This window comes from Perca fluviatilis, chromosome 18 (assembly GCF_010015445.1).
Source record: "Perca fluviatilis chromosome 18, GENO_Pfluv_1.0, whole genome shotgun sequence".
NCBI classification, from domain to species: Eukaryota; Metazoa; Chordata; class Actinopteri; order Perciformes; family Percidae; genus Perca; species Perca fluviatilis.
The window spans coordinates 24,641,662-24,785,840 of NC_053129.1; the positions used below are offsets into that span (position 1 = coordinate 24,641,662).

At 39.5% G+C, this 144,179-nt stretch overlaps 1 protein-coding gene across 23 annotated transcripts; it reads right to left on the minus strand.

The window, feature by feature from the left end:
* Nucleotides 1–1,127: 1,127 nt before the first annotated feature.
* ptprk (protein tyrosine phosphatase receptor type K) lies at nt 1,128–115,346 on the minus strand. Of its 23 annotated transcripts, none has more exons than XM_039781237.1 (42): nt 115,022–115,346; nt 108,640–108,663; nt 70,202–70,324; nt 63,306–63,466; nt 61,879–61,930; nt 61,744–61,802; nt 56,871–56,952; nt 55,203–55,318; nt 53,985–54,159; nt 44,597–44,709; nt 43,469–43,649; nt 34,572–34,754; nt 34,019–34,138; nt 33,284–33,393; nt 32,970–33,171; nt 32,773–32,878; nt 32,272–32,344; nt 31,867–31,989; nt 31,127–31,201; nt 30,735–30,771; nt 25,483–25,618; nt 21,710–21,739; nt 18,331–18,491; nt 17,392–17,427; nt 15,297–15,308; nt 14,762–14,949; nt 14,309–14,408; nt 13,971–14,047; nt 12,515–12,532; nt 11,778–11,814; nt 11,555–11,652; nt 10,912–11,028; nt 10,463–10,617; nt 10,171–10,306; nt 8,828–8,977; nt 7,839–8,012; nt 6,956–6,973; nt 6,194–6,325; nt 5,233–5,358; nt 4,899–5,062; nt 4,262–4,397; nt 1,128–4,097 (listed from the first exon to the last, which is right to left on the minus strand). In XM_039781237.1, the coding sequence occupies exons 1-42, from the start codon at nt 115,101–115,103 to the stop codon at nt 4,044–4,046; spliced, it is 4,452 nt and encodes a 1,483-aa protein (XP_039637171.1). In that variant the 5' UTR covers nt 115,104–115,346; the 3' UTR covers nt 1,128–4,043. The 23 variants fall into 23 exon arrangements, with proteins under 23 accessions (XP_039637171.1, XP_039637166.1, XP_039637163.1 ...); XM_039781232.1 differs by having other exon boundaries at nt 10,183–10,306; nt 13,902–14,047; XM_039781229.1 differs by having other exon boundaries at nt 13,902–14,047.
* Between the last annotated feature and the right edge of the window lie 28,833 nt (nt 115,347–144,179).

Below are 144,179 nucleotides of genomic sequence, written 5' to 3' on the forward strand. Positions count from 1 at the left end.
ATATTGGCCTTTGGCATAACAACTTGTTGCGTGACTGCCACCAACGGTTGGGCATAGAGCATCAGGTGTGTGAAAACATGGAGGCCACAATAACAAAAGATTTGCTGCTGTTTTCTTATACGAGCATACAAACAGCACATGGACAGGTGTTAGTTTGTGTTATCTGCAGGACGACCAACGTGAAAGGACACGGATAAGGTGTTGTTTTTTTATACATGGGCCTATTTATGAATAATTTGAAACATTATGTCTGCGTATGTTTCTTGGCAGAGGCGTTTGTCCACAATAAACAGTTTATTGTCATTGAAATATTTTCAGTGAACCAAAGTCGCCTCCATCAAACATCAGTTGTCATCAACCCGTCACCGACTGGAAAACTCTGTTAGCAAGATCTAGCCCGAGTTTTCCACAGGAAGTGACGTGAATGATGACGTTTTTCGATGTCTATGAACGCAGCATTACTGGGACACTTAATGGAATTGAGCCATCATTAAGGTTATCAATTTCAGCTGTGCTTTTCCTACTATTACAAGTCAAAATGTCTGCTGTGAAAAAGGTCCATCATGTGGGAACATTGTCAGGTTGAAGATCGAGTTTGAGTTTATTGAAATCATGCTCAGTTAAACAACTAAATAAAAAGGTTTAAAACATAGAAAGTCTGGCCCTATATATATACATATATATATATATATAAATATTATATATACATAATTACAGATATGCATCCATACGTTTATGCTCACACTAGCTAGCCGTTCCATTCAGTGCTGTGTTGTACAATCTGACTGCCGTGGGCAGCGTTGCTGTCTTCAGTCGGTTTGTTCTGCACTATATAGTATATACTATATAATATCTGTAAGATGGTCTCTGTTTGGCAGCAGCTTGTTGGCGTTTATAGCTCTAGTCAGTGGGGGCAGGTCATGGAGAGGCTGGTGTTCAGATGTCGTCTCTTTAACCAGCTGAACTGCTGCCTGCTCCCTCCTGCTCTGAAGAGATGGGAGCGGCAGTGGTGGGGTGCCACCTCTAGTGATGATCCTGAGGGCCCTTTTCTGGACCGTTCTCTAGAAGAAGATATCAGATATAACATCTTTTTAATTGTAAGCAAACAACAGAACACTCCACACAAGTTTTAATTAAAGAAGTGGTCTTTATTACATCAAAGAAGTCAAACATTACAGACAAGAATAATCATGAGCCATGAATATCAATTCTATGCTTAGACTGGCCTCTCATCCAGACACCTGCTTCATTCACTGCTCTTCCTTGTGATTACTTCAGATTTATTAAGAAGGAATTATGGGCATCAGAACAAGATTTGCTCCTTAGTTTTCCCTTACATGTGTAGTTATGAAGGCTAATTTACTTTATATAATTTCTGTTGACACACTTGTCATTCTTTTCTCTCTCTGCTTGCTATAGAGATGGGCCATCAGTTTTGTCCAAACTGACTGTATTAATGTGGTGTTATGGCCTGTGAATTTTCTCTTCCTTCTTTGGGTCAGACCAGAAATCTGCAGAAATAAACTAAAAAAAAAGTATGTTCCACCAGCAGAATAAAGTTCTGTATTCCGTGGACACTAATACGTTTTAAACAATATCTGTCCTACAAGAGTACAATCTCTTTATCTACAGCAGAACTAATGTTCTCACATTGCATCCATCATCTAAATCTCTACTGTTCATCCAACAATAGAGCCTTTTAGAGTACTCATGATAGTCTATTTACAACAACATCCTTAACAGGAGACCCGGGCTACTCTTGATCCAACCAAGTGGAACCTCTGACATTTTATTTACATTAAAGTTGTTGTTTTTTTCTGAATAAGTTTGTAAAACACAAGTGGTATTCGGTAAGACTGTGAAGTCTCACAAAGAATTCGTGAAGCATTCGGATTAATAAAACACGCTGACTCATGGTCCAAAAAGGTATTCAAAACAGTGATCGTCCATGAGAACGCATTCAACAAAGCCCTGGTTGCGATCTAAGATGGTGTTAAAATGCTTGTATCAACAAGAAAATTCAAATGATTAGGCACAATAAATGTTTTTGTTTCACAGTCCTGCATGTTTCACTCACTAAGCCTGTTTGCATCACTGAGTCCGTGTGTATTCAGGGATAATGGTGAGCAGGATATGAGGATGAAGATAAACAGCTTATCCCAACTAAAACATTAAGAGGGATAGGAGCGATTATCCAAAATACTCTGTGCATATAAATGCATTGATGTTCTACTGACCACAAACAGAGCAATGGGTTTTTACACAAATAAACCACGGTAACATCACAGAGTTTCATTATTTGAAAACAAGACAATACTATTGAATTCCACCTACATACTGAAAAACTACTTCTAATGCTTTAATATACAGCTTCGATTAGGGGTTCTTAAACTTTTCTTCATGGACTCAACTTGAGCAGATCTCTTACCTAAGGACCCTTTAGGGGCTCATTAAACCATACTAATACTCTCAATACTCCAGAGGAAACAGACTTGCAGTCCATTTTGCGTCCCGACCCCCAGTTTAAGAAACGCTGGTGGTAGAGTAAACGTGGAATGAAGAATGATTGTTCTTACAAGCAATGCAAGTAAACAAACAATAAATACAAACAATGTGCTTTATCCATATAGACATATTTACACAAAGTCTTTGGCTTATGAATAAACATCAGCTACAAAATAATAATAAAACGTGTTGGCCACCAGTGCACAAAACAAATGAGGCCTGGGGTCAGTTCACTTCCAATTCCATTCAAACCATAAATGGAAACCGTAATTCACCCATTCATGAAAAAGCATTTATTCTTAGTCTTTTCTAAGAGTAAATAAGCCGATTCCCTCGTACCCAAAATCTGTTCATATTAGAGTTTTGAAATGAAATATCCCATTTCTGAATTGGCTGAATTGAAAGTGCATTGGGCCCAGCCCTGAAACAAACATGATTATGCTAATGTCACATGGTTGAACACAATCTTCAATTTTTACAATTTGGGTTACAAAGAAGACTTCAAAACTTCTATCCAGACAATCAATAAATGATGCAACAAATCAACTCTGCAGTGACTGCAGAAAACATAAAACAATGATACATATCACACTTTTTTGAACGTATACATTTTAGTGAAAATCCTACACTTAACATTTTTCAAGTCGCCACTTCATGATATCATAAAAAAACAAAACAAACACACAAACAGCCTAATACTCCCTGTGTTAACTTCCTGTTTTTCTTTTATTGTCAGTCTTGTTTCTAAGATGCTACTTCATCTAATTACAGGTAGCAAACTTACATTGACATTTAGGGTATTTTCTATGTCTATATATTCCGTTATCTGACAATATGCTGTGTGTAACCAATGAAGAATGGGTTCAAAGTGGCTATTACGTACTTAAATACATAATAATGTTCTGACTCAGAAAAATAACATGTAAATGCTGCTGATGTATGGAGTAGAAAACAGAAGCATTCACAGAGTTTGGCCAGGCTGTAACTTTAAGTTTCTTGTTCTTATACAAAAGTACTGGCAGCAAATATTCAAACATCACCATGATGAGATGCCCAACACTGTTAAGTAGTCAGAAATAAGCATGAGAGCAGGCTTGGTTGCAGCTAGCAAGGCGGGAGGGAGACATCTACAGTGCACATTGAGTACTGCAGCTGGAACAGCATGAGGCATCAAGTCCATGGGAGGAGGGGCTGTGGTGAGAGGCTAAACATTTAAATGGGGCCCAAAATATACAGGGGCCGGCCAGCACTCAAAAAGCTGTACAATAAGCATAAAGGAGTAAAAGCAGTAACATCTCCACCTCTGTTGCACTCCCAGCAGCCCCTTCTGTTAAAAGTCTGAATGTTTCCCTTTGTTTGGATACTTTACAACACTGTACAAGGAGCCTATTTTGCTTCTGCCATTTGTAGGGACGCAAAATGGGTGCTACAGAACGGCAACCACAGAGGGGAGTCGGGACCAAGCGAAAGCAAAGGATCAAACACACGGGAAGTGAAATTAGTTCTTCACCTCCTCCTCCTCCTCCTCTCTACTTTGTTTAGGAGGACTCTATGAACTCCAATGACAGGTCGTAACAGAACCGGTACTGCTCCTGTAGACAAACACAGACAGGCATACTGAATTTAACATCTGGGTGGGTTAGGGTTCATATTTTGGGTCAATCTCTGACAAAGTCTGATATATTGTAAAACCAAACCAAACATTTAGGTAATCTCCCTCTGTTACTCAGTCTGTCTCTCCTTCTCTCTAACTCACCGGAGTATCCACCATGTTGGGTTTGCTGTTCCTCAAGGTCTTTACGGCGTGGAAGACATCGACCACACTCTGTCTCTTGGCCATCTCACACACAATGCTGCTGGCACAGAACACTCCACTACGCCCACCTCCGTTTCTGTAAACACGCAGACAATGATACAGAGACATGTCACAAAAAGCACAATTTAATATTTCATTTGCAGTTTTGCCACCTCTCAGTGTTCATGACACTGATTGTAGAACACTGATAACAAAGCGTCCTGCTCGTCACTAAATCTTGTGCATCATCAGACAAAAAGACATTCTGGTGGAAGAGAAGTGTCACTCTGAGTGAGCCATTAACACTTCCTATAATAATCACCAAATGGTGCCAAGATAACTGGTAGTACCAGTCCTTATAAGACCACTGCTAGATGCAGTCTTAACAAACATGTTAGGCAAATTTAGCAACCTTTATTTGATTCTTTTCCTCTTTACTTGAACAAATTAACTGATACATTTTCACGTTTTTTACTAAGTAAACCAAAGGCTCTTTTGTTGGCTGATGGCTTTGGCTGATGGCTTTTCACAAATACACTTGCTAAATAAATAAATTAAAAAAAGTGTATGGGACTCTGTATGTTTGGTGTGAACCCACAGGCAGTGTACGATGGTTCTTCCCTCTCCCTCCTCTCCCTCACGCTGCCACTGGTCGACCTGCAGGATCAGTTTGAGGAAGGAGCGTTTAGAGGCGGGGATTTCTCTGTGCCCCGCCCACCCCAGGTACTGGAACTGACGAACCATCAGGTAGCCTTCCTGGGGCTGAAAGATCAAACAACAAAAAACATTTAGAGGAATGGATTCTGTTAAACAGGAGACTGTTGGAAGAGATGAGTTAACACTGTTTCTGTTCGTTTCTCAATCACACATAAAGGAAGATGTGGCTTGAAGAAAATCACACAAACGCAGCAACACAATATCAATCAACTAACCCTGGTGAGGTTGCAGACTCTGAAGAGTCGACTGATTACGTCACATTCCATTGAGCAGGACATACATTCCACCTGGACCGGACCGTAACGCAACATGCCCTCCTCTGGCCAGTACTGAGGACAGCCCTGAGCAGAAACAGTTACAGCGTTTAGATACAGTATATGCAAGAGTGAAACAGCAATAAATAGAAGTGCAAAATTCAATATTGTAAGCATTTTTCTTATTGTTGTTTCCCTATATGTTGTATGGTTTTTTTGCCTGTTTGAGGCCTTGGTGATCAAAGGACAGTAAAATCCTGTTCATATACTGTATACTGACTTTGGTGTGAAGTTGATGTTGAGGCTAGACTGACATTTTAAGCCCATATTAGCATTTTTATACAAATTTGTAGTAACTGCAAGACAGGATTATTTTCTTCAGTATTATAAATGTTCCTCTCTGTTCACAGACAGAGTTTAATTAGATTTTTATTTGATACATCTGACCATAGAAACCATTCCAGTGTGGTCTGCAAGAGTTTTTACTTCAGAATGGCAAAGTGTTAAACATTAAAACATATACTAAATTATACATTTTGACTATATTAAAGATGATACCTGTACATGTATACGTTTTATTTGTAGAATTCTACAATGTGGCTCCTCTTCTGTCGATTATTCTTGCTTGTTATGACTGTTGGATACATTAGATTTCATTGTTTGTCTTCCTCCCTTCACTGCTTATAATGTAGGCATATTGTATTTATGCCCAAGTGCCTGTGTATATGAGTATAGTATGTTGATAGTATAATAAAGTTCATAAATGTTATACTACTATATCCATTGATGTTGTTTGGTGAAAGCTTTATATCTCAAATATATCATCCTCTCAGAAAGTAAGACAAACAGTGACAGATCAAAATTGTGATAATCAAATGATGATCAAAAGTGATAATCCTAAAACAACTGAACAGTGAATTACCTGAGCCAGGTCAATCTCATTCAGCATCACCAAACTGGTACATCCATAGTCATAAACCAGACGCCAAAAGTCTTTGACAGTGTTAGGCAAAGGATGCTGGGTAACGATGAATGCAGCAGGCTGTCTGTAGCTCTGCATGAAACAGGCAACAGAAATAATGTCAGGTCTTTCATACACACAGTGGTGTCATTTCATTCCCAAACTTATTAAATCCAGCAGCATGAAGCACAAAGTTTTGCTTTTCATACACATCGTTCACATCCCTGTTTTGTTACCTAAATATCTTCATCCTTGTTTTTATTACATATTTCTTTCTCTCTCTCATACACACTCTCATGGTCACATAATCATGCAGTGGGCCTATCAAATGTGAGGGTGAGGAGCATGCATTGCATATACAAATACACTGTACGTACAGTACATCTATGTCTAACAGGGTCAGTGTACTTCATGTTCAGGTCAAGTCTTTAAATGGCAAATTTGTCAGTCACAAAATAAAGTTTCTATTGACATAATGAACTGACTGAACTCAAAGTGAACTGAGCCCAACTCATCCTGAATGAAAATGTGCAGCCAAATGTGTGACATGAGTGTGAATGACTTTAGTGACTTGTAATCATGAGGAGAATCTAATGTGAGGGTCGGGGTCAGGTTTAGGATTTAGGGTGTAAATGGCTTTACTAAACATGAACCTGGTGGCGGAACGACACTGAAGCCATGAAACAAATCCAGTATTGGACATTTGAAGTAAAATCCCATTACCTGGAACTCCTCTGAGAGCTTGGTTAGAGAGAGGCCAAAGGTAAGTGACTAAACTTTAAATATGAACTTTAAAAATTGGAAAGTTTTACAGCAATTACAGTATTTTTGTCCTCCAACAGATTTGTTGGAGGGAAGCCGGGTTTCTATCCACACCATGCATATATTACTTTTTGTGTTTCAACCATTATTACTCACATACTGTATCTATAGCCCAGCCCTTACTATCCTTCTCTCTGTCTAATTTCTATGAAAACAGACCTGCTAATCAACATTAAATTGTATTTGTCAGACAATGACCAGATATTGCCATCTTACCTGCCAATTTCAACCTACATAATGACTTTGTTTTTCAAGTCATGGTGGCAACATGTTGTCAACTGTTGCCAATGTAAACAATGTCCTGCAACAATGAGACTGTTAAAGATTGGGTGGTGGCCAGAGAAGCTAGTGGTCTTTTCAGAACCTGGATTTGTCTCTAGCCTTCTGCTGCTAAAACCACAAACACAGCATCACACAAACACGGAGGGGAGTCTGTGTGTGTGCGTGTGTGTGTGTGTGTGTGTGTGGGTGGGTGTGTGTTGTCTCTATAAACATATGTGCATAAGTATATAATATCTGTTTCTCTTCATCATCATTTGTGTATAACGTCTTAAAAGTGTGTATCATTTTTAAACAATTATGTGACTGCAATTCGGGTCAATAGACATAATACATTGTTTTTGTTTTGTTTTACATATTCAAATTGTGTTATGTGAATGCAACACAGATCTGTCTAAAATGCTACGTCCACATATGTTGTGAAATGTCCCAAACTACTCGTGCTTGATGTGTTGAAAATAACACAACCTAACTGTATGTGAATGTGAGTGTGTTATACACTTACATCCATCAGAGCAGCATTGATGTAGTTGCTGCTTTCTCCGTCTATTGTAATGAGGAAGGGAAGGCATCTATCAGGAGGAAGGCCATCCATAAAGCGGTTCTTATCTTGGTTTCTAGGCAACAATGCGATGCTGCAGTCTTCGGGTTGAGGCTGAGGGGTCACCGAGTTTAACGTCTGGAAAAAGAGAGACATGCAAAACATATAACTTAGTGCATAAGCAGAGTTTTTAGGTCCCTGGAATACTCTACCTTTCCGTGCAAAGTTAGGATTCAAAGTTGGGTCCCATTAAGGTTGAAATATATCCTGAAATCATGCTTAAAAAAACAGGTGTCCATAACATTTTTTTGTTTTGCTGGTTCATTTAAGGTACCCTGTAGATGTTTTAACCGCTATTAACGCTATAGAACTATGTTTTTACAAGTGTGTCCCGATTTTGTTTATATCTTGGGAAAGCGTGTGACCGATATACATTCCATTCATTTCCATGCTATTCCACTAATTGACATTTACCAACGGTAATGCACCAATAAAGCCAAAGAAGAGGAAGACTGTGCAGCATTTACAATACTTGAAAATACTTAAAAGCTTCACAGCTTTATTGTATTTGTAAAAATTGCATTGATGAAGTTGTTTTTAGAGTTTTTTCTGTCTGTTGCTTCTGGGTTGGAGCTAAAGGATTACATTTTTGGGTTGAGAAAGGCCAGGAGTGGATTCAGAAGCTGATCATTTCCCCAAAACGTGGCTAGATATACTTCTTAGATGCTGCATTGTCATTCAGAGGCTCAAAAACTGCCAGAAGCCTTGTCAAAGCTATTGTTATTGCAAAATACTGAACAGCTGAGAAGTGGATTATGCTGACATGAGACACTTCTGTTGACATTTTGATATTTGTTTTGTTTTGTAAAAACTCAGCTTCTAAATGCATTTTAAGATAAACTTTGGAGGGGTGTAACTTTAAAGGCTGAAGATACAGATTACATTAGGTTTACCTGGAACTCATCCTTCAGATGTGACGAGTTGGTCTGCGAGTCGATGCGGATCAGCTCATAAAAAGCAGCTTTGAACTCGCAGACTGGTATGGCTGTTTCTCCACATAAACAAGCCTCTAGAATGGCATCATGGATGAATATATACTGCTCCTGAAGACATATAATTCAAGACATGCATAGTGTTATATACATACACATATTTCACTCCAGATAAAAACAAAGGCAAACAATAAAACACACACGTGTCACATAGATAACACAAGCGGCTGTGATGTCAAATTAAAGTGAGCATGCGGACACTGTGAGTTAGTGATGACTGATGGGAGATGGCGCTATGAATGAGATGAGATGATGAATGGCGAATTTTTGTTGTGAGTCAGTCCACACAGGAAATTGTATTTTTTGGAAATGACTGCAGCTTTAATTCAATGAACAAAGTGAATGGCTTTGTTATGATGTTTTTTGTTACACCGTTACAGACTAATATGTCTTACATTTTACATTGTGCACCGAAAGATTATGATGATGTTACATAAAAGAATGTATTTAATGTAATCAAAATAACTCTTTTTGCATTGTTGTAAGAGACAAAGATAGAGATAGATAGAATAGATAAAAATGGAAATTAATTTGTTGGTAAAAAACAAAAAACCAAGAGGTGCCACACTAGTCTACCACAATGTAATTCTTCATCCTACCACTGAATGGTGCCAAAGTAAGATATTTTCAAATCCTTGAAAAAGTGGCTCTTTAAGGTGCTCTAAGCGATGTTGGGTGACGTTACTTCTTGTTGACGTTGGAAGTATTGTCAAACAAAACTTAGGCTAGCTCGCCCCTGCCTCCTCCTCATCCCGTCCCCTCCCCCTCCCTTCCGTGCTTCCTGAAACAGTCATAAACGCGCATTGTGGAAGTAGCCTACATGCTAACGCTGCTGCGAGATGGCTCAACCAACTCCTTGTCAGTTATTGGCTGGAACACTGTTTGTTATGTTTCGAGATCGTGTTGTTTTTTTTACAGTGTGTTCAGGGGACAGGAAGCTAGTGGATAGTGAGGAGATGTTTGCTGTATGTGACAAAAAATGTTGTAGCCTAAAAAACGTTAGAGCACCTTTAAATAATAATGAATTTTCCCTTCGCCCAAGTCACGATAATACTCCTAATGGTAAGTATATATTCCATGAAATGTTTGCTGTGTTTCTGTAATGAGATGACATGTTTATGAATGGGTGGCAGATAGATGTAGTCAGCTAGCCTACACCATGCTGATGGCTGAGTCTTACACTGAGGGTATATCGAGTATATTCTGAGATGTGGATGCAGATGGAGGATGGGTAATGCAGTCACCTCAGTCTGTACCATGTTGATCCTCCTAGAGCGAAGAGCCTTCACACAGTTGTAGATGTCGACCACTCCTTCTCTCTCCGCCATGTCCAGCATGATGTCAATGACTATGAAACAGCCCGTACGCCCTGCTCCAGCACTGCAGAGAGAAACAGAGAAAAATAAATGATTCTTTATGTTCGTATTAATTGAGAGAGAAAAACAAAGACATTTTTAATGACTATATGTATATTTCAGATATAAGGGTGCCTAGTAGAGTGGTACAGAATATAAAGGTCTCCATGTATTTCTATACCTGCAGTGGACCACAATTGGCCCAGCAGAGGGTGGATTGGAGATTTTAACCCTGCGGATGAAGGAAAGTAGTCCCGTAGCGTGATATGGAACTCCGTGATCAGGCCAGCCTGTGAAATGGAACTGCTTGACTTCCCGCACCTCGTTGAAACCACGCTGAGTAAAGAAAAAAAGACATCTTTAGGTAACATTTCATGGTACCTGTCATTATATATTTTCCCTCAATGAATATGACCCAAACCTATTAACCAGTTAATTAATGTGGAGCTCCCTAAGATCACACAGAAAAAACAAACACATCCTCAACTAGACAAGCTCACATTTTTTAAGGGTACAAGCATTACAAATTTAAGTATTTGCAATATTGTCAATTATGCTAAACAAATACAATGCCAAATTAATACAAAACAAAAAATTATGCAAATTTTAAGTTAAATAAATATCACTCACCCTCTCCAATGTAAATGTGCGAACCACATATTCAGCAAGAGGTTCAACCTCTACAAAAGTCACCTTGAAGTCTCCGTACACCTCTGCATCGTCTGGCCAATACTTATAGCACTTAACCTGTGAAAAATAACATTTAAGATTTGATCAAATACAGTATAATAATTATAATCAAACATGTTCAAAGACCTGGATCAAGTAGCAGATATAGCACCTTAATAATAAAATACAAGGCCCTAAACATTGCATACTAATAAAACTGTAGGACAGCAGAGATGGTCCACTAATTTCTTTGCACCTGTCAGCTAACCTACTTGTTTTTTCAACTAGCACAAATTCCATTGACATTAACAATATCAAACAATAATTTTATTTATTATTATATTATTATTTATTCTTTAAATGCTTAAAGAATATCTTTCTGGCACACGTGCTAAAGCTGCTTCAAAGTGTAACATGATTCTCATTCATGATTTCTTACATGTTATTTCTTTTATCTGGCTATTATAATTGTCAAATGGCCTAAATAATCTTTGCTAGGCAAAATACATGTAAAAAATATATTTTACAACTATGGGTGAAGGTAAAATGTCTTGCATAGTCGAACTCCACAACAGAGTGAAGAGGGAAAAAAAGAGCAATTTACCCTTCCAACTTCCACCAGATTTGTTACCATGACGATGCAGGCTGACTGTTCCTGCCACACCATTCTCCAGAAGTCATACACTGTCTCATGAACAGGACCTACACACACAGACACACAAAGTCACATACTCAGTACTTTGTATGATTACTAAGTGTGAAGAAAACTGTCTTATTTGTAAAATCCTGAAAAACAGCAGTTATGAAGAATTGTAGCAGTATCGTACCCTGAGTAGCAATGTAGTGACTCGGTCGCTGGTAGCCCTGAAAACAAAACAGCAGAACACAACAACTCAGTATCCATACAAGTGTATGTATCACATTTAAAAAAAAATCTCCAATCATAGTTGGAGACATTGACAGTCAGTGCATCATTATAACCGTCAAAACTAATCTCTGCTCTTACCTGTGGCAATAGGAACATTATGTCCATTATATCCAAGTAGTTTATAGTGAAGTTAACTAAAATATTTTGACGATATAATGAATACAACTGTCATTTTTGGGCTACATGTTGAGTTGCACTGCAAGTTGCAAAAGTTTGTCATCTCATCAAGGGGATGGGATGTGGGGGAACTTTTACTCTTAATACTCTGATATTTCTACATTCTCAAAACAAAATTGCAAAATTATGCTCAAAGTAAGGCCCTGCCAAAAGCTACAGATGACTGCATTGATGCCTGCCACCTTTACAACAACTGCAAAAAGCTATGACAACCACTGATTGGGATTTCCTATTGATAATTAGACAAACACAGGTACTACGCATAAGTAAATGCACAGAGTGGGAAGTAAGGAAGACTGGTGAGAGGGCAAGATGGAGTGAAATCTTTCATGCTGCAGAGGCCCCAGCAACTCAAAATGTTCGAACAACGCGACTCGATGCATTTAATTTAGTGTATGAATGGACGTATAGGTGTAAAGGTTGAGGGGCGTGAATGAAATAATCCACAGTGATACTTACATCCCTGTACAGCCAAATCTATAGCCCAAGCCACAGGTTGAAAGAACGAGTGGAAGAAAGAAAGAAAGAAAGAAAGCACAACAATGTCAGTGAGTGTCAATCAGAAAAAGAAAAGTTGCATTGACATAATGGGACTTTGAATAGGACATGCAGAAAAAAAACATGATCTTAATCATCTTAAAACTTAGAATTAGACTGAGTAGAATGGACACTCCCTGATGCTATTTGACTTCCTCACAGCAAAAGCACATTGAAGATCTGCAGCCCAAAGAAAGCTGGTTGTTAACAATCTAATTTTCCAGTACAATCCAAATTATATAACAGTTATTGGACCATAGTTGTACCAACAGAGATAAGCTGGATACACCAGGGAGTGTCAACTCTATTCATCCTAATTCAAGCTTAATGTGGATGATAGCATGCATGTAATTGTTTTAATGGAAGGTAATGGTAATATAAAAGAGCATGCTATAAGCAGTATTAGCATTTAAAAAAGTACAATGTGAGAGACTAACATGCAGATGATTGTTGTAAAGGTGACAGCAGAGTGAAGTGGTGGAGATGGAAAAAGATGAATGGATGGATGTGTACTTAGATGGAGTTATGTAGTGATAGATGAATGAACAGACAAACGATGAATAAAATGGATAACAATGGATGGGTGGATGGATTGACCACTTAAAAGATGAATGGATTGAAGGCTAAATGTAGCGACTTTAAGGAGATACTTCTTTTTGAGAGTTAGATAATAAGATTGATACCTTGTCTGTGCAGTAAATACGAAGCTAGCACCAGCAGCCAGTTAGCTTAGATTAGCAAAAAGACTAGAAACAGGGGGAAACAGCGAGCCTGGCTCTGTCAGAAGGTAACAAAATCTGCCTATACAGCTCATTCAAAGCTCACTAATTAACACGTTGTATCTCATTGGTTAAATGTAACTAAAGTGTAACAATGGCAAGCTGTGGTTTTACAGGGGGTTATGTACCAGACTATTTATCAGACTATACTGGCATAATGGCTTCCTGGAGTCACATAATGTGTCAAAACATTTCATTAAAAGGGAGTTTATGAAGAAATAACAACATTTCTCTTTGTATAGTTCTTAGCGTAATGTGGTTGTTCCAACTAAATCCAAATGATCACTAAAATTCTACTGTTTTATTTAATGTAACTTATATAAGACTAAATTGTAATTTAAATTAGGATACTAGGATAAATTCAGAATGGATACATAGATGAATGGATAGACAGAAGAAAGACAACAGAACAGACACCTGAGAAAGACACATTTACTGTATGCATGATGTGTTTTTTGGGGTGGCTGGATGCATAAAATGGTATGATGGATGACTAGTAGACGCAATAAAGGTATAGAGGCCTGACATACGAGCGAGGGAGTGTGGTTTCGTTGGTTTCGTTGGGAGCCAATAGTAGCATTCGATGCGTTTCCACTTACATCGATGTAGTTGGCGTTGATGTAGTCGGAGGAGGGGTCGTCTTCTATGGGCTGGAGAATAACCCTTGAATGGTCATCTAAAGAAAGAAGAGTACAGTGTTGGAGAGAGCAACAGAAATAGATAAAAAAAACAAAAACAAAGAGAGACAGTGAGATTGAGAGGAAAGCAAAATTAAAAAGAATATTTGTTTTAGGGCATATGGACATTTTGGGACAAAAAGCACTTTAATGTATTTTTTCTATGTCTCTTACTCCCCTCTTTCCCCTTTTCTTCCTCCTGTAAAGCACGTTGTAACTTCTGATGTGAACATAAATATCCATAAATGAAGCTTGCTTACATGCTATAATGTTCCCATAGCGGTTCTTGGTACGGTTCTGATCCTTCTTGGCCACGTCCCAGGAGGCCGACTGGCCCTCGAAGAAGCTCTGTATCACCAACAGCACACAAAACAATACAAAAGAAAATTACACGTCATGGATCCTAAAAAAGCAACATTCCTACTGGATGACTCTGAGCAGGAAGAAGTAATTGAATGGCTTTATTCCATGGGCACATGAGTGGTGACAGAATGCTTATTAGATACATAAAAAGGGGAAATAAAAAAATGTTTGTAGCTTTTTGATTGTTTAGTCGATAGCAGAAAATATTCTGAAATTAAGAGGCAATTCAACCCTAATAGTCACTTTATCATTTTAATGTAGCCAAAATATCAAATAAAGCATGCTACTAATACTTCCTTTATTGCTACTACTTGTACTAGTAATCTAAGTACTGTTTATAATAATCTTACTTCATACTCCTCCTTAAAGCCGTAGCTGTCAGATGTTTTCATCAGGTTGATGTGCTGCAGAAGATCGGCCACTCTGATGGCAGGGTGAAGCTGTCCAGTCTGATAGGGAGATTCGGTTCCTTCACAGTGATACCGAGGAACATCCAGAAGCCTGCTGTTCTCCGCTGCAGAGCCACTGTGGTTCTCATCTACAACAAAAGAGGAAATTACTGGTTAGTTCAATCCCAAATTAACCAAACATTTCATTATCAGTGCCTTTACTGTTTTATACTGTCCAGGGTAAAAAAAGTATAAAACGGATCCATTTTTTGTTATCATGTCTGAGGGATGAATCATACAGTAAAAGGCTGTGTTAGGTTGGATAAAAACTGTGTACATTTACTAAACACTGGCTTTAAAAAAAAAACAATTACTTTTTCGTCTTCCCAAAACCAGTTTTAGCTGCTGGCTTCAAACTATTACCATAAGAAAATACTGTATTTTCCTCACACCAAACAAACCATAAGTCACTTTGTTTTCTCTGTCTAATACTCACCTGTGATTGGAACTACATGTCAAAGCAGCAGAAAAAGAGAAGAGTAAAAAGGTTTAGTCAGACAGCCAGATAGGAGGATTTGTTAGTAAGACTCTAAATGTGAACTACAGGTTACATCGACAACTTTGATCTACAAGGACCTTAAACGTTACACATAATGGATGATTTAAAAAAACAGATGATCTCACAAAACTACAGTGCATGGACAAAAAACATGAAGTGCCACTTTGCTAAAACAATGTTTATGGCAACATAAAAGCCGTAGTCTACTGCAATGTCCTTTAGTGGTATCATCCACTGCTATTTACAACTATGTTACTTCATTCAGTAACTGATACTTCAAACATAAATTTCACTCTACTATTCCAAGCTTTCTACACTTTCCATACCCATCGTAATAGTAAAGGTAGGTGGTTTTATTCAATATTTACAAACTTTACCGCATTGACATATTTCAGCATCTGGAGCTACATAATACATCTGTTATATGTGGAATAAAACAATACATTTTAACCACAGATGAGCAAACATCTGCCATATACTGTAGTGCAGAAAGGCTGCAGGTTTAATTATCAATTGTGAGTATAGCATATATGATTTAATTAACTTGAAGCTTGTACATAGAAAAAGTATTTCCGCTGTAGGCAATTATGGGGTCAAATTGTTGCAGAACTTCCAGGTGAGGGTTTCTGTGTTGTGGGGAATAATGTGAGTTGGCAGGAGTAATGCACAGACTGACAGGTTGTTTAATGGAGCAGCTTGGGGTTGCAGAACAACCGACTGATTTCATCTTCACCACTGTTTATTAACTGACACTGTTTATTTCATCCAACTGCTGCTTTTCTCTGCTCTGAGGACATGTTAGCTCATTACTGATTGTTAAAGGTTTCCTAAGCCCTCGTCAGGCCAATTAACAGTAAACTTAACCCGACACTGCCTCTTAATTTGCTACTTCCTGCTACTTCTCCCCACTCTGTGATGTGACTGGCCAAGACGGATTGTAACTGTAGCCTTCACTCCAAATTAAAGGCTCTGGATCAGTTAATTAACACAGTTGGGTGGTGTCGTGGATTGTGGGGCCCTTAAGGGTATGTTAGAACTCCACATCATGCTGCGGTCAGTGTCAACACTAGACTAAACTAAATATAAAAACATTGCAGTGCAACACTGGAGCTGAGGTAACATCCAACTTGGCAGAAATTACAGCTACAAAACAAGCCTAGTGGGTATCACAGATGGTAGACACTAAAGCAGATCCTCCAGATCCAGTGCATAGAAAAAGTCCCGCCAAACACACAGGCCTGTAGGCACTAAGTTATTCACTGTCACTTGATGTCACAGATTTAATCTGCACTCGTTTTGCAGTGGCACTGTATCAAATTGTCTCCCTCCTTTTACTGTATGCATTAGTTTCTGTCATTTTTGGGACAGGAGATGACATGCCTTAAAACAACTCCAAACTGTGGAAATAATGAGGTCTCTAAAGGGAGAATGATGGTAATTACTGTGAATATCAATCACTCTCAGTATGAAACAGAAACCATGGCTGGGATTGGGAGTGATTGAACCTGGGGAAAACACAGTACGACAGATGAAGTGCTTGGCTGTTGTTTTTAGTACCGGCCATGTTTTACAAAGACAGTTGGCACTAGGTGGTAAAAAAAACAAGACAAAAGATGAACACACAGTTTTGCAATCCTCATATATTCCATACATTACACATACTGTAGTTAGATTGCATTTGAACCAAATCCAATCATTTTAACATCAAAAACAACATTTTGTATTTTTGTTGTGTTTAAACACTCATCTACAAAAATGTAGATGAGAGACAACACTGTGATACGGAAACTTTCAATCAAGCCAAGATATCCACCCACAAAACACACGGTACTTGACAGAGGTCAAAGTACATAAGACAGGATGAAGGATGTAACGGAAACTTTGACAAATGTCTGACATTTTAACTGGGACCCACGTAATGACGAGATGTACAACACGGGTTACAAGCACAGGGGCTTTAGGATGAAGAGGGGTGATCACTAAAGGGAACTGATGGTAAATGTGACGCATCCAACCATGCTACAAGTCTCACCTAGCACAGCAGTTGGAACCAGAGGATCGTTGGGCACTGTGGGAGGAAACACGGTGAAGAGATTTTCTAAATTTCAACGTTACTCAAACGTACATGAGGACCTAAAAGTGAGCAGTACGCATCAGGAAAATTCAATCCGTATGGCTCCTGATGGACTACACGTTCTCCAGTCATGACTTTAACATGAAAACCATCCACAATTTTTGCTCAACGTAATCTTATAAAGCTATGAATTATTTAACTTGAGACAGAAATGATTTATCAGCAGTTCTTCTGTTCACACACCACGAGACAAACATGTACACTTTCTACACTTTTTGTTATTGGTCTTTGTTTCCAATTTTGTAACTGTAAAACTGATCAGGCTGAATTGATTATTGAGTTGTTATTTTTAACAGCTGAAATGATTAGTTGAACGAACAGTGATTGACAAACATTTTGATCGTCAATAATTCGTGTCAATCTTTTCAAGGCAAATATACCAAACATAACCTCGTTCCTGTTTCTGTAATGTGAGGATTTGCTGCTTTTCTCCGTGTTATAACACTGTAAACTGAATATTTTTGGGATTTGGACTGTTTGTGAGACAGAACAAGACATTTGAAGACGTGACTTTATAATCTGGGAAGCTGTGATGGACATTTTTCCCTGATTTTGGACATTTTGGAGAGAGACTAAATGATGAACCAAAACAATTAGCGGAAGATTCATCAATCAAAACGGATCTTGAGAACTGTTACCTGGCTGTTAGTAAGAATAACCTTGCAAATGCAAAATTCAAGTCTTATCAGTGAGGATAGAAGAAAGGAAAGATAGAAAAGGATAAAACTGAATATTAGATTCCAAGTGCACTTATGAGTTTTATGTTTTGAGGTAGCCCATGGTTAATACTACTGTTTATGGTTAGAATTACAATATTAGTCTTGTTTATAAACCTACATCTGTTGTTGTAGTTGTGAGAGTCCATGAATGTCACAGCCATGGGATCCTCTCCATGCAGAGTGCTCTGGTCAGCATAGCTGCGATCCATGGCATTCACCATGTGAGTCATTTCCTGCCGTGTTGTTCCAATGGCATCTTTGCGTTTTTTAGCCAGTTTCCTGTTGGGGGCAGAGACAGACACAGTCAGGCATCTTATAAACAAATACACAAACATCAGCTAGCCTGCAGACCACCGCCTTGTAAGGAATAGTCTCAAATTTTAAAGTATAATAGGATGTAGTACGAAGTAGGTGGTATCACATCTTTTTTGGAGATGAAAGCATGGCTGGGGGCTACAGGCTGCTGATTCAAGATGCAGAGTTTGGATCCAACAAGGAAGAGAAAAGGAGAAAAGAAGAATGGTGAGGAGAAGAGAAAAAGAGAGGAAGGAAAAAGGAGAGAGCAGGCAAGGGAGGTAGAGGAAAGTCTTGTTTGTAAATGGCAGCATGTAACAGGCTCAGCTATAGAGCTGAGGGAAAAAAGCATCTAATACAGACCAGGGACAAGTAGCAAAGGGAAAACCTGTTATCAACCTTGTTACCAAAGATGAGCTGTCAGATGAAAGCCTTTAAAAGTGTTTTATTTTCAAATATGTTTATAGTTGGCTGAAACTAAAAAAAAAGAAAAGTAATTTAATGATATTTCTACATTATCACCAAGTGAAAGGGAAAACAAACACAAAAGAAAAAATTCACAGCAATATTAAATATTTAGGTTTTCATCCGACAGCAAAGATAGGAAAATACCCATTACAACAGCAGTAAGGGGATGACTTATGATCTACGGAAGCTCAGGGAAAACCATTTAGCAAACAAAGTACCACCGTTATCATCAGATGAGTAGTAGCACTCAGGTGACATCATAAATAGTCGGTCCAGAATTTTGCGAGACCGATTCATTGTCTATCTAGGAAAAAGACACCTTTAGGGATACCTGATTTTAAATTTTAATCTGCAATTTTTCTTCACAGGTGGTTTTTGTATTGTGGAATTAAATGTTGCAAGCAACATAAACCTTTCTTTATAATAAAGACCAGTGCCTGGTGAAGAAAAATAACAGATTAAAAAGGTTAGAATTTACAGGTTTAACATCCATAAAATCCCAGGAAAAATAACTGTAAAGGGCTTAATACTTTGAGCATGACAGAGCATGCAGGAACATTTTGTACTCAGAGCCACAGATATATATCAGTTAGGACAACATCTGTTGTAGCAAAACAAACATTTATTACGTTTTTAGTTGACCTGCTTTAAATTAGTTAGTCTCTTACTTGTATAGCAGTTTGAGATCCAACATAAATGTAAAAAATATTCTCTCTGATGAAGAAATAAATGTTTGATTGTTGCATAACTGATAAAATGTACAGCTCTGACTTTTCCCCAGTAAACAGACAGAAAGCATGCTTTGTTTTATTGTATATTTTACCTCTTCACCCCAAAATACACCAACTCCACCTCCACCTCTAAGACCACACACACAATGCACACAATGCACACAGAGACACACAGACACACACACAGACACACTCACATTCACTCACTCAGGAACAGTTATTTAACTGCTGACCAGGTGTAGCTGTTTATGTGGGTGTTTGTGAGTGTAGTACTGGTTGTTCAACAGAAAACATGAAAATCGGAGAGAAGGCGATACATATATCATAAACCACCATATTCTGTGTACTTATACTGTATATTTATGGTATAGAAAGGAGAGAGAAGTATAAACAGAGAAAGAGAGGGGGTAGCTGTGACCAGAACTAGAGTAATATCATTTAAAATAATTTTTAAGGTCTGATATGTAAAATGAAACTGTAAATTGATTTTGAGGACAATATGCATTATAAAAAGTACTGTAATATCCAGTGAACATGCCTGATTATTAAAATGGTAAATGTATGCCAAGAAGACACTCTACAAATATCTTAATAATAATTAACAAAACTAAAATATGCCCCCTTATAAATGTATGAGGACAATATTTGTGGACAGTAAATGTTGTTTCTGATAGATGTATTCAAAAAGTTGCTGTATTGTCTTGCCATTTAACTTCAACTTCAGAATTTTTATATTAACAAACAATTCAATTTTTCTGCCCATCTTATCTCCATAACTAATAACACACTGATTTGCAGACTTGCAGACTAACGGAATACATGGAACAGCGTAATCAAGATACATAAAAGGAACTGTATTCTGTTTAATTACAGAAAAAACGATGTAATCAGATTACCAATAGTAAAAACACTTCACGAGCCTCACAAAACACTACTCCAGTCTTGATTGAAATCATAGCTTACAGTTGCCAATTTATTATCATGGCCTTTAACGTTAGTGAAAAAAAAAAAATCTCTTCATTATTTTGTATTTAAAGCAGAAAAGGGAAAAAACATCACAGTACAGTGCCAGTGATGCCAATATTTGGTACAGTATTGAGGTAATCCAAAAGTTCACAAAATAATCAAGTTACATTACTTTAATATTGTGCAAAATAAAAAACACAAGCTAGTGATAAGTAAATATCCATATTTCTTAATTGATGTGTTTTGTTACTGCTGAATAGTGCACTAAATAGACCCGCCTCTTTTTAAAGGAAGTGGAATTGTCCATTGTGGTCACAGCCAGTGAGAGACAATAAGAGACATAGTAGAGAAGTAAAGAGTACCCACAACACGAGAAAACCCACCAACAACTACCAAAATCAGAGCCATGTGCTCCACACAGAGCTGAGAGGGAACCAGAAAAGAGACACTGAGTATGTGCAGCAGTTACCATGATACCTGTGACTTGATGGATGGATGGATGAACACATGACTACATGCACACAAAGAGCTACAAGTCACAAGTGCAGCATTCTTTTTTCAAATAACACGCTTAGGCCTGTGTCGTCCCACTTTGGCTTGCTTTGTTCTGGTTTATGGCCTACTTTGGCCTTTATAAGCCTGCTTCAGAGCAACTTTGGAGCATGTAGAGGACACCAGGGCTGAGGTCAATTCACTGTCAGTTCAGCCCCATTAAAATTAAATTTGCTAATGATTCAGCATTTATATATTTATTTGGAGATATTTTTGACAGGAAACCAGCAAGCATTCTCTTGCTCAAGAAAACGTTTATATAAATGGTTGAAAATCCTGACCTGACTGATGTGAAAGTGAACTGACCCCCACCCTGGCAAGGCGTCAATGAGGATGGCTTTTGCTGGTTGGTCAGAGCTGAAAATGTGTTTTGTCTTGAAAAAAGTATACTGCATCTTTAAAAATAACAACAACTAGCCACTAATAATTCGCCCAATAAGATAACAGCAGCTGGGTAAGCTGATTGTTGATTGGTTGTTTACTTACAGGTAATAAGAGTATGAATAGTAGGTCCTCCTGGGGTTGTGAGCCAATCAGAAAGCAAAGAATGAGACAGGGTCATGAATATGCAAATTAGGACAATACTGTCCTGTCCCAACCAGCAACAACAGAAACAGAAGAAACACCTTTTGATTGCTACGACTTGAGGGTCTTGCAAGGGGTTGTTATAATAACTATGGGCCCTATTTCTTTAAAAGGCTCAATTTAAATGCTAAATAAATACTTAAAAAACAAGCTTAGAGATTTATAAAAAATATTACTAAAATAACAACGAACTATCAGTCTTTCTCTTCTTTACTTCTGAAGGTGTCAAATTAAAAATATTCATGCAATATTTTTAAGCTGAATTTACTGTAACCGGAAGGCCCTGATCAGAGATTTTTAAGCCCTAATCAGCCAATCACCTTTACTTCGTCCTACTGAAAGTAAACAATTTGTCAAAACTGATACAAAGCTATCCGATCTGTTGCACCACGCAGCTCGCTTCCTGCAAAGCAAGCATGATGTCATTGCGATGTCATCATGTCCCACCATTTTAAAGATGCAGTATTGTTCAAAGTTGTAAAGGTTCAATGACAATGAAGATTGATCTCCCCAGAAACCTTTATAAAAAACTACCAAATGCTGTCAACATAGCTTCACTCATGAGGGTGACATAAAATCACAAATCATTAAAATTAAAACCATTTCTGCCAGTTGTCAGTAGTCACAGTTTAGTTACACATTAATGATTACATGTCAGATCTGTTTTTATAGCTCAAAACAAAGATACATTTTAAATGAAACCAAGTTTTTAGGACTCACTCTGAATTTTCTATACAATAGAGATATGCAAAGGTTTTCTCAACCAGAAACTGCTGTCATGAGTTGATCAATGTTGGTTGCCGCACAATCTCATGTGTTCTCATAAATCAAACCAAAAATGTAACAAAAAAAAAAAAAGTAATGTAAAAATACCACACACAGAATATACCTTGAAACATACTTAAACATAATGCTTGAAAATATTTTGTTTCCAAAAATACCATTAATTTCCGGTTGTTGATGCTGGTAATATATTATTTCAACCTGTCAGAAACACACTTAAATATAACATTTTAATGTTTTACTTTAGAGGAACACTGTCATCCTGTTGCAGTCCTTGAACACTCAGTGATCTAGTGCTAATGTCTCCTCCAGCTCAAAAGCATGAATGCAGCTTGAGCTGGTTCAGTTCAAAACAACAACAAACACTAAATTCAGTTCCTCCCAGCTGTGCATACAGAGTAGTTAATAACAGGCGCCTACCAAAAATACTTTATCTTTCGGTTTGGACCAATTTTCTTTAGTCAAAAGGGACAAGTAATATTGAGTAATACATGTTACAGTAATCAGGCCACTGAGTGTAAACTGTGGATCAAACACTGTTAAGCTTTTGGATGATGGTGAATATATTTCAAACACTGCTGGGTAAAGCGGAATAGTAGCAGCTTTGGCAATAAATAGAACATTCTACCCAACACTTGAAGCTCAGGTCCTTGGGATATCATTTACAATTACACTTTGACACTAAGTTGGCAACATGACTGCTGAATCACATGACTACATTAAGAGAATTAGAATAAAAATATGGAGGTCAGGGGCTGCAAGAGCAAAGTTCTCCTGTGACAAGAGTTCATTACTGTCTGTAATTTAATTTGTCTCTGATTTTTTTGATTGGCTGAGTGAGAGCAAGCTTGGTTGTTATTAAGAAACTGTTTTCCTGGTTGCTCTCTAAAGCCTCTGGCAAAATGCAATACTTCTGAAAGAGACAGTTGATAATTACAAGTTAATGATAATTAATCCTGCATTTCTCGTCAAGATACATGGGGATCAATGAGCGAATCAAGCTATTTATGTTGATACTTTTTATCATAATAAGAAAGGATGTGATACGAGGCACTCGACATGAATGTATCTGTCCTGAATATGCAAATTAAGTTCCTAATTATTCTCTTTTTAATGAGGCACTCAGGTCCCCTGAACACCAGATTTTAATTAAAAGGTCACTGGAAAAAACGGCGTGTTAAGTAATAGTTAATTATTACACACATACACTCGTGTGCATGACTTAAAAATGTGCATACACACATATGCAAACGCACGACCTGAAAAGTACAAAGACATAATTCTACCTCATGTAACCTCGCAGTTGCTCAGGTTAGATTTGATGAATAGAGAGCAGGTTATATGCAAAACAAAAATAGTCTAGACTTGAGATGGGGGTTTGCGTTTAAAGCATGATGATGACGTGATAATATTTCGCAATTCAAATAAGCCACTGTGATTTGCCTTACAGTGTGTCATAGCTGGAATGATGAACCTGATGTCATGTTAATAAACCCAAAACAACATGTTTCATGTGGAGCACTGAAAAGTAAGCACATTTTGGTGCTTCATAGACAGTCATCTTACAGAAATAGGATGATAACATAAGACTACAAGGTTTCTAAAGGAAATGTTACAGCCATACTGTATATAAAAGTCACCTACTGTCTACTGTCTTTGATCTACTGCATAAAAGACCTGTATGATTCAGCTGCTGTATAACACTGCAGCTGCATTCTCATGTTGTAGCTGTGTTCAGCCACCACATGGTGGAGCCATGCACCAAACTAACCAAACCAGCCAAAACGTTAAAGTGACACAAGGACCAACTCTTCTCGACGCTATTCTCAAAGTGAAGGATGATATATAAAGAGAGAGAACAATGACTCTAAAATATCACTCTTTCAGTCTCTATGTTCAAGTTTTTCTTTTTTCCCTTTTCCTAAAAAAAAGCCTTAATGACATGAGTACAAACCTCTTTTACGTGTTTAATCTAGTTCACCACATTACACTAAATGAGAAATTGTGCTTGAATTCTTCTAAGTGTGAACCTATAGATGATGTAAGTATTTTTCTAATATAAGTGTGAACCTAAACAAATGAAGTGTATGTGGCAATGTGTGTGCTCCAATGGCTTAAAAAACTGAAAGTCTTTGTCAACACCTCTATCCCTAACTCCAATCAACCACCTTTCAACCCCTTACATTCTATTCACTGTGCAACATTTTGCTTTTTCCCCTCAATCAACTCTGCCAAAATCTCTTTTTCGATGCATAAAGGAACTTCATCTATGTCTCTTTTCACCTCTAAAATACCACATTCTATGTTTCTATTAGATATTATGTCTTTTATGTGTTTATATAGTCCATGTGTGTTGGAATTTTCTAATTTTTATCTTGAAAAGTTACTTGAAATCTTCTGCTTGAGGATCTCTTTCACTGTGGTTCTCTTACTTGCTCTGTGAGTCGGCTGTTCTGAGTGGTTGTTTTGTCTAATTTGATTCAACAGCTGTACTGTACAAGAAAAAAAACCCAACAAAGCTTCAGTTCTCTCCTGTGCTAAATCCCACAACTGTGAGGCAGGAGTTTCTAATTTTGGAAACACCATATTTTTCACTTTGGATCTCAGGAAAACAAACCATCCGCTATTTAGTCCCTTAAAAACAGAACAGACTTCAGGAAGAGGTTCTGAAGGGAGATCAATGTGTATGGTGGATGGATGGAAGATGGTGTTACTACAGTAAATACTGGACCAACACACAAGAGAATGGATTTAGGTGCACAGGTGTGTCTGCGTGTTCTTGCATCTGCATTAGTGTTGGTGTAGTACTGTTGTCCATGTAGTATTTGCACTCTTCATGATAGTCTTCATTAAAGCTACTTTAGTGCACATGGTTAGGAGCGGTCACTCACCTCTTCTTGACCAATAGGATGGCTACTAGCACCAGAAGTATAAAGACGAGAACACCAGCACTGATCCCAGCGATCTTCACCACCCGGTCCGTCTGTTTAGCAGGGTCAGGGATGACTTCTGGCTCCTCTGTAGCACCTAATGACAATAAAGCAATAGTAATAATGTGGCTATAACATAATATCAGCTCAAACTACCTGATTAGTAGAGAAATTATTCATTTGTAGTATTAGGAGTGGACAAAAGGTCATATTGCATTCCCATTTGAAAAACACTGGTGTATTTACAAGATTCAAAGTGACAAATCACCATTATAAGAAAGTATGCTTCGATAGGAAATGACATTAAAGGGACATTTCAACGGGACTTTAAAACCTTAGTTCCCTAAGAAAAATGGCAACATCTTGGAATGCTGCTGAACAGTAAAAAAAAAGAAGAAAAAAAGAAAGAAAAAAAAGAAAGAAAAATATTAAATGAAGGATATGAAAAGTACTTCGTAGTTTTTTCAATTTGTAGTTCTCACTTTTATATATTTTTTTCATTGTATGAGCTCACAGAGTTAATGTTAACTGGACAGCAGAAGTTGAAAAACGTCACTGACACTAACCTCCGAGATATCACTCACTAAAGTACTAAAAGCTTTGTGAGCTTGAGGTTGCTTTGTGTTCTTGTACTGTTATCATGGTGGCCATTGCTGGTGGTAGCCATCTGGGGGATACATATGTATAAAATATCCAGTTTCCAGTATATTCCTTTTTATTGACAGACTACTTTTTAAGCAGTAGTTTAAGAAACAGAAAGACTGAAAATCAAACACTACAGTTGAAATTATCTTCAATTATCTTCTGTGAAGTGCTGCATATCAGATAAAGAAAAAGTAAAAAAGTGATAATGTTTCTAACCACCCAAACTCCCTATTTTTGAAACAATCTTCTTGGGCAGCGAACAAGTCAACTAAAACCAACTACGCTTTCCAGGAACCCTGAATCTTCAACTGCGTAGACCTCCACATTTCTGAAATGTTGCTCTCTTGCACTGACAGTAAGTCTGTTATACAAATTATTCAATCCTGGCACTATTTGAAATATACATGCAACCCTGTGTCACCCAAGGCTGAAAAAGAATGCCACCTAACAGCCTCAGGAACTATGTTTATTTTCTCTCAAGATGTCTTTACAAAATGCCCTCACGTCAGTAACGTGGTGAGTGTGATAAGGAAACAAATCCCGATGAGGAAGGTTTACTCATTCCTGTGCTAAAGATCAGGTAAATATCAAGACTCTAAATATTCCTTGTAATACAAAGTCAGACAGATGCAAACACAAATGCCATGGTAACTGTCATTTGTGATCCAAATATAGCCAGAAGTTTTGTTTGAGGAGCTTATTTGGCTCAGAGATTGAAATATTGACATTAACAGTTAACTCTCCTTTAATATGATTGCCATGTAATAATGAACAACAGAGATTTCTTCTACCCACAACAATCACCTCTACTGAACAGTTCATATCTGCACATTTTACAAGGGAGTATGTGTTTTACATTAGACATCTGGGACTAAGGCAGGTAGAGTTGTAGCAACACAACAAAGAAAGAAGACTCCGTGCTTTGAGCCAAATGCTAACGTCAGAATGCTAACGTGCTCACAATGACAAATGAGCCGGTATAACATTTGCCATGTTCACCATCTTAGTTTAGAATATTAACATGCTTACCTGTCCTAATTAGTACAAAACACAAAGCACTATTAAGTAATTTGTTTTGCAGATATTTGGTCATAAACCAAAGTATTAAACAAATTTAAAAAATTGTCCTGATGGTGGCGCTAGATGAAAATTCAGGTGTTCACCAATATAATTACAACTCATCCTGAGGGGGAAATGGATGTTTGTACAAAATTTCATGGCAATCCATCGGGTAGATGATGAGATATTTCAGTCTGGACCAAAGTGGTTAACCAACTGTCCCTCGGGCCATGACGCTAGCACGGCTAAAAATCTAATCTATTTAAATCTAAAAAGGACAATATAAAATCCAGTTAAAAGACAGCAACACAGCAGCAGTGGAAGCTTCATATTTTTATCATTGGCCTGTACCACCTTCTGGAGCTGGGTCAATTGAGCAACAGGCTTACGCAGATATCAGCTTCTCATTCATTTTGTTGTATCACCTGAAGGCAAATGTAGTGAACCAGTGAACTCCGCACACTCACTACTCCTACTCTCAGCTGCAAACACACTAGAAATTGAAAACATATGCACAGATAATGAAATTCTCAATTGACTGTGTGTCTTTTCAGTGTATTTAGGTTATCCTTGGCGACATGCTCTCATTGGGAAATGCTTTTGAAATGCAATTTGACTGGAACTGGCCGATGTTTCTGCACCAAATGTCACAGTATATTACTTGTACTCAAACTCATTTCTGTTCCTGATGACTTCAGAGAATTTCTGAACTCCCTGATTTGGTCTGTTTGGAATATAATTCACAAATGGTGTTTCAGGCAGAGTGCACACTGTAGTGGAGATTCAACCATGTTGATCATGCACAGAAAGTCAACAGAAAGAGAGCCTGCATTGGTTTTCATGCTCCTAAGCTTAGTGATCTGATCCCATAACACCAGGATAGTTCGTACTGCAACGAAAGAACATTATCATGCATTATGATAATCCAAATAATCCAACACAAAGACATATGCACAAAATTCAACATAATGCAATACATCAATCAAACAATAATCCACTTCTAATGCTAAATATCAACAACACAATCTTTCTATTTTTATCTCCCTCAGTATTTGTGTCCTTAACATATTTTCTTATAAAATGTTTCTGCTGGCTGAAATGCCCCCATCCAGCAATGTGTCCTTATGCAACAATATTACACTTAAACGTGGGACTCAGATTGATAGTTGAAGCATTAGCAGTGATGTGTCAGCCAAAAGGATAAGTTTGACTTTATTCTATATTTTTCTTATTGCCAGGAAATTCCACAAAAAGACCAAAACAACAATCAGTTCTGTCCAACTACCTTCCCTGTCTGTGACCCTCAGCCCTAAGCCCTAATACATAACAGTTAAACAAAAAAAAAAAAAAACAGTCACAAATATTAAGTTTATTTTTCATAAAAGGCTAAATAATTTTCAAAAACAGCTGGGCAGTGAAGTCATCTGGATATATCACAGATTTTTTAAACACTTAAATATTGACATTGATATCAGCTTCAAAAATCCAGTAAGAGTCTAGCTGTAGTTACTTAGGCTTTTAAAAAAAAATTCCAAGTTAAATCTGGCCATTTATTGTTTTATGTTAAACAAGGCCTGACTATGACTGCAAATCATTTAGCATATACTACACCACACTTAGAGGTTGCATCTACTTTTTTATTATTACTGACTGTCGGACCAGTCATTGGGCAAAGGGTATCAAAACAGGACATAACAAAAAAGAAAAACAATCTTTAAAAGCTTCTGAGTCCTAAGACCTGACCTCATAATGTCGGCGGTAGCTCTTAATGTCTGGAAAAAATTATCCAGGTCAGTACACTAACACTCACAACTTACCCACACAGCCACACACAGCCACACACAGCCACACACAGCCACACACACACACAGCCACACACACACAGCCACACACACACAGCCACACACACACAGCCACACACACACACACACACACACACACACACACACACACACACACACACCCTGAGGCAGCAATGACAATACACAATACCCCAGATGACCTAATAGGACCACCATCGCTTAATCCCCCCTCTCGGATGTAAGGTTGAGCGCACACACACATGCAGAAGGACAGAGAGAGAAAGGAAGGGACAGTCGTCTGACCTCTCTGTCCATTAGTGTCTTGCTGCCTTATAAAAAAAAAAAAAACTAAAATAAGTCTTTCAACTTCACTTAGACCTCCTCAGGCTAGACAGACAGCGTGTCATCTCTTTCTAAGCCTTTAGCGAAGTAACCAACCTGTTCTAGTAACTACAACCACCAGCAAGTGTTGAAATAAGATGACACCGGAAACACGGCAACTTGACGGCACGGAAACATGACACCTTACAGGCACTGTAGGGATTGAATCCCACCTTTGATCTTTCCCAATTTCCCGTGAGCCAACTGGCTGACATGTCTTGGTCACATTGAACTCTGTACTCTGTAGATGAACAATTCCAGTTCTTTTCAACTAGGTCCTTATCATATTTGAACTTATTTCATTTTATAGGAACAAGGAGATAGCATGGAACGATGCCACATGCCACAGTATTTGTAGCCTAAGCTACTTTTCGGTCTGATCCTGGATTGGTCTTTATAAAAATATACAAATCAATCAGCCACGATGCTTCATTCTACAAACATTATGGCTGATAGCGTTGAAAATGATAGCACTTTTACGGTCTGGTTTTATGCTCCTTTGGCACTAGAAGGTCAAAGCAAGGACCCTCAGCTGGGTGCAGAAAGTGATTAGAACTTGTTTACCATAATAACACCCACAATAGTAGAAGGAAGATAGCTGGCAAGTACAATATTCAAGTAACCAGCTTTCTAGTTTTGCGTTACCAGCCACAAACACTTAAATGACCTCGCTGTTCTTTGAAGCTCAACGCTACCAACCACCAGGATTGTCAATTTCATTGAAAACACGTTAATGTATTTTTCTGTTTATCCTTGGTTTTACTCTACACAGCTAAACTCTGATCCATCAGCCGCATTTCTAAAAAATCTTTCCTGAAAACTGTGTGTGTGTGTGTGTGTGTGTGTGTGTGTGTGTGTGTGTGTGTAGTTGCCCGGGGATTAAACCAGTCTGATAATCTATCAACATATGGCTGATGGTAAAAACATGACATTTAGACTACGTGCACATACAGAGGCTAAATCTGCACACAAACATTTAACATCAACACATTTTCTCTCTCTTACATGCAAAACAATATATCGTCCCCACTTATACTTAAAATACAAGTATCAAAACAATCATTACATCAGTCATAAAAAATATCGGATTAACAACAAACATGAAGGGACGGTAAGCAACTTAACAACAGACGATAAGAAAAGTTGACTGGACACACTTTAATATCATTAGTAATATCCAAAAATGTATTCTGCATTTTTTTCTCAGCAGCCAAATTGTGGAAACATTTTTTAACCCCTGAGTTGCATCTGATTGTCAAGTTAACACTGATCTGGGCTCTGTTTTTTGGACATACAGTGGTATCAACAGTGACAGTGTGTTCTTACCTTTAGTCGCCAGCCTCAGACACTGTGTCTTAGTTTCCTAAAGAAAAACAACAAAACGAAACAATAAGAGCACACACAACATACTATAGCATTAACAAAGAGAATGTGACTTTGTATATTATTAAAGACTGTATATATGTGAAAATATGTTTAAAATATATATGAAAAAGAGTAGGGTGTATTCAGCTGCCTGCAGATATGTTGTAGTTTTAAGTACTCTCAGAAGTCATGACTGCTTGCAGGTAGAAGCTGAGATGTAGTTAAAGTGTAATTAGTGCGTCTTTGAATGTGAATATATACAGTAAGTATATTTATTTATAGCAGCTAGCAGGTGAGAATTGTGAGTTCACTTTGTGTTTAGTACGTCTTCACATGATTAAATATATATTTACCCTCTCTGTGCTGCTAACAGCTTGAAGGTAGATGTTGTAGTTCTTTCTCGGGGCCAGTGGAGGATTCCAGAAACCCTGGGGATTAAAAGAAAGCAATCATCAACTTTATTGGAGGCTCAAAATACGTAGATTGTCAGCTACTAATTCTCTGCAAATAAGGATTTGTTTTACGCCCTATTGGTTTGCTTCTTTTGAGTCAGTAAGCAGGATATCTCAAATCTTGTCAAAGGAAAAGTTCAACATTTTGAGAAATACCCTTATTCGCTTTTTTTTGCTAAATTTAGATGAGAAGATCAATACCATTCTTATGTCTGAGTCTGTATAGTCATAGTCTGTACGCTAAATATGAACATATAGCCAACAATCCGCTAACAAATACTGCCTACCAGCACACACACAGCTAACAAACTACAATAAATATAATTATTATATCTCGTTAGTTTACCACATAGAAAATGAAAATCGTTAAAATAACAATTTGCTGTTTCTTAAGTAACTCACTGCCAGAAAGTGAATAAATGCATACAACCCCTTTTATTACAGTATATTATAAAAATCCAAGTTAACTTAAACATAATTCCCCCCTTTCTGTTAGCTTTTTTCCTGTGAGAGTATTGCACATCCTTATTCTTCTGCATTTCAAGCTATGAGTTTACTATGATTTCTATTTGATTTATCTTTTGACCTGACATTTTTGCTGCACTACGTACAGAATATGTTGCTCAGATAAAAGGCCTTGCCTGATATGTCTTGTTGTCTCCAACAGTGAAGGGGAGCGGCTCAGGCAGGTTGCTGGGGGACAGCTGGGCGGCATAATAATATGGAGATCCACCGCTAGACGCACTGTGGTAAGAAACTGGGACCTAGGAAAGAAGATATTTTTACATTAAATTTATATGTTCATAAATCTGTCTTAGATATACAATGTAAGTCAGTTAAAAATGAGTTTTTTTCTACAAATAAAAGGACTGCTTTATAAGAGTTGGGAATCAAAATGTCCAATAGTCTATGGAGCCAAATGGTGGCTAGCTATCCTTTTTGGAATTAAACTCTTTATATTGTATGTTAGCAAACAAATATATGCACATTAGATATGCTGTAAAGGCATGGCTTGTTAAATGTATTTAGAACAGATTAATAATCACCTCATAACAATCAGAGGAAGCTTGACGACGTGTCCGCTGAGGATTCACTTCCTCAACTACAATCTGGTACGCACTGTGGACAAGAAGACAATGTAAATAAGTTATTAAATGAGTTTTTGTTTATTCACTAATACACTTGGTTAATGAAATATTTCAAACGTAGGTTGTGTAGTGTCATTTTTTTGGGGACTTGCTCATTTAATTACTGTTTATCAACTTGTGTCAAAGAAAAACTCCACGTTAATCCCCAAAATAACAAGGTTGGCATAATTATTATAATAACAGATTGTACTGTAATGCACATGTTCAAGCTTGACCACTTTTCATGGCTTACTGGTTGCTTTACATTAAGGAGAATACAATATATGTACAATATACACACCAACTACATGCTAAAAGTAATAAATATGGACTATGGAGAGTATGAAGACATATAGCCAATTACAGGCTGGTGTAACAAAAGTTTGGGTCTGTGTATATACTGTATATGTATGCATGTACCTTATAGGTGCTCCCTTGGCCTGGGCAGGTTTGAGCAGGACAGTGATGGTTGTTGCAGTTTCATTCAGAAAGGCCTCTGACCCATCGTACTCATCTATTGTGGGGGCTGAAGAAAGAGCAAGAGTCTGTATTAGTGTCCATGTATCACCTTTTATCACATTTTGTGACAATAAAACATATTAAAACTTATTTTCTACCTGAAATATTAGTAGTCACGTTGAGCGTGGTTGCAGAACCGAACCCTTTGGAGGTGGATGCGCGTATAGAGAGCTGGTATGTGACACCTGGGTGGAGCTGGGAAAACAGGTGATGGGTGGCGTTGGAGGGCAGAGACACTGTGAGCCCCGGGCGCTGGAGAGGCACCGACGGGTCAAATGAACGCACACCACTGTAGCTGATCTGAGGCGGGGCAGAGAGACAAAATTACGGTTTATACATATATCACACAGACTGAGCTGAGTGAAAGTTTTGCTGCAACAATTACTGTTCCCACTGCTTCTGCTTATAGTACCTCATATTGTATGATGACTCCGTTGGGTTCAGCTGGTTCCTTCCAGTAAAGAAGAATTCGGTCTTCAAATGGAGTGGCTCTTAGTGACTGACTGGGAACTGACCCTGGGACTGTTAACACACACACACACACACACACACACACACACACACACACACACACACACACACACACACACACACACACACACACACACACACACACACACACACACACACACACACACACACACACACACACACACACACACACACACACACACACACACACACACACACACACACACACACAATTATAAAATGCTCATAAACATTCGGTCCTCCAAGTGAAGGAGTTCCTAGTAAAAACATACCAACAAAAGGAATACATTGTGACTTTGCTGAACCAGGTTGAAGTGTACCCAAAGTTATAGCTCAAGAGTTTTCTTAATTAAATGTGGCTTTCTCCAAAAATATCAGTGACAAAGGTCGAATTTCTTGTTAATTTACAACAGCCTAGCACTAGTCAGGATTGTCTTTGTGCTTTTTAATTTGTTATACTTCCCAACAGCGGCCTGTTGTGTCACCTAAGATGTCAAAGTAACTGTAAATAAGCTCACAGCATTAGAAGCATTTACTTTTTACCCTTTTTCAAAAGTTAACATATAACACAATAAGTTAAATATAAATATTTTTTTTTTTAAATGAGAAAATAAATACATAGATACAAAAATGAAGTCTGCTTTGTTTATCGCACCATCTTCATCAGTTTGTATGACGGTCTCGTCACTCTCTTTCCGTCCCTCTGGATTGGTCAGAATCATCCTCAGACTGACGTTGGTGTAGGGTGGCAGGTTTCCCACCAAGTGGCGTGGTGCTAAGATGAAAAAGAGAAGAAAAAAACATAATATTGTAAAATAATAATGTATATCATTTTAGTGCATCTAGTGCTGCAACTAACGATTATTGTTCTATTGAGTGCTGATCATTTTCTCATATTATTTGATTGGTTGTGGGTCTTGTTGGTCACTGGACTCCTCAATGACATGTACTGTATCTTCTTATTATAAAGTACAGTATTTCAGAAATGATATGAGGAGTTGGCTTATCAACCAGACAGTTCTCTATCAGCTACATTTGTATTAGTATTTTATTAACTTATTATTTGCTTTAAGAAACATACCCATAATGCAGCCTTTACAAATGTAATACTGCATTCCTTTATATTGTCATATTCAAAGTATAACAGTGAAAACAGCAGTATAAGTAATGGTAACAAAGGCTGTATTAACAGTTAAACTGAGTATTACCTTTAGGGTCCATGTCCAAGCATTCATCTTTGCTGCGGTTGTTGGCAGTCGTGTAACGGTAGCAGATGGTGACGTTAAAGGTGTGACAGCGAGTTATGTTGTAACCCAGCGACTCCCAGTCCACCGCTATCAGACGAGACCTGGTCTCAGCAATCTTTAGCCTCTTAGGAGTCCGCATAGGTTCTACAGAGAAACCGATGAGAACAAGGAAAGAGTTTTCTCAGTGACCCAACAGATTATTGACACATGAACTGTGTTAGACTGTAGCATTCTGATCATAAATATGCCTGGTGCACTGTAAGAGGCAAATGTACTTTGTGTTGCCAAAAAAAAAAGAGCAAGAGTGCTGAATCAACATTTTTCCCAAGAAAAAACAAGGGTTGTTTACGAAGATCTTTTTCTGCTCCTCGCTGCCATTCAACCATTTCTCAAATGCAATAACTTCTACAAGGTGCGTCTTTGCTTTCCATCTTTTATGTGAATTTAGAACGGTTATTGTCAATATAATCTACTTTCTCTCCAGCCTGCCCAGGGCTTTAATTACCTTAACTGGCTCATTTAACTGGATCAATAACCCCCAGAACCCACCCACCTCCATCTCCATCTCCACCTCCACCTCCACCTCCACCTCCACACACACACACACACACACACACACACACACACACACACACACACACACACACACACACACACACACACACACACACACACACACACACACACACAACAGCAAACACAAAACCAAACATTTTCCCATCTACTTCCTGCCTGCTCATATCAGTCCATTATATATCAGGCATTACATTCTCATGAATGTTTACCAACTTGTGCTTCTCCAGCCATTCAACAGTAAAGATGGAAATATATACCTGGAAGAGCTGCCGTTTTCTGTAGAAAAGCTATCATCTTAAGATGCTACAAATTGTTGTAGAAGAGTTATTTCTCTGGGTAAGGAAACCACCTCTCCAACTAGAGCAGATATCACTCACAACACAAATCACATGGAACACAAACATGTAGTTTTCTTCTAGTCTTTTTGAAATACTTAATGAAGTCCGAATAAAGATTGGTGAGGTTGAGTCAGAGATGTTCACAAGTCATTTTTGCAAGTCCAAGTCAAGTCTCAAGTCTTTGAGCTTGAGTCCAAGTCAAGTCTCAAGACTTTGAGCTCGAGTCCAAGTCAAGTCTCAAGTCTTTGAGGGGCAAGTTCAATTCAAGTCTCTTGCCACAAGTCCAAGTCAAGTCTCAAGTCTCTGGCCATCTGATCTGTCCCTAACACTGTATTGTTAAATCTTCTGATTTCAAAGCATGTGCTGTAGCTACCATCCATACAGTACAGTATCAGAATCAGTTGTGGGATAACTTTATGGGGTCTACTTAACACATCCATCTAGCCCTCGGACCTGGTGAAATATTAACCTAAGTCTGTCACATCATATTGATACAACTATAAAGATACAATTTGCATGTTCCCAGCATTACAGCACAACACTTGTGTTAGTAGGCTCAGTGAAACGGAGTTCAGCGCGAGGGAGACCCAGCTCAGAGGAGGAGAGGTTAGTGAGGCCAGCGTCTCCATGGCAGGTGATAGTGCGCACGGATCCGCTGCGCCACGCATGGATGCAATAATGAAATAGTAAATAGGACTACAGTAACAGAAATATGTGCAGAATTAAGACAGTCAAGACAGTGTTTGGTGGACCGGGTACACCTTGTTCACTTATTAGCCTACAAATCATCCACAGGATCAATTATGCATCACATGAGTTTCCCCACCCAGCACAGCGTTTATTCCGGGGGAGATGGAGCCGTGCATCCCGCATCCTGTGCGCCATGGATTTCTTAGCCTCAGCGACTACTAACTATAAGATACTATTTGCCTGTTCCCAGCATTAGCACAACACTTTGCGATGGTTAGCTTGTTACCTGTGACTAAATGTAACGTCTCTTTTCACATTAGTGTGTGAGTGACTGACCTATCTGGGTGCGTTTTTAGATGCCTGATGAAGTCCGACGTTGTTGATCCGGCATCCTTTATCTTGGTGCCACACACTTTGCATGTAGCTGTTGGCTTACTGCCACGGTTTACAAAGTTATTGAAAGCAAAACTAATGACAAAAGGCACAACTCCTGGAGGACTTGGTGTCGCCATCGGCAATGCATTTCTTTATATGCGAGTGCGCGCACATAGGCGGATGCGTTACGTTGCACATTATGGCAAAGGGCAGGGGATATGTAGCTCGTCATACGTTCTCCCATATATGCGCCAAAAAAAAAAAGGAATACATGAATACATTTAGATTTAAAAAGCAATAACTGTATGAAAACAGGTTGTTGACGAGTCTCGAAGCTCGAGTCCGAGTCAAGTCTGAAGTCAGCTGTTTGTGCGACTTAAGTGCTCAGACTCGAGTCCCCATCTCTGGGTTGTTTTGATGTGTGTTCTTCTGCATGTGTCTGATACTGGTGCATATGTTTACTAGAGAAGTAGTGATGGAAGAAGTATTCAGACCCAAAATACTACTTTAAATATTACTTAAGTTAAAGTAGATACTTATTATCGGTAAAATTAAAGTGACATGACCCCTGGGAGTGTGATAATATTTTATACCATATTACCAAATTATTAATCCTAATCAATTAATGTGTAAGTAGCATTTTCCATTAATAATTGCTGGCCATAGGTTTTGTGCATAAAATATTGATCTGCAACAGTAACTAGAAACTAAATGAAGTAAAGTAAAAAGTACAATATTTCCCTCTGAGATCTGGTGGAGTTTGGTCAGCCTCAATACAGCCAATTACAAATACACCTTGGTTAAGATTGGCTCTGGACATATCCATAACAAATTTAATTAAAGGTTTTGTTTATTGTTCCTTGTCATAAAGTTGACTTCATTCACAGTGATGGTCATTTTTATCACCAGATGATGTTCCCTCCTCCTCCCTCTATAACCTACTTGGTTCCTTATGTCCTTCCAGGATTTTTTAATAAAAACAGCTCACCTTAAATACAGACGAAAGTCTCTCCCCAACCCCTACTTGTCTCACTCTCTTTTTTTCTCTGGGTCTTCCTCTCTCAGAGGAGACAACACAAGGACACAAACTTGTCGTTTTTTTTCTGACAACCCATTATTTGCCTGTCACTCACTCACTCACTCACTCACTCACTCACTCACTCACTCACTCACTCACTCTCACACTCTCACACGCACACACACACACACACACACACACACACACACACACACACACACACACACACACACACACACACACACACACACACACACACACACACACACACACACACACACACACACACACACACACACACACACACACACAACACGCACGCACGCACAGAAATGTACAGGCACGCAGGTTGTGACAGATTCAAGATTAAATCTGGGCAGAGCATAGGTGTATGTATAGGTGTGTGTTTATGTGTGTGTGTGTCAATAAAACTTCTCATAATAAGAATGCATAGTGAAGGACAAACAACTCTCTTAAACACACACACACACACACAAAATACAAACATGTTGAGGTTGGCAAGTAATTTAGATGTAAATAGCTTACTAATAAAGAGACATACAGGCGTGAGAGAAAATGAGAGTGTGTGTGTGTATGTGTGTGTGTTAATAGCTGAAGGGTCAGAACATTTCATTTTTGCTTCAACCTGTTATTGGATGGTTGACATTTAAATAGAGCGAGAGGGAGACCTACTGCCTGTCTCTCCCTCTATTTCTGTCTTCTTCATCTAGGTCTTTTCCTCTGTCTCCCTGTTTAAATCAATATTTGTCATCATCATGATAAACCTGGCTATTAGGACACGGACACATGGTCATACGGACACACGCACACCTGCATTCAAAACCCCATTCCCTTCCTGACCCACAATTCATTGCTCTCTTGTCCATTTACTGTAGGTAGTAAAAGAGGGTAGGAGAGACAGTAAGAGAATATGAACAAATAGAAGAAGGAAAGGAAGAAAACAACAACAGGAGGGCAAGGAGAGCAGCATAGAAAATGAATAAAGAAGAGTGTAAAAACAAAGCAATGCGTGAAAAAATGAAACTGGGGCTGGAGGGAGCGAGTGACAGATAAAGGGAACAGAGAGAAAGAGGGAAAGAAAGAGGCAGAGAGGAGGAACGGGGAGAGATGATAACTAGTTTGGAACATGGCCAGAGTCAAGCGGGAGCAGGTCCAACGGTAAACCACAGAGGCTGCCTTGTCCCTTTCCCCTCCTCCGGTAGACATACAAACGGCTGGATTCATGTTGGAACTAAAAGGCTTTGTTCTCCACAGATGGAGCTTTGAAAACAACAACAATACCAATAAACACCAACAATAACACCAAGGACGGCAAGCTTCATATCAGCTGAATCCAGAGGTTGGAATTAAAGAATGGAAAACAAATGGAAAGGAAATGAAACTAAATGAAATAGAATTACGTTCAGGGTGAGAGAAAAAAACTGTCCCTCAAATGAAGCATTAGAAAGGGCCAATAAATATACAGTAAAAAGACCACAGAGCAGGAGACAGAAGCTTAAAGAAAAGCAGAGAAGTAAAGAGGTAAGGAAAGGGGAGAGGATATGAGGGAGGGAAATAGAAAAGGTTGACAGGAGATGCAGCTAAATCCAAGTTAATCTGTCCAATTAGTTCCTGGTAATCCTTCCACTGTCATGAGAAAGACAAATGAAACTGCGGGTATTCGCTCTCATTTTCTCTCTGCATTTCTCATTGGGCCAAGCACATGAAAGTTGCAAATAAGCGCTGAAAGACTCATTCAATTTGCACTTGTAGGCTACGTGGAATTTGATTGTGACTTGCTTATCCAGAGGCTAATTATGAAATCAGCAACCAGGACTTCTAGAGTTTCAGAAATAGTGTAGATGTTGTTGAGGTAGTGGGAATTGTCAGAGATCAAGAAGCTGAGAAAAAGAAAATAATGAAGTAACAACATTCAAATACCTTTACGGTCACAAAAAGGCAGGTTGGTAAAAGCAATGAGGTAAGAATAATTTAACAAACAACAAACCTCTATGGACAGGAGAAAGTATTACAAAAAGATATGCACAAAACATTTTAAGACTTCATAAAAATAGCAGAATGTCCCTTAAAGTTTCATTTATACTTCTGCGTGGACGGCTATGTGCACAGGCTTCGAAGTTTCACCGTAGCTGAGGTGTGACTCCTCTTTTTTTTTATGGTAAAATATTACAGCGACTTTTTCATTAATAGACTATTTTTCTTCTGAGAAGCGGTCACATTTTGTCCTTTAAACTTTATCTTTACAGCTTTCCCTGACTGTGTGTGTGCACACTTCTTTTTAATACACAATAGAGTTTAAGGTATTTCTTCCCCAAAACTACGGATCTAGATGTGCCCATTTAAGGCAGAAAATGATCCAAAACCATCAGAATTTGCCATGAACTACCACATGCACACACACAGAACATCATTGTAAAACTGCTTGACTTCTTAAACACACACAGCTTACAGTACTGTGTCTATAGGTTCCAAGGATCTGCCCCTTAAAGCTTCGTGCTACTGACTGTGTGTGTGCATGTGTGTGCGCTTTCACATATATAAAGAAGTACATATATATATTGTGTGTGATTCCTACAACATCTGTGCTTGTATGTCTGGAAGTGTGTTTTGTGATTCCATTCTTCCATTAATCCAAGTGATGCTGAGTTTGTGCAACATATAAGAAATACTGTAGCTCCCTGAACTGTGTGTGTGTGTACATTTCTTTCAATCTCGATATACCGCTTAGTGTGTCTCTCTTCTGTGTGTGCTCATGCCTGTTAGTGTGTGTCCATTTGTGTGTGTGTGTGTGTAACCTGCCATGACCAAGAGGTTTTCAGCAGAAAATTCAGGATTTGGATTAAAAGCTACTTCATCACTTTCTTCTGTCACACACACACACACACACACACACACACACACACACACACACACACACACACACACACACACACACACACACACACACACACACACACACACACACACACACACACACACACACACACACACACACACAAGCCCTTCACTTCAAGTTGATTATTTTTCACCCTTCTGACAAGAGCAATGAATCACTACTAAAGAAAAATCGAGAGTGGGATAGGAGAGACAGGGGGAGCATGAGAAAGCAGTAGAAATGGAAGACAAATAAAAAAAAGTGTAGAAGAAGAGTTGAAAAGAAGAGAGAAGAGAGGAAGAGATGACATTTTTCCTCTTACCATATCAATTGCTCTGCAGTGTGTGTCATTTTTGCTCTGTATCATATTAACTTTATTGGTTATTAATTAAACTGTTTTGTGTGGTGACATGCATGGGTTTATGCCTGGTGTTTGTGCACACATTTCCCTGTGTGTGTGTGTGTGTGTGTGTGTGTGTGTGTGTGTGTGTGTGTGTGTGTCTTCATTATTTTGCATTGAACTAAACATCCAGTAAACTACAGGTGGTGGGATCAGACAAACGTAACCAGAAAAAGCAAAGGAATCATTACCATTTAAATAACATTTCTACCCCATGTGTGTGTGTGTATGTGTCTCTCTCAACAAACACAAGTCCATCTCCGTGTGCATGTGTGTGTGTGTGTGTGTGTGTGTGCGCACACGTGTGTGATGTGTGTTTGAATACACGTGTGTGTGTGTGTGTGTGTGTGTGTGTGTGTGTGTGTGTGTGTGTGTGTGTGTGTGTGTGAGTTTATATGACCTTAGTCTCACTGAAAACAATAGGAGAAAGGCAGGTAGGAGTAGGTAGGTAGGAGAGGAGGTAGTCTCTGTCTTTTTACACTATGCGACACAGGAAAACCATTTACCCATAGAAATAGAATAAGAGTAGAACAGTCATTGAACGGTTTGTTGTGGGTCGTGGTCCTTTGACTAGTTCAAGAGAAAATGGTGATTGTTGTTAGTTGTTATGGTGACAACACATGTCAATGGGGCCGTAAAGTTTGTCTTACTCCTCACTCTCTAGTTTGAGAAAATTGTTTTGGCCTACCATTAACACTACGCCTGGGTTATTTTTCTAAATTCAGCAATCCTCAATTCTTCTCAGTTACTGGAACAAACTAACAAACGTCAAATTTTGTTTCATGGGATGTTATATGCTGGACTATTTCTTGGCTGGTTGTTGTCACCATGAAGTTGCTAGGCAACCAGTGCTTGCCTGTGAGGCAATTTTGGTGAAGTGGCCACACTTAATATTACAACTTCCGAGCAGAATGAGATTATTCAACTTGTCTTTTTTAAAGAGCTATCTTTTCTTAGTACATGTGGGGAGATGCTTATTTGTTTGCATTGTTTCAAGAAATTAATATTCAGTGCAATAGGTTCGCCCTACTAGCATCATGTTTGCATTTCCTTTCCATTTCTGAAATGCATTAGAGTGGAAATCCCTCTAAATATCATGGAAGATTGAAGATGTTCTCTTTACTTTCTAGTTGGTAGACAAAAGTTATTCAGATATACAGAATGATTTGATGCAATTCTGTAAATTCATAACCATATTTTTCTCATTTAGTCTGATATCAATGTTTTTAATATCTCATATCACATTATGTGGATTACAATGTGTTATCGTCTTTAACTCAAATGTGTTCCTGCGTGAGTGAGGAGAGGAAGATTAATTTCCTTTTCCTGTCAAACAGGAAACTGTTCAATACATGGGTCGCCTGAACAAGTCTATGACTTCCTTCTCTGTCAATAAACACACACACATACAGATTCTCTCTCACACACACACACACACACACACACACACACACACACACACACACACACACACACACACACACACACACACACACACACACACACACACACACACACACACACACACACACACACAGGTTGGCAGACATCAGTCAGGCCCCGTGCTTATGAGTTTTCATCTCTTTCATTTTCATTCTCCAGTTTCATCATTCTCTCGCGCTCTCTCTCGTCACCACTTCTATTTTCTCCTCTCTTTCTTTTCCAGCCTTATTGTTTTTCATCATCTCACCATCACTCCTTGATTCTGTTTCTCATTCAAGCTCACTGCTTTTCATTCTGTCTTTTTCTTTCGCATATCAACCCTCTCTCGCTCTCTCTCCCTCAGGCTGGCTGTGTTAATATTTCAGTCGTTTATTTCTACAAATGTCAGACAGTGTTTCTGCCCTCCGTCTATTGATCCACAGAGAGAGAGAGCGAGATGGGGAGAGAGAGAGGCAATGAGAAAAGTGGGAAAGGCAGCGACAAGGAACAAAGTGGAAAGAGAGATATATAGAAGAGGAGTGGCAGTGAGAAAGCAGGAATACAGTGAGAGAAGAAAAGAAAAATCCAGATAAAAAGTGAGAAAGGTGGAGAGAGCCTCCAGTATTTTAATCACTCTTTCTCTCAGATCACTGGACTGACTCAGGCTCTCCCCTCCTTTCTTTTCCAATTCTATCCCTCGCTACACCTCTCCTCCCTTCTCCCTGCCTGCTCATAGTATAAATATCACTCTACCAACTAAAATATAGATACCAAGACAAAAAAGAACAACAGTAGATGGACAGATCGATAGATAATCAGACGGGCAAAACAAACTGTGCACAAGCAGACCCGGCTAAAGTCAAGGTACCTACCTTTTTCTTGCAGAATGCAATTTATCATATTTTAGGACATACATGTTTATGATCAATGATTTACTGAATTCATTATAGTAAACAGGGTGAGGAAAAAGGTTGTTTCATGGTAAACTTTTAAGAATTTAAGATTATAAGTGATTTAAACAGTGTTCAATTTATTTTTGCACTTCTGGATGGTTAGTTTATTTATAGTAATCACAAAACTGATTTGTATATACTAGTTAATATTAACACAGTCAAATACAGTATGTATGCGTCTATGTCCTACCTGCACATTTGGTCCGGGTAATGAGAGGTGGTCCAGATTTGCCTGTCCCTCCCTCTCCTGGTCTGGTGAGTAACACTCTGATCTCATACTCTGTGTCTGGGTCAAGATGAAATAACTTATAGCTGGGAGAGTTCACGGCGTGAGTCTCCGTCCAGCTGCCTGTTGTCATGCGGTACTCAACCTAAAGAAGAAAAATCAAGTATTACATATTATAGTTATGTGAGTCTTCAGTATTAATCAGAATGTATGCAGGATATCAATCGAAAATATCATTAGCTTTCAGATTTATATTGAGTGGGAAATAAAATTACTTATCTATGGTAAAGGAATAGTTTGATATTTAGTTAATAGTTCCTGATGATTTGTTTTGCCTCTGATCAGGTCAGCGGAAAGTTGCTGGCCCCAGCCAAGAAAAGCTAAGTGGCTACGGTAGCTTCATCTTTACTGTATGGTAAATTATCATCCTACTCTCTGCCATAAAGTAAATAAATGCATTTGCCAAAATGTCGAACCATTCCTTTAAAATTAGTCATTATAAAACACCCGATAAATACAGTCACGCTAAATCACAAATAATTTCGCTAAAATATGAATACATTCAAACATATAATTCAAAATTAACACTTATACCTGATATTTAAAGAAATAGCTTGAAATGGGAAATAGCGAGTGTAAGACTAGAAGATCAATATCCCTCTCATGTCTTTATACTAAATGTGAAGCTACCTCTTGGAGATAATTAGCCTAGCTTAGCATAAAGAATGGAAATGGGAGAAACAGCTAGATTAGCTCTGTTCAAAGTTTTAAAAATCTACCAGCACCTATACATTTGACTGATCAATATGCTATATCTCATTTGTTTAATCTGTACATAAATTAGCTTTGGACAGAGCCAGGCTAGCTGTTTCCACCTACTTTAAGTGTTTATGCTAAGCTAACCGCCTGCTAGCTCCACCTAAAACGTCTCATCTAACTCTCAGCAAGAAAGCACATTTACAAAAATGTTGAACTATTCCTTTGACATATGTCAGCCAGAAGGTCTATTTTCCTGCTTTCCTGTGAAAGAATAAATGCTAATTGTCATGGTCATTTATTGCTTAACTATACAATGTCTCTTACTGAACATACCTCTTTCAGTATAATAGGTCCATCTCCAAATATGGAGTTAGCATTCAGCTGAATCAGCAGATATGTAGGGCCGACGCCTAGCAGCTGGGGAGGGGCGATGGGGTGCGGAGGCTCTGAGGAAAGAGAATAATGAACAAAATCATAAAAGAAGGTTTCAAAGGGCCTCACCAGGTGAATGAAACACACTCAAACAAGGTCACAGCAGAACAGAAGAGGCAAGACACAAGGAACAACATACTGTAGTGACTGTCATACAAAGCTGTGTGAGTGTAACAGCTGACGTGATATCTGTGAGCTCAAATGAATATTTTAAACAACTTACCAGTAAACAATGACAACTATACTAATGGCAGAAATTGTAAGGGACATCCTAACAAGTGGAAACTGCACTAGCCTGCAATATTATGACAACCAAGCTGCGTAAATCTAATAGTGAACTAATTGGCTGAATATTTATGGTCATGCAGGGGAGAGAGCACTACATTTTGAGACCCATTGTGTTTAGTGCTGAGTAGCTGATGTTTGGAGTTAGTTTCAATCCTAGCTTCCTGTTCTTACTTTCCTCCATAGAGTGCTTTTCTAGATACTCAAAGACACTTCACATAACAAGATTTATATCCAGTTACTTTCATCAAACACTCGCAGCCATGTTGTTTCACGCATTGAAACTCCTTTTCTGTGTTTACGGAGTTATAATGAACTTAATGTTAATGCAAACACACCCTTTGCAGCAAGTCCATCAGTGCACTGCACAAGCAGAGAATGATAAGATTCCTTTATTTTCAATTCTAAGCACTAACATACAAACAAAATGCTCCCTCTGCCTTTAACCCATCCTATACATAGGAGCAGGGGGCAGCCTTTAGTACGGCAACCGGTGACCACCTCCAGTTCTTTGCCAGTGCAATTTAAAAGTGCCAGAAATGTTACAAGGTCCAACCTGGTCAGATTACTGTTGTGATTTCTACGTACAAGTGAATCAGTGTTTATGCAGACATGAGACCTAAATGTTAAATTGGCATCAGATTACTGTTATGTGGTATATGTCTGAAGACGGCTTTGGTTAGCAATTGCTTGCTAACTGCAATTTAAATATTCTGATCACTGTTGCCATTTGGTGTATGTATCCTGATGTAAACTCAATTTTACAACAAGCTTACCAAATCTCTCCCTAATTGGTCTTTATCAACATCTCATTTTTGATTAGCATAGATTTAGCCTGGGATTTAGTAAGGGATAATCCCCTTTACCTTCTTAGATAAGACTGTATTTCATAAAAGGTACCATTAAAATATTGTATATGTGTAACTTAAACTATAAAAACGACGCAATGACATTTTTATGATTATATAATTTGATTGCATATACTGGAGTTTTCATTCGAAATATATATGAAATATGTCTTGTTATGTAGCCATGTACTACGTCCTGTGATGCTCTCAGTGAATAAATACTCTATGTACGTAGTGTATGTACTTGCATGTAAATATGATGGATGTGTGATGGTTCAGGGCCAGTCAGCCAGATCAGAGCTAACTGTCAACCATCTGTGATTGACAAGCCGAAAGCACAACACACACACACACACACACACACACACACACACACACACACACACACACACACACACACACACACACACACACAACCTTAAAACACACTGCATCAAAGATTTATGTACTTGACACACACACACCCACAAACAAAAACACAAACACACACACACACACACACACACACACACACAAAAAAACAAAGTGGTCTATCTCAAAACCATTAAATCACATGGATCTTATCTCTCTCAGTCACATTCTCAAAACACACTACCAGGCAATATTGCTATCAGTATAAAGATAGAGAAAATGTCTTTTTTTGCAATCGAGCTTCAATCATATATCTAAGTAAGTGTTATCTAAATTATATATGTGTGTGTGTGTGTGTGTGTGTATTTGTGTTACAGTGCATGTTGTTCCTTTAATATCTATATTTTGCATTGCTGTCACCTCTTTTTCTCTTTGTCTGTGGTTGCATTTCTGTGTGTGTGTGTGTGTGTGTGTGTGTGTGTGTGTGTGTGTGTGTTAATATGGCTGTCAGAGGGGTGCAGGCTGGGAAGTGTCTTTTTAGCAACAGATGAAACACCATAGTTTGACAGCCCCACACACACACACACACACACACACACACACACACACACACACACACACACACACACACACACACACACACACACACACACACACACACACACACACACACACAGAGAGCTGAATCCAGATAACGAATGCAGAAGTGACTTCAGAAAACCGACGTCAACAACATGTCAGCTCGCAACGCCATCAAATAAACAAAGTAAACAATTCGATGATTAACAAAGAAATAAGGAAATAAAGCAAAAATTCTGAAAGATATACATTTATACAAAATACATTTATTCAAGCAAACAAAACAGTAGATTTGTCTGCTGGCAGCCTCTGCGTTAACTTAAATAAATGTGTCTTACTTACTATTGAATATCTAAAAGATAAATAATACGCATAAAATGAAACTGTAAGGAATGTAAGTGGGTCATTATGTGACTCCAGAGAAAACGAGAGCTGGAATGAGTTCATGCATTTACGTTTTTTTTTCTTTTGTTCCATCACTTGTCATTTGCAAAGCTGACCTAAAAAAAATCTTACAAATCATCAATGGTGTTTTTTTGCGATGGGTTATTTGTCACCATCTTTTTTATTATTAATCACATGTGCGAACCCGCTCATCATTTCTCATTTTTATGGGTCAAATGTAAATGATGATAACAAAACAAATCAACATTGGGAAGACTCCAAATGTGTGTGTCATCTTCTGATTTAACCCGTCTGGGTGATTAATTTGTTTTCACCATCACTCACTTTCTTTACTGATATTAGAATTTTAAAAAATCTCCAGAGGCATTGGCAGAGGGTTTGATAGATTTTCTGATTTAAAGTGCCCATATTATGAAAAAATCACTTTTCCTGGGATTTGGGGTGTTCTTTTGTGTCTCTGGTGCTTCCACACACATACAAACTTTGAAAAAATTCCATCCATGCTGTTTTGAGTGAGATACAGTTTCTGAATGTGTCCTGCCTTCAGTCTCCTAGTGAGCTTTTCAAAATCGGCTCGGACTGTGACGTCACAGTCCGAAATGAGCTGGCTAACCACAACCGTTAGCTCGTTAGCATGCTAACCGTTAGCATTAGCATGCTAACGCTAATGCTAACGCTAGCATGCTACGTCGTTCTCAATAGCAAAGCACTGCTACAACACACACAAGTTCACCATAATCTACAAAAGAACTACTTACATGTGTGCCCTCATTTAGAAGTCTCCCAGCTAATCCTGCCTTGTAACTGACCAAAGTTGGAGAAACAGGCTTTCTTTTACTGTCTCTAGAGCTAGCTAGCTGACATGATCTACATCTGAGCTACTGAGCATGTGGGAGTGCAATCAAAGATAGTACAGAAGAAGAAGATGAAAAGAGGTCTCACTCTGTAGCTAAAACAGAAACCAGGTGAAAAGAGGATCTGCAGCAGTGAGAGAGAGCTGTGCAGTACAACAAAAATATGGTGTTTTTTGAAAATTAAATGAACCTAAAAATGAGCATAATATGGGCGCTTTAAGATTCATGATGTAGTGAACAAACAGCGAGAGAGAGACAGATAAACCAACATAAAAAAGAAAGAAAGAAAGAAAGAAAGAAAGAAAGAGGATAGACAGAGATTTTGTTGGTGACGAGAGCCCACTATGCTTTGTTTTCCATCGTCAGCAACCTTGTCAATAAAGTTTACTTTTCACAAACTGCTGCTGACATCATGGAGCTCACTGGAGGCCATCTGACCTCCAGAACACGCAAGGAGTGTGTGTATGAGTGTGCAAGTGTGTGCGTGTGTCTGTGTGTGTTTCAGTCGTATTGACAGCCAACAGTGGTAGTAGGTTTTCTATAGTTCCATAACGCCTGAAGCTTCACCTGTCACTATTACTTAGAGTGTGTGTGTGTGTGTGTGTGTGTGTGTGTGCGCGCGTGTGTGTGTGTGTGATGGGTTAAAAGGAGAAAGGGACACTTCAGAAGTGGACGATTCCAGGTTGTATGAATTCAAGTCAGTTGTGCGTCCTCTTAAGTCTGATGTGTGTGTTTGTGTGCATGTGTGTGACAATAATATTGCAGGAGCTTTTTAGGCCATGGGTTGTGTGTAATGCAAGCTGGCATGGTGTGTGTGTGTGTGTGTGTGTGTGTATGTGTGTGTGTGTGTGTGTATGTGTGTGTGTGTGTGTGTGCGTGTGTGATACGAGCTGGCGTGATGATGCGCTCTGTCACCGTAGGAACCAGAGGGCAAGGCTTTATTAGAGTTCGGCTCTGACCAAACCACTAGTGACACACACACACACACACACACACACACACACACACACACACACACACACACACACACACACACACACACACACACACACACACACAGTTAGATTCTCTCATACTTTTTTGTCTCTCACACACTCTCACACACACACACACACACACACACACACACACACACACACACACACACACACACACACACACACACACACACACACACACACACACAGATTATAAACCGTTCATCTCAAGTAAAAAAAACTTGTCCGTCCATCTAGTTTTGAAACGTAGGGCTGGATATCGATACTCTTGGTGTTTGAAAAAAATAAAATAAAATAAAATTAAAAATCCCTGGCTGCTTGTGTTTAGACATTGTTAAATAAAAAAAAAAGAATTGGTAGAAAAACATGTTTCCCCCATGAGGTATTCTAAGTAACTAGTACAGTGCCCATTGAAAATGTGCCTGTTTGGAACGGGCCGATTGCTTGGCCTATGTTATTGCTTCTTGTAGAATTCTTCAAAACCAAATTGTACCCCAAAATGACTTACAGGAGGACCCCAAACCACTTAATATGAAACTCCACTGTACAGCCTACTGCTGACTTACAGTGTAGGCTACGTCTTCATCAGAGGAAGACATTGTACTTCTATATTTACCTGACAGAAACCATTAAAGATTCAGAATGTAATCACATAATATCACAATGAAAAAAATCAAACAGTTGCCACGGGTGTGTGTGTGTGTGTGTGTGTGTGTGTGTGTGTGTGTGTGTGTGTGTGTGTGTGTGTGTGTGTGTGTGTGTGTGTGTGTGTGTGTGTGTGTGTGTGTGTGTGTGTGTGTGGAGAGTAATGTTATTAGTGTTATAAGTTAGCAGTAGACTTAATTAACCAGACTCAGGGTGAGTGTGATGAAAACTGCTACGTCTGCCCGGTTCAGCGCCGAGATAGTTTCGCATTGCCCAGCGCTGTGAAGGAATAATCTCCGTGATTAGGTTAAGTTCTGCCTCTGTTTAGAAGTGGTGAATGTAGGCTACAGCTCACAGCAACTTAATACGGTATAGTGTCTGGCTTTTGTTTGATATTTAGTGTTGGCAAATGGCTTTTTACTGAGTTTCCTCTTAGCCAAATAATAGACACGGAAAAGCCAGCGTTACGTAGCGCCTTTTTCCATCCTTATTCAACACAACAGTTGCGATGTTCCTGTCAACTATCCGCTCGTGCTCCAGGAACATGAAGAAAAGTTAGCTTGGTATATCCAGCAATCATGTTACGTTAGAAGCAGCAAAAAGTGAACCGCAGCCCAAGCCAGTAAACCTCCCCCACCCCCACTGCTATCCAGAGGGTGTCAACAGCCTGCTGCATTCTGCACCAGCAGTTTATTGTTCGCCCGTTTAGTTTTATTTTTAATATCCAATATGCAATGCTGTCCAAATTGCTCCAACACCAAAACCCAAAGCTCATTGGGTACCCAGGAAACCAAGTGTGAAGTAGAACGGTTCATGAGATATTTGATAGACAGACGCACACACACACACACACACACACACACACACACACACACACACACACACACACACACACACGCATCCCGCTTTATTAGATAGATAACAACAACGCTGTCGTTGCATCCACATGACGCAAGCTTTCGATGATCGCTCACCACCCCCACCCTTCCTCCACGCAGTTGCTACTACTAAGGAGGACAAAAAAAAAAAGAGGGGCCCGGAAAAAAAAAACCCCCCCCCCCCCCCCCCCCCCCCCCCCCCCCAAGCAACACAACTCTAAACCCCCCCCCAAACTGGAGCAATAAAACACATGAAAAAAAAAAAAACTTCATATAGAGAAGAATAATGGCACATCTATGACATCTACATGTCATAAATATCAATAGACAAGGCCTGTGCGTACCTGCACCGAGGGAATATCACATCACCCAGCAGACCACTTTTCAGGCTTTGAAAATGAAACCTGGGTTACTGTCCTACTGCCAAACATTTTTAACATATACATTAAGTCATATTTTGGCACTTTCCTATGATTCTTTATTCCATTTTCCTGTTCATCAGATTCGTACTCCAGTAATCATCCCTCATCTTTTTTCAATTTCACGATAAATACATTTTAAAAATAAAATATTCAGAGCAAAATATTAATAATGCAGCTTAACTCTGTCCATATTCATGGTCAACAATGTCCTGCAGGAACCTCAAATCTCCAACACGCATATTTCTCAAGAAGCGAAATAAACATATTCCCTGTTCCTTTGATTTTTCTCTGGCTCTCATCTACCATCTGATATTTCTAATAAATAAACATGAGGCTTCTCTCCTTCTACATTCACACATGCAGTCCTCATTCTTTTATTGTGATATCGTTCTAACAACCAGACTCTGGATCAATATTTATAATCGGCAATAACCCTCAGAGCTCCAAAAGCATCTTTTCCCAGATTCAGAAAGTGGCTGGTTTTCAAGCTGATGCCTGGCTATGAAACACACGTCACTCAATGTGTCTTATTGAACCTGAATCTATTTTCATATATGTAGATTGGTCCTATTCATGTTTAGACACATGTCTCCTGCTGAGCAGATCCTTCTTCTCTCTCCTCTTCGCCTTCTCATGTTCATGATAAATAAACATTAGCCACTTATATATTCTTACTAAATCAGCAAGGTCCTCCTGCAAACAAAGTGTGTCTCCAAAACCGCCATATTTTCTTGGTCAAAGGAAAAACATTCCCAGTGGGGATTGTGACCCTAAACTTGGCAGTGTTAGTGTCTTAGAGTGCTGAAACCCTAAACTGGACACTGTAAGTGCTCGATTATCTGGGCAACACCAGCTGAAATTCGTATTCACGGTGCTCGCTTCTGCTTTGATTTCTCATTTCTTTCTCCTCTGCCATCTCTCATGCAGAATAATAAACACAACTCTGCTCAGCTGTTTACATATTCAGACATATTCCTGATTCTGATATGGATATTCTTGAGATAATGAGCAGACTATTTACATTTAACTTTTCTTCACCATCTTCACTTCTCTCTTTGCTCACCCTCTTTTGCCTCCCATTTCTACCCCTCCTTTCTGTCACTCTCTTATCATTCTTTCTGAATCTCTTTCGCCTTCACCCTCTCTCTGCCCTCCTCCCCTGTCTCTCTCTGGGAGATGAATTGAATATGTAAGCTATTGGATGTGAATGAATAAAGCATCCCGTCTCAAACACACATTGGTGACACCTTATTAACCACATGTCAGCTGCACATGACAGCTGGAGCACGCACAGTTCCTATTCACATACACATTCACAGCATACACATGTACACATAGACACTAATGCAGCTGCTGCTTCACACAAGCATCCACAAACACACACACACACACATGTGCACGCATACACACACACGCTCACAAACTGGCATAAACACATCTATATACACTCTCACACAGACTCTCCTCATTAGTCTATATTGTGTTAGTGACTACATTTTATCAGTCAGACACAGTGAATGCACATTTGATTGGAAAGACATTTGACATTCCAAAGGTTAAACACAATACAAAAGTTACCCATTTCACAAAATATATATAACTGGGTCAAGAAAACAACTCTGGTCAACGACGACTTGACTTTATAACGCGTCATACGCTAAACCATTCCACCCAACAGCAATTGTTTAATATTAGGCTTAGCAACCGTAACTTTTTTTGCCTTTCCAAAGTAAAAAAACAAAGAGAAGAGCAAAGTGTAAGAAATTGATTAAACAATGTTGGTTTGCTTTGACGTAAGCCGCCCAGGAAAGTTGTGATTGGTTTAAAGAAATACAAACAATTCAGAGTGTTTTTCCCCTATCCCAGAATAGCTAAGCGGTGTAACCAGACCACACACCAGCGCTGTGGAAATAAGTCTGTCTAGACACGATGGGAGCCCTCTACACAATGGGAGTCGTACATGTGCAGAATGGCCGCCATCTTTGAAAGCTAGCTACGGCAACACCACTTGGACGAAGTGATAAAACAAAATACTTTCACCCAGGAAAAGTGTGTCTGTTATTCAGGAGTGTTTTATCCAAACCACGATCTTTTTCCTAAACTTAACTATTTGTTTCAGTGCCTAAACCTAAATGTCGTGGCCGAATGACGCAGACTTTTTCTGGGCTAAACTCAAGTGCCACGGCCCCTGAAAGGGCCGTCATCTGGTGGTGCCTGTACCTAGCTCAATGTCATCTATTGGCAGAAAAACACAACTACCAACTGCCGCTGATACGAAGGAGCTCTGTAGCCGGTGTGACGGAGCTCTGTTGCGGCTAAACAACCACAAACTGCCCATAAAAAATAAAAGGAAAATAACATACATAAATATTGGCCTTTATATATACATGGAGTTTTTCGTGTATCGCTTTGGTCGATAACTATGTGGTTTGCCCAAGTAGTGTTGCCGTAGCTAGCTGTCAAAGATGGCGGTCGTTCTGCAAATGCGCAACTCACATTTTTTCTTGACAAGGTCTAGCAATGCGAGACTGTGGTTGTCCTTATATAAGCTAAGAAGCCAAACAGTGTTATGATACAAGACTCCTCTTACATTTTTTTCATCATACTTACAAAGTTACTAGCTCTAAACTGCAATACACGAACAATGCAGGTTCTTTAGCCTGCTGTCGTCTACCTCTGTCTCACATCAAGGGCCCATAGTTGAGTGGTAAAACTGCCGCTGTTGTCATTGTAAACTACACTACATTTAGTGCGAGATTTACATTGCATAGCAATGGATGGATGGACAGACATACTGACACTCCTCTGGATGGACGGATGGATGGACAATAATTATAAGGGGGACAGGCCTTAGCGAACAGTGAGTAGAAAGCACCTTTGTTACTTTCCACTAAAAGATTTCTACTAATGCTGAGGTATCAACTATTAAATCAGAGAAGACAAAAGAAAACACAAGTATTACAGAGATAACAAAACAATCAGGCAAAACAATCAAATAACCTTGAAATAGTTTGAAATCCTCACCTCTGACGATAAGTCCCGCAAAGTTGGACACCCCGGAGCCGCGCTCTGATTGGGTGACGCAGCGGTACAGATCTTGATCCTGATTAGTGACTTCTTTGAGGTGGAAGGAGGCGGCGAACCGTCTGTGGTTGATGTTTTTGGTCTGGGCCACGGGAATATCTTCTCCATTCCTCCTCTGAATCACAGACAAACACACAGACACATATCAACGACTGCAGAGGCTGGTAGAGGGTTAACTGGTAACAGAGGTAACAAGGCAGCACTGGACCACACATGCCCATGTGTGTGCGCCTAGTCTCACCACACACACACACACACACACACACACACACACACACACACACACACACACACACACACACACACACACACACACACACACACACACACACACACACACACACACACACACACACACACACACACCTCCCCTCTTCCTTACTGACAGCAGGTTTGAAGGTCATGACTACAATAGAGCCTTAATGAAATCAGCAGCTATTAAACTCTTAATCATGTTAGCAGCTAGGGTGTATGGCTTGGGGTCACTGTGTGTGTGTGTGTGTGTTTGTGTGGATGACACTTTGTTAATGGATGTACCAGACCTGAGGGTGGCGCACCAAATACAATGTTTCATTTCTTTGTGTTTGTCTATTTCAACGCCATCATAGTGGGGGCATGCAAATATACTAATTTGTATTTGCATTTATTTATTTTGTTCCAAGGATGAATAGTCTCATATTAAAGGCTTGGTTCACCAATGGAGAAAAAAAAAACATATCTCTCACCTGCCTATAGCTTTGTTGGTTTTATTTGCCCAGTTTTTGAGATGGATGTCTTTATGATTTCTGCCCATTTCACCATTGGACATTTAAAACAACCAATAAAAACTGTTAACAAAAGTTAAAACTGTGGGTTTTATCTAGTGATTGTCCACTATTTCTGGAACAAGGAGATGCTGTTACATTTTGTAAATGTCATTTTTTTAATGCTGTGAGCAACATAAATTAAAGTGCTTTCAACTCCATTTATTTTGGGGGAAAATAAATCTCAGAAACAGAGGATTTAAAACTTAGGCAAATAAAACCAAATCTATCTTTAAGGCTAGATACCACAATAGTGAGTAAGAAAGTATGTTGACATCTCCTGTTCATCCCATACTAGTAGACTAAAACATAGTTTGTATTCAAGTGTGTGTATATGCATGTTTTATAGCTGTACCTGTAGCCAGAGTTTATTGTTCGATGTGTCTCGTCCTGTAGCGATACACTGAAATGTGGCGTTTTGTCCGGCGTTCACCTCTACGTCCCCAAGGCGAAGAAAATGAGGAGATTTATCTACAAAGCAAAAGAGGACAAACAAATTATTTGTGAGGTGACAGAGTCAGAGGGATGTACGGATTCAAACAGGTCAGGTTATCACAAACACACTGTATACATTTCAGGACATTTTCTAACCCTAAGGAATATGTTCATTATTACTGCGATTAGATTTTATTGGAGTCAGATGAAGCCTCAGTGCTGCATTGCCACTGGGAGGTAACATCAATGTCACATACAGTATATGTAATTCGCACATTGCTAAGATATGAAATAAGCCTTTCAGACCCTGAAGATGCAGTTCAGCTATGATATTCTTATTCTGGGGAGGTGATTGCAATCATAGATAGCAGCTACCATGTTGAATGAAAACACACACACACACACACACACACACACACACACACACACACACACACACACACACACACACACACACACACACACACACACACACACACACACACACAAACACACAAACACACACAAACACACACAAACACACACACACAAACACACACACACACACACACACACACACACACACACACACACACACACACACACACACACACACACAAACCTGTGTCCAGAAATGCAGCTGTGAGAATGAATGCTTCCACTGTGGAGACTAAGTACTAATTCCTTTTCAAATACTTGCTCCTTCACATTAGGAGTCCTGCTCCTCTGCCTTTAAAAAAGACTGGGACTCTTCTTTTTATATCTTTCTCAGATTCCAGGTCACTTTATTGACAAAATCAATGTCGAGGAATTATTGTCAGAGACATATCGCTAACTTCTGACAGGGACAACAATGATACCAGGACCTCACAAACGGTACAAGAGGATGGTGCAAGATAGTTTATCTTTATGACTTTTAATCAATAGAATCTATTAAGAAACAACATTGTCCTCAGAGATTTCAGTGCTGCTACAAGACAGATGACCAAAAGGATTTGTAATTGCTTCCTTTTGCAACACAGGGACCCTCCAGGAACCTGCCTATGGCTCTAGATTAATAGGCCGTTCTGTTAACAGTAACAGTTGGTTGTGCTAACTCTTTTCTGGTCTCTGGAAGTAAGGAAACACTCAAGTGAAGGAGAGAATACAACTTGAGATGTAGCGAGAATTTAAAATGGATCACAGTCCTCATCTCTTTCCTGTCAGTGAGACAAGACTGCTACTGTTCACTGTGTGTGTGTGTGTGTGTGTGTGTGTGTGTGTGTGTGTGTGTGAAAGAGAGAGAGAAAGTGCTGAGTGGTCAGAATCTTCTCTCCCTATGATTGCCCTAATACTGTCTCATTTCCCGCTTCACTCTCTCCTATTCCCTCTTTCTCTCTGTTTCTGTTTCTCCCTCTCACAATCTCTCTCTCCCTTTTTATTTCTCAAATTTTTCTCTACGACTTGTCTTTCTCTTCTCGCTGCATCCCTCCTCTCTTGTGTCACCTTCCCACTTATCTACCCATTCAAGTGCAACAGAAACCATCCCAGGTATAGTCTAATTAGTGGCCAAAGCTATCAGCGTCTATTCAGCGAACTAGGACTAATTGCTGGCATGCTAATGACTCACCGCACGGGTAACTGAGCACCTGAATGTCCTCAATGGCGATGAAGCCGGCTTTGCTGTCTGAAACCTCTGCTTCAAATATGACCTGTGAAAGATCGAGAGATTTAGCCATTACTGTCTTCATTAATACCAATTTTATATACCATATTTTCTAGAAAAATGAAATCATTTATACAAACAGGGAGTCACACACAATTTACACACACTAAACAGTGGTTCCACATTAATGAAAACATTTACAAGTAGCAATAGAAATGCTAAAATAAAGATACAATAAAGGTTTGAAAGAAATGAAACCATTAAATGAAAGCATTGTTTTTAAATTACCTTTTTAAGTTTGCAGCTCTTTTATTTGTTTAAATGTATGCTGAGTGTATTTAAGAAAAAAAAAGGTTTATGAAATTAAACACAAAAAAGATCAAGTCATTTCTGACCCTCCATTAGCCTGCCAATAGAACAGCTTAGAGCACATACAAAATGTACAAAAAACAACAACAGCAAAAACACTGGAAATGCTGGTCCTAGGAGAAAACTGAAACTTACATAACCAACAAATGCTCTGCTTGCATATCACAAGCCAAAACATCAACCCTCTTTAGTATTGTTACTAAATCAGAAGCTGTGCCTCTGAAGTTTTAGATGCATTCTGGGGGCACTGAACGCTACAAAGTAAGACTATTGCCATTTAAATTGGCAGTTAAAGTGATGGATCCAATCTAAGTTACACACAGGATAGATAGAAAGTCAGTGACATCCGCCGGTGATGTGCACTAAACTTGAGAAATACAAAAGCTGCCATCCTGACTGCTGCTGCATTTATAAATTCAGGCCAACAAGTCTGGAAGGATAAATGAGATACTTTCTGTTGGATCATAGTGATCTCCTTTGGTACACATAAAATGGCTGCCAAAGAAATGATAAAAAGTAATGAAACCAAATGCGGTAAGGTAGAGAATAAATGGTTGGCGCCAATGGGAGCCCATTTTCTTTTGTTCCCTTCCATTATCTGAATTTCAACACCCAAAAACCATAGAACAAAATTGTGAGTCAAATACATGGAAAAAGAAACAAGAGGAAAACAGCTAAATTTGGAATGGGATAGTCCAATGGGCCTTTGTTGTGATTTAATAGTGTTTTGTGGTTGATGAATGTCAATACTGCATGCAATAGGTGCTTCAATTTACTACCATCTCATTTCATGAACTTGTAGTCTAAATAACTACTCCCCTCTCTCCTCATCCATGTCTTCGTCCCTCCCTCCTCCTTGTCCATAAGTTAGCCTTCCAACTTATTTCTTACGATTTCAAACCACCAACTCTTCTCTTTCAGTCTCTCGCTTCGCTTGCCGTATCTGTTTTCTAACACTGTTTACTCAGAGAGGTGCACTGCAATGAACAGAGAAGAGGAGGGAAGAGAGGAGGTCGCTATCAAAAAGAGAGGCAGAGGGAGAAAGAGAGTGTAGGGGTGAGCAGTTGTTGTCATTCATCACCTGTAAAAGGAAATCTGCTGTGAACTGTTTACCCATAGCTTATCATCCTCTGCTTGTCACACTCTCCCCCTCTCTGTCTCCCTCCCATACCAATCTATCTTGTCTCTCTGTCCTATCATCTTTCACTCATAGTTCACTGCGGAGCACAGCAGAAAGACATCAGCTGACTTTTAATACCTTCATATCTCTGTCTGTCTGAAGACCGGCTTGCCTGTCTGCCTGCCTCCCCAGTCTGCTGGTCGTTGCTTGTCATTATAACCACGTTTGTTTTGGCAGCCATAACATGACCTCATGACTTCTTCTTCTTTGTGTGCACATGTACGTGTGCAATGAGACCTAGTCCACATGTATATAGGTATTTTTGAAAACGGTGGTTATCCCATCTTCATTCTCAAAAAAATAAAAAGGTGACACTTTACTTGACGTTTTCTACATAAGTGTGTCATGACAGTGTCATGAACACATGACACTGTCATGACACAGTCATGACATATGAACCCTAACCATAACCATAACCCTAACTTGTCATGACAAAACCTAAATGACACTTACTAAAAGAACCGTTATGTCATAAACGTTTATGAATTGTTTATAATGCTTTATGACATGTTAATGACAGTGTCATGTCACTCTTATGTAGCTACCTTCAAGTAAAGTGTAACCAAATAAAATCCTGTCCACACAAGCACTGTTTTGAAAAAAATCTCTGTTCAAATAAAAACGCAAAAACACAAATGAAGTATCAAGAGCATACCAAACCAACAGCAATATAACCAAGGGGGTAAGCGAGCCTCCGCAAACCGTACCGCCTATGGAGCCATTTTGATGCTAATAAGACATCTGCCGTTAGCATTCCATTGACTGCCATTCATTTTGGCGTCACTTTTATAGCGAATAACTTTACATTTGAAGCGTTTATAGACTCTATTTGTCAATTGTTTATTTCTAAAGAAACACGACAATGTATAAAAGCCTCCATTATCTTGTACCTCACATTATGGCTCCGTAGCAGATGTTTTTTTTAAAATAGGCTAACGATTGTGTCATAACCACGCGACTCACTGTCGCATAGTAGAGGAATTACTGTACAGTACAGGAGAAGCTTACAGGCAGTTTTGACTTACATTAGCTGTTTAAGTTTAATTACTTATTTTAACTAGCATTTTAGTTAGCAATAATTAGCCTGTGCCTAGGTTATCTCCTTACATACACACTCTGACATCACAAGCAGAAAAAACTCTGTTTATCTCTATCTGCACATCAACACTGAAAACTGAGTTTCTGAAGATCTTCACGCTGGCAGGAATTTTCCAAAATATCCGTTTTCAGTGAACTAAAATGTAGTTGGCATGTGGACGAAAGACCAAGAAAGGATAGAAAAAGCTAAGTTTAAAAAATAAAAAATACCCGTGTATGTGTGGACTAGGCCTAAGTCTCAAGTCTATTGCTTTGTTAATTATCACATATTTCAAAAAGTGGATTTTGAATGTTTTGCACAATGCCTAGAGTCACTGCACCCTGAATACAAGTCATTGCTCATTTTGTTTCCTTATAGAATTTAAATCAGTCATGAGATCCATTCTGTGATTCATGGATCGATGGTGGTCACCTGAGGAGATAGTGTTTCAATCATGCAGGTGTCAAGCACTCACTTCCTGACTGGTCTCATCACTGTGAGGAAGGATTACTGATAGCTCAGGTTTACAAGTTCTCACATGGGCAAAGCAACTCTGATACGCTCAAGGCTGAGGACTGACATATCATCCCTCCAGAGTAAGCTGGGACGATAGCGAACATCCCTTATCAACTAATGGCATATATCATTTTGATGTATGCATGTATAGGCACTGAATCAACTATGTTTAAATCTATAAGCACAGAGTGTTTTTCACTTCATGTTATAGTTTGACTCCTCTCAGTCATGAGTCATCTGGGTTTAGGGCAACCGTTTTTTTTTCTAAACAAATTCTAATTAAACTTCTACATGTATATATCTGTGTGAAAAAGTTGTATTTTACTTAATGTGATGAATGTTGAAACCGACAAAAACAGCAGTGAGATTTCTAATAGTGATGGAAACAAAGACATGCAAGTGCCACAAATACTGAAATTTAAAATAAATTGAAGGGCTGCAAATAATGTAATTCATTATCAACACAAGATTTTGTCTATTATTAGTTTAAAAAAAAAACGTCCATGCCAGTTTAACTGAAAATATCAAAATAGCTGGCAATTAATTTTCTGTCAATCAGCTAATCAATTAATCGACTCATTGTTGAAGATCTAATTAAGTAAAAATTTCAATCTGAGGTCAGTTAATTGTATTGCAGTTCAGTGATAATCAAAGGAACATCATCTGAAAGCCAGTTTTCAAAGTAAACTTGACATATAGACAAAACTGTAATTACAAGGTCCACCATATTGCTGTGTGTGTGTGTGTGTGTGTGTGTGTGTGTGTGTGTGTGTGTGTGTGTGTGTGTGTGTGTGTGTGTGTGTGTGTGTGTGTGTGTGTGTGTGTGTGTGTACATCATTTCTTGTGTGTGTGTGCGTGACTACACGTGTCTGCATGTGCCTACACTTCCCCTGGTGAAACCAGTCTCATTACAACTCAAGCTAAAGTGCTAACACAGAAACATGTTCCAACATGAAAAAAATTGCTTCATAACCTCAAATCCAATAACCTGTTCCATAGCCTCAAATGCCTACATAAGCCTTAGCAAACCGGGATGATTATGTTCAATTAAAACATGTTGACACAAGAGTTTCATGCTAGTGATCTCCTACCATAGTCAGTGAGGGGGACTGGGCTCCAGATGGGCCATTTGGAGGATGCTTTCACACTTCGCCTTGCAGTAATATTATATGGTCCCCAGGCTGTGTGTTAACATGATCAGTGTGTGTGCATGCCTGCTAGGACATCCAGAGACAAGCTATCCCACAACAGGCACACATCTGTCAACACCAGCCAACAAACACACACAGATCACGATGACAGCCATAAATTAAGAAAGAAGACGAAACATACAAGCAGAGGTGTTCTTCAACAGTCCTGCAATAATTTCTAGCCCTGTGAATCTTATAATGTTAGACAGTGGTGCATTAAAAACAACAACAGTGACAACAATATCAATGCCCAGCATGGTGACACACACCCATGAACGCAAACACATGTGCTCACACTTCATTTTTTTCTGTCTTTCTAGCCTAATCGTCACCTCCTGAGCCTCAGTCAACACAGATAAATCAGCTGCCTGCCTCCCAGCATGTGCATGTGTTTGCGTGTGGGGTGTTTGTGTATTCAGATGAACACAAGTGGAAATAAAAAACATTTACATGATAAAATAATCATGAATTAACATAGCAGTTGGTTGTTATTTAGGGAGTTACCTGATATTCATTAGGCCAAAAGGTGGAGACGGCGAGTTCGGCTCTTAGCCATCCTTTACCTGAAAGACAACATTACTGTCAACACAAGAAATAAAATCAACAGTGTCAGAGAGTTTGACTGGATCCGGTCTTTACCAGTGTAGGACGTCACATTCCATATGGGGTTGGCCAAGGGACCCTTGTTTACCTAGAAACAACACAGAACACAATATAAAACACAAATAATAATAATGGCATATATTATAACACACTTAAAGTCGTGTTTTTGTGAAAATGAGAAGGTCAGCGACACCACTACCTCTAGGCTGGTTGAAACTTTGTTTTGCTCAACACAGTTCAGCAGGGAAGATGTTTGCAGTAATGTGGGTTTGACTTTCTATCATCACATTAAAAGGGCAGTCTACCAACTCATAATGCCACCCTGCTGTTCAGAACCAGGAAATTGTAATACCAGTAAAAATGGCAATCTTCAGTTAATGGGTTTTCTAACCACTTCCACAAATTGTAAGAAAACTTAAGAAGAGAAGAGAGGAGAGTGAAGACAGGAGTGTCGTGGAAACAAACAAAGTGGAGGGAAAAGCTTGGATTAATGCATCATAAAATGTGTGGGTTAGATATGCCCACCCTGAGTCTATCCCCTACACTTTGTACTTTAATAGACAAAATAACATTTTAAAATAAACACAAAGACACTTGGTGCATGTTTGCTGATTTTAAAAGTCAACATTGTTTTGTAAAAGTAATTGTGAAAGCTTAATTAAGCATCCTAACAAAACTCTTGGTTAAGGCAAGTCAGTCAGCAGCCTCTTTTGCATGCTAGATGCATTACTTGTGGTTGTATTTCATAACATCCAGACCACATTTCCCATAAATCCTGGTTTGTTTTAACTGAAGAGGCTCTGTTCACCATCTGCCTTCATGACAAACAGAAAGCTTTAACTCAGCACTTGAACTTTGTTTCTAAAAAATAAAAAAATACTGCAATCCAACATGTATTTCATGAAATCAAACCTTGCTTCACACAGTGTCAACTAGAGGCCAGTAAATGGATTCAAATGGTGTCTTTTGTATACATTATTAAAGGTGCAGTAGGTAAGACTTATAAAACTAACTTTCTGTCATATTTGCTGAAACTGACCCTATGTTCCAGTAGAACTACATGAAGCAGGTAAAAAAAATAATCCAGCTTCTGGCACCACCTACAGCCTGTAGTGTGATTTGTAAAAATCCACAGCTCCCTGTTCAGATGCACCAATCAGGGCCAGGGGGTGTCTAACTGCATGTCAGTCACTACTCATGTACACACATTCATTCTCCCTTTTGGGGGGAGGGGCTTAGGAGACCATTTTGGGCTGGATCTTTTTTTCCTGGATCTTCACAATCCTACCTACAGCACCTTTAATGTTAATTTCTAAAAATGAACAAGCTAAGGACACGTTGTTTACTGGGCAGGCAATACCATATAAAGTGTATCAGTACAGTACAATCACTCTCAGTCCACTAAAACAAATAAAGTACTGTATCTCTTTTATATTCAGTTCTATTGTGTTTCTTCTCATTACCTTCACCAGGACGTTGAGGGTGCCGGGGCTGGAGCCGTCAGGGCTGGTGAGGAGATAGTTGAAGTCGATACAGTGAGTGTCATTCTCCTTCATGACTGGCAGCTGAAACCTGGCCTTCTCCCCAGCATCATACTGTGAGACGTCCACATACATGTAGGAACCTGGACACAAAGACAGAGACAAGGAGAGGGTCAAAAAAGAAACCTCACATATAATTCGAGGTGGATCGTGTTCAAAGTGTTTGTGAATCAGACTGGTGAATCAGCACATTTTTGTTTGCAGCTGTTTGTGCGTGTACCCCACATACCTTCAGTAATTCACTGCTTGAACAGACGAGCAGTGGTGGCCTCTGAGGAGGCAGTCAGTGTGTATAACTGGAATTGTTAAAGAGTAGGTTGTACTGTATGCCCACTGCCTGTGTTACATGTACCTACACGAGTAAACCAACTCTCTCTGCTACTGTGTAGCTTGAGAATAATCCATGTTGAAGACATGAACAGCTTAAAACAGACAGCTGCAACAGTTCTGTGAATTGTTCAATTACAGTAACTGAATAAAAGTGTTTTTAAAAAAAGCTATTTTTTCATTTGCATTTGTAGAATTTATTTATTTTTAACTTTGTCCTTTGCATGGTCAGTACACTTAAGTTAACATAGTTTATCTAAATTTAAAACTTTATAAGTTTGTTATAAACTGTTTATAACTTCTGTCATTGCCTGTACCCTGTGTATATTCTGGTTGCTTTGGCTTAATTAGTCAATATTTATCTTTCTTTATTGGGCATTGGCTTTGTTGTCTTTTGTGGTGCTTGTCACTTTACATTTTACTGTACATTCTCTGCTGAATAAAATCTAAAATATCACCCCTTAGCCATTTCTGTATCTCTCTGAACAGTTAGTATTACTGTATATCTGTATATCTGTATATCTGTGTGTGTGTGTGCGTGCGTGCATGCCAAGGAATGTTAAGTAAGCCAACCAGGAAATCAGGACATTCTCCTGTGACAACATTGTGCTTTTGAGTCCAATTAATTACACACACTTAACTTCAACCTATTAATTGAATCAATGACCACCTAATTTATGTCATCTTGGACACAAAACTGGAAATCAAGGTGAACTTCCCCCATTATCCTGCTCTGTCCTTGTTCGGCCTTTAAAGACACTTTGAAGCAGTGAGTTTCTTGTCATGAGAACAAAAAACACAAATAGCCTTTATTCTTTCCCTTTATGTTTGCATGTTTTTACTCACTTCTGTTCCTCTCCTCTCATTGCTTTCATGCTTACAGTACAAGAATCCCCCACCAGACACATAAAACAAACCCCAGTCACTACAACTGTGTCATTTGTTACTCCTTTGTGATTGTGAGGCAAATAAACACATGGAATTGGAAAGAGAAGAGAACAGAAAAGCTACTTCTTTCTTTCTTCTTTCTTTTATATTGTTAATTTTCTTTCATCATTTCTGACTAAGAACTGTGCAGCCTCCAGGTGATAATGATTGCTAATGTGTGAGCGTAAAAGCAGATACATGTCAACAAAATTGACCAATCGCTGCACTTACTACACCCTAATCATTCTAGTCACATTTTTCCACTGCCTGCAACATGATTAATTGCATTTTTCATAGCTATCCTTTAGGCTATATTTTTCTGGCTTACTTGTCTTGTTTGCATGAATTCAAATATAAATCCATTGGTTTAGTTGTTCTAATATTTTTGATCATTTTATTTATCACTGGCAATCAACATTCTGTAAAAGAACAAAAAATCTGATAAAAACACAAAGATAAAATACAAACATAAATCCGATTCCATCAAAGAGCAAAAAAAAAGGACGAGTTCGACAAGGATCAGGCAGAAGCATAATGCTTATCAAGTCCTGCCCCTACTTTACAATATCATATTGTTACAGAAAAAAAATAAAAATACGATAGGACTCTGGAGAAGGATATTATTTACTACTGATGAGAAAGATAATATGTGAGTATAAATGTACATCAGGTAATTACTGTCACTACTGAGTAAAATACCTTGTACCTATAGTAGTTTACTGCAGAAAATGGAGCTTGAAATACTACATAATCTGGGTGTGCTGACAGGACAGTCAGTCAGCCCATCCAGATGTCCCTGTAATCAGCTCAGACCTCAACCAGATGTTGTTCCAGTGAAATATGATAAAATGTGAGCCTTTCCTGCCTGATGTCTAATCTCACAATATCACATTAGCTTATCACAAACTGAGAGAAAGTAGCCATGATAGTGTTTAATTCTATTTGTAGGATAGAATAGAAATGAATTGAAATAGAGCTGAAACAGTACATCATTTAATTGGTTAGTTAATCTTTGATCATTATTTATATAAGTCATCTCTCAAGCAAAAATGCTGGTTTCAGCCTCTGAAATGTGAGGTTTTGCTGCTTTTCTCTGTTTTATATTGTTGTAAATAGAATATCTTGAATGTCTTAGGGTTCGGTCGGACAAAACAAGCAATATGAAGTTATCACTGTGGCCTGTGGGTGATTTTTCACTATTATAGAGCAGAATTCATTAGATTAGAATAGAAAAGAACAAAATGCAATACAACACATCTGTGCTCCAGTTAAACAAACACAGCTGGTTAAATCTATTTGCATATTATACCATTAACATAAACAATATGCTCTATACAATGAGCTGGGAGACAATAGTGATTATCACTTATTGTTTAGCTAATCTACTGTGAGAAAACACTTTTCTCTGCAGAATACAGCAGAACATAACCGGCTATCAGCTAGTGCACAAAAACGCAAGCGCGCGCACACACACATGCTTTTTAAAACATCCAAACTGGACTACAGCCAATCAGAACCGAAACAAGTCAGAACCATTCTCTCTCTCCAACTCTGTCATTTAAATCCATCCAAAATGAACCCACGATGGACATCACTCCTGTTCTTTCATTTTTGGCGCTGATACTAAGATGGTGACATGGGAAAAGTGCCTTTAAGATGGCTGCCAAGATGGTGTACCAGTTAAAAATACTCCTATCAGTCAGAGACCCAGATATGTCACACAACACATAAAACATGGCCAAAATATAACCTTCAGCATTTCAGATAATCATAATGCTACATGCTGCAAATTTATAACATCAAGTGGATGATGTACATACGTAAAATCGCTTAATATTTGGTAAATAGGAAATGTCCAACATGTTAAAGCATTACCACTACATGGTCACTGAAATAATATTCAATACTATTCTGTAAATCATTCAAACGCTTCAGCCTGGAGAGACAGAACAATAACAAAAATGGAAAATATGAGTAACAAAAGACTGACAGTACATGTAACTGACACAACACCCATGCTAAGAGAGCAGACCTTGTGATGCCAAGAACATCGGACACCTGAAGTCTGCCAGTTTCTAAAATGGCTGATGTCTTTGAACTGCCAAAGTCTAAAATGGCTGCTAATAGAATGACAACACAATATAACGATGAGGCTAAAAATACCCCTGTGCCAGCCTTAAGACCTAGATATGTCACGTAACAACAACAGCAGCAGCAGCAGCAGCATGGTAGATAGAGAACAGTATTCTTCAGCAAAATACTAACAGTCTGCTGTTGGGATAACAGCTAATGGGAGGGTTTTACGTTCAGCATCTTATGGTAACAACCATATTAAGTGTGATACAAAATAGCTGACAACTTCTTGGTATAACATACTGTACCTCAGTAAAAACATGCAACTCGTCCAAAGTAAAGAAACAAGACTCACCATGTACATTCATGTTAAATATGGAACTGATTTTAAGATAATTTAATTTGTATTAAAAAGGCCTGCATGGACCAAAACTGCTCGTTTCTCCTCAGCTCGTATTCCATGTTAAGGCCTCTCAGATTTACTAACCAATCACTGCTCTTCATCCCATGTTCCCAGTTAAAAATCCTAGGGCAATCAAGTATTTTTCATTGCTGCTACCAGACTGTGGAATCATTTCCCCCTCACTATTCAATCCTCCCATTCCACAGGTATTTCTATGTCTTTAAGATCTGTCTTCTTAATGTAGGCTTTTGAACGTTAATACAGGGATTTTATGATTTCTTATAAAAGCGCCAATATGCGTTGATTTACTTTAAATGTGCTCTTTTTGAAGAATGAAGGGGTGCTGTCAAACGAGGAGTGGGATCGTGAGATAGCTAGGGTGCCGGCGTCTTAAAAATGTCAAACGGTTTGCCAGGTTAATATTAAATCTTCACAACTGAGAAGCTGTAATCAGGGAATTTCTGCTTGAAAAAATATTTGTTAATCTTCTGTCAATCGACGACTTGATCAATAAATTGATTGTTTCAGCTCTTGTGCTCTATGGATAAATTCATGTACATTAACAATCTAAATGCTCAACAATCTACAATTTACAATTTAATTGAAAGTGAATTTGAATTATATGTTTAAAATCCAATGCATTACATGTCATTTAGCGGACGCTTTTATCCAAAGCGACTTCCAATTAAGTGCTTCCAATCATACTAGTTGTGTGACGCTTATTGTTCAAGCTTTGCAGAGACGCTGTCAGAGAGGTTTGATTTAATGGTAATTTTAAGGCTGCATAGTTTGTGTTGCTGTATCCATCATTATTCACTCATTATTAAAACATTCAGTGAATGAGAGACCAGCTCTACTTCAGTCTAAATCCCTTTTTCTCCTCCCTTATTAGAGAGTACACTGTGGCAAACAAGAGGAAAGATAGAGAGAATGGCATGCCAAATAGGTTTAGAGTGGTACTGGCGGACAACATTATGAGTCAAGAGTATCTGCTTTAGTCCACTGAGCCACAGAGCCCCAGCCCATGAATGTTCAATGTTGAAACAACACTCATTGCCAGCGTAGCATGTAGACCCTGCCATGGTGGCTAGTGCCAACATCAACCCCTAAAGAGATTACACAGAATAGTTTTAGCTCTATGAAAAAAACTGCCAAACCATCCCTCCACACTCAATACTGCCTTAAGCACTAATGGTGATTAACAACTGGGACAAACCAATGTGGGTTATAAGGAACAAAACTATAATTGTTTGCTGAACTATCTAATGACTCTAATAGATTCTGCGTAAAAACCTAAGATGAACCTTATTTTCTTTTGCCAATACCTTTGACACTATTTGACCCCCTGAACTACTAATCAGCTAAATAAATTCACTCCCAGGTCTTTGAGGTGCCAAATATTATTAAAAACCAAAGGGAGTAGGTATTCCTTTGTTTTAAAGGGTCAAAAGCCCAAAAGGTTTACTGCCTAGGCTCTAAATAATGCCTAATAATAGACATTATGTGTCCCTGCATTTAAGCTACCAACTCAACCCCTCACCCATTCCCTGCCACTTCTACCAAATACAAAACCTAGCCAAGTGCTGTATCTGTAAGTAATCCCCTCCAGCAACCTTGCTTTCCATCCACAGCCTTGCTGTCCCACACCCTGCTGGCATTATTAAGACATCAAATGTCAGTTCATGCTCTCGTACCTTTAGGCAACGCTCTGAACCCCCCTTAGGATCCAACATCTCCAAACCATTAACCTGCTCTGCCATCCTCGTGCCCCTGCTCAGCCCACTGGCTTCTATAAGAGTTAATGCTATGCTAATTCCAGGCATAACTTTTGCACTCTTGTGCAAAGTATTTAACCTCTTCAAACTGCCAACTCGGCCCTGTCTTTGTACAGACTCCACTTGGTATTATTATCACTGAATGTTAGAGTTTGGCACCTTACCTTTGGACAATGCACCCCACGCTTGTGTTTTGGCTTAAATATATGCTTGACCACATGCACCAGACAGCAGGTAAACACACATTTTGGGAGGAAAAGTGTGTGTTTATGTGAAAATCGTAAAGAGCTGGTGTTGAACTGAACCTTTCTCTAAATGTCAGCGAGGCTGGGCTGTCATTATGATTAGCATGAGAGACAAATAACAGCATCACATTGTCATGGTAACAAAGTTATAATCTCCAACAACAGAGGTGGAGAGAAGAGGAGCAAAGAGGGGAGACCAGACCAGACCATAGAGCAAAGGAGACAAAAGGAGACTAGAGGACAGGGAAGGAGAAGAGAAAAAAGGAGACTAGAGGACAGGAAAGGAGAGGAGAAAAAGGAGACTAGAGGATAGAAAAGGAAAGTATTAGAAAGGAAAGAAGGGGAGATGAGAGGAAATAAGATGAGAGGAACGAAGGTGAAATGAGACAAAAGGAGAGCGAGGAGACAAAAGGAAAGGAAAGGAAAGGAGAGGAGAGGAAAGGATATGAATACTCAAGCATGTTTGTGGTTGTTACAATTTAACATGGTTTTCTTACTGTGGTAAAGGCCATTGCTCATACATTAGTCAACATTCTCACTCTGTGGGTTTATTTTTGTAATACCAGTTACTATCTCAACATTGCATAGCTGGTTATTGTTGTAACATTTTGCTTTTAAGATTGTAAAGTAGGCAACCTTTCCTGTTCCCTGCCGTTGATTAATGACCTCATATTCTGTTAATTAGACCCTCAGCCCTGAGGCAGAAAGATTTAATTTCCCCTTCATCATCACTACAGAGAAAAAAAAAACTGATTAAAGAGGAAGGGATGTCTTAGAAAAGAGGAGAGAGGGAGGAAATGTGGATGGGATACAGAAGAGGACGAGGTGTCAGTGGTGAAAGAAGTACTCAGATCCTTCACTTAATGAAAAGTACCAATTAAAAGTGTGTGAATACTTCATTACAAGTAAACATCCTGCATCTAAATTCCTACTTAGCAAAAGCACACAAGTATTTTCAAAAACACATAAAAAAAGAAAGTTGGCCCCTGTGTACTAAGTTATTTTCCCCAACTGTTAGGTGTTGGACAAGTGGATGATAGAGAGAGGAGAAAGGAAGTCAAGTCTCACCTTGTGGCAGGTCTGGTGAGATGTATGGCACTTCCTGGGTGTTGATGTGTGTCCAGTCAAAGTCATCATAGGGATCTTGCTGGTAATCACACTGAGTGAAGCCCTCATCAAATGTACAGCTCCCTGCAAAGAGAAACACAGTAAGATTTAGTTCACCTCATAACATCAGTGGTTATTGACTGTATGAAGTAAATCTAATTTATTGTAAACATGAATTCCTCCCTGGTCTAACCCAGTAAAACGTCTGAATCTTTCCTGTATGTTGTTTTTCTGTGCGTGTCTGTGTCTCAGCTCATTAACAAACCACCAGGAGTATGAGCTCCAACAGTCATCACTCAAAGACAGTCAGGATCACCTCTGACTCAACCATCAGGGCCTTCAGCCGATCATCTGAGCCCATCGCCACATCCTCGGGACACCCATGTGTGAGCTGGCCGCCTGTGGCCCAGCCTAAACAGGAAGTCGCTCTAATACAGTGAGACGCCACTTGTCCCTGACGGCTAGCTGAAACAATCAACTTGCAATGATATGCGGCTTGTACTTGCAATATTGCTGATAGAAATAAAATGCTGGCTACTGCAAGCTATCTGATTCATTGACCTAAGAGGGATGCACGGCTTGTGTTAATAAAATGGCTAGGAGAGATATGGCTAAGAAAAGCCACAATGCCATCTGATTCAAGTCACTGGTCGTTAGTGGTCACAGATATGTGTCCTCCGTGTCCTTCTTGACTTTGGCCAAAGTAGGAGAAGATAAAATGTGCCATATATAGTTTTATGGTAGTGACATATATCATGATTTACATTGTACATATAGTACACAGTAGTTGTAATTAATTAACTAATCGTTTCAACTCTAATTAAAATAACCAAACCCAAGACGATAATGAATTGTTTTATCACAATATCAATATTATAGTGATTTATTGCCCAGCTTTAGGCTAAAGCCAAACATATAGGAACATGCATAACTGAAAGAACATTTCATGACATTTCATTTCATTTTTTTATGGCCACAAAATACATTTGCAAAGACATTATAATGTGAAATGTGCACATTTCCAGGTATTTTGAAACATTCTCGCATCTTTAGTTTTCTAGAGAATGGAAGTCATGAAAGAGCATTAAACCTAAAAACATTATACACAGATAGCACGCTTATACTATATCCACAACCACTAAGAAACTGAAGGTATACAAGAGCAGGCAACTATGAAGCACTATTAGCAACCTGCACTGCCGGCAACAACAATCTCCTAGCATTCAGTTTACACTGCAGCTTTGCTACCTGTGTCCTAGAGCGTGCTGTGGTGGCTGTGATAGAGAGCAGACAGACAGGCCCTCAGATACCCCACTGATCTGAGCTCCTGCTACAGAGGGATACCAAGAGGTGACAGCCGCCGCCGGAGGAGAAACAAGTTCACGTCTAACTAGGCGACTGTCTTCAGCTGCCGGCTGTATGGTTGGCTGTGACTCAAAGCCTCGGAGATGTACTGGATCACATTCCTCTCGGCATCCTTCTTTAAACCAGCCTCTCGTCCCATTCTATTCAATTAAGTCTTTGTCACAGCAAGTGACCTGCAGTCATAATGCGAAAAATGCTGGGACATGTAGAGGGCATGAAGTACAGCACAACAACACATATGGGTCTACTCCAAACTACTCCATTACAAACTCAGCTTGGATGAACAGAATCTAATTCAACAGATGTCTAACAAATGCTGCTGTGTGTGTGGGTGTGTGTGTGTGTGTGTGTGTGTGTGTGTGTGTGTGTGTGTGTGTGTGTGTGTGTGTGTGTGTGTGTGTGTGTGTGTGTGTGTGTGTGTGTGTGTGTGTTGAGCTCCATGACTTCCTGTCTCCTACAGTGTGTGTGTCAGTTTACATCTTGCTGTCAGGTAGCTCTCTCTGCATGGGTTAAAAGAGCAAAAGTGTGTAACTCTGGGGTGTATGTTTGTATGTGTATGTGAATATACTGCAACATAAGCAAGGACAGCTGTGTACAAGTGTAGCTATGTTTTCTGTTACTAACTGCCTGTATACAGAAAGGGTAACCTTGTGCATGTTATGCGGTTATGGTGAAAAATAATATTCTTTAACGTTTTCCACTTTCTTTGTAAAGAAATGTACCTCATAACTGTTAGCAAAGTGAGAGTTGGATTGTGTGGACCACATGCACAGTAGCACTATAGGGTTGTTGTAAGAGTAGAGCTTTGCTTAAATTAAACTGTGTATCTTTGTTCCCAAATTACTCCCAAAATGCTCAATCATTCAGACGCTCAGTAAATATGTTCAAGTTTAATTAGCAAGGTGGGAATATCTAAATTACCAGCTATGATTATTTAATAATTATGATCTTCCATGAGTTTGCAACCTATGATGAAACAAGATGAGCAGTTGTCATACATCAGTATCCAATAACTGGGTTTGATTGCTAATGTGCATGATAACACAATGTATTATACATAATTTGTCCAGCTTAAAAGCACTGCAGTTTACTGTGAAGCTGGTCTTCAGTGGTTAGCATTTAAAGTGTCAGACTAATGAAAATTAAAAACAGTTGAGGGAAATTTAGTAAGGTTAATGTCTGTTGTATGGAAGCTATTTCTTATAAAAGGTAAGCATAAAAACGAGATAAAACATTGATTCCTTCAAAGAATGGACTGTTGTGCTCAGCATTGCACCTGGTGGCTGGAAAGTAAAATTTTACTTTAGTATTACTAAAGCCTAAGATGTTTGGTATATTTTCTTAAAACGATAAACTGATAGGCCATAGATTTGACATTGTAGAAGAATGTATCCTTAGTTTACAGCATGTTTGGCCTCTGTAGAGTAATCATCTGGGGGTTTGTCACTATGGCCAAACCCTTTCACATGACTTATAGCCATCTGATTAATTGATATTATAAAAATAACCACTTTGGTTAAACATGTTCCAGACATACAGCGTATCTGTGCATTTGTACTGTGGCTGTCTGCATGTGTTAACTGTTTATATTGTATAACAAATCTCTACAACAATTTTCCAACTATATGCACGAGTGTGTGTCCAGATGGGTCATTATTGCCCCCCTCCCCTTCATTCACAAGGACACAGAGAGAGAGAGAGAGAAACCGACTGCATGCTAATCACTTCCTAATCAGCTTCTGTGATTGGCTGCCTCGCTAATGAAATAATGGCGACTCATTTGCATTATAAAATAATTAGAAGGACTTGATAAAGGCTCAAGGGCAGAGAGAGGAGCGACACACACACACACACACACACACACACACACACACACACACACACACACACACACACACACACACACACACACACACACACACACACACACACACACACACACACACACAAAGGACAGCCGCAGTCTTTTCTCAAAGATTGTTGAGTGGCATCAGACACAACATCTGCCACCGTCACTCAGATTCATTTTGTAGTGATTTGCATTGACCTCCACCTCCAGTAGGTGAGTCAAAGAAAAGTGCTTTGACTCAAACTGTTCAGAAACATGGGAGCAGAGAGCCCCCAGGGGGGGGGGGGGTCGCCGGAAAAAAAGACCACGTTCATTCCTCGGTTATTAGCTTAGATCATGATTATTAGTTGGCAACACGGCAAGAATATGTAACAATAGCTAGCTGGAGAATAGGTAGCATTAAATCAGATCTAACAGCTATAGTCTGCTCAGACAGAAGTCCCTGGGATACGCTTATCAAATGACGGTCTGAGGTGTTTTTTTTCCCTTTCTCTAGACAATTCCATAAACTCTATTATGACAAAGAAACTCAATTATAACTAATAGATGGCTAATTATCACCGCAGCGTGGCCTTGTTGGTGTACAATCAGTTAAAATAAGCTAACTTTACATTGCCTCAGCAGTTACTACTGGCTTTATACTGCAAAATGGCACTGTTTGCACATGCTTTGACATTGTCGCATGTGTAAGTAAATAATTAGGGTCTTCAATGCCACTGAATATAAGGCTCCATTACTGCAAAAAGCTCTTTGGCTGTTTTTGTTTGACTGACATTTGATATTTAATTGCATTCATTTTTGAATTCAAGAGATCAATAGTGACTCCAAGGAGATAGATGGTATATAGGACTTAATATTCTCTAAACCGTTTTAATTATAAGATGATGAGTCAATGTAGGGAAAACAGCTAAAGCAATCAGTCCTGTAAAGTAAAAAAGGTGAGATTTTTAGTTGAACTACATTAATTCTACTGTATGTGTGCTGGAGTGTCCAGCCTGGTTTGAAATGAAGAAAGAATGAGTACTTTCAGGCATCCAATCTGACAGATATAAGGTCAGAGTTCTGCATGCAAGATATGCAGATATGTGCGAGATATAAAAAATATGCAAAGTCATTGAGTCGAGATCATGTCAGCATAACTTTTATGACACCAGAGTCTGCATATTCAAGGAAATTTTCTTCTATCTTTCTTTCCACATTCACTGTAAATAATTTTAAGATAGTACAACGTAAAAACTGTAAGTTCCTCTGCTGCTCGCCCCCCCGTGCAGTATTTATTCTTTATGCAGTAGTCATTGTTTTGTAAATAGGCCTTGAATGTATATATTTTTTATAGCTTCTTATATTTGCCGTTTTTCCTTCATTGCCTCTTAGATTTACTTATTTTATAATATTTTAATTTGTCCCTTACATGTTCTACTTAATGTTTTTCTTTAATGGAGCCTCCCAGCATAAGCTTTCAAGACATTTGTACTTGTATAACAGGTGTAACAATAAACATATTACCTTATGAATGTGAGTTGACCGATCTCGGGTTGAATAATTAGTTCAAAGAAGAAGAAAAAATGCTGAAGTCAGATTTGTTTTCTTTTTACATTCTCAGTTTGCAGTGCTAGTTCTTTATTTGGCATGGGAAAAAAAAGTTTAAGGGGGTAGGGACTGGATTCCATGCTGACCCTCACCATGTTTAACACTGTTTTCATTACTATGAAAAGAAACAACCATGACTTATCTTAACGTGTATTTAAGACACACAGCATGTTCATATAGGTTTTCTTCAAACTATGAAAAAAGAAGCATCTCTGGTGAGTTTTAACTCTCACATATCACAGGCTGAGGCCAAACAGCATAAATCTGCTCAGGAATCTGAAGGATAAACCCCATTTCACTCCCCCGCAGACCAAAAAAAAAAATACACATTTCTTCTCTAATGTACGTACAGTAAATACTCTTGCTCTTTCTCTCCCTCTTTCTGACTGTGTCTAGTATTTATCAGCTCAGCTCCATTTCAGTCTGCAGGCAGAGATATAATCACCGGAGAGCAGATAAGACAGGATGAGTGAAAGAGGGTGAAAGAGAAATAAAGAGTGCAAAAACATGGAGAGGGACAGAAGACAAGGGAAAACAGACAAAAAGAAATAATTTCAGGGAGAGCACTCTTAGTCTGTTGATTAACTTTATTATATTGTTAACAAACATGCATAAAAACTTTCTTTTTCTTCTTTTGTCTTGTATTTCTATCCCTGTCTTTCCTGCATTAATAATGAGTTCAAAGAGGATTAAAATCTTTTTAGTTTGGAGGCATCACAATTATACCACATGAAGAGAAGAGAAGCTCCGTTTTGCAAACGGAAATCATTTTCAAGGACAATAATTACATTTACATCATTACAATCCAATTTTAACCATACAGTTTCCCTCCAAATCATTAACATTTTGGCAGAGTCCAGTTAAAAATGACGTTTACTGACCTGGATTTCTAACCATATATGGCTTTTTGGGACATTTCATACCAGTGAATCACTACCTCGGGTTTAGTTTTTGGCTCAAACACATGAAGATGGCTTAAGAAAGGAGAGAGGAATAAAAGGGAGGAGAGGAAATCATGCAGAAATTATGGTATAGTATCACTTTACTTGATCATACTGTATTTTATATTGTGTTATTATACACTATCTCTTTATAATGCCCTAATCTAATCTATACTCCTGTTGCTATGTTAGTTGTTTTTAATCTGTGTGTGTGTGTGTGTGTGTGTGTGTGTGTGTGTGTGTGTGTGTGTGTGTGTGTGTGTGTGTCTCACACACACACAGAGTGGCCCTGACCGCCTCAAGGACACTAATAAAGTTGTACCTTATCATTTACTTTTTGTGTCGTCCCTATTTTTTTGTTCTCTTTCTCTGCCTCTTGTTCTCTCTCTCCCTCTCTGAGAATAGGTGAAATTAGCCTGAAATGATACAAGGTGACATCAGAGAGGCAGGCGCACACACACACACACACACACACACACACACACACACACACACACACACACACACACACACACACACACACACACACACACACACACACACACACACACAAACTCTCACTCGTCACGCTTCAGTGGTCCTTGCAGCGCAGCGCGACGCCATCAAAGCCAAGACCCATATACACATACCTCGCCTATTAAACATACACACTGGCACGCGCAATCACGCACCCAAATACACACGACTTACACAGCAACACACATTCACACACACAGTGACACTCATGTATGTGCACACACTCAGAGCAGTAGTTTAATTGGAAGTGCTGAAGGCTGAAGAATTTCTCCTTCATCTCACAATGCTGTAATTGAATCTGAGACGTGTGGTGTGTGTGTGTGTTGTGTGTGTGTGTGTGTGTGTGTGTGTGTGTGTGCTCAGCTGATTCAGGAGTTTCCATTGACAGTAACAGTAAAACAGAAATGTGTGTTTTTCCTTCTGTGAGGAGCCTTTCTGTCCTCCCATCCCTGACTATCTCTTCACCTCACCCCGCTCCTCTCTTGGGGTTAATGCTGCTTTTCAAATCAAATTCATACCCAAGCATTTTTCAAGCGCCACATTATTTTCCACAAACTGATGATTTGGCCGTACCGCTGTGTGGTGAAAGGCAGCCCCGACCTCCATCGCTGCATATTGGCATTTCATTGGCCAAAATGTCTGGATGAGGTATGTTTTAACAATAAAACGGACTGATTGCCAACAAATAGCACACTCACTGTATTTGGAGTACCTTCTTTGTAAAGTTGTGACTACATAGACTTTTTCTGTTGAATGTGGCTCTCATTGATGGCTCTCATTGATGGTTCTCGTTGCTGGTTCTGGTTCTGGTTATGCTATATGTTGTAAGACAAAGACAGTTGAATGTGGTACCTGAAAACACATCTCTGCTTGGACAAACGCAAACAAAAAAGCACCATCAGCAGACAATGAGGCGTGAACGACTTACTAATGAACGCCATCACAGCATCGCTGTCCCACAATACAAAAGGAATGGGAACTGAACTGCGAGGAAACGTCTTTTGATGCTACAGCGGATGCTTTTTGGAGTATTTGGTTCTACATGGCACATGTCCACATGTCTCTCACTCTTTCCAGCAATGTTGCATCAACTGTAGTCTGGAAAAGGTTGTAATGTTGTAATATGGATATCAATTTCAGCCTCAAAATAAAATTTCAGTATTGATCAGGCAATTAATTATTCCTTCCATAAGCAGCTAGCATGTTGATTATTTTTTTAATTAACTGATTAGTCATGTATTATAATAGATCATGAAACTAACGCTGTCAAACGTGTCGATACTTATACCACCTGTGCTGTTTTCCATTAGTTTTATAGTTTGTAGCTCCAGCACCTCAGCTTAGCCTGATAGCAGGTTTTTTTTTTCTATTTCTTTCTCTATCACAATACCACATGTTTAAAACCATCCATTATTCATACATTCGAAAACCAAAAGATAATATAAAACAGAATAACAGCAAATCCTCACATTTTCATGTTTTGGGGTATTTTTGCCTGCAATTAAAAAAACAAAAATGTCAATGTCAATTAATTTGCTGTTGGTCAACTAATCTATTAATCAGCATTAATACTGTATGTAGCTTTAAATTCCTCATGGCCGTGATAATTATACAGTACATCCTAAATGACCTGTTGACAGTCAACATGACACTTAAACCCTAAATACATCACACCTCTATGGGAATATCTCCTTTCTTTATTTCTATCTTCGTCTGACCACTATAAACCGTATACGCTGTGTGTGTGTGTGTGTGTGTGTGTGTGTGTGTGTGTGTGTGTGTGTGTGTGTGTGTGTGTGTGTGTGTGTGCGTGTGTCCAGAGATAGCTGTTAGCACTGTTAGCAGGGGTCGAAACCTTTCATAGACACTATCTTTATGGCATTCACCTCTCTCCTGTGCTTTCTCTCTCTCCCTCTTACGCTCCGGGTCTATCTCTCCATCGTTAATCTCTATTACTATTCAAATGCTGACATTTAAAGCAACTTCACATGCAGACTGACTCGCTGACTGGCTGGCAGATAAGGCTAGGAGAAGAGAGGAGGGGGTGGGGATGATAGAGAGACGGAGGGGCGAGAAAATTGGGAAATCCTCCTCACCTCTCTTTTACCTCCCTCCCCCCTTCTCACTGTCTGTGAATGAGTTCACTCATACACTCCCAGAGGGAGTCAGATTTCACTCGTTCTCAGGAAAGCTGAACCATATCCTCCTCTTTTTGTGTGTTTGTTCACTCATTTATCCCCCCCTTCTCTGTTTACTGTCTCCCCGTCCACTCCTTTCTTTCTGTCTCCGTCAGTGCAGGTTACAATACAGGTACAGTTTGCTACCTGAGGTTCCCATTTAACAATTGACTGTAAAACATGGGTCAATAGGTCAACTTTTCTTTGCTTTTCTGTAGCAACGAGAGCTGAACTGAAACAGACAGAAAAAGTTTTATGGCCAGCAATTAAGTCTTAAGATGGCTCTAGACATTGGTAGCTTATAGCGTCACCGAAAGAGTAGCCCATAAACCACGATCTGATCCTATGTCAGTGTGTGTCATTCTGAATGAGTCAGGGGGGAGTAATTATTGAGCCCTGAGACAGCACTTAGCTCGGCTCAGAACTGAGAGCACCGCTGGTAGTTTCTTTTAAGTAAAAATCCCCAAACAACAAGTCCCAACTGGCTGCTCCTCTCCACCCTTCATTGCACACTTGACCTCAAAAATGCTGACTGGCTGACTGACTCACTACAGACACTCAGCCTGTATAAACTTTAACCGTACTGTGACTCCAAGTGGGAAAAATGTAGAAAGCAATTAATATTTTTATCGCAAATCTCTTCGTCAATCATCTAAACATCATGTGAGTGATCTGAAAGTCATAAGATAAAAAAAAAAACATTCCAGGTTTTACTGTACAGTGTTGTAGACACACACAATGTGAATGAGGCTACATGGACAAGTCCCATTGAAATATACAAAAGGGGCCTGGACTGTAAAGCGATCAATACTGGACAGAATGAGGTCAGAATGATTGCTAGCGGTTGGTGGGCTGCATTTGGACGGAGCAGAGAGCCCCACACCTGTATGTACGCACATGCCACTGGATCCGGCAAGCTTCTTTACCCTGTGAAACTAAACCATTCATCATGTTCTCCTTATAACTAACTGATATATTACCAGGAGAATACAATCAAATAATGCTTGATCCATTGTAGAGGATTTAAATGGGCCAATAACAGAGCAGACAGGAGGCAGTTTGTTTCTGAGCCAATCAGGGCACAGCAGAGGTTTTGGACTGAAAAGCAGGTCTGGTGTGGACGAGATAAGAGCAGAACAAACACACATTAGACACCAACCCCCACATAATTGCACACACACTCAAACACACCCACACAAGGTAAGTAGGGCCAGATGGGGAAGGAAAAAGAAAAATGTACAGAAAACAAAAAGGGAAGGGAAGGAAAGAAAGACTGAAGTGGAAGGAAAGAGTCAGAAAAGGGAGAGGAGGAGGAATCTTGGAGTTTAGAAAAGAAAGGAAAAAACACACCCGGGAGCTATAAGCAGGTTAAATCTGAAGCAGCTAGCTTAGCAAGTCAGCACAGAGGCTGGTGACACACTGAACTGCCTGGCTGACTCCTCCAATTGTCCAGCAAGCTGGTTCAAAGGCTGGCTGACTGATTTACTGACTGACCGACTGGCGGGTCGGATTTAGTCTATCCTGTGTTTGTGCAGCCGAAGCACTTCTGTTGTTCAGCCTGTCGGACAAAAAGCAGTTCTCCACACCGACACACAAAGAACAACCTGAAACAGCACTAATAATACTGGAGAGGCCGACAGAGACGGAGAGAAAAAAAAGACGGAGACAAATAAATAAACACACTTCTTCACGCCTCTAAAACATCCAACTTCAAAGGAGATAAAAGCGCCTAAAATAACAATTGGAAAATGTTTCTGGGACTTCTGAAACCAATAAAAATCAAATATGAAAAAAAAAATCTCAAATAGAAGAAAATAATGTCAAAGAAGCTCTTTTATCTGTGGTTGTGACACAGTTCTGTCGAACAACAAAAGATACCTAACGATAGCATTTACTGTCCTGGAGGAAGTTTACTTTTCACTGCCAGCACAGAACAAGAGCACATTACCCAGCGGTGGAAACCATAGAGACCCAAACAAAGGGAATAACATTCAAGTGGGAAAAAACATGCTAGCAGGCCAGACAACTACCAAAGCACCTAGTTCTGAGACTGTCTGCAGAGCTAAACATACATTACACATTTCTGTTTGCCTGTCATGATGGTGGCTGTGCTGAGGGTAAAAGCTACGTCTGCAATGATGACAGGCATAAATAAAAGGCCGTTGCTGTGTGTCACAAGTGCCAAGACCGTGTGTATAAATGTAAAACAACATAAAATAATATTTACAGCTATGTTTGCATTGCTGTCAGTAGGTTTACATTCAAAGGCAGGTGTATATTAAAAGGGGAATACTGTTTAATGCAACCTGGTCTTGGCCATCATTCCTATCAGAGATAATAATAACATTGCTCTCATAATGTCAATTGTTGACATCTGGGAAGATGTCAACATTGCTAAAAATACATCAGAGGTCCTTTATAAACATCTAAATACATTGTAAACATCTACAGTATACAATATCCTCTCTAATACCAAGCCTTGTCTTCAGTCACACTTAAGATTGATTTATGCTTCTGCAGAGGCTCCACGCAGAGCTTTCGTCGTAGCCTACGTAAGTGGCCTGAAGTTTATACTTGTGCATTGGTGTGTGCGTCAAACTCTTTAAGAGAATAGCAGGGCCGGAAAGTGTGTGCGCGTGGGGAATGTGTGGTAGAGCGAGTGAAAGAGTGACGGCAATTAGCTTCAGTGCGAGTACCGACTAGAGTCCTAGTGAGAGAAACAAAGTGTCTCACCTGTGTTTTCTGACCACGGTGGGAAATCTGAAGCAGGAAAAGTTAACCCTCTCCTTGATTTCATGGTGTTTATGGAGAAGGAGAACCAGGAAATGAGTCGGGGGAAATGCAACGCTACCAAGCCACGGCCAAGGGACGTGTAGTTTCATTTTTTGAGAGGTGCACATCAGGCTACGGCGTGGGGTCCGCCGTGGGGTCCGTGCCTCCAGGGTACCCACGAACGTAGCCCCGGCGTAGATTTAACGCAGCAGCATAAATCACACTTTAGATTTTTCTGGCTCAACTTTGAGCTACTGCACTTACCGTAGTTGTGCGCAAACAGTTTTCCTGTGCATTTAAGGATAATTTTAAGCTTTACCTCAAAATGGAGTAGTTAAAAAATCTGGCTAAACTGTAGGCTTGTTTACTGAACATCTGATGGCTTGTGTTTTGTTGCCCTGTTTGACTGCTGCCGTTTTCCCAAATCTCAGTAATCACTTTTGTAAGTATGCTAGTAAGTTAAGCGTTATTTAATCAGGAAGTTTCATTAAGACCAGTATCTTTTTGCAAGAAAGTCATGACAAATTACATGCTGTATTTTTAGGAAGATTTTAAGGTCAGCCACACAAAATAATCATCACATAGACACACTGATTAAAAACAATCACAAATATGATTTAAAATATTAAGTACAACTTTAAAGTTGCCCAGGAATGGGTTTTGCAGTTCACTCCAGTAGTGGGGTACCAGAAACCAGTGTTCCTCAGTCTACCCCAGTTGTAACTTCACCACCAGTTCTAGGAATGTGTAGCATCTCATGTTTCAATTACAACACCAATTCTTCAAAGCGCAACAAAAGCGAAACTGCAGGAATGTGAACACACTACTACTACTCTACTACTTTCTCCTCCTGTCTGTTTCCCCTCTCTCCGTCACAATCACACAATCAGACACACTAGCCTGGAGACTAGAGAGAACACATACTGCAGAGTGTGCATGAATGTGAATGTGTACGTTGTCACCTTCAGCTGTAAAGAGTGGTCAAACGTCACTTAGGGGCTGAAAAAAGAGAGACGTGAGACAGAAAGAGAGAGAGAGAGACAGCGACAGAGAGAGAGAGGAAAGAGAGGGCAAAATAAGTGCTACAGAGAACGCCACTCCTCCTCCCTCCAGGTTCATGTCGTACGTGTGTGTGTGTGTGTGCGTGTTAAATGAGTTTTGGGAGTTGCCGTCTCTTTACGATAGCTGTAACTGGCCCGAGGACAGCTGTTATTACACTTTACAACAGGGAAATACTGTATGTGAGAGCGTGTGTGCATGTGTGTGTTTGAGTTTTCAGGGAAACATGGTCATGTACTTGTTGCTTGTGTCCCCGTGTGAGTTAAATGATAAAGAAAATTAAAGATGCTGTGGATGGGGCTCATTTGGACAACGAGCCATTTTATATAATTATATAATTTACCTTGATTCAATAATTCACCCAAGTCTAGTTATACAAACTCTTATTTTTTTTATAAGTGTATGTGTATGTGTGTCTTGAAGCTAAGGAGTGGCTCCTGGGAGAGAGGGGCAAGTTACCTACAGGGGAGTGGTCTTTGACTGTAAAAGATAGAGTGTGTGTGTGTGTGTGTGTGTGTGTGTGTGTGTGTGTGTGTGTGTGTGTGTGTGTGTGTGTGTGTGTGTGTGTGTGTGTGTGTGTGTATTGTTAAATAACAAAGCCTAGAGCAGTCAAACCAGTTTCTGACTCACATTTAGGTTACAGAGCACTGCCTAACTCTTTGCAGTTATCTTACGTTTACCTTGACGTTCCACTTCTGGGATTGCTCCAGTGTAGCAGGAAATTCCACTTGTCTGTTTCCTTCCGCTTTCTTTGTGTTGGAATTTTGAACTCCGGTGGATTTATGAGGACTATGGTTAACTGCACCTCAGATCTCTGCAGGGTAAATTGAGACAGCTAGCTAGACTATCTGTCCAATCTGAGTTTTCTCCAGCACAACTATTTTACAGAGGCTCCGTGCGGAGCTTAGCGCTGCCCATGACAATTGTGATTGGTTTAAAGAAATGCCAATAAACCAGAGCACGTTTTTCTCCCATCCCGGAATGCTATGTGGAGTAGCCAGACCCGTTTTTCTTTTTTTACTTGGCAAGAAATAAAAAAATAAAAAAAATAAAAATTCTGAGATACCGTACAAGGATTCTGCCTGGCCTTGACAACAATACGTGCAATGTGACAATTTTTTATTCACTGTAAAATCTTTGAGCACTTTTAAACTGTATGAATGCAAAGCTGAATGCAAGTGCCCCAGTGTCACTGCAGAACTCTGTTTGAATAATGATATACTGAAATGATAAAAACAGTGAATTAAAAACAGTATTTCCTCAAGGATGTCGGCCGTGTAGCTGACCATGAAATGTCTTTTTCATGTGGAGAGTGTGTGCACATTTTGAGGGGCTGTGGCCTATTGCTCTAGGGCATCAGACCCTGTTTGATCAGGCATGGACTCGCACTAAAACGCCTTTAATATCAGCGCCATGGCATACACACCCATTCCATTCCATGACCTCAGACCCAGACATGAACACTGCACAGGCTGCACAGAGCAAGCGCTACAAGTTAGCTCACAATGTACTTTTCATAGTAACACAGATTATTTCCATGACATTTCATTTATGCAGCACAGGGAGCCTATGGTACTCATACAAAGACTCCTGTTGCTAGCTGTGAGCCGCTTACATTCCTGTTCTACCTCTTCCCAGTCGAAATTAAGAGAGAAATCAATTTCTATGGGGACTTTTTTTTCTTCTTATAAACATGATCTTTAACTGAAATGTTTTGACGAGGGAGGAACAATTTAATGTGATACTTTCTTTACTGGCCGCTGTGGGTAAATCTTCTTTTGCATGCGCCCTCTGGAGAGATCAGAGGTCAAGATCTGATGCAGCACCAGATGCCTAAAGCTTGTAAATAGTCACTGTTAGACATTTCAGCAGTACTACATGTCACTGCACAGTATCCTATGATTATTATAGCTGAATAAATTCAGCAATCTCCTTTCAAGGTGACCATAAACCCTGGATTGGAGTGCTGGGCTTTGATCACCACAGATGGCACAAACCTCCTGTCACAACATGTCTGTGTTTTGGCCAGGTCTGGTTAGTTGTCTGCAATTGGTTGACAACATCGTGCTTCATTCATGTTGATCTCATAATTGGTTAGGCTAGGTAGAGTGACTTTGAAACAAATCAAAGTCTGATGACTTGGAAAGAAATCATCACCTAAGCAGTGCCAGATGACTTGACTTGGGGGAACATTTTTATGTCAGCTCTGCGGTGCATTCTGTAACATTTTTGTATTGTTAAAATTTCTAAGAAATTAATATTGTTACTCCAAAATGATATATCAAATAGAATGTAGATCAAGAAAGATTCACTCTAGTTGGCAGAAAGTAGCTGCTTATGAGTGTTGCCCCACATCTTTTAAACTTTCCCACAGCATTGTCCTTTCTATCTTTGTCTCTCTCCCTTTTGTTTTAGAAACATGCACATTCACAAGCTCTTACTCCCATTGCGACACGTACGCCACAATGTGTGCCAAGTAATTAACGCTGTTTGTGTTTGTTCTGTGAACAGTTTGGAACCTTGCTAATGGAAAACAAGTACAGACTAAATGCTTTTTTTCATTTATCCCATCTATCTCTATCCATGTCCATCTTCTATCCGTCCCTCCTCCTTCCCTCCTCTTCTTGATCACTCATCCTCCCCACCGTGACCACTAAACACACACAAACACAGTCTATCGCTTTCCTTCTCCTCATCCCTCCATGTCAGTGCCATCGCTCACAGCAGCCAGGCAGAAAATGCTGGTTCCTTTCTGGTTTGACTCACAAGGAAACCATTGGTTGTTATACAACGACCCAAACAATCACTGCTCTGTTTGGTTGTTGACTTGTGTCTAGGCCGAACACACACATACACCCTGTCACTCTCTCTTTCTCTACAGCGCGCACACAGGCAAATCCAGAGCGCAGTCTTTTTCTTGCTCACGCTAATGTAAGTAATCAAAGTGGACAAGGGGCTTTGTAATGCTGAGAGAGCGAGGGAGACAGAGAGAGGGGGAGTGAGGGATCATCTCCTTTAACTGTCCACTCCTCTCTGCCTCCTGTCCTGCAGGCAAGGGGGAAGGGAGGGAAAGAAGGATGAGGAAAGGAGACCATGAAACTGATAGTGACAGAGGCAGAGGAAAGAGAGGATATACAGACGTGATGAAAGAGGAGATAAAACCAGTTCCCCCACTTTACCAGCATTAACCACCCATTCTGTCCTCAAACTGGGATTTTGCAATCGTAACATTTTTGTTTTCTTTCAGACTAAAACAAATCCTCTGGCGATGCACAATGTGGACCATTTCCTGAACATTTACTCCATAAAACCCAAAACGGACTGTAATTTTTCCAAAATCACTACACAACATTACAGCAAAAAGCCTCAACTAGCAGTCTGTTGCAGCTGCATCCTTTGATTTACAACAAACCTACATTCATCAGCAAAACATACAGAAGAAAAATGTCTGCCATAACAACAGATGCAATTTGAGAAAACATACACACACGCACATTGTACAGAATAATTGGACTGCACAGTGTTGCCTAAAAATGTGCATGTATACTTCCACATATCTCTCTGAATGCATGCATAGTGTGTGTGTGATGTTATGAGTGTGTGTTATGTTATGCCAAGGGCGTTGTGTAAAATCCACTCGAACAAACAACTTGAAGAGTAAAAAACAGCTTCCTTGGACCAAATTTTTAGCCATGGGCAATGTGTGTGTGTGTGTGTGTGTGTGTGTGTGTGTGTGTGTGTGTGTGTGTGTGTGTGTGTGTGTGTGTGTGTGTGTGTGTGTGTGTGTGTGTTGGTGAGGCTGTGTGTGTGTGTGTGGAGTGGATTGCTTTATGCCTGGACGGACATGAAAGGTGGAAAGAGAGAGAGAGAGCATGCACACACGCACACGCGCACACACACACACACACACACACACACACACACACACACACACACACACACACACACACACACACACACACACACACACACACACACACACACACACACACACACACACACACACACACACACACACACAAAATAGGAAAAGCCTTTTGCCATCATACTCATGTATGGATGCGTGAACAGACAATTGAATGCACCCATCTCTTTTCAGTATAAACCCAGAAGACACAGACGCACAAACACACATGATTATTGTGAATAGTGAAGCAGAGAATTCTTCAATAGTCAAGGGTGGTGAAAGGAGAAGAAGTAACTAACTAAGTTACATCTCTCCACCCGATGTGTAGTGATTGTGATGGCCAGACTCTTTCCTTGTTTGGGAGAATTTGGAGAAGATCAATGTAATTTTAAGAATAGCCTGTACCAGAAAGGTATGTTCATGTCTCCTAAGAGAGAAGTGAAACCAAAATTTGCTTCACCTCTTTCAGGTAGATGGAGAGAGGTGGGACCAAGTGGAAAATCATGCCAACATCGACCTCTAACAAAATCTGTATCTGTGGTAAGCTATAATGATAGTTTCTGTGCTGACTTGACTCTCTCCACTGTCAGAGTCTAAAGTGGAAAGAAGTGTTAACTTTGCATTTAAAGTAGGACTAGCCAGTTAGTAGCTGCACCTCCTAAGCACCCGAATGGTCGACATGTATCTCCTCAAACTGATCTTTAGAATATTAAACGGGTAAATCTGTCTGTAACAGCAGAAAGACTGAATGGAGGACATTCCTCCATATAGCTGAAGCTGATTTCATTATAGATAAATGAGATTCATCTATTAAATCTCTTTCTTTCTTTCTATCTTTCTTTCTCTTTCTTTCTTTCTTTCTTTCCTTCCTTTCTTTCAGTCCATTTCTCTCCCTTTCTTTCCTCCAATTCTACCTCTCTCTCCCCCTTTTATTTTTCCCTTAACGTTTTAACTGTCTGTCTTTCTCAATATCTGTCATTCCTTGTATTGGTCTTGTTATCTGTGTAATATAATAAGTATGCTTGCAGATGAGTCAGGGGAATAAGAGAATAGATGAGGGTAGAGGAATAAAAAGCAGTGGATGGTAGAGAGAAACCAGGAGGGAAGAAGGGAACAAAAAAAGAAGTCTCTCTCTCTCTCTCTCTCTCTCTCGGCCTCTGATACAAGCTGGCCACAGTAATACAATAAAGAACTTGGCTCAGCTCTGTGCGTCTGTTTGCATGAATGTGTGTGTGTGTGTGTGTGTGTGTGTGTGTGTGTAAGGTAGACGACACCTCTTACTCCCTACTCTCTGTCTCATCATTGCAGCTGTTCCACAGAGGTGTGTTTCAATATATCACCCTGTAACACACACACACACACACACACACACACACACACACACACACACACACACACACACACACACACACACACAAATACACACAAGCGGTCCCTGCTTAATAAGCAGTATTCAGAGCTCCTGGGTTTATAGAAGCTGAAACTGCACTCCTGCACAAAAAGAGTCTTTCATTCTTTCCTTTGGTCCTTCTTCATTTCTTTTTCTTTATTCCCTCCCTTCTCCTTTCGGTCGTCTTTCTTTTGCTACCATTTCTTCCTTTCTTTAATATTTCTTCTCGTCTTGGCTCCTTCCCTTTATTTGTTCTACTTCGGCTGCAGTTCTGCTCTTATTAATTTTGTCTCTCTCCTTATTCCCCGATTAATTTGTTTTCTTGACCCTCAATCTGTGCTTCATCCTTCAGAGTAACTTGAACTTGTACAAAACGATTTAAACCAATGGCTAGCTCATTCAATGGCCATCACACAAGCTAAAGATATGGACACTAAATCAGAAAAATAAACAAGCTAAGTTTATCGGCTGCTGGGTGTAGCTACATCTTTAGCGTGCAGACATTAGAGAGGTGTTGATCTTGTAATCAAACTCTCAGCAAGACGAGAGAGAACAAAGCGTATTTCACAAAAAGGTTCAACTATTTCTTTGAGGAACAATTATATAAAATTAAGGGTTACCCTGAACATGAGTACAAATGAGATTTAGCATGAAAAAATCTGTAAGTGTAAAAGATCTAATAGCAAATAGGAGAGTTGGGCCACATCTTTCACATCTTTTCATTACAGCAGTTCCGGTTGATTTAATTAATTTCTTTGCTTTACTGTGAAGCTCTGTCAGTTGTCCAGTGATTTTTATACATGGATAGAACAGAAGGCAAAGAGAAAACAGAAAAGAGAGGAAAAAGAGCAAAGACGCCAGAGGAGGAAAGTGGACACCTGGATGAGTCCTGAGGCTCTGCAGGGAGGAGGGGAGAAACCAAGGAGGGGGGAGGATGGGTGGAAGGGTGGGACGTTTCTTTCAGCTGTTCCCTGATATGAGTGTGTATGTGCTGTTAAGTGTGTGTGTGTGTGTGTGTGTGTGTGTGTGTGTGTGTGTGTGTGTGTGTGTGTGTGTGTGTGTGTGTGTGTGTGTGTGTGTTTACAGTCCATATGTGCATTAGTGCTGGAGGAGTTGAACAGGGGGTCGTACCAGATGGACACACACAAATGACAGATTCCACCCACTAGCCTCATGTGACCACAATTCAGCGGTTCTCCTGATTGCTGCTATTCCACATACATTATTCTTACTTTTAAAAGCTGCAACATATGAGCAGGAGATGCTTTGGCGAGGGTAAGTGAGATTTTCTGTCCAATTCAACAAACTGAACGGTTACAATGTTCTTTGCTCTTGCTCTTTGAATTAAATGGGTGCAAATTGTTCTTCTGTGGCACTGATTTCAACAGCTGTCAACTAATTCACATGTTGTTATATACTTGTACATCAAAGCAGGTGTTTCTCCTTTAAATTACAGATGGGAAACACCAGCTGCAACATAACTGACTGGCAAGTGGCCAGAAGTGCAAAGTGTCTAAAGGCGCTGACACACCAACCCGATTATCGGCCGTTGGACAGTCTGGCGAGGTCGGTGACCCGAGTTGTTTGGTGTGTTCTGTGCTGTCGTCAGTCGAAGGAGCCATCGGCGTTCATTTTGGCCGATTCGACTTGTTGAATCGTAAAATATGAGATCGTATTCCGAACGAGCCGCCATTATGGTCTGTTTCGGGAGAAACATTCGGGAGAGGTCAGACCCACGTGACGCGTTCGTATTTGTAATTAAAAGATTTCAATTAATTTTACAAAGTCCCTTTCTTACACTGTAGAAGAACGGTATCTTGTAATTATTTTCATTATCGATTATTATTATTTGTTTCTGGCCTATAAAATAGTGAAAATGCCCATTGCAATTTCCCAGAACCTAAGGGGACTTCATATTGCTTTTAAGTCCAACCAACTGTCCAAAACTTAAAAGATTATCAAAAAATACTACAAAAACAAGCAAATATTCACATTTGAGATACTGGAACTAGTGAATTTTGGACATTTTTGCTTAGAAAAAGGACTTAAATGATTAAAGGATTATCAAAGTTGTAGTTGCCCCCTTCATTTTCTGTTACTAATCGGTCAAAAAACTAACTGTTGCAGCTCAACTCATTACAATATATGAAAACGTCCTACAATGAGTCTTTATAGTATTAATATATTATTGTATATTATAATATAATTATTCGATAGTTCGGCTACTTGTCAGGTCTACACAGAATTATTCTCATAATTATAAAGTGGACCCTTCAAAGCTCAAATTGTGTCTATTGACCCTGATCAACCTCTAACACACACACACTCAACACACTCACTCAACACACACACACACACACCCCACATAATATCCTCACCACTCCACTCACCACTCCATTTCTCATCCAGTAAACTAGCTCTCTGTGTGTATGTGTGCGCCTGTGTGTGTGTGTGTTGTGTGTGTGTGTGTGTGTAAACTGGGGTGAAAGGTTAAATGATGGCCATTAAGATTCATCTCTGAGTTCACTACCAGCAAACCACACACCCACACACACCGAATCAGATGAGGGTGGCCTCTGTCATAGTGCAGCAATTGTCTCTCCTCTTCTGTTTGTCTCTCGCCTGTCAACCAGGCCAATTCAAATCACCGAATGCATAATGAATGCAGTAATTGCAGCAATAAAGCATTGGTAAAATAAATAAATAAATAAAAACAGAGATCACAACAAGCTACTCATTTTGTTGCTTCTCCCTTTTTAGCTTAAAACTCCTGTTTTGTTAAGTGATTTTGGAGAGGCAAACTTTTTCATGCTTTATAATTCCTGCATAAATCACTTTTTGTACAACTGTCTCTGTGGATCTGTTGTGACATGCCATCTACACGTTTCATAATATTGGCTCTCTCTGCCCTCCTGCTGCCTCCTGGGATGAATAAAGGAAAAGAGGGATAAGGGTGAGAGGGCGAGAGGCTTCCAGATAGAGGTGACGAAGAGATGGAAGAATAAAGTGGTGATTGAAGTCATTCCATCTTCACACCTACAGATTGGAAATCCCCAGCAATTTCCTAGTTTCAATTTGTTTACAACCCAAAAAGTGTGTGTGTGTGTGTGTGTGTGTGTGTGTGTGTGTGTGTGTGTGTGTGTGTGTGTGTGTGTGTGTGTGTGTGTGTGGGGGGTCTCTCAGTTAATCCCTACCTCACTGACTAATTGACTGACAACAAGGAAGTTACTGGCTGACTGACAATCTGAACTTTTACACACACACACACACACACACACACACACACACACACACACACACACAACACACACACACACACACACACACACACACACACACACACACAGCATGATGACTGAGTGGACCCTGTGTCAATCCCAGCATGCCTCTCTGCTCCGAGGCAGGAGATTGTCATCGCCACAGTTACTGTCAGGACGCATCATTGGTAGCCGTGGCAACTAATTAAGATCCGCCTGTCAGGCCTGTGGTCAGTGTGCGTGTGAAACATATACAAACAGACAAACACATTCGTCTAATTAACTACTTGTCATAAACACACACATACACGCACACACTCACTTTCTTCTTCAAACAAACACTTATATCCTTGTAGAGACTTATTCATATGGAATCTTTTGGTTTGTTTTTTGTACGAATGACAGTTAATCACAACACTTGGTAGTGTGAAGCAGTGGTAGTTAGAAGTTGTTAGAAATAGAACCGACGCCTATTTTTCACGCGAGACGCGAGCGTGTCGGAAGTGTTTCCAGGCAAAATAGAATAGGAAAATATGTTTATATGTCATTTAGACACGAATGCATATTAATAAATGACATCTTGATGTTTGAAAGTCTAGGTTTTGACATCAATGTAGATATAAATGTAATACAAAATTTCAGAGAAAAGATTTTCAAATATTGCACCTGTCATACAGAACGAAATATTCTGTAACATATTTTGCAGTCAATACTGCCGACGTTGTCTTGCTTTAATCAAATCAGTAGGCTATTCATAAAGGGTAGGATAGGCTATGATAACAACGTAGTGTGTGTGTGAGTGATGGTCCAACATCAGATATATAGCTATATAGGCTCTTTACAGCTACACAAAGTTGTTATAAACGGACAGCCCACTTATCCATTTTTCAGAGTTTGATTCGGTCGGCGCTATGTCCCGAGATCAGCCCTCCCTGTACCTAGCAGCAGGAGCAGCGCCGCGTCAGACACGCTTCTGGTGTGTAGGACACAGAAAAATCCATGCAGCTGAGACGCAACAGAAACGCCACGCTCGCGCGACGCGTGCAGTGTGTAACCGGCCTTAAGCTCTATTATCGAGGCAAATACAAGCATCAGATCAGGACTCTGTATCAGCAGATATTCAATATTTTAAAAATCTGATCGGGATCGTGGGCCAAAAATGCTGATCGGGACATCCCTAGTAGAAATACTCAGTTACAATTAAAAAGTCCTGCATTGAAGATGTTATTATATATTATATTATATTATATTATTATTATTATATTATATAGAGTATTTTCAGTAAAATGTACTTAAAATAAGTAAGTAAGTAAGTAAAAGTATTTATATAGCTTGCTTTCTCTTATCATTATTAGATTATTACTCTTATGTGTAAGAAGCATTTTAATGTAGTAGTTGGTCGAGGTGGAGATCATTTTTACTATTTTATATATCTGACATTTCATAGTCTAAACCATAAAACGATTTGTCATATTTTATAGTTTGTAAAATATTAATATGTAAAGTAACTTGTAACTACAGCTGTCAATACGTCCCTCTAAAATGTAGTGGAGTAGAAGTGTTAAAAACTATGATATGGGATTACTCATACAGGTAAAGTACAAGTACCTCAAATTTTCTTCTTAAGTACAGTACTTTAGTAAAAGTACTTAGTTACTCTCCACCACTGCTGTGGGTATTTCTTTTTTTTAAATGGCTTTTGACAATGATGGGCAAATTTTTGTCTGTCACTATAGCTCTGTCTGAACTGTCAAAACAAGTGACTTATATACATCGTCCAGTTAACTAAACAACATGAAAATCATGCTTGAGCCAGTTGCTCTGTCTCTTTAACATACTACTAGTGAGCATCCACATCCATCCAGCACAATAAGCAGTGATGTGGGTTCACTGACTGAAAACTGTGTGTGTGTGTGTGTGTGTGTGTGTGTGTGTGTGTGTGTGTGTGTGTGTGTGTGTGTGTGTGTGTGTGTGTGTGTGTGTGTGTGGTCAGTAATGAGGTGTGACTAGTGTGTGTGTCAGTGAAAGTTGAGTGATCGGCGTAATGAGCAACAGAACATGGGAGGAAAAGAGAGAGCAGACAGGAGGGGGAGAAAGACAGGAGATGTACAGAGAAGGATGTATTAATATCTATTTCATAACGATTGATTACACATCTAAAGGCAGTCTGTGTCTCTGCAAGTTGTTTTTGTTGCTGCTGGATGTTTGATGGGACAGACCAAAGAACGGGTGCTTATAAGGGAAAGTCACGTGTACGACTTCAGGAAACACCAGTGTTGTCGATCTGAAGTTACTCTCAGCTAGAATTATTTCACTTCATTTCTGTCCATTTATGGTTATGATGCATGACTCAAGAAAGAAGACGCATAATATATGAATCAGGATATTGGTATCCAACGATTGGATTTTTTTGTATTACAACCAATACAGCACTTACTAGAGTCTTGTGATACGTCACAATAAATGACCAAAGAATGTTGTTTTGGTTTATCTTTTCCACCGATAAAACACTACTAAGTCTGAAACATGTATTTCGACATGTATGCTTATATAAATAATATAAAGTCATACCTACATATTACAAAGTTTAATATATAGTAAAAAAGAATCGCTGGTGCAATCTTCTTACTTTATAGTTTTTATTTTTATTTTTCAAGGTGCAGAAGGAAATATCTTCATCAGTCCATCAGAGTAAGAAGCCATCTGTGTTGCACCGGCAATTCTTTTTTACTCTCTTTTTCACTATATATATATATATATATATATATATATATATATATATATATATATATATATATATAGTCCCCATAAAATTGTTCTGTTACAGCTTGAGATGCTATCATGACTTCTTGTTTACTTGAGATGTTTCCTCACTAATGATTTACTAGTGTTAGGGTCACGACACTGGAATTATTAGTTTCGATACAATACCTTAAAAAAAATTATGTAATATATGGGTTTGCTTGTATATTTTGCTTTGCCTTGTTCATTTGCCTAAAATCTGAAGTATTTCCAAACAGCCGTCCTGCTGTTTATTATGTCAACCAAAACCAGTCGCAGAAGCTCTGCACTAGCCATCATTAATGAGCTAAAAACAACAAAAACCCGCAAATTGTTAATTCAAGCGGAGTGAATGAGACCAGTGAGTGAGAGGAGGCGGGGCAATGTAGACGCTGCAGCTTTGTGGGTTTCAACTCGCTGTTGGAGAGAAGAGAGAGTATCTTGTGCGGAAAATGAGTATTGAAACTGTTTTAAGAATCACGATAAAAAAAATCTATATTTTTGACACACTACCCTAACTTACACAAAAGTAAAGTTTTACTAACTTAAGATATTTCTGGAGTTTTAATGGTGCAACTCCATTTAGCAAAGGACTAGTTTGAAACGTTTAAAAAGAACATAGAAAGACCTTCAAGCTAATAATTATTGGATTTACAAATTGCTGGTGAAACACTTGTGTGATACTTTTGCGTACTTTTGGCTTGTCTAACTTTACATACGTAAATTTAATTTAATTGAATATCAAGATGACCAAAAAGGAAGTGGGCCAACTGACTGAAGTAATTTTACCCTCCACTACATCTTCCTGGTTTAATCGAAACGGCTCCAGCCAAAAGCTGAAGAATGTGAAACAGAAACAGGACCCTGAAAGACAAACAGACTGATTTCACAGCAGAAACCCATCAGTCTCTGTGCAGGACTTCACCCATTTAGAAATGTAAACATATATGCACGAGAACAAGGAACAAAGTCCATCTCTCAAGTCTCTTCCTCCGTCTGTGTGAATATGGGTTAACAACTTGTATTTGTCCTCTTTCCGGTGGTCAAAGTGTTACCTAACAATAAAGCAAGGCATTGCTTGTTACAGAACAAGACGAGGCGCTCTGCATCCTATCAGTCCAGCAAAACTCTCACCCCCTCTGTCTGGCTACACTGTTGTTATCAGCAGATATGGAGGAGGTAAGGAATGAAAGAGTGCAGCTGCAAGTGTTTGTTGTGTCAGTCTGCTCTGGTTGGCTCTGCTCTTGCATAGCTCCTTATCACACTTCAAACAGCTCTTGCTCCCACAGACTGGTATCTGCCCACTTCTATTCTACTTCTGTATCATTCACTCCCAATTCATTCTCCATTTTGTACAGGTTTATTGTCCAAGTCTGGTCAGGTTAGGGCCTGTAACGTACATCTAAATAGTACATCTACTTCAACCTGCTCTTTTCTGTTCTACTTTCTTAAATTCTGCTTTGTTCTAGTCTGTGTAGAATACAACTTCTATGGTATATTGAGAGGAAAAGTTAAGCTATAAGACGAAATACTGGTGACAGTAACACTCACAGAGCTCTTTTATGTCTAATTTGTAGAGCAAATCCAAAAATGTATAACTGCATATCTGCATGTCGAGCCATATTGTAAGTAGTAGTTGCTTCACCTCTCAAAAAAAACTGCCAAATGGTAAGAAATTGCAACCTTGCGAAGCTAACAGCCATGAAAACCGACTGGTAGCAATACTACCCTGGTTGTTAGCACTGATGTTCAGCAGCGACCTCATCGCTGGATTCAATTTCCATTTACAGGGCTCATGAATTTAAGGTGATCTGATTCAGTATATGGCAACTAGAAATGCTGCCACTGTTCATGGTCCAAATCTTGGGAAAAAAAATCAATTTCACTTCTGTTGTGCTCATATTTTACACATTATTCAAAACAGACAACGATGCTTTAAAACAATTTCATAAGATGATTTTTCACGTTTACAAATCTTCCTTGAACACACATATAAAAAAGGTCCAGAGAAAGCTTTCTATATTAGCATTCTGAAAAAGTCAACAAAGAAAAATTGTATCATAGTCCCAAGATACATTAAGTTTTTAAAACATGCTTCATTATACTCTAATAACACACTAAATTCATATCACAGCAGCCAAGAAAAATAATTCACAATTCACTTACCAAGTCAGGACAGAGTGGGTTTGTCATAACAGCCATGGAGTGAAAAAAACGTGGAAAACTGTCTTCGTCAAGCCCACTCTTTGTCCACAGTGTCATTTAGAAGACGTTTGTCTTTCCAATTTGTTTTCATAAGTATGTGAAGGTTTTGTACTCTTTTAATGCGTTGGTTGCAAGTTGTATTTTCTGATTCTAAGAAAAACCAGGCAATATTATTAATGTGACTCATGTTCTGAGAAATCCCAGACAAGAGGGCTACATATTCAGTAGCTTTCCTGGTACAAACTCATCATATAACCTTTAAATATAGAAAAAACTATTTATTTTTTATTTTTTTTACATGCAAACATGCAAAAAACAGGCAAAAAAGCAAAAGCTTTGTGTATGTTTTTGTGTTCATATATTTAAAAAGGTCCCATGACATGCTGCTCTTTGGAGGCTTTTATATAGACCTTAGTGGTCCCCTAATACTGTATCTGAAGGGGCAAGGTGGAGAGTTGGGGTGTGGCCTTGACCAACTGCCACTTTGCTCGTTTGAAAGCCATGATGTCTCTCTCTCATGGGTGGACCAAATTCTCTGGGCGGGCAAAGCAGAGAAAGGGGAGGTAACCTTCCAGATCAGCCCATCTGAGCTTTCATTTTCTCATTGCTCGGTTTACACCTATCGCCATTTCTAGCCACTGGGTGACCATAGGCAGGTGGGGGGAATGCATATTAATGTTAAAAAACCTCATAAAGTGAAATTTTCATGTCATGGGACCTTCAAGACAACAGACACAAAATGCTCTAAAATCTTCAACTCTTCACTGACTCACAGAACAATCACAACATTGTAAAAAAAACTAAAAAAGAAAAAGCATCACTAAACTCGAGCTGTTTGAACTTCAAAACATGCTCAGTTTAACTTCAATGAAATCTGGCATCTTTAAAGAGATAGAATACACCAAAGGGATATGTCCACTTTCTGACATTATTAGGCAGAGCTGCGGATAAAACCAGAGCAAGTCTTCAACAACTTTAAATGATAATATAAGAGATCATTTCAACAATTGAGCTAAGTTATGGGCATAAACACTGGTGATACAAGGTGCTTTGTATCAAGAGTAGTGCTGCCATCTATGACATTATGGGTCAGATTAAAATCTAGGAAGAATCAAGTAAATCTTGAGTATATCTAAAGAATGCTAACAGCAGTTCTTTATGACTGGCTTGGCTAGTGCTATGTAAAATTGTATTACATTGAGTACATTTACATGCACACCAATATTCCACTATTATTCTGAATATGACAATATTCAGAATTTGATACAGGTCATGTAAACAGCATATTCCAGTTGGATATTCCGAATAAGGCCTTTTTCCGAATATAGCATTTTCCGATTAAGACATATGGGGTATTCCGGTATTATTCAGGTTTTAGAAGCATGCTTTGGACATGTATACAGCGCATTACCAATACGCGTCTCAATCGGGGTTTTTACCCCAGTTTACGGCCTTTTGCCCGTTTACGGCTTATGGTCAGCTCTGTGCATTACTATGGTTGCTGTACACCAGGGCTCTTCAACAGGGGGTCCGGGACCCCTAGGGGTGTCCTCAGAGTCAATGCAGGGGGGCCTCCAAATTATTGTTAATTTTTGAAAGTTCTTTTCAAAAAATTAAAAAGTCCTAACATGAATCCAACATATTATTAGCAAATATAAATCCCCACTGATGATAGGCTTTCTGGCCTATAGGTAAGGCAGTCACTAAGGCCATACACATTTCATCCTGAGGATTCACTGTGCCACATGCATGTTTAACATTAAAACATGATTGATAAAATCATGCCAACAATTATTTTAATAATTTAGTATTCTATGCATAAAAGGTATGTAAAAAGGATTCAATCAAGCCAACAGTTTGCAAGGCTGCAGACCCGATAAGTAGAAGGAACACAGCTACTTTTAAACATTATCAAAGACTTGGATATCAACAGGTTTTAGGATATGCGCACACATCGCTACGCCGACCTTTTCAAGAAGCTGGTTTAGGAATGAAAGTGGGATGCTGTGTTCGCACGGTCCAACAAGTTCGCCACTGCTGGTAAACTACGAAAAACTTTTATTATGCACAGCTACATGTAAACGGGAATATAAGTGGAATATTCACTTTCATTAGCCATGTAAACAGCTTAGTCGGAATTTCGTCTTTTTCGGAATAAGGGCAAAAACCGGAATATTACGTAGGGCAAACAAATAAAACGGTACTGAGAAAATTGACATTGGCATTTAAGGTTTCCCACCAGTAGTTGTACAGTAGTTGTGCCATACAAGTACAGGAGAATCCACTTGGATCTATTATTAGCAACTGAAGATAGATCCTCTAACAGCAGATTATTTTGCTATAAGCCGACATGAAATAAAATCCCTGCCATGCCCATGGCCTGTTGTATGAAGTCCACATTGATATGATTTAACATCAACAGCTGACCATCACCACCAGTAATGATGAAATAATTATGCTTAGGTTATACACAAAGCTAGAAGTGAGCTCACTAAAAACCTGCACTCGCTCTCCTCCTTTTTCACTCCCTCTCCCACTTCTGCTGCCTCGATTAAAGTCACCCCCCCTCTCTCCTTCAATATCTCTTGCTCTCTTTGGACCACTAACCTTGATTCACTGTTCTACTCGACTCTGCCTCAGGCTGGGACATGCATTCTCACACACACACACACACACACACACACACACACACACACACACACACACACACACAAAAAAAAAAAAAAAAAAAAAAAACAACACAAACACACACACACACACACAGATTTACAAACAAACACACAGGGACATACACTGAACAGGGGATATACACATGTACTTGACCATGGTAAAGTAGAAGTGGTTAGTTTGGGGCCTGTGTGAGGAAAAGTGTGGCTAACCGAAACCACATGTGGCTGACTTTCTCTCGCTCCATCCAGAGGTATGTGAGCCTCTGGTGTGTGTGTGTGTGTGTGTGTGTGTGTGTTTATGTGTGTGTGTTTGTGTGTGTGTGTGTTTTTTTTTTTTTTGTGTGTGTGTGTTTGTGTCTGGCGGGGGGGGAGGTGTGATAGCAAACGGCAGAAGGAGAGAGAGTTGTGGCTTGACTTTAACCTTTATTTATCCAGGGAACCGTTGTGTTGAGCCATGCTGCTATACTTTCACAAGGTTACACGCTTGGGAGCGGTCCCACTGTAACTACAGGTTTCTGCTGGTGACCACTGCAGCAGTGCCACTCGATCCGTCAAAAGTGCTTTGCTCAAGAGCAAAGTCACAACAAGTACAAAGTAGTACTTAACGAAGCCACGGTATACATCTGAATCGCTGTTTATATGTAAAATAGGACACTGAACACTTGGTTTTTCAAAATGTGTCAAATCTAAATGTTTGCATCCAAAGCTCTCTTTTGTTTCTTCCATCTAAGTTTCTGTGTAGCAAATCGTCAAAATAAGGGATGTCACTGTATTTTGCTTATACAGTCCAATGACAACATCAGTAATTTAAATGTGAGTTATGGTAACTCTTAAGTACAGCTAATGATAATTCCAAGGTTGCTGCTTGATTAAACTGACCCTCAATCAAATCAACATTCAACCTTCAAATTAGTTTTTATCTAGTCTATATCCACGACGTTTCACTTCCAGGATTGCTCCGGTGCCGCCGGAAATTCCGCCAGATGTCCGTTACCTTCCGCTTTCTTTGTGTTGGAATTTTAAACTCCGATGGATTTCTGAGGACTATGGTTAACTGCTCCTCAGATCTCTGCAGGGTAAATCCAGACTGCTAGCTAGACTATCTGTCCAATCTGAGTTTTCTGTTGCACGAATAAAACAACTTTTGAATGTACACATGTTCCACCAAATCAAGTTCTTTCCTGAGGCTATTTTGCAGCGGCACCGTGGCTCTGTCCGGCACTTAGCCCGCCCATGATGATTGTGATTGGTTTAAAGAAATGCCAATTAACCAGAGCACGTTTTTCTCCCATCCCGGAAGGCTGTGTGGACTAGCCAGACTCTCCTCTGCAGGAAGGTCTGGGAAAGCGAGACTAGCTTTCATCTAACAAAGTTACTCAGCACTTCCTGGAAAAGGATGTGACATCATGATTCCGATGTGGGTGATGAATAAATATGAGCAGATGATCAAAAGCTTTTAAAAACTGTGAATGGGAGCAATGCTGCAGTTTAAGGTAAATAGAGACCATTTTCAAACACAATGCCTTAGGGTTTATATTGGCTAATTTGCTAACGGAGCTAGCCTGAGTTCACACCGAAACAGAAAACATATCCTTGAATCGGTCAGTTGAATGGGCTTCAATTGAAGTTGCAGGAATTGTTGCTTGACTGCACCTTTTTACTGTTGTAGTCTTTGACATAAACATGCCAATGGAAACTCACGCCTCATGCCATGCTTGTGACCTATGCATGAGCATACGAGAGCCTTGTGGGACATGCAAATTTATCTGCAATTGGCTTGCAAATCACTTTTGTGAAACAGGCCCCTGGGTAACATGACTCTGGCATAACTAGATTACAACTAGATTAGCTATTTTTGCATTGGTCATGTACTTTGGGGAAAATCGCTGGCTAATGATCATACAGAAACTTGAAGGTTACAATAAACAGATTGTCATTGGAGCTTTTCATCTAAAGAATCCCCATTGAGAACTCAACTCTCAGACTGCAGTAGTTCTGTTTCAAGCCTGTACTTGACTTCATATAGCTCACTTTGTAGCAAGAGACTAAGCCTACAAGACAGAGCGACGCTGTGTGTTAAGGTAGTATTGTGTGCATGTGTTTGTGTTTGTGTCTGTGTATGTGAGGATGAGTGTAAGAGACAGTTTATGTCATGGGGAGGTAGAGTTGTATCTGCTAACCGTTACTCCAACAAGACAGCTCGCTTGGCTGATACACACACACAAAACAAACACACAAATGAGATGCACACGCAGACACTTTATTTACCTTTGGCCCAATATAGACATAGTGACAGTTAACCTAGCCACTTAATACAAAGCGACAGACTTATATTCGGGGGGGGGGCAAGTGTGAGTCAAATTTAATCTGGCTGAACGGAAAACAGAGCAGAGAGAAAACACTAACAAAAGCATTCCAGAAAGTGGGTAAGAAAGAAAGCAAGATACAGAAAAGGAAGGGGAGAGAGAGGCCTTGACGTGATACCAAAGAGGGGGGAGAATGTTTTGTGCCAGCATGACACTGTAGAGAGGAATCTGTTATTTAGTTTTTTTGAGCTATCAGATAAAATCCTTGTTTTGTTTGGTAGCTATACTAACTGACATCAACTGGCAATGGTTGAAGTAAAGTACGCTTACTTTGGTTGCTATAATAGAGTATTTTTTGTTTATTTTACTTTAAGTTTTCCTAAAAACTGGTTCCAGCTTTTCAACTGTGAGAATGTGCTGCTTTTATCCGTTTTATATCATTGTAAATTGAATATCTTTGGGTTATGGACTATTGGTTGGGCAAAACAAGCAATCCGAGGACCTCACTTTGGGCTTTAGGCAATTCTAATGGACATTTTTTAGTATTTGTAATCAATTAATCAAGAAAATAATTAGCAGAGTCATCCTAAATTTCTACATTTGTGTATTTATTTTCTCATGTTGTCTTACTTTGTCCTGTTTAATTACAGTAAGAAGAGTTTAGGACACTGGGCTGTTGGCCGATTCGTTGGTTGAAGCTCGGGTTAGATGTCAGTGCTTTTGTAGCTATTGAAAATTGCAGTATGAGTAAATTTAGGTTAGTAAGAGATTCATTATGTCTGTGATTCAATAAATGAGGCTTACTGTCCAGTTATAATAAGTAACAATAATTTTAAATCAAACTCACTTTTAACTTATTCTAAAAGTAAACTGTAATCTTCTTATGTTCCTCTTGTTCCCATGTAACTCCTATGTGTATAGCTCCTTTAACAATTACAATTTCCACCTTAAACATAATCTATGCACTTAATCCCTGTAATTCAACATCATTCAGTCTGGATTTGGGAACACAAAATCCCACCCTTGATTTTGCTGTGGGTCTTTAGAGGGGGAAACACTAAAACTCAAGAGAGTTTGAGGAGAAAAGGGGGAGAGAGGTAGGATGAAGAGGGGGGAAAAAGGGGGAGCTGGAGGTGGGGAGTGGGAGGAGGAGAAGGACGAGAAAGAGGGAATAAGGAGAACATGAGAAGGGGGGAGGGTTTGATAAACGTTGTGTTGCTTTGTTTAGGCTAGCGGGCCATAAATTCCAAGGAATTGGAGGGAGGAGGACTGGAAGAGGGGAATGAGGTAAAATAACCGTTAGGAGTAGTTTGGATATGTTTAGCAAAAAAAAAAAAAAAAAAAAAAAAAAAAAAAAAAAAAAAAAAGGAGAGAAAAAAAAAAAAAGAGAGTTTGTTTGACTAAACTGACTGATTTCGCTCGACTCCACCAGACACGGTTGAGTCTGTACAGTATCAACACTGCTGGGGAGAGTGATAGTGTGTGTGTGTGTGTGTGTGTGTGTGTGTGTTGTACTAGTCAGTATCAACATAAAGAAGGTGAAATACTTTCACAATAAGAATCTCACAGCTACCCCCGAAGAAAATGAATGTCCTATTTTGGTGTTTTTTTTGGTTCACATGTTGCTCTACAGCGGTGTGTCTGTTGGAAATTTCACTGCACTGCCTTCTTAACACTTACAGTGGAAAGGACACATTGTTTGCACCATTCAAAAACATTTGTTTAGTGGTGCTTTCCTAAAAACAGAAGTGACTTGGGAAAATACGGTCTCAGTAGGTGTCCTGACGCTACAATCTATAGAAAACGTGGAAAAACTATTGTTTAGTTCCATGAATGCATGGAAATAAATCAGAAACGCAGAAAGGTATTAACTGGCCCGTCCCAACTGTCAGTTGAAGCCATTGGTGGTGCTGCATATGTTATTTTGTTGTAAGCCAGTAACATACTATGATGTTTACACATCATTTGCGACCCGAGACGTATACATTGCAGTTGCAAAGGCCCATTCAAGACTACCAAGCAGTAATTCTGGAACCAGCAAATGTTTGGCATTTTGGGTTGGTAAATAACTTAAACGGTTACTCAATATTAAAATTTGTTGTCAATTCATCTGCTGTCAATCACTTGGTTAATTAACGTTTCATCGCTTTTATTTTACTTAAATTTTGAGTCATTGGGCTCAGCTCTCAGTAAAACATCTATACCAGTCAAGTGGAAAACAATATCAAACATGAATGGGGAAAGAGATATTATTGTTTTGTTTGAAAACAAAGGTTAATGACCATCATATATTAACTAGCTATTTACAAGCTCAAAAGACATATTAAGCATCACGGAGATCAGTTTTGTTTGGGCGTTCCAGAATGTTAGCTTCTCTGTGTTGCCAGATCTCGCTAGACATTGGTCTTGAGTAGAGATGCACCGAATCCAGGATTTGGGGATATTGGGCTTTTTGACGGGATTCGGTTTCTGCCGAACCGTAGAATTCTTTCCACCGAACCGAACCCTACGCTTACACCGCACACGCTACGCTGGTCGACGTAATGTAGGTGGACCGTTCAATGTAGTAAGCTGTGAGAAAGTGAAAATGGAACTCACGAGCAGAAAAAGCGCCACCCGGCAGCACCCCCAGCCAAAAGAAAGCGACACAAGCCGAGCCATACGCCCAACCCGCAACGCCGATCTGTCCCGCGGCGGCAAGGACCCCAAACAACACACTACATCGCCGCTGCCAAAACACCTCCGCATGAAACATCCGAAAGAATATGAGCCACCCATGAAGGAATCCACAAACGGCAGCCAAAAACGCAGCAACCCCAGGTACAGCAAAGGAAGGACAGTCACAGCTAAAAACTTGTGCTAACCAGACAGACAGTCTCTCCCCGTTAGCTTTCTAATTTCACCCACCCAACATGCCTTCATCATACACTGGTTAACGAAAATGTGCCAAACAAAATTGTCAATCATCTGGCGATAGCAATGTGCTTTCCTACGATGTGAAAAGAGCGTGTGAATTCGACATTAAGTTGTTACATTTGTAAGGTATTTTATTGTGTAACCTCTCAGTTGAAGGTTAAGAGGAAGTTACAGTAAGCATAGAGCTTTTATTGTGACGGGAAAAACGAAAGTGAATAAAGTGTTGTATTTTCTGACGGTTGACTGTGTTGGGGTGGAATAAAGTGAGACGTGCTGTGCCGTGCCGTCTTGGTTCCGGCAATGGAAGCCTGTGTCTTTATTTTAAAGCCAAACCTGAGTCTAGACAATATAAGAAACCCTCGGTTACAAATTTAACTATTTTAGAGGCTGTGGACGTTGTTTACTTCATTAATGTGTTTACTGTGTTAATGGACTGAGGATGGGAGTAGGATTCAGTATTCGGTTTCGGATTCGGCGGCAGAATCTTAACCAGTGGATTAGGTATCCTGCGCCACCCACCACCACAAGTAAATTCTATATATATGACTTTGCCATAGACAGAAATCAAGGCTGCAGAGGACCAACCAGAAACCTGACAGACAGATGTTCAACATTTAAATGTCTGCAAACTCCCACACAGAGCCTGTCTGTTGGAGTGATTGACTGTAGGTGCGTATACGTGTACGCAAATGCTGTCAGGCTGGCCATGTGTCTGCAGTCATCTAGTCATCTGCAGGCAGCAGGGACACACACAGGTGGGCTGACAGACAGATAGACCAGAGGACAGATTAGGATGGCAGACAGACAGATTAAAAAAAAAAAAAAAACTGTGTAACATAATTTATATATAAATAAAAAAGGTTGCTCTGGATAATCTGATAGAAGATTTAAATCTCTGCTTACACAGACAGACAGAGGACCAGCATCGTGGTGATGTGAAGATACATGGCAGGGGATGGAGATAATAATCTTAATGGACTGGTCATCTGTCTGTGAGCCCCTGATTCACTCACACACACACACACACACACACACACACACACACACACACACACACACACACACACACACACACACACACACACACACACACACACACACACACACACACACACACACACACACACACACACACACACACACACACACACACACACACACACACAAAAAAACACACACACACACAGAGGAGGGTTTATATATCTCGAAAGCTTTTTACAGCTCTTGAACTAAAATCAGCTTAAAGAGCGGAGGAGAGAGTTATTGGAAAGGAGTGTAAGAACAGTAAAAATAGTGTCCTTTTAGATATCAGGATGAACATACTGTGGCTGAAAGTGACTGTAGCAGAATGTCCTCTGGGATTTTATCATGAGACTACACACAGAGATCAGGAATGAGACTTGCTATGGTGTACTGCACAGAGATTGCTTATGGCTACTTTTGTGTGTGTGTGTGTGTGTGTGTGTGTGTGTGTAGCTTCATGACAGATGTCGTCTTAACTGGACTAATGGAAACCACTTCAGCCACTGCCTATAGCTACAAACACAACAGATACACAAGAGCCCTTTGGCCAAGTCTATACGCCCAGTCCACCTGAAGGCTAACATGAAGAGGCTCAACCCTTCTCACACACACACACACACACACACACACACAGTCACATTTACTCAACATACAGACAAACCAATGCCTAAAGTAAAAACAAAACAAAGAGCCTTTGTTTCTGTATTAAACAAATTCTAATGTTAGCTGTCACTTTGATTTGTTTAACTGTCATCTTAATTTGTCTAAAGTGTTTTTAAGGAGCTTGAGGGTAACAAAATTAGCCCCAGCAATGACACTAAAAAGTCATACTTCAAATGATCTTCCTATTTAAATTCTCCTTTCAAAGACAGTTTTTGAGCAATTTATCTTTATAACGTAGTTGATAGTAGAGAAAGACAAGAGAGGGTGAGAAAAAAAAAGTGTGAAAGGTAGAGCTGGGCAATATATCGATATTATATTGATATTGTGATATGAGCCTGGATATCTTCTTAGTTTTCGGATATCGTGATATGGCATAAGTGTTGTCTTTTCCTGGTTTTAAAGGCTGCAGTAAAGTGATGTCATTTTCTGAACTTACCAGACTGTTCTAGCTGTTCTATTATTTGCCTTTACCCCAGTTAGTCATTATAGCCACATTACTGATGATTACTTAACTAAAATCTCATTGTGTAAATATTTTGTGAAAGCACCAATAGTCAACACTACAATATCGATATCGAGGTATTTGGTTAAAAATATTGTGATATTTGATTTTCTCCATATCGCCCAGCCCTAATGAAAGGACAGATTTTAAGCTAGGACGCTGGGTTACACTTTAGCCAACTGAGTCACCAGAATTCCCCAACACTCTCTGTGGTTTGGCTTGACCCCTGTATCGTCAAACATTTACCCAAAAGGCAGGACAATGGTTACAGGAAAACTGGAGATTTAGTGTAACGTTTCTGCCCCAAGGTTGACACTAACCTTCATAATAGTGTTATAGTTAATTTGTGCTATTAATAGCAGAGTTTCCTGCAGTGCAGGACTTGCGCAAAACAACATATCAAGGTAAGTTGCAAAAGCCTCCTACAGCTTACCAAATAAACATGATTTTTTTTACATGACTCATTTCAAAGGCTTGTCTCTGAGTGTGACCGAAAGTGTACACAGAAAGTAGCCACTGGGAACGGCCATTATGGCTAACTGCATATCATTCTTCTTATTATATTCATGTTACTGGATAGAACTGTGAATTGAATCATTATGATAATTGTTTATTAGTGGAAATAAGTCCTTTGATGTTTGGATAGTAAGTTCACTTACTTAGATAACTTAGATAAGTCATGTTTCTACAAAAAAGGTTATTGACGTATAGCATAAGAGAACAGAGAAAGACAGCTTGGATATTTACAAATGTTCCCTTTTAGAAAGAACCTCAGTGGGATTTGAATTCTGAAGGGAAATTTTAAACTCGACTGGAGCAGGAGGATGTGAATATACTATGATCAGATCTCGGTCCTTCTTTGGAGTCATGAGTTTTTCAATATATTATAGTAACATTACAGAACTGGCTTTCGAAGGGGTTTGCATCTAAGTTGATTTTGTCCCTATAAACTAGAAATGAATGGAGAATGTGGTAAATCTACAGCCAATCAACCAAATCAAATTACAGATGGACTAAATCGAACCATATCCTTTAAAACACTACACCTTTATTAATTTCTACCTCATCTACAAACTATCAGGTAAGAACTCACAGAGCAATAAAAGTAGTTACAAACACCTCCTGTCTCAGGGACTGAGTATTTTATACAGAGATTAGTGAGAGCAGATGTAGAACCTGCCAAAACCACTTTCAAAAACCTGTCCTGCTTAATGTGAACTGGCAGTATTTCTGCCTCGCTGGGCTTTCATTAGGTTTCTATTATTTTTGTATAAAATAATTTGCCTTTTGGAGCATAGCACTCCAAATCCTGTTTGACTCTGACACACACATACACAACCAAAATGTAAAAAAGAAATCAAAGCTTATTTTTTTCAGTTTTAAAGGATTAACCAGAATGTGACCTTCACTGTCGATTTTTATTTGCCTTTGATTTTTGTAAATAAAACACATAAACATCATATTTGCTTTGATTTTTGTCAGAGCAAAGCCTTGTGGGATACCAAAATCCACTACACAGTGATCTCTCTGCAAGTCTCTGCAGTGTGAAATATCTGTGGTGTATATTTACTAACCTGTCACTTTCACAACAAAAAAACAACTCCCTCATTAACAACCATCCGCTGTGAGTGTTTAAATGTGAAAGAGAGAAAGACATAGGGGGGAGGGAAGATAGAGGATATGTGTGAGAGGATGTGTGGTCATTAAAGTGGACATTTAGAAGAGAAGAAGAAGAAGAAGAGGTGTGGTCGGCTACAGCAGAAACAAAGTTTCTCCGAGCTCCTTTATTAAAGACCAGGCTCAACTAAACAAACAGCACCTGGAAACTTCAAACCTCCCGACAGCTGTCTAGCTACACGGCGACAGACAGAGACAGACAAACACAGCAGGGGAGACACACAGACAAATGGCATGTAGATTAACAAACAGACAGGTTGGCAGAGTCACACAAAGACAGACAACAGCAAACCAGCAAGAGCACTTTAAATATGCTATCAATTAAAATCAAGTTAGTCATTGTAGAAATTATTCCCAGGGAGCAAATACGTAGCTGTCGACAAATCTCTATGACGCACTGAAACTATTTCGACATTTAACATAACAGTTCCAGCGACAATCAAATAGTTCATGATATACTAAACATTTTCATACAGTCTAAATATCACTGCACATCAATACTGGCTTAATAAGGTGTTGGCAATATTTCAAAAGATGGTGTACTGGTGTGTAAAGGTGAGATTGCTTATCAGGTGCATTAACAACTATAAATGAGCATTGAGTCCAAATGGTAAATAGTTAGTAAAGACACATCGGTTAAAAGATGAAATGACTTTGGATGAGAAAAAAAAACTAATTAGATCACAACAACGGATATCTACACATTGAAAAGAGAACTTTAAGTGACAGTTAAGGTGAAGATGGTGGGCTAACGATGACGGCACTAAAGACTACGACAAAGACGACGATGATGACAGATGAAGCTCAGCTCTTGGCTGGCCACTCGTAACTCACCCTTCTCAGCGCGCCCCATGTGAGCTGGGTCCAACAGAAGCATAGCAGAGAATAATAAGACAGAGTTAGATTGGATAGCATGCACAGGTGTATAGTCACATACACAAGAGAAAAGCTGTGTTTTTTTTTTACGATTGAACATACTGTATCTCTACGGATCCACAAAGGACTATACCCTCTCAGTTGCAGGGCGGCAGCCGGCAACTAACAATTATTTTCTTTATTATGACCAAAATATAATCATTTTAACATTACGTAAAACAGAGAAAAGATGAAAATCCTTACAATTGCGGAGCTGGAACTAAAGACTGTATGGTATTTTGCTTGAAAAATGACTTGAAGCTATTGAACATCAATACTTTTTTTTGGTAGTGTGTCCATAGCACCAAGTATCAAAAACTGTCCACTATCAAAAGCTAACACCAAACCTCCTCTTTTATACATACTTTTATTTACTTATTCTGAACAGACCGACAAATCATTTTGCCCATTTTAGATTGTATTTCATATAGATACAGTTATTGTGTGGCTGCTTGTGTATGGACAACATCAGAGACGTCTGGTGTTGTCTATTATGTCTATTGGCTATGAAAGCAAAGCATGTTGTAGAAAATATCTTGCCTAAATTGCCTTGCCTTAAGTTTGATTTACAGTTGTATTTGAAGGGGTTACAGCAGCAACCAAATGCACCAACAGCTTCAGAAATCATATAAAATATATGAAAACACATACTAATGAAAATATAACCTCCCATTTGACATACACACAAAAATCTGTATCAAAAGTAGGGAGGACAATCTGTTGACTTGCACGTTTCCTAACACAAACTCTCACACACGCACACACACACACACACAATGTCTCCATACATATATCATTATCACCACACACTAGACTACACAACTGGTACTAGGGCTGCTCACATCTGTGCGAGTGTGAGGGAAAGAGAGAGTGTGTGTGCGTATACACTGTAATGTAATTAATCAGCTGAGAGTGTTGATTACTTAATCTGTCATTAGCCAGCCATGTGTGTAAGTGTGTGTATATGAGTGTGTATGTGAGGCAGCAGGGTGTTTCTAGGCCCCCTTGTACTGACAGCTGTGACCAGAGCTGAACAGGGCACTGCAGAGATTGATGATACTGGACTAATACCATCATTCATCAGGGATGAGATATTTCAGGGATTGGGATTTGTTTTGGACCGCACTGCCTCCCTTCATTTGCAATGGGACTTTTACGCTTTCTTGGTTCACTTCCTGCTCGCTGACTGATTTACACCCATCACGTAACTGTATTGAAAGGCTAATCTGGACCATAACATTAGGTACATTTCCATCCGCCTGTTTTATGTAAATTTTCAAATTGTGCATAAACTGCCTGAATGGAAGCACCAGAAAAGTTGAAATACTGATTATAAGCTTGTCGGAGATGAAAATGTTGCGATATCAAAGAAGACAAGATGCAATAAAGGCTGATGGAAATAGATTTTTCTAAGACACCTTGATGCTGCAGTACCTGCTTATTCCACTTCCATGTCATGCTGCTTCTAGTATGGATGATAAATATGGTAGCGTTCTCTGACACCTTGTAGACTAGGGCTGCAGCTAACAATTATTTCCATTATCGATTAATGTGCTCACGTAATTCTGTAATGTACCAAATGTCAAAAAGATGACGCCTGCTTAATTTAATTTAATGAATTGCTTAATTTGTCCGACCAACAGTTCAAATCCTAAAGAGATTTAGTTTACAATCATGAAAAACAGCAATGGAATAGCAAGTGAATGTTAAAACTCAAGTGAACTGATACAATCAATCAATTATCAAAATAGGTTGATGAGATTCATTCTCTGTGGATCAACTAATTAATGAATCAATTATAATTTGAAGGTCTATTATAGACTACATGATTAATCAAGAAGATAATCGACAGGTAAACAATTATGAAAATAATCGTTAGTTGCAGCTCTAAATTCTATCTCAATAATTTAATCATCATAAAGATAGTTCATGGAAACGTCCAACGAGTAATATTTCGTATTTTTTTCCCCTGAGACTATCAAAGCATAGGCTACTATTCAGTTTTTGCACAGCATGGTGATGTATGGAAACCTGAATCCCAACCTGTGTCAATCATGTCCTCACTCTCCCTTATTCTTAACACTCAGACAACAGCAAGAGGCTAAAAGGTTGCACCGTCGCTAGTTCCGTTTTCAACACAAACCCTCAAATTCATTCACACACACACACACACACACACACACACACACACACACACACACACACACACACACACACACACACACACACACACACACACACACACACACACACACACACACACACACACACACACACACACACACACAGTCTAATGAGGGATTAGCTAATGAATTCTCTCAACAGATGAATTACATTTTACACACACACGCTTGTGTGCGCACAGACTTCATCCCCAAACGACTGAAGACATGAGCCAGTACTTTCAAAGAGATGTTTTTTTTGGTTGTTTTTAAAAAAAAAACTATCACTGAATTGAAATCCGTGGAAACAGATTGGCTCTGGGTAAAGTGGCGTTTGATTTGAAGAGAAGACATTAAGATGGACAGCGGACTGAAGCATTATTTTTAAAGAGAAAATAAATAAAACAGCCTTTGATTTGGTGCCATTTTAAATGGCACGAGTAGAATGAGGAGGCATTTTCACATGAATCTACATACAATGAGAGGCAAACATTTCACATGCTCATCTTTGTACCACTGTACTCCGGAGGGCTTAAAAGCATCGGCCTCCCTCCTTCTCTTTAAGTGACAGCAACACACATGAGTCGACACACACATTTGCTCAACACACACACACACACACACACACACACACACACACACACACACACACACACACACACACACACACACACACACACACACACACACACACACTGCCGTTTCACAGTCTCTTGAGTGGAAGAGATGCCCACGGCCAAAAACCATTGGTTGCATTTCTTGTTTTTTTTCCCCCCCTCCTCCTCCTCTCCTCTTTTCACTATCACTCTCTTTCTCTCGCCTTTCTGGGGGAAAACACACAATTCTATTTGATCTTCCAAATGGAGCTGAAAAGTAATTATAATTAAACCAACTTGGTTCTAATGTTCAAAATACTAAAATAATTTACAATTATAATTAAACCAGCTCAGATGTGGTGTTCAGTAGCAACGGCCGCCGTCTAATTCGTCTGGAGACACTAATGGAAAACAATTATTTCACTTCATTAAGATTAAAGACGCCTTGAATCTATGTCACAGCTCGATCAGAGAGGAGACAGATTTAGAAAGTTGTCAAATTTACATAAACTCAGTTACACTCGTTCACATTTATTACGCTGACTTTGTAAGAGATAGGCCAAAACAAAGCTGCAGCAAAACAGCGTGATAAGAGAGAAGAGGGAGAGACGGATTTATATAAATGCCATAATTTATAGTTTGACTTTCTAAATGGGAAACTAGAAGATGAAGAAAGAAACGAGACACATTTAGAGAAAAATCGTCTCAAAGTGACTTTGTTCAAATGTGACGGACAGTTTTAAATCCTTGCCACTTTCTTGTCCTTGTCCTTGATTTCTGAGAGCAATGGCTACTGATGCTGCACAACACAAATCTCTCCTGTAATGCTCTGTGATTTCCTTCATTCCTGGCTCCTGATCCAAAAAATCCCCACTTTTTGCGCAGTGACAGTTCACACTGGCTGCGTTAATGATCTGCCTATTAACCCTATCAGCCTAATCAGTTTAACATTTTAAAAGTGCAGTCAGTGATTGAAACAACTGTGAAAATCCAGCATGTGCTGCAAATATCTTTGCACTAAATGCAAGCGCTTTGTTTTAAGTGTGATAAATGAAAAGTCTTCTTAAACTCTGTAATTTGTCATCAATTAGGATTCCCAGTGTATACAGAAAAGGACATGGCGATAACATATCTATCCCTAAGAACTGGGTCCTTTCATTGCAATTAAAGTCTTTTTCCTCACATCTGATTTACTAAAATGACTGTTAATGTTGCTTGGTTTTATCTAATCTTTTTTATTCCGCAACACAACCAACTGCAAGTTCTTTTATTCAACCCCATTTCCAAACTAATGATAGCCCACCTCCCAATATCTTTAAAGCAGCATCCAGTCACTAGTATTTACTTGCTAATTAACAGCACTCAATTCCCAGAGGCCTCAAAGAAATTCCACACATTTCTTACCCAGAGGGCCAAATGGCCACAAGGGAGGGGAGGATGGGGTAGTTACAGGGTGCAGGGCTGGGGAGAGGGGGCGGTAATAAAAACGTTCACAGATGAAGACGTAATTAATGTGTAATTTCTATGCAAATCATTAACAATCTTAAGCGAATAACGAGGCTTTATACTATTTCTGGTTATATTTCCACTTAAATGGAGCTTGATGTGACTTTTATTCCAGCCATATATGGCTTCAGTATTTTGGAGGTCAGCTTTCTAACAGCTGTGTGAGTCTCTCTGTGTGTGTGTGTGTGTGTGTGTGTGTGTGTGTGTGTGTGTGTGTGTGTGTGTGTGTGTGTGTGTGTGTGTGTGTGTCTGTGTGTGTGTGTGTGTGTGTGTGTGTGTGTGTTGGAGTTCAGAGACGAGCAACTGCTGAATGCGGAAATAAAACGCACAGCGGCCACGCAGACAGACACAGCAGGTACAGAGAGTTTGCCTGTGCGGACACCGAGAGCTGCAGAAAATATATACGGACTTTTTGTTTTCTCCGCGTCCGATCAGTTCTGCACCAGCAACAAGGCTATATGATAACTTCGCTATAGGACTTTTGCATTGGCATGGTCCCGGAGCGCATCATGCAGCGCTGTGGCAGTTTTTTCTTCTTCTCCGAGTGCATACGTGTTTCTGCAGACTATAGACGGACGAAAGGGGAGCAGATCGACGCACTTTGCCATGCTGGTTACTGTTTAAATCCTGGAGAAAAGGTGTCAATGCATCTCGAAAAATATAAAATGAAGAGTGTTATTTCACGGACGTTTAATTTACTAAACACTGGGAATGCACACGGTTGCATGTAGTTGAGCTATGATCTATTTTAAGTTTAGGTGCCATCCCTCCTTGCAGATAGTCCATAAAATCACATCTAACGTCATACATTTTCACAGATTTACAATTTGTAAAAAGATGAAACTGGGGTCTTCAGACATAGTAAGTGATCCTCTTCATCTTTTCTCTCCTTAAGTTACATCAAACGGTGCAAAGGACCAAACCCATTTAATCAAACAGGCGATCAGCTTAGAGGCTATATTTCCAACCATTAGGTTTTATTGCATGCAGCGCGAATAAAGTTGGAGCAGAAGAGGATCATTTGGTTTGCAAAGACCGAAAAGCTCTCGGAGCTTGCGAGCCGAACCGACCATTGCCCCGTACAAAAGAGTCCCAGTCCTGTTGTAAGACTTGAAATGCATCACAGACTATAGAGAATTACACCATATTAAAAAAAAAACATTAGTAGGCTACGAGTGTAGAATAAGTAGTAGAATATGAGTCAAACTAATTGCTGAATGCTTTAGATGACTGCACTGAAACACACGATGGAAACACCATAAAGCACAAGATCACTGTGATAAACAGACATAACAAAAGTCATTACTGTGACACTATATGGGTGAATGTTATAGTTATTAGGGGGTAATCTCATGATGTAATATTATAAGGGTGATCTCCGTGCACACAGTAACTTTTTCTCCATCCACGCGCTGCTCGCGAGGCTGCACGGCTGAACGATGTTTGCCCACACTGTACAAGCTCTACACTCTGCTGAGAATACAAGCTCTTAACCGGTAACCCCTCGCAAAAGCTGTGAATGTTGGTCATTGTAGCCTGTTGTGCTTTCGGTCCTCAAATCAGACCATCAGTCCTAAAACACAATAAGAGCCCAAAGAGAAATAATGCAATTAAGTTGTAAACCTAGGTGAGTAGTAGTCATTTGTGCAAGTAAGTGTGCAAGTACCGACCTATGGTTACTTGGCAAACAGTGCCTGAATTCAAACTCGAGCCGACCACCTCACACAGGCTTTTAAATACGACTTGAATGCAACGTTAGGAACATTTTACATTTAAACTGTGACAAAAAGCATCTTCACTCCGCGAATCCCCTGCATGTCTCGCATCCGGGGGTATCTGAAAACAGCCCCAAAGCGATAAAACAAGACACGACGATACATTTTCAACACGGAGGCTAACTTTTCTCCTGCACCTAAACACACACCTGTCAGCGATTCATACGCGTACACAGCTGGAGAAAAATAGTCCAAACTTTTCAAACAGAAAACAATCTAAACTGTCTATTATATATACTATTTTTCCTGTGTTTGTCCTTACCTGTCGGTATCTGACCGGAGACGTTACCAACTGCCGAAAAGAGAAACAGGAGTCCCAGGAATACAGGGAAAAGTGTATCCATGTTTTTAAACGTGGCCGTGTTTGAGTCTGTAACAGTTTCCCCCCGGAAAAGTTTTCCCTGCGACTTTTCTCCTCCTTCTTCTTCTCCTCCGTCTTCTGTCTTCTTTATTTCTCTCTTTAGTTGGTTATTTTCTCCTCCTGTTGTTGTGGATTCAGCCGCCCCATTCTCTCCCGGTTTCTCTCTTTTCGCTTCCTACGGGCTCTCGCGGACACTACACTTTGTTTCACGCGGAGTGAGGGAGCGCGAGAGAGAGAGAGAGAGAGAGAGGCAGAGAAGGAGGGTGAGCGAGCGCAGCAGAGAAAAGTGCGTGACGTCACGAGGTAGGAGTTGACTGAAAAAAATAAAAACACAAATTAGAAGAATGTGTTGTAGCCTATTGTTTCACCTTGACGAGTTTCAACAATAAAATTAGGCTTAAATGTTTATTCATCAATACTAGTGATCTACTAATTAAATGTATATAATAATATAACATTCGGAAAGAGGCCAGATTCTACATGTGGTGAGTACTTTTTTGGTACTTAAAGTACGTTCTGGAGCGCCCGGATAGCTCAGTTGGTAGAGCTGAGGTTTCCTCCTCGACGCAGCGGGCCCTGGTTCGACTCTGACCTACGGCCCTTTGCTGCATGTCATTCTCCCCTTTGAGTTCTTCAGCTGTCCTGTCAATGACGGCCTGAAAAGTGTTCTTTAAAAAAAAAAAAAAGCGTTTTGAATCCTGAGCTTTCACTTGTTACAGAGTTTTTTTTTATTTTGTTGGATTGTTACTTTTACTTAAGTAAAGGATCTGAATACAATGAAGCACATATTTAAATGTGTCAACTTAAAAGTGAATAGGTCAAAGTTGTGTTTTTTACCGTTATTGCAGGTTTAAACATTGCAACACATTCTTGCTAATAAACAGGGGCAGCTCTAGTTGGCTCCCTGGTTCTGACACAAACATATTTATAATTCCTGGCGCAGTCCAGGACCCCTGTTCAGCTCTGGGCCCCCTACCATTCAGCCACCCCCACCACCAAAAGCACTCCTGCTAATAAAGCGTACAGAATAGAATAGAACTGGAAAGAAAAGAATAGAGTCAACCCGCATTTTCTGTAGGAGACACTAGAAAGAAACAGACACAGGGATTTCAAGTTAAAAGGCTATATTTTATTATATGACGATGTTTGTGTTTATGTTATGTATGTATGTCTGTCTGTAAATTGAGCTTATATACAGTACGGAAAGATTTAACAGAGACATAAAAGAGTTCTGCAGGACAAATATCCTACTCTTTCAAAGACACAAACTAGAGCACCAGGGCTTGGATCTGCAACGTCATCAAGATGTACAGCCAGGAGGAGCTTCTTTTTGATTTAAAGAAGACCTTGTGGACAGTTAGCGGACTGTGAACATAACTGTATTTTTTATTTGTGCTCAGAACCTTTCCGTCAAAAAGTGATTTAAATTACTTCAGGATTTGGTTGAAGGATGACCTTTATATCCTTGGTTTCAGTCCATAAAATGCATCACCAGAAAACTGCATTTGGCAGATTTTACACATTTCCAATTCATTTTCTGGATATACAATTAACATATGTGGGTACTTGCACATTGTGGCTAACTTACTAGTGTTTGCACTAGTTTCTGTATGTTCCAGATAGTATTAAAAACTAATTTTTTGCCCACATTTCACCATCCGCACACAGTGGTGACAGCCGTGCGTGTCAAAGTGAGGCAGATGACATTATGACAGGCGCTTGCCAAAAAGACAAAATAGATGTTTTGATTTAGGTACACAGCTGAGCCAAAAATATGTGGTGTGGATGAAAATGTACGAGCAGGGAACCGCTGTTTATCCTCTAAGTGTGATTTGTCTCTCTTACTGCCGTCTCTCCCACATAAAAGGTGTGAACAATATCTTCTCCCAAGTTTCTGGCTGTGAGAGACAAGAATATTCGCACAGGCAAACGGTCTCTGCAGAGACATTAGCTTTATTGCTATGCTGGATTGTTGGTGTGCTTGCAATTATGGTCTTTCTCTGACTGTCCTCACAGTAAATTGAAGTGTCCTTTAAATAAACCTTGGTGCCCTGTCACCAAATATCACACTAATGCTACTACCTTGTTTCAAAATATGAATTTGCTATTGTATTCCCTGCCATTATAAACAGCAGTGCATCCTCACTGTTGTGATTGCTGAATCTGCAGGTTTCAGGTTGTTATTTGCAGTTATTTTTTACTCACACACTGCTATCACGTCATACTTTTGTATGCATAGATCCAGGCAACTTTTACATTTGAAAGTTTGTGTACAGTGGGCTGAAATCATCTAACCATACCTATAATTCATACTCAGAAATGATTTTGCATGGATATGTACAGTGGATACGACTCGATTTACAGTCATGAACGTCTTTGTCGCCCTGTCCAAATATCTAAGTGTTCAACAGCTGTCAAATGCATCTGAAAAACACATTTCAAAGATGAAACTGTTTTAAAACCTTTCTCTTTTAGAAAGTATTCACTCCTAATGTCAGATCTTCTATTCAGTGCAACATATCACGGACGTGCTGAAGTCAATTTCAAAGTAGATTTAGTTACTTAGATAACATGAAAGCATTTTCTCTACTTTCTGTATTTCTTTTTCAGAAGCCTTTGTACCAAATGTCGTCTTTCACAGTGTGTGTCTGGTCTGCAATGATTTGAAGATGTTTGTATCTCTCCCACCATTGCTTTTTTATCCCTCACATCGAACAAAACTATCATGTTGCGACACTTATCTGGCTGCAGGTGCCAAAAGCCAGCTGAGAAAACCATTACAGGTAGTCATTGCTGTGTAGTAACATATCTGGTAGACAGAAAGTTAGTCCATATGGAAAAAATCCATGTGCTGGAAATGGACAACAAGCGCATAAATATATCTTTTATTTGGAACCATATGGACCCCATTCTACCCTGATGCAGGTACATTGTCCCTGTGTATGCAATTTTCAGCATAGTTAGGGCTGGGTACCGAATTCAATCCTTTTTAGGCACCGACCGAATTGCCTCTAAAGTATTGAGTATCGAAAAAATGCCTAGTCCTTCAATACTCAATTTCAATACCTCAGGAGTAAATCTCATTAGCGTCAGTGGAGCCAATAAGCATGCAGCATGCTTCTACCAAGATCTAATAATGTTTGTGATTGGCTGTCTAATGTTACACGTCGTAGAGACACGCAGGAGAAACCTCTACGTTACGCACAGAGACGGGGCTCACGTAGGGAGAGCTGAAAAAAATAAATAAAAAGATTTGTGCCGTAATGTGTAATTACGGCACAATTACTGTTTTCATTTCTTTTTGTTTTGTAAAATTTGATATCGAAAAAAAAAAGTATTGTTTAGGAACCGGGTATCGAAGTCACGGTATTAGTATCGGTAGCGGTATTGAATATTTGTGATTAATACCAAGCCCTAGTCAAAGTGCTCACTGGAGCTCACCAGTAGCTCAATGCAATTTAATTTATTTATTTTTTGGGGCATTTCTGCCTTTATTAGATAGAAAAGCTGAGATATGAAAGAGGAGAGAGAGGGGGGAAGACATATAAGAAAACCATCACAGGTCAGACTCGAACCCTGGACCTTCTGCGTCGAGGAATAAACCTCTGCACATGCACACCCCCTCTACCAACTGAACCAACCGGCCACAGCTCAATGCAATTTTGAAACTAAATGTGCCATCCAGTGTCTGGTCTCTGCAGAGGAGGCTCCTGTGTTATAAGACCCTATCACCAGACAAGAACGAAATATTGGACGATTCTGCAAAACCCTAGATTACGTTCAGTGACAACATATGTTTGTAGCCACACTTTAGCATTGCTCGAGGGACGGTCTATTGCTTTGGTCCAGACTGAAATATCTAAACAGCTACTGAATGAATTTCCATGAACTTTTGTACAGACATTAGCTGGTCCCCGAAGATAGAAGACCACTGCTTTTGACAATCACATTAGCGTTTTTCTAGTGCCAACTGGCTGATAATTTTGTATTTTAGTGAAGTATCTCAACAGCTATTAAATGGATTGCCGTGAAAATGTGATATTCATGGTTCCCAGGTTATTAATTGTAATGACTTTAGTGATCCCTTGACTTCTCATCTAGCGCCACCATAAGGTTTACATTTGTGATTTTGATAGAAATGTCTCAACAGCTTTCATGGCTCCAATGATGGATTGCCATTCAATTTGGTTGAGACATTCGGGCCCCCCTCAAGGACGAGCCTCATCATCAGGTACAATTTTCAGTTTGTCCAATACTTTGTTTTATGACCAAATATCTGTAAAATGAATGACATTCCCATCAGCCTCAGCTATACCTTGTGCTAATTAGCAAATGTTAGCATGCTAAGCTAAAAGTATACCTGCTAAACATCAGCATGTTAGCATAGCATAGGTTCTTAGTCTTGTTTTCTCACAGACACAGGTGATACTATACTGTACATACAGCTCTGTCTCTAGTGTCCATCTGACCACTGCTTGATTGACAGCTCTGTGACTCCTAGCCCACTGGTGCTAATGATACTGCACTTTACTATTTTATAATGTAGAGATATTTGGTGTTGTGCATTGTTGTTGTGCGGGGAGGGTTTAGTGGTCCTGTTGTTGTCTGTTGTCTACGGTCTGTCTATCTGATGAGCTGTATGGTGCAAGATGAATTTCCGAAAGGATCAATAAATGTCTATCTATCTATCTCCTGTTATTTCATTCCCAACTGTTATAACAGGACAACTTCTTCTTCCTCCAATGTCTGTCTGTCATATGCTTCATTTGAAAATAGAGATAGACACGGAGAAGCCAAGACTGACTTTATCATCTTTCTTCAGGAACTTTTGGAAAGCTGAATGAAAGGATGCATTGATTTTATCAAACAGATTATGAGATTTGTGGGAGCATTAAGGTCAGAGACTTTATAAAGAAGCCAAAAATCTGTGAAAATTTGTCATAGAAATGAATTGCTTAATAAAAAGTCAAATATTGAGTGGTAATACAACATTCAATCGACCAAGGAAATGAAAACGTAGTATTGTCTCTGATCTTGACTGCTAAAAAACAAAAAACAAAGAGGAGGACCGAAATTCGAGGTCATCTCTTTTGATTTTGGCTTCCACAGTCTGAATAGAAACATTAATTTAATTTAGATTTTTGTAAAGGTGCAACCTTCACTCTGTGAATATCTTCTTCCAATGCAAACGAATCTCCACATAAAAAACTGATTGAATTACATTGTTATAAAGAGAACTTGACCCTGGATGTTCCTGGGATTCTGCCCTCAGATTTGAAGACTATGAAGTTAATTTGTGAAAACAGAAAAAAGCGTGACCAGAGGATCTGACAAAATCTACAAAGCACAAAGGGGCTTCAAAAAATAAATGATGAATGCCCTTGATTAGAGCAAAAAAGTACAGCAGGGCATACCAAACAGTTCAATTTAAGGGTTAACGATGGTTGAATGGCTGAAAATGAGATCAAGATCAAGATCAATGACTATGGCAATGAATTTAAATAACTGGAAATTAAAGCGTAAATACTACTTTTTTCCCCCCTGTAAATTCAATATTGACATTGAAATTAACTTGTTTTGTTTACATGTTCAGTTGCTTATTTACACATTTAAGAGACACAGAGCAATATGTACTCTCCTTTTATCGTGCGTTCCATTTAACTCGGAACTCGGAAGCCGAAGCTGGGAATGACGTCACACCCGAGTTGAATGCGCTCCATTTACAAGTCGGATTTTCATTGTTTTCATTGGCTCTCGCCAGCCATTGTTAGCAATACCAGTTGATAACACACCGGGCGCGTAAGTGTCTCTCTCTCTCTCCAATAGAAAGAGACAGGATGAGTGGGGAAACTGGTAATTGTAGCCTACATGTGTGTGTGTATGTATGTGTGTGTGTGTGTGTGTGTGTGTGTGAATGTGTGTGTGTGTGTGTGCGTCACTCTATCTGTCCGTCCATCTGTGAGAAGTCAAGACAGCAAAAATCACCATGAACCTAGGTGTTTTATTTTTTTAAATGTTTTATTTTTGTAAAGTATCCGGCTGCACTGTGGTCTTCCTGTATGTGATTACCTGCCTGGCCTGACACACTTGCACGCGTCTCACGCAAGAAATAGATGTGACGCCGAAACAATCGCTGCAGCGCGCGCCTAGTATGAACGGACAGATTGGATGACATGGGCGCCGAAATAAAAATAGCTGCGCTACGCAGCTATACACGACGCTTACGCGCCCGGTGTGTTTTGCATGTTAATGCTGTTTTTTTGTGCATACAAACAGCGAAGCAACATATCCACAGATAGAAGTTGGACAGGACCGTGTGCACGACTGATTTAGTGAGACACAAATAGGTGAAAACAGAAGTGCTAACAACTGTATGTTAGCCTACTACAGCTTTCACTACTGTTGATGCATGGGGATTTTGAGCTTGGGGTACTCAGTGGTTGTCCGAGTTCCGAGTTCAGACATTCGAGGTCAGTGGGCGTTTCCAACTTTGACCTCGGAAAATCCGACTTCCGAGTACAAATGGAACGCACTATTAGCTCTGATTTTGGTCTCTACCAACACCTGAGGGAAAAATGTGTCTCTTTACCTGCTAAATGCTTCACTATGTTCACCAGCCATCACTAACTTTGTCTGCCTGCTGTTTAGGAAGTGTACAAAGGATTTATCTGAGTCTTTTGTGCTGAAAACAGCTGCCCGCTGGTTGATGAGAGAACTAAACTCATAAAGTTGTGGGCGGGGAAACCAAAGCAATGAGCTGAACAATACACAGTCATTTGATCCACTGTTGATTGATTCGTGCAACTTTAAATAAAGATGGAGGTGCATTACATGACATGTAGTGTGTGTGTGTGTGTGTGTGTGTGTGTGTGTGTGTGTGTGTGTGTGTGTGTGTGTGTGTGTGTGTGTGTGTGTGTGTGTGTGTGTGTGTGTGTGTGTGTATATGGGGGGAGGTGTTTGTATGGTATGTTTTGGTGATTTTGAATTAGCGAGAATTAATGGGTATGACTGAGGGCTGAAATTCACCGCAGGCAACACTCTGGACCTAAAATTATTTTAGGAAAAGGACACAGTGCCCTTGTCTCAGTAGCATACCACTTTATGAGGTGAAGCCTGCACTCATTAATGATGAAAAAGACGTAACGTGAAAAAATACACTGATGAACGCATTCAAAGAAGCTTTAAAAAAAAATCTCTGCCTTCCCTACCGTTTGTACAGATGTGACAGAGAAAGGCAGGTAGGTTTAGCACTGATTATCCATTGTCAGTCATATCTAAACAGTGTTTGGGGAAAGCACAGCATAAGAATAAAATAAAAAGAGAAAAAATAAAGAGGAAAAAAAAAGTAAAGTGAATATGTAGACATGTTTGAAGGCCAAAAGCCTAAAAAGGAAAGGAGGAATAAAGCCAGAATACCAAAGCGGAAAGTAAAAAATAAAGACAGAACAATGCTGCAAATACCTTCTGGTCAAAAAGAATAATAAATAGAAATAAAGAAAAAGTCTATTGAGCAGGCATGAAGAAAAAGTCACGTGTCAGTGCACCTTTGGAAAAACACTAGTTCAACATTCAACATTCATTCTCAGACTCAATTAAGGGATTTTGCTTTTCAGAGAGCAGAAAGGTATTTATTACAGTAACAGATATGTCAGCACATCCACATCAAATCCACATGTTGTGCAACAAGATTGAACCTGATTGCTCAGTCCAATGACCAAAAGCTCTACGTTTGTGGAGGCAAGTTTATGCTTCAGTGTAAAATGTACACCGTGGCTATCTATGTCGGTAGGTGGAGACACGGACCTAGGCCGAACTCTACGGCGTAGCCTGATGCGCATCTCTCGCAAAATGTAACTACACGTCGCGACGACGCACTTCGCTCGGCCGTGACTTGCTCATTTCCGGGTTCGCCTCCTCCATAAACAACATGAAATCAAGGAGAGGGTTAACTTTTCCTGCTACAGATTTCCCAGTTTCTTTTCTTGTTGTTGTTTCAACATTTTTTTGTCCAAACTGAATTGCCTTTACTTTCAAGTCTCAAGTGAGTCAAGCTTCACAGCAAATCAGATCCAAGTCAAGTCTCAAGTTTCTAAATTTCGTCACCTGTGTCTGACTCTGGTCCAAGTTGAAGTCTAACTAAGTCTGCGGCTCTGGAAATATGAACAGTTATGAACCAGGTTGTATTATTTATTCAACCGTTTTTTTTTTTTCTAACTCTTCTCAATAATCAAATATTCTGGAATGAGGAGAGAAAAGGAGAGGAGAGGAGAGGAGAGGAGAGGAGAGGAGAGGAGAGAAGAGGTGAGGTGTGGAGCTTTTTGTAGACAGAGTTGGCAAAGCTCCACGTTAACACACATACACAGAGTTACTGTAAACCATTTGGGGTCTGTGTGCGGGAGATATGCATGTTCATGTTCAGTCTCAAGGTTGCTGCTATGGTAGGAGAGTGCTGTGGGTGTGAGTGTGTGTGTGTTTATATTCAAAATAAAATATTTGGCAGATAGGGAGAGAAAGTTTGTGTGCATACTCAGGTCTGAGGTATGCAACCTGGTGTGGGAGTGTGCAAACACACACACACACACACACACACACATACTTGCTTAGAAACATACTTGAAGCCGGTTTTTCAGCTCATCCTTCAACACAGTGTAACAGTGGGTATTGTGCTCGCCGGTGTAGACAGATTACAGAGTTGATCAGCAAGTAGCTGAAGGAAACATGTGTCTGAAGGCAGCCTGACCTGACACACAGCCAAGAAAAGGTTCAGATGAAGCCACCAGTTATCATAAAAGAAACCAACCTGTTTGTGTAAGGAATACCATCTTGCTCTGTCTGCAAGATAAAAAAAAATATCACCTTGTGTAGCTTTAATGATTTCCCTGAACTGCATCTCATCAGCTGAGCTCATGTGCGTTAACAAAAAAACCTTCCTAAAATGAAACCACATTTAAACGCATGTAAGCTGTGTACCATAAAACCACATTTGGTTTGCTTGCATTACACTGGCGATACATGAAGCCCGGAAAAATTATTTATTTCCTAGAAGGCATGATATCTTATAACTGGAGATGATGAGACACTGCAGTTTGACCAATAAGCCTGTTGCTCGCTTGTTTCCAAATTTATATCCTGTGCCTCTCTGCCAATGTATGTGCATGCCTACAGAAGCCATGCGACAAAAGACATGGCCAAGAATGTTAAATTTAACCCAGAACACAAAGTCTCTGTGACATTGTTGTTGAACATGTTGAAAAAGTTCTTGTCTCCTTTGTTGGTTTTACAACATTGAGACACACAAATTGTTCAAATTTCTTAATCACAGCTTTTAATGACTTGGCCTCTTCATATTATTCCCATCCATGCTCCATCCATCCACTGAGCAACGAGGGGAAAGGGTTAGTCCACACTTCGACTGTAGCGATTATTTCTCACAGTGCTTACAGATCGAGCCAAGGAAGACACAGTTGGCTGTGTTTTTGTCCAGTGCCTGGCTTTTACTAAAAGCTGTGAACCTGATTTAAAGTGATAATCTGCAAGATCAGTGCTCGGTTTTGTTGCATTTTGGCGCAGCTAAAGAGGATTTTCCAGGTTAAGACCAGCAGATACAGGAAATTAAAGCATCTATAATCTGGCTACAGGTTGATGTAAAACAATGGGAGATAGAAAGTGACAAAACTGGCACTGATATATAATAATCTCTTACATCCTAATGTAAGAGATTATTACTTAAGAGGAGGGAAGTAGCTGTTGAATGGAGCTTTGAAGCTGTGTGTGTGTGTGTGTGTGTGTGTGTGTGTGTGTGTGTGTGTGTGTGTGTGTGTGTGTGTGTGTGTGTGTGTGTGTGTGTGTGTGTGTGTGTGTGTGTGTGTGTGTGTGTGTGTGTGTGTGTGTGTGTGTTTTGCTGGTCCAGCTTGGCCTATAAGTCTGGCACTGCCCACTTGTCTGTTCTGCTGTTACCATGACAATGCCCGCCATGCCAGGCCAACACCATGTGGTTGCTATGGTAATGTTCCCTTTTTTTTGGCGGATGCCGGTGAACCAGGTGTATCTGCCAGCTGGTATCGACAGGTTGATGGTGGGAGTGAGTGTGTGTGTGTGTGTGTGTGTGTGTGTGTGTGTGTGTTGTGTGTGTGTGTGTGTGTGTTGTGTATGTGTGTGTGTGTGTGTGGCGTTGTGTGTGTGTGTGTGTGTGTGTGTGTGTGTGTGTGTGTGTGTGTTGTGTCTGTTTTAGAACAGATAAACCAAAAACATTGAGCCTGCAGGAGTCAGAATTAAGCAGAAAAAAATATAGCAGAGCGCTGTGTTTTTATTTATTCCCAAAAGCTGATATTTAGAAGCATCAATTCGTCATTTCTGAAACTCATGGGTGGACCATCGCCTGTAGTTCTTGCAAAAGCCGCATTGGCTCTAGTTGGCTTGAATCAGCTTCTGCTCTGCCAGTTATGAATTTTGAAGCAGTGACACATGGACTCAGTGAGAGTGACCTCAGTGGTTGTTCAGTATTTATCAGAACGGTTTTTAGTGAAGTTTTGTGAGTTTGTATTTGAAACAGGACAAAATTTGCAGCGCCCGGAAAAATGATTGCCATGGTTTGTTTGGGTTTCTTGGTCTTCTATGGCAGGGATTTTTACACAAGTACAAATACACCTGCATGTGGGGGCAGAACATGCATGCATATCACACCATAGGGTTTCAGCAGAACTAAATTAAAAGTGGGTCTGGAATTGTTTCATTCCACCCGAATTTTTACATTAAAGGTGCCCCGTTGAGTTTTCTCGTTTAGTTATTTTACATTCAGTGTCACTCAGCACAATGCATAAAATAATTAAATTCTGCATTGTTTACATCAATGTTTCCTTGCTTGCTGTCTACTGCAGCGCTACTAGTGGTCAAAAACTCCACCTGTACACACTCAAAAATGGAGGTACGAGACATGAACATTTCTGTACTTACAGGTACACTTTTTTAATATGTTCCCTTAAGAGTACAGTAAAAAATAAATAAAAGGCCAGATTTGTTGAACTGTACCTTTTGACTAATTTGAGGGTACAACATGAAAGAGAAGGGTACACAATTGTACCTCTCCTGCAACAAGCATTTTTACCCTTTTAGGTACACAACGGTACTTCTTGTTTGAGTGTGTAATAACTACAAATCTGATACTGATACAATACTACAGTGAAGGAGCCATTAAGTAATGTGGCTGAGAACCTGACTGACCTGAACTTGTGTCACTTGTCTTGGACAGCTTGGCAGCAACTTTTAAACCAGGGTTGTTGATGATGCCAGAGTCAACATACAAAACTGGCTGCATTATTGAAATAATTCCATGTATCATGTGGCTCTTTGCGCTGCTTGATCAACCAGTTTAGACAGATTCCACTCAAGATGCAGTAATTGTACTGTTAAATTATCCAATGACTGCTGCACTCTAATGTTAAGAAACAGACTAACCCTATTCTTACTTCTTACGTCTTACACTTCACATCAACTGAATGCGTGTGTGCACTTGTGTGCACCTGAGATTGTAGAGGTTCTAGATCCCTGGTGATTCTTAGTGATTGTGGAAGCTGGATAGATGGAGTGTTGTCTGGCATCGATGTCATAACTGTACAGACATTCTCTGAGTTGGAATCTCCCTCTGGCGAATTGAATTGATTAAATGTGGAAGCAGAAAAGCACATCTATGTCCCAAACATGCTAACATACAATATATACTGATTGTCATACGAAATATATTTTGTTTAGCAGTTGGTATATAAGAAATCAATGTACCTTACCATTTTGACCCAACAGGAAATGATGCTGGACATCAACCAAACTGTGACCTTAAATACCACTACCAGTCCAAAGTTAAAGGTCCCATGGCATGAAAATTTCACTTTATGAGTTTTTTTAACATTAACATGCGTTCCCCCAGCCGATGTGGAATCTCCTCCTTATGAGGTCATAAGAAGCAAGGTTACCTCCCCTTTCTCTGCTTGCCTGTCTCATACGATGGAGTACAAGGGCCAATCATTTTAAATGTTGAGAATAAAGTCAAACTATATTCAAAGTCAAAAATATTTTGAGCATAACATTTTGCTCTCAAAGTAACCTAAAAAATGATGACGTATTCTCGAAAACCTTGCACATTTTTCTCAAAATATAACCGTGATGAAATAAAATGACCCTTTTTTAGAATATAAATTCATTCCCAAAATTACAACTTCATTCTCAGTATATTATGAATATTATCGTTCGAATTAACATTATCGAATATTAACATTGTCATGTGACTTAATTCTTATAATCTCAGATTATAGTTTTTCCTAATGGTTGATAGATAGATAGCTAGATAGATAGCTAGATAGATAGATAGATAGATAGATAGATAGATAGATAGATAGATAGATAGATAGATAGATAGATAGACTTTATTAATCCCAAACTGGTAAATTACACTATTACAAGCAGCAAGTTACAAGGACAAACACACATACTCACTCACACACATTCAGAAAAATCAACAAATATACTAGAAATAATAAATGAGATAAAAAACAAGATAAAATAAAATAAGATAGATAGCAAAAAAATGCCAGAACAACTACAGAAAAAAATATATACATAGAGGGATGAAAAAGAATGTACATGTATGTACAAGTGTAGAATGAAATGTACAACCTAATACCCTAATACTTATGCCCTAATACTCTCATCACTGTCTGGATTTCTTTAAAAAGACCTCCATTTTTTCATTTGCTTATACTGTCTTTTTTTGAGTGTGCTTAATTGTGTCACTTTTTCACTCCTCTACAAAGCCCGCTCATTAGTTTATGGTATGGAACTGCAACACATCTTATCTTTTGAGAATGTGTGTAATTATTCTTGGTTTGTGAAATAATCTAAAGATTTCCAAATTCAACACCACATCCATCACAAGGAAATGCTCACCATTTCTATCCTCCTTTTTACTAAGGCAAATTGTTTGCTCTTTAGTTCTCTGCCACTTGGATTATTGCTCATTAATCTGGTCATCTGCTTCAAAAACCCTACTTAAAAACTTCAAGTAGCACAAAACAAAGCTGTCAGACTTGTTCTGACGTGCAATTCTAGGTCCAATGTTGTTAAAATGTATGAACGTCTTAAATGGTTGAGTGTTGAAAAAAGACTGTTGGCCAATGTGCTTACTTTGTTGCACTCTGTTATTCAAACTCAGACACCATCATTTATTTTTGATAGCATAAATTACAGTTCAGATATCCATACCTATTTAACAAGAGGAGCCAGTAAGGGGCAGATGACTTTACCTTTGCCAAAATCTAATAACTTGAAAAAAACTTTCATTTATAGAGCAAGTTCTATGTGGAATAAAATTCCAAGTAACATTCGTTTTATTACAGGAAAGGTATATTTTAAAAAGAAAGTCAAATCTTATCTTCATTTAAATTACTTATCATGACGTTTCTGATTGTGGTGAAAAAATGTTTGATTTTCGTCTATTTTAATGTGATCTACCTTAATGTTAGCCATGTAATATATCGTAATATAACTTTGTTTTCAAGATATTTCTTTATTCTGTTTGTTATTGTTTTCATTTTATTTTAATTGTAAATTTTTTTTCTTGTTATCTAGTTTTGTAAGCTGATATTGTTGTATATATTTTCATTTTTTTTTTTGTCTTATCAGTATATGTTATGAAATGTTTTAATATTGTCTGATTAAATGTTGTTTTGGACCCCAGGAAGACTAGCTGGTCGTCTAGGCGTCAGCTAATGGGGATCCTTATAATAAATACAAATACAAAATTCAATCTTTCACAGAGGTTAGTGTTGTTAGTCCATTGTTGTAATATTGATACTAAAACAGATTTCGTGACATCAACATCTTTTTGAATAGATGATGGGTCTCCCCTGTGGATCACGTGGAGTATAAAGAAAGGGTAAGTACCAAACGTTGGGTCATGAGGATTATAATTGGCATTCACAGCAGGCCAGAGAGGACAGGGAACATGAAAAATTACATCAAGTTTAGGAGCCTGTGTAAAAATATGCTCTTGCCAGAGGAGAGGTGTGTGTGTGTGTGTGTGTGTGTGTGTGTCCTGTAGCTTTTCCCTGTGCATGCATGTCTCTCTGTGTGTCACCATAAATGTGTGTGCTTACATGTACATTACAAGTATCTGTGTGTTGGTGTGTGTGTCTTTGCCTGTGGAGAGAAGAGGAGTAAATTTGTTTCAGAGTGTTTTTGCTACAGGCATGGTAATTATGGCAGTTTTTAATAACTATGCTTTATAATCATTTAGCACTGATGTTGCACACACACACACACACACACACACACACACACACACACACACACACACACACACACACACACACACACACACACACACAGCAACACACACACACACACACACACATCTCTTGAGGCACTAATGAATTTAGATGTGATAGGCACTGAAGCTGAACTTAAGGGTGGGGGCAGAGAGAGATAGATAGATGGATAAAGAGCGAGGAAGGCCAAGAGACAGAGAGGTGGGGAAATTCTGTTTTCAGCGTAATAAAATTACCACTTGTGTATGAAAATGTTGCGCTGCATTGATCATTTTGAATCAGTGTGTTCAGGAAATCATCAATGAGTGTGAGTCCATGAGAAGCCGGAGAAATAAATGCAAATATTTCCAAATGGCCAAAGTTTATGAGCCTGAGTGTACAGAATTGTGGCTGAGAGGAGCAGCAGTCTCTAGTAATTGACAGGTCCAGCATAAGACAAAATTTACAATCCCTCAAATTAAAAGCCTTCAGAAATGTCGGTAACAGGTTATCCTTCCTTCAGACTAATCCAGTGGTTCCCAGTCTGGAAGATGAATCTGAGCAGTCATAACATGATTTATGGAACAGGAAAGAAGAAGATATTCAGATAATAGGAGGTTTAGAAGGAAAATGAATCTTTGGTTAAACTGATCACATATTTGACGGGTCGCAATCAGATCCTGCTTCAAGGGGTCAACAGCCAAAATGGTTGGGAACAGTAAAAGCATTGACTTAGTCTTCTTTCAAGTCTTTCTCACGGTCTTCATCTCTCCTCTCCTCTCCTCTCCTCTCCTCTCCTCTCCTCTCCTCTCCTCTCATAGGTTTAGACAGGTACTGAGTGTGGCAGAGCTGAGTGAATTGGTTGCTGAGATGGGTCATTAGCTTTTCGCCCTCGCAATCGATCTGAGGCGGAGGAGACGGGGGAGAAAGAAAAAGGGGGCGACAGACTGAGAGAGAGAGACAGGAGCATGGCGGCGCCTTTAAATAGAGACGATTGGAGAGAATCAAACACTGAATGGAGTGCCCGCAACAACGTTGGCCAGGTTAAATGGATTAAACTGTCTAGAATGCTTTGTTTTAACTTAATGCCACAGGTCCAGTAAGTAGGCCCGATAAGTCGGCCATTTTGTGCCCCGCCGTGTATAAAATTGCATTCAGTTTATAAAACCAGCATAGAGGATTATTTAGTCTCAGTTATCCAGAACAGCTAATCTACTGCACAGAGTTAATGAACTAATTCTAAAGAGCGAGTAGTCTGAATGTTATTCTAATTAATTTGTGGAACTGTAGCAATTTTCTTGCTGAAATATTAATATAAAACTGCTCAAACTATGTGTTGGACTGAGAGAGGCAATTCAAAGTTTAGGCATGGATGATTCCCTTGATCCCCCTTCCAACCTTCAATCCATTCCTCTATTTTTATTTTTTTTAGCCATGCTGGGAGTGTTATGCCGAGTTGTGCCTGCCCACTAAGATTTGCGTGCACCTCGCGGGAGCGCACACAGTGTAAAATGAAAGCTGAAATAACAGGGGGATGCAAATCCCAGCAGGTACAAAATCTGTTCTGCCGAATAATGCATCCACTTTTTTTTCACATTTTTCACATTTTGAGATCAAACAATGTTGCCAGTCGAAATTTCATACATGTAACACTCACCTGGTCTGAGAAAGGAGGGTATGCAATTCTCGGCAGGTAATAAAATATACCTCGGCAGAATAATTGTCCACATTGTAACTTAATTTCTAGAGATCTATGAAGTCATTTCGGCTCGACAGTGTAAATTTCATGCATTTAATAACGACCTAAACTGAAATAACAGGGACTTGCTTGCATGCATTACATGGCAGCTTCAATCAGTTCTACCAAATAATGCATTACTATGAAATCAAACCATGATAGGAATCAAATGGTGTTATCAGTATACTTTATTTCATCGACTTTGGTGAATTTGACATTCATTTCTGCAATAAAAAACTGTCTGAAATGCTTAAAAACAAAGTGAAAAAGAACACCAAAGAGTTCACCCTCCAGAAATACTGAGAGATTATTTACATCTTGCAAATTTCAGACCAATTGTATCAACGAAATCCTACTTTACCACTAATAAAACACTGATGCCTCTACATGTTAATTAACTATAGACTTCAGAAATCATTACAGCGTCTGGTAGGCTTCACTTTACGCTGTGTGCGCTCCTGCAAGGTGCATGCAAATCTCAGCAGGCCGGTACAACTCGGCACAACACCGGGGCTCAAGGGCTGGATCGTCGGCCTGTTGGTCCACCACTTTGTTTCAGACTGAAATATCTCCACATTTTTGGATGGATTTTGTACAGACATTCATGATTTCCAGTGAAGAAATCCTAATTACCTTTTTAACATCTCACTTTCCCTCTTTCGCGTCACCATGAGGTTGACATTTTTGGATTGACCTTTGGTACAGATAGCTATGGGCCACATGACTTTGGTGTTTTAAAGTAATTTTCTGTGGTACAATCAGCAGGTCAAAGTTTTGACTCTCAGCATCTACTGGACACAAACATTTTGTGCAGACGCTCATGGTTCCCAAAGGATGAATGTCTGTACTAATGTAGCTGAGCGCAAATTCTCTCAGGAAGACTTCAAACACTTTAATCACTACTCTCTTCCTAAATTGAATCAGCTTTTTGGAGGCGTTCACCTTCCTGTTAAACCAATCAGAATCAGCCACGAATTTCAAGGGCCAATCACAGCATCACAACCCTGCTTTAAATCTCTTCTCTCCCTGTGCTATCAGTTGTCGTTTCAGACAAAGCGTGCAACCCTCCACCTCCCCTTCCACCTCCAGTCGTCGTCTTTCTCCGGCTGAACGCTCCGAAGCCTCCCTCGGTCTGGTCTTCGGGCTCCTTCTCTGCCACCACCGGTGTCTGGATTCCATCGGGGGGTTATGATATAGTTCTCTACCCCTATAAAAAAATTATTAATACAGCGATGGAGTCTAATCTCCAAAGATTCTGTACATTTTATCATGCATATGTACAATAAACCTTTGCATATCTGCAACAAAGTCTCTCCTGATTGAAATTAATTTGGTGATCCGTCATGCCATGATGTTTTACCATACCATTAACTTACAACATGTGCAATATATTACAATAGTCATACATCATGTGCAATGTTTTATATGTCCTGTGTGTGTGTTTTCTGTCTTAAATTATTCTTGCTTTTAGCTATTTATGCTTTATCTTGTTTTTATCTCTAATGCACCTTCAGTTGTGGCACTCACAGTTTCATTGTATGGGTCTCTGTGCAATGACAATAAAGGTTTATCTTATGTTATATTCATATCCCCTTCCAGTGTAATCACTTTGCTAATCCTCTGATTTTCCATCTAGCACCATTATGAGGTCAAAATTGAATTTTGTCCAATACTACTCAAATTCTTGCAAAACTAATAATAGTCCCATCACAACACACTAAACTAAGCTGGTGAGCATTATACCTGCTAAACATCAGCGTCTTAGCATTGTAATTGTGAGCATGTGATCATGCTGGTGTTAGCATTTAGTGTAAAGCACTGCTGTGCCTAACAGTCTCACAGAGCCAACTGTACACGTAGACTCCAAAGCATAAGGTGTGTTCAGACAAAGACTGACCTCTCACCAGATATTCCTGTTCTTTCTGTTCTTTCTCTCCTGTCCCTCTTCTTTTTCCTGTCCTCTCTGTGTATTTATGGAGTAGATTCATAAAGCCCTGGAACTCTCATACATTTCTAACATCCCCCATACATCCATTGCTTCATGTAACCTTCTTCACAGTCTCTCCTTCCCCCTTCCACTGTTGCTTCTTTTTCTTTCCAATCATGCATTTCCCTTTACTTTGCCAACACCATGTAATTATCATGAAAGATGTGCTGCGTTTGTGTTTCTTTCTCTTCAGACTCGCACTCTCTTTTCAGCATGTAGGTGGAAGTTCCTCGGATTCGACTATACGTTAAAACACCTCAATCCACTCTGCTCATCCCTTCCACCATCTTTACAATCCTAATGAGCTGTGACATCACCGCCTCGCCATTCTAACGGACTGTGACATCACCGCGTTTGTGTTTATTGATTAAAACGCTGGCAGCCGTCAGGAAGTTGAAATAAGATCCCAATCCAATCACTGCTCGACTTAATGGCATTAGTAGCTGCCATTGGCTGGCTGATTTCTCGGTAACCTGATTAGTACTAAAGCAGTTTGATGTTAATGAGATTTGCTCTTATTGGTGTCTGATCAAATCACATCATGGATTGCACGTGCACAGACACACTCGCAAATACACACATACATGTGAAGCTTAAAGGTCCAATATGTAATATTTGTACTGTAATAAATCCAAAAATGACACCAATGCCTCATCAGATATTAAGGAAACATGTTAAACTGAAAGACTATCTTTTCTGACAACAATGCTAATGTCAGTATTTTTTCTTTTTGAAATTTACATTCCCTGATGGAATTTATGTTTATGTTTTGATCTGTGTGTTGTTATCAACGGCCCAGTGACAGCCAGGCCGGGTTGCCAGATATACCTGTAAAAACTTAAACCTAGCGCGCTACAGCTCTAACGGTAGTACAGCCATGAAAGCAGCACACAAACGAACAGGATCAACGGAGATAGATTCTACCCGACCTAAAAAGAAGAAAACAGCATGTTTCTAACAGTTGCGTGACCAGAGACGTAACAGCCCCCTGGTAAATATTGGAGATGTATTTGAAAGATGGAGACAGCTTAGATCCCAAAAGGAAGCAGAGTTGGCTTATTTTCTCCTGAACCGGTAAGCATAGCTTCAGGCTAATTTATCACAGCCACTAGGGACGGGCATTTTAGGTCATTTAAACATTTGTGTACTCACATTGAATTATATAGCTAGAGTACCCGAGTTGGTTACTCGCAAAAACAATTGAGACACAGCCAGTAAAGTGATCCCGACTGGTCCTGGCTAACGCCGCCATGCTAACCCTGTTAACTGCTAACGTTACCGGGAGGACCAGGCAAGCGGGCCATGGCTGTTTACAACGTGTAGTTCAGCGGCTGGAGCCGACAACGGTGAGTTATTTTAAGCCACGAGAGGGGGGCTGTAAATCGGGAAGAGAGGACTGTGAGTTTGCAGTGTGTTTAGCGATTGTTGCCGTAATTCTAAGCCAATGAAGTGTGTTCCGTCGGCAAGGCAGTGGTATTTTTAGCGTTTCGTATTGTAATTCTTAGCCGAGGAAGTGTGCCTGACTGGCGTGTGGAGAGGACGGTGAGGTTGTTGTGTTTTTAGCGGTTCATACTGTAATTTTAAGCCGAAAAAGTGTGTCTGTCAGTTGGTTACAGAGCTCCGCCTGAGCACGGGCTTTTATGACTGTCAATATAGCCAGCATCTAACGTTAGCTACTCCGCTGTGCTGTGGAGTAATGTCTGGCTATGTGAGACTAGCATCTAACGTTAGCTACTCCGCTGTGCTGTGGAGTAATGTCTGGCTATGTGAGACTAGCATCTAACGTTAGCTACTCCGCTGTGCTGTGGAGTAATGTCTGGCTATGTGAGACTAGCATCTAACGTTAGCTACTCTGCTGTGCTGTGCTGTGAAGTAATGTCTGGCTATGTGAGACTAGCATCTAACGTTAGCTACTCTGCTGTGCTGTGGAGTAATGTCTGGCTATGTGAGACTAGCATCTAACGTTAGATACTCTGCTGTGCTGTGGAGTAATGTCTGGCTATGTGAGAAAAGCGTCTAGCAACATTGTTGTGAATGATGCGGTCTCAGCCTGGCAACCTCCGTGAACTTCGAGTCTGGGCAGGATTTTAACTGGTAGCTGCCAGTATTACATACAATATTACATATTGCACCTTTAAAGAAATGCAAAAAGAGACACACATGAACTACACAGATATTAATGCACGCATACAAACACGGACTTATGTACAAAACGTGCAAATACAAACCCACGTATCTGTAAGATGCACACACACACACACACACACACACACACACAGCATGGTGAGGATTTCACTGCGTTAAAACCAACAGAAAACCAACAGACAGACAGGTGGAAGAGAGAAAAAATAGAAAACAGAGTAGAACCTGGTTTTGACCCAACGATGAGTCACAGGATGTTTACAATCTGTGCCCCAAATTATGCTGCTAAAGCTGCTGATTTCGAGGCACAACAACAAACTGGAACAGAGGGATAGACTGGGGGAGATTTAGGGCTCCCCAGAATCCAAGTTCTGCAGTAACATCAACAACATCAATCTGCAGCGAAAAACTCCATCAATCCTCTGGAATTGATCCACTTGGAGAGAAAGCTGAGAGGTAAACAGTCATCTGGAGTTTGGAGATTCCCATCCACGCCACGTAGGCTTTTTTTTTTTTATACCACACTCAAACATCTGCTTTGAATTTTTGTCAGTGTCAGATAATCTGGTCCCAACATGTTTTAGCTGCAGGAGCAGATTGTAACAACAGAAAGAAGAAGGAGGCTGCAAACCGTGGAAGTATCGGTAACGGTTGTATACCTGCCATACATACCTTTATGACTATGATAATACCATAAATATTAAAGTATCTTAAGGGCATTTGAAGATTAATTGGCAAAAGTGAATAAAGGGATTTGATTAAAAACACATTATCAAAAGAATGTGATGAGTCCTTGGTGGACAGAATTATACTTCTCGTACAGGCCGAGTCCACCCTAATGCAATGCTATGATCATTAAGTTTTAGTTTTGATGACTGGCTTGGCAAATGGAGCACAGCTCATGGCAACCTGCCAACTGGCCAGGATCTGGTTATGAATATTCATGAGAGAACCAACTGCAGATACTCAGACTTACTGTAATGTCCACAATGAACTGGCTAAATTTGAACTTGCATCCTTTTTTCAAAGTCTCAGTGCAGCAGGTAAGTAGGAACAGAAACATAAAAATTACCAGAAGAGATGATTGCCAAATGAAAAAGGATGAAGACTTTAGGAATTTAGATATGTTCCTATTGTTTGGGCCCAACAGCTTGGAGAACTTAAAACAAAATAAAAATAAGCTGAAAAAAAGTGTTGTTTTCACATGTAAATTATTGTAAATGCAAATCACTTCAGATGTGTGTGTGACAGTGAGTGTGTTTGGGAGACAAAACATCCTGGTACAAGACAATGCAGAGGTAAAACCTGTTGTTGGCGGTTTTGTGTGGGTTTTTGTGCGTGTGTGCAAGCAGGGCTCTTTTCTCTTTGTAGGTTGAAATGCCAACTCCTTTTTTCACTCTTACTGATTCCCTTATAATTAATCAGCCATGCAATTATTCTGCAGAATAGAGGGGGGCAATAGATGGGGAAGAGAGAGGTAGAGAGACACAGGAAATAGGAAGAGGGAGAGAGAAAGAGAGAGTGAGGGAGTATAAAAACTTCTATTTGAATCTATTGTTGGGAAGCTAGAGAGAAAAAGAAAGAGACGAAAAAGAGAGAGACGAAGAAAGAGAGGGTTTCTCTTGAAAGGTGATAATAAGGAGCCCTTAAAAGAACAAATGAAAATGTCAATTCTCCTTCCACCTCCACTTCCCCCTCCCCTCCCTCCTCTGTCCTGTGGAGGGACAATGAGGGGGAAAGGGAGAAAGTGAGGGAGAACGAGTGTTTCTCAACATGAGACCTTTTGTAGAAACATCTCTGTACCATGACGCCTTTCCTCCTCCTCACCATCCAGCCTATCTTACCCCCCCCCCCCACCCCAGCACCCTTTTCCCTTTGTTATGTGTTTTCTTCCTCTCTTGTAAAGACATGAATTCCACCACCCACGCCACCCCATCCACCATTTCTTTTTCCTCCTTTGCCTCCATTATGCTGGACATTAATTCCAGGTAGTTATCAAAACGATAGGTTTGGACTGTTCCCCTTCTCAGCCAATAGAAAGTCAGTTATTATGGTAATAGGACACAGTTTGATATTAGAACCGCTTTCTTTGTTCCAGTTTCATTACTCTGGAGAAGCTCTCATTACAAAGAGCAACGCCTCACTCGGGCTCCCTTTTGTTGAGAGGATAATACATGTAGCGGGTGAATGTAGGACCATTGTCTGCCAGCTGTAAATACGCTGCTGAGGTGCCCTTGATAAAAAGGCAATTAATACGGGACTGCCTATACATTGCTTCTGATATTGATATGAATGATAGCTTTGCATGTGCAAATAATCTAAAACACACTCACAATGAAATGAAGACAGCACATTCCTAAAATAAGACTTTGCTTCGGGTTGTATTTGTTTCATTCAGAGCTTTCAACTGAATTATATAATCAAAGCAGATCCTACTCTACTGAATGGTTACTTCATCTTTGCAACAAAAAAGTCTGCTTTGAGTGTCGACAAGAGAGTTCAGTGTTCGGCGCTGCCTCACCTCTCTTTGAGGCCGTTTCGCATTGTAAGCAACGACCACTGAGAAATCAGTCATTTCCAGTGAAAGGTGAGTGCAGAGCCGTTGGCAGGCAGAGCAGGAAACGGGCTCCTTCTCATGGAAACAGCTGTGACACGGCAGGCGAATCATGTTGAGCTTTTTGAGGCCGTCTGTGCGCAGTGCTGTTCTTGACCAATGACATGACAGCTCCGATCCCTCTGTCAGAGAAGAAAAGGTAACTCATGCTGCATGTGGTTTTTCTTCTGATGTGTGTGTACAGTTACAGTGGTCAGAATCATGAGCGCAAAGAGGTGCAGCTCTTTTTGTTTGTTGTACAGTCGTGTCGCACACACTGTATGTGGTGACTATATTGATCTCTCCATGTACTGACAATAATGCAACTTTTGTGAAAATATGAAGAAAATCATGAATTCATCAAGACAAATTTAGGCTTCATGTGTAAACACATAACATTATGTAGCCGTACAACTCTGAAATTGGAAAAGAGCTATTTATTGTTTCATCTAGTGCAGAATGTTCAGATTAATCTGTCAAACTAATGTCAATGGAAGATTAACTGAATATTTAGCACCACAGTGACAGCCACCGTTAATAAACAAAGAGAAGAGTACAAACTTTATCAACAAAATTCCAGGGCAACTTAGATTGGACAGCACCAAAGGTGGCGAATGAAAGAATCTTTAACACCAGTGCATTCAAACAAATGATAATGTTTGTGACTGTAAACAGAGACCTAGTTAAAACTCTGCTCTTTCCTCCTCTAAGTGTTCCCACAGAGAAACAAGGATGTCGCAGAGAGGCTGCATGGGTCTGCAAGCGACACGCTGCTTATCGTCTGAGAAAGAGTTTAGGATGATTCTGTTATGCAGCCGCAGGGAGGCTGAGTCCAGCTGGACCAGACTGATCAGAGATCAGTGGAACACATCGTGGAATCAGAGAAGACTATTACCCAAAGATAGAGGGGCTTCGTGTCCATATATTCTGCACGTGTGTGTGTGTGTGTGTGTGTGTGTGTGTGTGTGTGTGTGTGTGTGTGTGTGTGTGTGTGTGTGTGGCTAACAGATGGGAGATAGAAGAATCTGTAAATTAATCCTCAACACATCACAGAGCACTAATTACTGCTTAATAACCACTGGACTGCTCTCTCTGTCTATTTTTCTTGTCGCACACACACACGCGCACACTGTTTAGATGGGAATTATACAGAAATTGGAAAGACTGAGAGGGGAGAGAGAGAAAGTCCTCCTGTCCGAAAATCTGGAGAAAAAAAAATGATTTTGATGTTTTAAGCAACATTGTGATTGAAACTTCAACGCCAATAAAGCCCCTTTGGATTTGAGTGTGAGAGATGGTAGAACAAAAGGAGAGAGGGAGCGATGTAGAGGGAAGTCTATTGTTTTTCCATCACAGAGCACTCATTGTTTCTAATCCACTTACGCACACGGGGGTAACTGACAAACAAACACACATACACACACAGCATTTAGTTGGCATCATGCAAAAAGTGCAGACGCACACACACATGCACAAATCCCATACCCGGTTATAGACTAATTGCTGCATTCTCTGTTGTTTCACTGGAGAGGATTCATATTCATCTCAACATAACTACAGTGTCTATATCTGCCTATTGCTATTGTCTGTCTGTTTGTCGATCCATTCATCCTGTTTTACTCAAATACCTATCTCTCTCTCACTGTCTCTCTCTCTTTCTCTCTCTCTCTGTCTGTCTATCTATCTGTCTATCTATCTATCTATCTATCAATCAGACAGGTGCTACTCTTTTTTTCTGCTATAAAAAAGAGTGATGGATAACAGATGTCTGTGTAGAGCTACAAATAACTGCAGTTGATCAATACAGTACATGAAATCGCTCCACAGATAAGCTTAGTTACATCAACTCCGTTGAGTTAATGATGCTTCATTTCAAGATTTACTCGTGGCAACGTTTTCCGTCCAGCCAGATTACTATAAACAAACCACATGATTTCAGTGACTAATATGTTTTCACCCACAGAGGAGGAAGACAAATCATTCAAATGAACCAGGGTAGTTTTCTGGCTGGTTTAAAAACTGGTAAACATGTATGCCTACTCAAAACACCACACATAGTTACCTATATCTGATCCAGGCCATTGAATAAAAAACTACTAGTCAAGTCTCAAATGTTCATATGCAAATTGCAAGTCACAAGTCTGCAAGTCTTTCAGGTCTCTGAATGCTGACTATTGCTGTCATTTAAAGTTGTAAGATGTTTGAAGAAATCAAACGCCGTTTCTCATACCTTTTATGGGCTTCATTTTTCTAAAATAACCATTCAATGAATTTACATTCTGTAATTGCCTAAATGTGCAACAATTGTTTTGCCGACAAAACAAAAGCCAGGCACTATATTGTATTACAATAAGTTGCTGTGAGCTGTAAATGCACCACTTCTAAGCAGAAGGCAGAAGATAACATTATCTCTGAGCCTGACCGGGCCAGGCATCTCTTCATCCGGGCAGCTGCCTCCATCTCGTTTAGACTCACCCTGGTTCCTGGTCCGCAGCTGCCCGTACCGGAGAGCAGCATGAAAGCGGCCCATACTTCTGCTTTTGTTTTGGGCTAAGCGTTGAAATGGCAAGGTTGACTTTTATTGTGAAGTGGTCACAGAAAACGCAATGTAGGCCTATTTGTCACAGAGCTAATGCTAACCGCAAATGTGTCTCTACAAAACATGACAAAGGTCTTTTTTGGCATTTGTTTGCCAGTGGATCAGTTTTATATGTGTCTGGGAGCAATTTCATAAGAAGGAGCAGCTACAGTGAGCAAGATAATCAAACTGAGCGTCAGCGTCAGTTCTGGCAGGCCAGGTAGTCAAGACCCTGCTAACGCTATTGGCCATCAAGACGGTCTCATCAGCTGAGCTGCATCAGCTGATCTGGATTAGCGCATCAGCTGGTCAACACCCCTCGCTGCTTAATGGCTACGCTCAAGACAGGGCGCCCTATTTAAAGCAGATTCAGTTTGCTCCTTCCTGCTTGCTGCTCGCTTCTCTGCCGCCCGCCACCTCCCCGGCTCCTCCTTGTGGTGTATAACGTGGCATTAGCTTCTATGTCTTTGTTGCTGCTCTGTTCATGTGGGGGAATAGTTCAGCTCTCACAGTCCTAAACTGTGTGAGCGTTCCCTAATGCTGCTGCTGTCCTCTGACTCTGCTATTTCATGGTGCTCATGAAAGGTCAGAGGACTCCCTGAACAGAGCCATACCGCCAAAATTTTATTCAGAATTTATTAACTGAAATGCAAGTTATTCAATAAAAATTTCCTAAATCATTTTTATTGTCATGTGTGTTCTGGACTTTAATGGACCTGACAGAACTCCTGTTACTGTGCCCTGCTGTCGTGTTGAAAACTACTGCCATTAAAATTAGATCAAGGTTGCAATTATTTTTGCCTGGCTTCTTTATAACAGTAAAAAAAACTTGAGTTTTTTGGTTGCACTGAAAATAGTGACACCAGTATCTTCTGTTGTATTTATAACAAAGTAGCTGCTTAACAAGTGTTTGCTGTTACAATGGTAACCACGGGGATTACAACGCTAAAGATTTTTGTGTCAAAGATGCATAGTTGAGACCACGTCCATTCAAGGCACAGGCAAATTAAATATTTACAGTAAGGTGTGACAGTGCTACAGCCAAGTTAAGTAAGAAGAAGTCATATTTGTGACTTATATGTCCTAAAAGTCATGTCTATGGCTCATTCTAAAAGGTAATAATATAACTATTTGTTTTGGATAATCACTGTACAGTATAACTCAACATTGTTGCACCCTGCAGACATATTTGGTGTCTCTATCCTCCTCACTTTACATCAAACAGACCAGCAGGACAATTACGTGGAGCTCAGTGTGTCCCTTTAAGAGGGACAGGGAGTATTGGATGGACTGAAATCTCTGCACCCATTACTCAACATAATGGACAGAAAGAAAGAGAGAGAGAGAGGGGGAGGAAGCGGGAGGAAGACGTAGAGAGAGTTAGTGAGAGTGTGAGGGAATGTGTCCCGCACTTGATCATGCACTATTACCGTTCTAATAGATAAAGTAAAAAATGCTGAGTTGTAGTTTCCCCACCTCTCTCCTGGACCATCTATCTCACTAACTGCTACAGCCTGTTGAAGCTGCTATTTCTACAGGAAATTACCATAGAGCCTTTACTTCCTCCAAGAAGGACCACATTAGCCTTATCTCCAGCAGAAACTACAATATGTGGAGCTAGACTGAAGCACTCAGATGCTGACTCTATAGTCTCACTGTGGCTTTTCTTTTTCAGAAAATAAAATTTTAATTGAAACGTTATATGGTCTTTTGTGTGATGATTAAATCCAGTGAACCCTGCGAGAACTCCGGTCCCAAGAAACTATTTAACTGTACATCACCCTGTCAATTTTTGGAAATGCAGTCATTTTTAAATCTAAGTATGGAATTGTTCATCTTTAATCTTGAATTAGTTTTTTTTGGAAATGCATTTTTATTTTATTCAGCAGCAAAAAAATGAAGGTCTACACACAGACCGACCCACTTTAATGGTTATAACCACCATGAACATTTCACATTTGGCTCATTTCAACCAGGAAGCTGAGAGCAGTAATAATTTACTTTAATTGATATGGAGGTGATTCAGTGGGGATGTATATTGTTAATGCGTCCTCTATATTCCACAATTTATTTCATATAGGTTTTTGACATTTTAATACTAAGGGCACAGTTTAACATCACCAACTGAATTTAATTAAAACTAGTTGTTTTGTAAAATGTATTGTCAAAAAACAATACAAAAATAAAAACAAGACTTTGTGGGAGAAGTAAAGTAGCACAACAACTTGTAAACCACTTATGAATATATATATAAAAAGAAATGAAATTCCATGACATGTTGTGATGGGGGGACACTTGTGTGTGATGTTAAAGTTGTTGTATCGTAGAATGCAGCAGCATTTCTGTTTCGAAAGTGACACACACACACACACACACACACACACACACACACACACACACACACACACACACACACACACACACACACACACACACACACACACACACAATCCTGTATCCTGCTGTTGAAACAGAGCAGACCAACAGCTGCTGAGAACCAATATCACTAATGACTGACCTCATAATATACAACACATACACACACTCTGACACACACTAGACTTGCCTACCAGCATGTGTGTGTGTTGTGTATTAGCACATGTACTATAACGTATGCGTGTGTGTGTCAGATGTGGGTCATTGTGTATGTGATCTGTGTTTGATTATATTAATTTTAATCATCATCTGTCTGTCCACACCACAGCTGCCACAGCGTAGAACTGGAGAAACTAGAATGGACCGGGTTTCCCAAATGTACCTGTTAGTAATGTAATAACATTAATTCAGTTATCCGTGTGTGTTGTAGCACCAACGAAAACAGGAATTATATTTGAGGGCAACCTGCCATTAGGAAGCATCTGGTTGAAATATGGGCATGCATTTTACACAACTGTTTTCACACACATCAATGAAAACAGATAGAATCAGGAACAATATATTTATGCCTATAGCCACCCATCACTATGATCTTGTTTAGAATGGGCCATTTTTAATTAGTGTATTTTGTGGTTCAATGCTGAAAAGTGTACTGCAGCAACATTGAGACCAAAGCATACACTGATGAGAAGTTTGGGAACAAGCAGGGCTTCATGATTATGGTTGAAATAATAATAATCCTTGTCATTCTTTACAATACTTATATTATGAATAACTTCATTATTTATTAATTCATCCCTCTTTGGGGGATTCACTCTTCTCTCTGCTATGTAAAATGTATTTAATGCATCTTTTGCAATGAGGCGGTCTATTTAAACCTGCAATTTTGCAGCGGAAAAATGACATGTGAAGACAATATTGATATATTATCAACTTTTAAGTTGATGTGGTGAACTTGTTAGCAGACAGTAGCTTATTTACCCATCCAGCAGTTACCATTTGCATTCATTTTGAGTCGTGTTTCGGGCTATCTAGCGAATATAAGGTCAATATTTACTCCCTTTTATCTCCATTTTTGGTCTACTCCATCTCTAATAACTAACTCTTTAGTTGCTAAATGCTCAACTATGGTTTGTGTGGAGCAGCTTTTTCCCCTGAAAACAGCTGCCTGCTGCAGCCGATAGCAACAATAGAGCTGCAAGAGTAAACCAAGAAAGGTTTGTAAAGTCCAAGAGAGCTGCAGATTCAGGTGATAATTCATAATTCTCTTCAAGGTTATTGATTACTACAAGCGACCCTTCACATTACACATTGAAAGAATAAATATCCGTTATACTGTAGGTGTTAATTA

Bases quoted from the DNA above. Each gene is read 5' to 3' on its own strand.
- ptprk (XM_039781229.1), bottom strand. From the start codon at position 115,103: ATGGATACACTTTTCCCTGTATTCCTGGGACTCCTGTTTCTCTTTTCG. The intron at 8,013-8,827 runs GTAAACCTAATG...CTCTTTTTCCAG, and splicing joins ATCTGAAGGATGAGTTCCAG to ACGTTAAACTCGGTGACCCC. The intron at 4,098-4,261 runs GTGAGTTAGAGA...GTTTGTCTACAG, and splicing joins CCAACATGGTGGATACTCCG to GAGCAGTACCGGTTCTGTTA.